Source organism: Rhineura floridana, chromosome 8 (genome assembly GCF_030035675.1).
Source record: "Rhineura floridana isolate rRhiFlo1 chromosome 8, rRhiFlo1.hap2, whole genome shotgun sequence".
Classification (NCBI taxonomy): Eukaryota; Metazoa; Chordata; class Lepidosauria; order Squamata; family Rhineuridae; genus Rhineura; species Rhineura floridana.
Window position 1 is genome coordinate 70,142,702 of NC_084487.1, and position 144,179 is coordinate 70,286,880.

At 43.1% G+C, this 144,179-nt stretch overlaps 1 long non-coding RNA gene across 1 annotated transcript; it reads right to left on the reverse strand.

Moving 5' to 3' along the window:
• Positions 1–30,168: 30,168 nt before the first annotated feature.
• LOC133389972 (uncharacterized) lies at positions 30,169–83,669 on the reverse strand. The gene is made up of 2 exons (XR_009764241.1): positions 83,539–83,669; positions 30,169–32,068 (listed from the first exon to the last, which is right to left on the reverse strand). It is a non-coding gene; the product is annotated as an uncharacterized LOC133389972 (long non-coding RNA).
• Positions 83,670–144,179: the final 60,510 nt, after the last annotated feature.

Genomic DNA, 144,179 nt, shown 5'->3' on the forward strand with positions numbered 1-144,179 from the left:
GGGGCCTATTTTTATTGGTAAGAATGAGTTTTAATATGAGACACTTGTTTATTGTTTTTAGAGTAATTTTGTGTGTTACTGTACCGGGGAATGCATGAAACAATAACAAAGATCAGCCTTGATTTTTTTTCACTGTGTGCCCTAGAGCTTCCGTATTGAATTCTTCATTGTCTTGCACTCCTTTTAATTATTATATTCTGGAAATTCTCATAGATTTGAAGTCTTGGTGATAAGCAAATCAATTGAAATGTAATTGATCAGTTTATTGAAAGGGAGAGGATTAATCAGTTAAACATTTTAATTTTACATTGCCCAGATATTCAGCTGCAATAAATGGATTTTTTTCAACAAGAGGTGATCTTCACAGGTACCCCGCCTGGGGATGCTGTTGGAGAGAATGGGGTTTACAGGAGTTGTCTCTCTCTGGGACTGGGAATCTCTCTCTTTCTCACAGAACATGAGTTTGAGAGCTGGGGAACTGAGAGGAGGAGCTGCAAGGACCCTACTTCTCACCTCATCTCTGCCAAGAACAAAAAAAATCAGTCTTAAGCCATTTATTATACGCCTAATGATTTATTATTATTATTATTATTACTGAGACAGTTTTTGTCCCACATACAATTCAGTCTTGTGATTAAACAGGACAAAAATACAAATAAAAAGAAAGATGGAGTTCAAATAAATATACAATAAAAAGCTAGCCGGCATTTTAAAAGGCAGGAGTGCTCTGTCTGGATAAATACAGCACACAGGTATGCATGGGAACAAGGGGGAGAGTTCAAAAGGGGGGGAAGGAAGAGAAGTAGGCCGTGGGGGGGCAGAAGGTGCCACGGAGGCAGCAGCGAGGTAAGGAGAGGCACACACACACACACACACACACACACACACACAAATCATCGTCACTCACCTCCACAGCTCTTCGCCATTCTGCTGCTGCCTTCTCCTCCATTGTCCTTGCCCTGGCTTTTTCCTCCAGCGTCCATTTTTTCAATCCAGTGGCCATGCTGGCTGGGGCTGATGGGAGTTGTAGTTCAAAAAAGTAACTTTTCCAAGCTCTGCGAGATCACGAGGGAAGAGAGAGTCTGCGCAGAGGTCCAATCAGTGTGAGGCACATGTCTTGTGTTCACCAATCATAGCCAGGAGCTGACTTCCCCTTGTTCCTGCCCCCAAGTAACGTCCAACCTAACGTGGAAACGTTAAAGTCGCAGCTGAAAAGTAGGGAAATTACTAGTCGTTCCGTTACTTGCCAAATGTAATGGAATTACCCACTCATTTAAAATTGTAACGAATTACAAGTAACTCGTTAAAAATAACGAGTTACTTCCAAGCTCTGGAAGTGTTATATGCTGACAGTGTCTCACTCTCGTCAGCAATCTGGCTGCAGCATTCTACACTAATTGCAGTTTCCAGGTCAAGTACAAGGGAAGCCCCACATAGAGTGCATTGCAGTAATCCAGGCTTTAAGTCACCAGTGTCTGAACTAACATGGCCAAGCTCTTCCAGTACAGGAATGGTCGTAGTTGTCTCACTAGGGGCTCATCCACATGGTGATTTAGTGTGTGTCTGGTGCTACTTGCATCCCCTTGTAACTTGCATGGTTCACATGATGTTGCAGGCAAGCAGAAGCTATCACTCAGTTTTCCCCTTTAAATCTGTATTAACCCAATCTGCTGATAATGTGAAAAGGAAAGGAAAAATTGTCTCAGTTGCACTGTGCTCCTTCTTGTAGGCACTTTGCTTCAATGTTTTTTTAGTGGATGGGCTCTCATATGCCCTATCACCCACTCTCTTTCTCTCTGCCACCCACAAAAGCTGCTGCAGCCACTGCCTACTTTGCCTTTCACTCAGGCTTGGACAATGGAGAAGGAGAGGGGGATCTAGTCAGTTTCCCCTTTTTCTTGTCAATTGCACACTGCGGCGTTCTCCGGGCTTCAGTCTTGAACCAGAGGGAGTAAACATGTAAAATTAGAGGGAAGGGCCATAAGGAAACAGCAACACTAATCCTTCCCAGAGGAATGCCTACTTGTGTGAATGGAAAACAGCAGATTGGAAGCTACCATTGAGCAAGAAGTGTGGACCTTGAAAATCTATAGCGATTGTAAAAGCAGCGTCTTTAGTACGAAGTTAGTCTCCTGTGTGAATAAGCCCTAGGTACATCTGTTAAAAGGCACTTCCAAACATTGAAACTATCTGGGCCTCCAATGACAGAGTTAGATCCAGAAGCCCCCAAGACTTCATCCTTCAGGGGGAGTGTAACCCTATTCAGGGTAGGCAATTGACCAATTTCTCAGACTTTGTTGTCCTGGACTGTTAACATGGACCATGGTTTTTTTATGGGATGCTGTGTATAATACACAATTGAATGTTTTTACTTGTTTGTTCATCAGAAATTATAGGGTTAACCAGTCCAAATCACCTAGTCTGGATGATCACATGACCTGGCCTGGGGACACAACTATCAAGACAGTGTGACTGCCATTGCATATGTGTGGAAAACCACATCCCAGTCTGGATCACTCATAACTTCCTGTAACCTACTGGTGTGGGTCAAATGCATTAGCAAGGACAGATTTTATGAAGTAGTAGCCATTCTGGAGTTGTTTAGTTCAAGGCAGGACTCTTGAGATAACAAGCATTTAGACCAAGGTGGATCTCAGTATCATAAGGAAAATCTTGGTAAGCCTGGGAGATCGCAAAAACCAAGAGGACAGGCTGCTACTCCTAAGAGCCTGGTGAGTTTAAGGACTGTTTAGACTAAGGCAAATGGATTGTTTTTACTCAGTTTTAATTTGGTTTTGCTCCAAAAGGATATTCTGGGTTACTGTTTCTTTCTCTATAATGTTTGCTTGGCTTAAACTCCACATTCATCTGTCTTGGTAAACTATTCATTTGTTCCTAAACTTGGTGAGGTTTCTCTTTATTTTCACTACCCATGCCCAAAATCATTATGTTGAACTACCCCAAGAGGCTTCAGAGAGTCCCCAGGGAAATTTGGAGGCTGTTTGATAAGGGGCAGCCTTCTTAAACTGATTAATTCCTTATCTGGTGGCAGAATAACCTCAAACAGGGAGTGAGAGGGTGCAAGAGAGGGGTACACTCTCTCATGGCTATATCTCCCTTCCCCAGGTGGCCAGGTGGCTAGGTGTGACCATCACAGCATACCACTGAATGTTTTTCAAAAATGTCTTGCAAGAAGTCACCCAAAGACAAATTAAAGATAGAGGGGTGTATTAAACTAAGTCATATTCAGAGGAGACTCATTGAAATTAGGGGTGGGTGAGAATTTTGATTCAGTTTGCATTTCAAGCTTAATTGAACAATTTCCTAAACAATATGAGAATTCAAACTTATTCAAATTTTGCAAACAATGCCAAACAATGTTTACAAAATGCATATATTAGGGGAAAGTGTGCATAAAAATGAATATATGAGTGAAAATGATATGCAAAATGTGTGCATTTTATATGATGAGAAATGGCTTGCAAAAATGTGTACATTAGTTAAAATTCCCTACAAAAATGTTTGTTAGGAAAAATTCACACTAAAATGCTGGAGAATTTTCATGAGGATTTTTTTTTAATTGCAAATTGCTGCAAAATATGGAGAACTGAATTTAAGATTGGAAAAATGAAAAACTGAGACAACTGAAATTAGCAGATCTTTCCATCCCTAATTGAAATTAATGAACCTAAGTTAGTCATGCCCATTAACTTCAATGGGTCTCCTTTGTGTAGTGCTAGCAGTGAATATCACCCAGAGTTGTATCAGAACAGGTACCATCAAATGGGAAATGGTGTTGGTAATTAGGCACATTAAATGTATAAGATAAGTACTTATTAAAATTGTATATATCTCCCTAATACTGCAGTCAATAGCACTTAACAAGTGCCCCTAAATCTGGTGATAAAAAGTGGGTTTTCCAAATACTAGAAATGGATGCTAGAATAAAATTGTAAGAATCTTTGCAGCCAAAATTAGTTGGAGAGCAGAACTATATAACATTATAGAGGAAATGTTAGTTTTTAAATTGGTATCACAATCACTTCTGAACAGATCTCTTGTCCCTCATCTGCCCTACCCTGATTTTTTTTGGGGGGGGGAGGTTCTCTGACGTATCAGAGAGTGTCGTTATTGAGAATTTATTTGAGGTAGGCTCGCGCTAAAAGGCTTGCTTCACACTTTCTATTTCACACTTAGATCTGGCAAAGCCATTACATCTACAATGATTTTCCTTTTGTTTTTCCCGTGTGTCAATCTTACAGCAGCACCTTCAAAGATCAGGAAACTTCATATTGTGATTTTTCTCATCATATAAGTAGCAGCTGCAATCTTTGATGAATATTCACTTAAGATGTTACACTGCTCGTGCTAGTAGGCCACTCTTGGAACTAGTTAGTTGCAGAAATTTGCCAGCTCCAGTGACATCTGTATCGGTTCTCTCTCACACACTATATTCCAAGACAAACAATAATTTCTCCCAGTCTCAGGTTGGTTTGCATTTGCAATCAGTCACTTTTCCTGTCTTCTTCCTAGATTTCACCAGATGCAAACTTCACATAAAAACACAACACAGTATGAAAAGAAACACACACAATTATACTTAGCTTCTTTAATATAGTCCCTTTTGAGATTTCAAAGCCTGCCACAAATTTTATGCCAACAACCCTTACAACAGGGATGCTACCCAGGTCACATTTCTCGCCCTAGGCCACACCGCTTACTGGTCCTGCTCTGTTCCCTCTTTTCAGGTGCTCTTGCTTGGCTCCTTGAACTATGATATGACTCTTGCTTCCTGGATAGAGATGCTGTGTGCACACATGTGTAGAATCATCTTATTTTTGCATGGTTGGAATTTACATTTGTTGCTCTAGCCCTGCCCATCCAGACCCCAGAATGTTGTCCATGGAGAAATGGGACCCTTAGGCTAAAAAAAGGTTCCCTACCCCTGCGTTACAATAAGCTTATGCCGTATTAATGGTCACCCAACTCTACACTGCATTTCTGGGATTGAGACAACAGTGCAGGTTTGAGATAGTATTCGGTAAAGTGCTCTCTGATAGGCAAAGGCAGGCGTATGTGATGGCAACAGCAGCCATGCCCTATTTCATTTATTGAGCATGTAGAACAAACATTTCAGCTAACTATAAAAGGAATAATACATCACTATTAAGCAATGGTTGGCAACTTGTGGGAGAAGGGTATGGGAACAAGTTACCTTCAGAATCCCTTAGTGTTGTGATTCCATTGCCTAAGTGAGGGGTGAGACACCTCTGGCCCATGGGCTTAATTAGGCCTTGCATGGGTCCCAGTTTGGCCCATAAGGTTGTTTTCCACAAACCACACCTACCTGCCCCACACCTGATGCAATAAGTGAAGTCAAGTGTGGGGCAGGTACAGATACATCTACCAAGGAACATTCAGGAGTTTAAAGTGAGCTCCCAATTATTCCTTTGCAAGCAAAGCTCCATGTCAGCGCCAATCAGTTGATCAGTGCTGACAGGGAGCCCCTTTGGGATTGGTTGCACTATGGAGTTTTCCTTCAGGAACTCCCTAGTTCAGGTGAGTGAGCTGGAGGAAGTGGCGTGGATTCAAAGAGGTAGAAGTAGTGCTTTGAATCCAAACTACTTTGTCTGTAGAGGAGGAAATGTTTTAAATGGAGTATTTCCCCCTTTGCAGAGACTCTGAAGGAGCTCCGATCAGCTGATCGGTGGTTACAACAAACTTCTTTGAAGTCATACTCTTGGCACCAATCAGTTGATTGGCACTAAAAGCACACCTTCAAAAGAGGTTGCTGCAACAACTGAACAGTTGATAGGCAGTTACAACTGTCAGGCTTAGGTGGGCAACACAGCCAGTTCCAGACAAGACTGTTAGGAGTTAAAGACACAGTGAAGCCGGTAATTGACAGCACTTGGCAGAAACGCCCAAGGTCAGGCTGCAGCTGTAACTGATAAGTGAAGCAGCAATAAAAAGGCTTCAATGAGCACACAGAGGTGTGGGGGTACTAGGAAAGCATTATAGAGTTGGTTGGTAAGCAAGAGACGGAGCACGGTGTGAAAACAGTAAAGTTTTGTTTTCTTAAAGACTTGGCTGATGGTCTATTATTTCGGTCTGCGTCTGGCACTGATACACAAGCTAAAACGCTACTGGACTCTACTGGTTATACTGGTAAATTGGTGCTGCACTCTACAACAACAGCCTTGGGGTACCTAGTAAATAGTTTACCACCTTAACACTTGTAGGTAGAAGCACACATATTGGAATGTTTCTCCAAACAAATAATGTGTTAAATCATGTGAGCCCCCCCCAAACACTGAAATTGTATAGCCCAGTTACACCTTTACCAGTTCAGTAAGAACTAAGTCTGAGAATCCTTCAAGTGTCAGCACTGGTGCTCAGGTAGCATATGGTGAGTGGTGACAACACCTGCAATCATCCCAAATAGCAGAAACAACACATGCACTGATCTTGTTTTAGCAGGGAGGAAGCAACAATATAATGACAGTTGATATAGTTCAGATAGTCACTTTAAATATGTTTGATTTACTTTGCAATTTTAGTGAAGTTTCCTATAGGAAATCATTTTAATAAATAATAATAATAATAATAATAATAATAATAATAATAAAAAAATAATAATAAAATAAAATTTTATTTTTGAGTCGCCTATCTGGCCGAATAAACGGCCACTCTAGGCAACGTACAATATCATGATAAAATACAATATAACCAAAAATATAATAATTAAAATTAAACAGCATTAAACAACATTAGAAACTGACCTATCCCCGGAGACCCCATAGGCCTGCCTGAATAGCCAGGTCTTTAAGGCCCGGTGGAAACCTGTCAAAGAGGGGGTGTGGTGAAGATTGAAAGGAAGGGAGTTCCAGAGGGTGGGGGCCACAATAGAAAATGCCCTCTCTCTGGTCCGCACCAGCCTCGCTATTTTAACTGATGGGACCGAGAGAAGGTCTTGTGTGGCTGATCTTGTCATGCAGCATAATTGGTGATGCTGGAGGCGCTCCTTCAGATAAACTGGGCCGGAACCGTATAGGGTTTTAAAGGTCAATACCAACACCTTGAATTGGGCCCGGTAAACAACTGGTAACCAGTGTAGATCCACTAACACCGGGGTGATATGATCACGGCGACGGCTGTTCTTGATCAAGCACGCCACCGCATTCTGTACCAGCTGTAATTTCCGGACTGTTTTCAAGGGTAACCCCATGTAGAGTGCATTACAGTAGTCTAAGCGAGAGGAGACCAGGGCATGTATCACCCATGGGAGCAGATGTACAGTAAGGCAGGGTTGTAGCCTCCGTATCAGATGTAATTGATATCAAGCCGCCCGGCTCACTGCTGAGACCTGAGCCTCCATAGACAGCTGGGAGTCAAGAATGACCCCAAGGCTACGGACCTAGTCTTTCAGGGGTAATCTTACCCCATTAAACATCAGGTCTAATAAATAATAATAATAAAATAATAAAATTTTATTTGTGAGTCACCTATCTGGCCGAATTAACGGCCACTCTAGGCGACGTACAACTTCACAGTAAAATACAATAAAATACAATAAAAGCCAATGAGGACCGCAACAATAATTAATATTACCATATTAAAAAATTAACCCACCCCAGATGTCCCGTAGGCCTGCCTGAACAGCCAGGTCTTTAAGGCTAGGCGGAAACCTATCAAGGAAGGGGCATGGCGGAGGTCAAAAGGAAGGGAGTTCCAGAGGGTGGGGGCCACAATCGAAAATGCCCTCTCTCTGGTCCGCACCAGCCTCGCCATCTTAACTGGTGGGACCGAGAGAAGGTCTTGTGTGGCTGATCTTGTTAGGCGGCATAATTGGTGATGCTGGAGGCCCTCCTTCAGATAAACTGGGCTGAAACAGTATAGGGCTTTATAGGTCAACACCAACACCTTGAATTGGGCCCAGAAAACAACTGGCAGCCAGTGTAGATCTATTAACACCAGAGTGATATGATCTATATCCCCCAACCTTCTCTTGTCCCCCATGAGCAGCACCTCGGTCTTGTCGGGGTTCAGTTTCAGCCTATTCCTTCCCATCCATTCACTTACGGAATCCAGGCACTTGGACATGGTATCCACAGCCAACTCTGGTGAGGATTTAAATGAGAGATAAAGTTGAGTGTCATCTGCATATTGGTGACACTGCAGCCCAAATCTCCTGATGATGGCTCCCAGCGGCTTTACATAGATGTTGAATAGCATGGGGGAGAGGATAGATCCCTGTGGCACTCCGCAATTGAGAGGCCAACGGTCTGAAACCTCATCCCCCAATGCCACCCGTTGATGTCTGTCTGAGAGGTAGGAACGGAGCCACTGTAAAACAGTGCCCCCTATTCCCAGTCCCCCCAGGCAATCTAAAAGGATACCGTGGTGAACGGTATCGAAGGCCGCTGAGAGATCGAGGAGGACGAGGAAGGTATATTCTCCTCTATCCAACGCCCTTCTCATATCATCCACCAGGGCGACCAAGGCTGTTTCAGTTCCATGTCCAGTCCTGAAGCCCAATTGGAATGGGTCTAGATAATCTGCTTCATCCAAGTGTGTCTGTAACTGTTTGGCCACCACGCGCTCAATCACCTTGCCCAAGAATGGTAAATTAGAGACTGGGTGAAAGTTGTTCAACTCTTGGGGATCCAAGGAGGACTTTTTCAAGATGGGCTTTATCACTGCCTCCTTGAGGGTTGATGGCATTGCACCCTCTTCCAAGGATGCATTTACCACTGCCTTGATCCCTTCGCCCAGTCTTTCTTTACAGCTCATAATGAGCCATGAAGGGCAAGGATCCAGCAGACAAGTGGTTGGTTTCACAGTACAGAGCACCTTGTCCACTTCCTCAGCGAGGAGAGGCTGAAACCGATCCCACTGGACCGTTATGCAACTGGCCGACTCTGGTCCACTTCCTGTATCCATGGCGTACGGAATCATGCTCTTCAGGCGCTCAATTTTATCGGCAAAGTGTTTAGCAAATGTGTCACAGGAGGCTTTAGAATGTTCCATAGGTTCCTGAGCAACTGGACCGACCAGGCTTCGGACCACCTGGAACAACCTCCTGGGACAACACTCTGCAGATGCAATAGAGGCAGCAAAGAAGTTCCTCTTCGTTGCCTTTGTTGCCACCTGGTAGGCTGCTATTGCTGCTCTAACCAGTGTCCAATCGTCTTTGGTGCAAGATTTCCGCCACCGGCGCTCTAGTCGTCTCACCTCCTGTCTCAGACCCCGCAACCGTGGTGTATACCAGGGTGCTGTCTGAGTTCTATTCAGGGGGAGAGGACGTTTCGGAGTCACCTGGTCTACCGCCCTAGTGATTTCCCTATTCCACTCCACCACCAGGGTTTCGACCGGGTGTCCTTCAGTCAGCTCCAAATCCCCCAGCACATTCAGGAATCCCTCAGATTCCATCAGGCATCTGGGGCGGACTATCCTAATCGGTCCTTGACCCCTGAGGAGGGTGTGCGGCATTGAGAGGTCTATATTCACCAGATAGTGATCTGACCATGACACGGGGTTAGACAAAACAGCCCCCAGTTTCAGAGCACTTCCCTCCCCTCCCGAGACAAACACAAGGTCAATAGCATGTCCGGCTACATGGGTGGGCTCTGTATTACTTTTTTTTTTTACAATAATTTTTATTCAAATTTTCATAAAACATACAAAACAAAATCATAAAACATTCGAAGACAAAAAACAAAACAAAACAAAAATAATTAAACAAAATAAAATAAAATATTGACTTCCCATTTGTCACAGATCAAATCAGTTATAGGTCTACAATATATAACAATCCTGTCTCTTAAATCATATTATAAAATCACTTTCCTCCAGTAGTTATCTTAATTAATCATCAAATCTCATAAACATTACTTTATTCTTTCCACAAAAAGTCAAAGAGAGGTTTCAATTCTTTAAGAAATATATCTATCAATTTTTCTCCAAATAAACATGTCGATTAATCCATCTCGTTAATAATTATAATAATCTTATTGTCATAACCATAGTCCAAATAAACATTTCGATTAATCCATCTCATCAAAATCTGTTAGGTTCAATAATTTCAATAGCCATTATTCCATTATCCCTATTAGTTCCATCTTCCATCTTCAATAGTCCTGTTAAGTCCAGTAATTTCAGTGTCCAATCTTCCATTATCAGTATTCCATAATAATCTTGCTGTCGTAGCCATAGTCATATAATAAGAGTCTGATGGGAATTTCCTCTATCCCAAATATTTTCTTGCCATCGATTCTGAATAAGTTGCTGAAATACTGTTGTAAAGTCATATCTCTGTTCTTCTTTTTTACAAAATGCACTGGCTCATCTCTTGAGAGTTTTTCCATTGTCACATGGCTGCAGTTAATTCCATAGATTTTCTCTATATCAAACTCCATCACGTCATTCCAGTCCAAAAGATTATCCAAGCCATTGATAACTTTATCTCTAATATCTTCATTAATTTCTTCAGAGATAACGTTAAATTCCAAACAGTAGATTTTATTTCTAAAATCCATTAACTCCAGATCTTTTTCCAATTCCACATTTGTTCCAATCTCCAGGGCTTGTATCTTCCCTTTATTTTTTCTTTTCTCATCTCTGATCTCATTCTCCTCTCTCACAGGATCCCCTATTTCTTTAAGCTCCTGCGTCATTTTGCTCAGTTCAATTTTCAGCTCCTTACTACCCTGTCGCAGGGTTTGTTTCGTTATCTCAATCTCATCCATTATTTTCTGAAACATAGTTACTTCCAGATTCTCAGCCACTTTCTTGATTGCCATTTTTAAAACCACGAAAACAAAGCAAAACAAAAATAAAGAAGAACCACTTCTTATTTCAGCAACAATTGGGTTAATATTCCAGGCTTGATGACATCACAGTATAAACAGAGCAGCCTGCCTTATCTCTCTATGTTCAAGAATGCAAAACAAATTTAGTTCCCAGCATCAAAACAGTTAGTGGCGTTGTGAAGAAGCAGATTCGTCAAAATAAAATAGACCAAAAAGAGAATAGTCCCAGACAATATAATATTCCTCGGAATAGAAATCAAGAATAGAAATCCCTCTTCTGTTTATATCTTTAGAATGCACTTCCAGGACAGCTTTTTGCGACAGAAACAGAGATAAGCTGTTAATTTCGTGAATAACAGAGAAGAGTTATAGCTCACCCAGAAGTTGTCCAAAGCCGATCAATCTGACAAATCTCCTTTTGCTGCAACAATTTAAACCAAGTAAAAAAAATAATAGAAAGAAGGGTGCTTGCCTGTTAGTCCGTTCTCTCTTTAAAGAAAAGATAAACGTATCGCTTAAACAGATAGAGCTTGTTCGAAAGTCCGTCCGGCATTGTTGGCTGGACCTTATCTCATAAATTAATGAAATCCAGTCCTCCCAACAAAAACAGGCTTTTGAGGTTGATCTCTACGTTTCTCCCTGCCCGGGAGAAATTTCATCAGTCAAAAAAAAATGTTCTGACTGATTTATATCTGAATAAGCTTCTTTTGAGGCGGGAGCCCGTCCCAAAAGCAGGCACAAGCGAAGTCACCCTTCCCGGAAGTCGGGTGGGCTCTGTATTACTAAGGTGCAGTTCCCATTTCACTGAAACCATTGAAACCATGACTTCTTGGGAATTACTAAGGTGCAGTTCCCAAGAAGTCATGGTTTCAATGAAATCCCAAGGGGCTCCCATGAGAGCGGTCTCAGCGTGCACATTGAAATCCCCCCAAACCAATAGGTTGGGGGAGAGCAACCACACCGCCGAGACCACCTCGAGCACCTCGGTCAGGGAGTCTACTGTGCAGCAGGGTGGGCGGCACACAAGTAGAATCCCTAAACTGCCCTTTGGGCCCAGCCTCCAGTACACACAATCAACAAACTTGGTCTCGTGGAGGGGGGGGATCTGGTGAAAACCAAAGACTCCCGATAGATAACTGCCACACCCCCTCCCTGCCTACCAATCCTCGGCTGCTGTGCGTATCGGAAACCGGCTGGACACATGGCCTCCAATATGGGAGCTGAGGCCTCATCCAGCCAGGTCTCCGTAATACACACCAGGTCTGCGTTCTCATCCAGGATCATATCATGGATGAGAGATATTTTCTGCACTACAGACCTGGCATTACATAACAGCAGTCGAAGGTTGGCTGGAGTGCTGCATCTCTGTCAGGCCCAGGATGGGACTCAGAAACCAGGCTGGTGGTTGAAAGCAATTCAGTTTTTATTAAGGTAATATCCAAACAGAGACTGCGTCTTCTCATGAAGCAACACAGAGTTACAGATCCTGCGACGTAGAAAGAGAGTTGACAGACCAAGGGACTGCTATCCCGCCTGTCTCTTAAGAAGGGGGCAAACGGGCGTGAAGTCTTTCACTCCACCTTAACGTGCCCTCAGTCACCACCCTTCTTCCCCCCCTACTTTCTTGTCTTTTCAACTGTCTTCGAGTACGCGGTGACGGGGGAAGCACGGGCCCCTCCCCTTCTGAAGTCTCCGACCCCAGTATGGGGGAAAGAGGGGGGTCAGGTTTTAAACTGTCTTGCGGTTTCTCTTTGCTTGTCCCTGACTTAGGAGGCCCTCCCTCTTCCCCCACCTGTTCTGAACTTCGGAGAAGAGGAGGCATGAGAACTTCAAGGGAAGGCTCTGAGACTGTGAAGCTTTCAAGGTCTCCGTTGCTAGGCAACTCTATCTCTGGAATTTCCTCTTCTTCTTCTCCTTCACTCCACTCCGGCGAAATGGCCCCCTCCCTTTCCTCCTCTTCTTCTGAATCCTCAGGACCCCAAACCTGCACCCTGACAATCTCCCAGTTATCTTCTGGTTGTGGACAGGCCCGGAACAAGGGATGGATATAATGCATCTATCCCTTGTTCCCCTAAGTTGGCGTGGCCTGCCACCCGCATTCTTCCAGGATCTGCCACCTAGCCTTTTAATATAGCGGCTCCCCACTCCTCCCACAACATCCCCCTCTGGTCTACACATGCCTCCCCCCTGTCCGCCGGTCAGGCAGGCCCCCCACCCCAAAAAATATAATTAAATTGTCTGTATCTCTCCTGTTCCACAAGGTGGGTTAATTCGCCTGTAGCCAAGGCCTCTGCCCTCTTGCCTCTCGTTGTTCCCGGGTCTCCACAACAACTCTCCCCGTCCCGTTCAGCTGTTATCTCCACTCCCCGCCGCCTCGTCAGCACGACAAGTAGAGAGCACCTTGTCCACTTCCTCAGAAGGAAGAGGCTGAAACCGATCCTATCGGACTGGAATGCTACTGACCGCCTCTGGCTCACTTCCTGTGTCCACGGCGCACAGAATCATGCTCTTCAGTCATTCGATTTTATCGGCAAAGTGTTTAGCAAATCTGTCACAGGAGGCTTTTGAATGCTCCATGGGTTCCTGAGCAACTGGACTGACCAGGCTACGGACCACTTGGAACAGCCTCCTGGGACAACACTCTGCAGATGCAATAGAGGCAGCAAATAATTCTTTCTTTGTTGCCTTTGTTGCCACCTGGTAGGCAGCTATTGCTGCTCTAACCAGTGTCTGATCGTCTTCAGAGCAGGATTTCTGCCACCGGCGCTCTAGTCGTCTCACCTACTGTCTCAGGCTCCGCAACCGTGGCATATACCAGGGCACTGTCTGAGCTCTGTTCAGGGAGAGAGGACATTTCGGGGCCACTCGGTCTATTGCCCTAATGAGCTCCCTATTCCACTCCATCACCAGGGCTTCGACCGGGCGTCCTTCGGCAGGCTCCAAATCTCCCAGTGCATTCAGGAATCCTTCCGGATCCATCAGGCGCCTGGGGCAGACCATCCTAATAGGTCCTTGTCCCCTGCGAAGGGTGTGTGGCATTGAGAGGTCTATATTCACCAGATAGTGATCTGACCATGACACAGGCTTAGACAAAATAGCCCCCATTTTCAGAGCACTTCCCTCCCCTCCCGAGACAAATACAAGGTCAAGAGCATGACCGGCTACATGGGTGGGCCCCATACTACTAAGGTGCAGTTCCCAGGAAGTCATGGTTTCCATGAAATCCTGAGGAGCTCCAGTGAGGACGGTCTTGGCATGTACGTTGAAGTCCCCCAAAACCAATAGGCTGGGGGCGAGCACCCGTACAGCCGAGACCACCTCGAGCACCTCGGTCAGTGAGTCTGCTGTGCAGCGGGGTGGGCGGTACACAAGCAGAATCCCTAAACCGCCCTTTGGGCCCAACCTCCAGTACATGCAGTCAACAAACTTGGTCTCATGGAGAGGGGGTCTGGCAAAAACCAAGGACCCTCGATAGATAACTGCCACACCCCCTCCCTGCCTACCTACCCTCAGCTGCTGTGCGTAACAGAAACCGGCTGGGCACATGGCCTCAAGCGTAGGAGCTGAGGCCTCATCCAGCCATGTCTCTGTAATACACACCAGGTCTGCGTTCTCATCCAAGATCATATCATGGATGAGAGTTGTCTTTTGCGCCACAGACCTGGCGTTACACAACAGCAGTCGAAGGTCGGAAGGAGTCCTGCTTCCCCCAGTTTTCTTCTGGTGATGGACAGGCCCGGAACAGGGGATGGATATTATGCATCTGTTCCCCTACACTGGCGTGGCCTGCCATCCGCGCCTTTCCAGGATCTGCCGCCTAGCCTTTTTATATCATGGCTCCCCACCCTCCCTACAATGCCCCCCTCCGATCTACACATGTCTCCCTCCCCGTCTATCAATCAGGCAGGCCCCCCACCCCCCAATAAATAATTATCAGATTGTCCGTGTCTTTCTTGCTTCACGGGGCAGGATTGGCTCGCCTACAGCCGGTGGATCTCTTGCCTCTGCTCCCGGGTTATCGTCTCAGCTCTCTCCCGTCTCTCCTGTCTCTACTCCTAGCAGCCTTTCCAGTGCGCCCAATAGATCCTTCTCCTTATCGAGGCCGAAACGCCGCGACATCCTCCTCCTTTCTCAAGTCCCGTTCTTCCGGAGCGACCAGTGGAAGGCCAATTTTCTTTTGCTTCCATTTCTGTGAATGTGAAAAGTACAGCAACTGCAAAATTTACACTAAAAAAAACCCTCCAAAAACAATTGTGGGATAATGGCACTGACTATTCTGCAAAATAGTCTTCAGTGGACATGAGGGGTATCTCAGTTTGCACAAGATAAAACAGTGGGAGATGAAATATATTCTAGCAAAATTATAGGTGTCAGGGCCGGTTCTAAAGGGCAGCCAGGTGGGGCACTGGCCCAAGGGCCCGTGGAGCTTAAGAGGCCCCTGAGGGGCCCCTCCGCTCCTCTTCCACAATCCACAGCAGGAGCCGCGGATCGCAGGACAGGAGGAGCTTCCGAGCCGCCCGCCATCCCCCAGCTTCACCTACCTTTCTCTCTGCTGTTTTTTCAGTGCATGCAGGGTTGCCATCAATCAAGATGGCAGCCGGGGTTTCTGTAAGGGGCTGAAGCCTCTGCTGCCATCTTGGTTGATGGCATGCACGCACGTGCATGCCATCAACCAAGATGGCGGCAGAGGCTTCAGCCCCTGACGGAAACCTCGGCAGCTATCTTGATTGATGGCAACCCTGCACATGCAGTGCACACAGCCCCCCAAAAAACAGCAGAGAAAGGTAGGTGAAGCGGGGGGGATAGTGGGGGGATGGCGGGCGGCTCGGAAGCTCCTGTCCTGCGATCTGCACTCCTGCCGTGGATTGTGGAATGGGAACGGAGGGGCCCAGGGCAGGCTGGTGCCCAAGGGCCCTGGCATGCCTGGAGCCGGCCCTGATAGGTGTGCTCTATGTTTTTCATTGACTATGCCCACCTTTCCTTAAGTGGAGTGGTTTAAGCATAGCAGGCTGAACACATGCATCTTGGGCAGGCCAAGTTTGTTTCTTCCGACAGCTAGAGTCATTGCTTAAGTAGCAACATATCATAATCAGTCTGATTTTACATCAAACTGCAGTTTCAGATTCAACTGTTAATGCACCCAAAATAGAAATAGAACATAACCTCCAGTTTGAAATACAAAAGGCTGTCTTCACCACCATATGACATTGACCAATACAAAGGCTTTGAAATTAATAAAAACAAATTTGACGCAGATTTCTAGGATGAATGAGAGAAATATAATTTTCTGGTTTAGATTCTCTGCAGAAAAGATACCCAGTAAAGAAGCAAAGTAAGAACACCAACAAACATATAAAAATGTAATTCTCCATCTTTTATTTATTTGTATATTATTTGATTTATATCCCACCCAGTAGCCCAGGGCAGGCTTTGTAGATGGCAAGTGTTGCCACCACTCACCATATGCCCAGAGGCACATGTTACCAAATTCTTCCAAGCTACACAGGAAGTGGATTGGACTGTGAAAGACCAAGCCAATCTGTGTTTCCGTTTTTACACATTTGTAGGGCAGTCCAATATCTCAGAGAGGAGGTCAGGTCTCCTGCTCCCCTGGTGCATTCACTATAGCTGCCCAATTTCCCTGCTTTTTAAAGTTTGATAGAAATATCTGTTGGCTATAGGTAAGTTCTTAAACTGCAGGGGTTTTTTTTGCCTATTAGTGATTATTTTGTTCAGCATACACATGGAAAATGGCTCCTGCTGCAAGCTCTTCTCTCCGAGCTCTAACACTCCCTCCTCAGCTACAAGAAGTAGGCCCCGTGTTGAAGTGGTATAACTAGTCTTAAAGGGACAGTATCATCATATACTACACTCTCCCAGACTGTAGCTTCTTCTTCAGTCTTCTTCCCTTACTGCTTTATTTTTAACCTTGAAAATTACCATTGCCTCAAAATATAGAGCTGTGGTTATCATGTGACCAAGCCTAGCAACTGCCTTGTATGCCAACCAGTTTTGTAGCATACCACTATACCACCTACCACAGTGGGGTATATATGTGTCTTGACTGGGTTTTTGTGTGTGAAAATGTATTCTAAAAAGCTGTCTGGGGCTCAGAAGAGAAAACGTAAAGCACAGCAGCCAAGCCAGTTACAGAAAGATGCAGGTAGTATGAAGACGTTCCTTTAGCCTCCTGAAGCAGTGGGTGCTTCATGTAGTGATAGTGTGAATGTGGGAGAGGGAGAGTTTCCGTTAATGTAGAAGATGGAGAGAGCCATGCTTCCAGTGAAAGGCCTGCTTAAATAGTAAAAAAGAAGGAAGCCCAAGCTGCTACACTTATCAGCGGTACTTCTGATCCTGCATTGTGGCCAAAAGTCAATCATCCATTTGTAGATACTGTGGTTTCCAATGGGCCAAGTGAAATTGAGGTTATGGCTTTTCCTCTAGATGAGAACAAAGGTCATTTCTTGAAAACTTTTGCTGAGAACGTTTTAGACAATGATGAGAAGATGAAAAGGCCTTGGCTTGTCTATTTTCACAGTACCAACCAGACCTTTTGCTTCTGCTGCAAAACATTTCCAGGTGATGCCTCTACCAATGTTAGCTCTTCACTTAGGAGTACTGGGACCAATTGGAACATTTGAGTGATGTTCTGGAACAGCATGAAAAATCACCCAAACATTTAATGGCCTATTGCAAATGGATAGAAACAGAATCTAGGTTTAGATTGAACAAGCATATTGATGTAAAATATCAGTGGATTATAAACTAAGAAATTCAGCATTGGGGGAGCATGCCCAAATGCCTAATGGAATATTACACTGTTTCTAGTGGCACACAACTTGGTGTTCCAGGGATCTTCGGACAAGCTGTTCACACACAACAATGCAAGTTTTCTAGGGCTTGTACAGCTGATTGGCAAGTATGATGAGGTAATGGGGGAGCATTTGCAGTGTGTATCTTAAAGAAGTGTAATGATCACTAGTATGGGAGACCCAGTCAGAATGAACTGACAGTCCTTATGGCCAAGAAAGTGTTAGACAACATACAGGATAAAGCCAATCTTACTGAATTCACTGTCTAGCTGAATTGCACATCTGTTGTAAGTTGCTCTGAGAAGATGTCATTCACAGTGAGGTTTGTTAACCAAGAAAGGGGCAACTTTCATGTAAAGGAATGCTTCATAGGATTCAGAACAGTTCATGAATCAACCAGAGAAAGACTTACGGAACTCTTGCTGAAGATGCTGAGGGAAAACAACATTAACATTAGGGACTGCTGCAGCCAAGGTTATGATAATGGTTGCAACATGAAGGTACAAAAAAAGGGTGTCCAGCAAGGCTACTTACACTGAATTGATGAGCTTCATTTGCACCCTGTGGCTGTCATTCTCTCCGTCTGGTCATTTCAGATACAGCCTCATCACCAAAGGAATCTGTTACACTTTCTGGCATGGTACAGCACATCTTCACAACTGGGAGCCCAGTCTAAACAGGATTCCTGATTGCAGAGAGATTTCTAAGCACATTCTGTTCAAAAAGTGAACACTTGGAATACCATCAATGTTTCTTGTTTAAAAATCAAAGTAAAACCAGATGGAATCTGTTGTGGACACAGAAACAAAAGGAGGAGGTTAAAGTCTCCTTCAGCAGGCATCAAAATCAAAAGCCTTCTGATCACATGGACTGATAATAATCAAGAGCTTTAATGGTAATCTCTTTTGATAATAGAATCCATGTGCCAGTTCAGAGTGTTGAAGTCCTTTAAGCAGTCTGTGTCTGCCCTAGCACTATGGAACTCTTTTTAGAAGAGACTCACCAAAGTCTGAACCACAACAGTTCCATGAAGGCATATTGGTTCAAGGTCACTTCAGTATAACAATTATTAGCTTTTGCATTATTAAGCTCCTTTTCGAAAATGTTGTTGGCTGCTCCTGACCACTAGGGATAGACCAGGTTATAAATCACAATGGATAAAATTAAATGAAATCTGTTGCAGGACTCCTCGTGCTTAAATATTCTGCTGGCAACTAGAATACTGCAAGCACAGATAATGTTTATGTGCTTCTTATAAAGTCTTTAACTAATGAGGAGTTATAAACAGAATAAACAGCCTTCTTTGGGGGTTTCCTTAAATGTACATGCCTGTATAACTTTCAAATATTCTCCTTCCTTCCTTCCTTCCTTCCTTCCTTCCTTCCTTCCTTCCTTCCTTCCTTCCTTCCTTCCTTCCTTCCTTCCTTCCTTCCTTCCTTCCTTCCTTCCTTCCTTCCTACGTTTTATTTCCTTACATGATATATAAGGAAGAATACAATGCATGATACAATATTATTTTAGTGGTTATTTCATGTGCTGAAGAGTTCAGCAATATGCTATTGCACTTGGAGGGTGGGGGAATCTAGAAATCCACATAACGTTAACCCACACACCTTGTTGGCTGTGTGAAGCACATTTTTCCCCTCATGACACTGCTAAAGATTCCAAACTCTCTGTCTTAGAACTGAAGAGAAATAGGAATAAATACATTTCTACTGCTGAAAAAAATGCAATAGAAAATAATGACAGAGGTCTTCTCTAAGACGATGGCGGAGTTATGGTCGTAATGCCAGGACAAAACACAAAAAGACCTTGGACAAAAAGGTTACCTGTAGGATAGGCTTTGACCAGAAATACCACTTAGGGATGTAGGAAGCTGCCTTATACCACGTTAGACCATTGGCCAGTCTAGCTCAGTATTGTCTACAATGACTGGCAGCGGCACACCAGTGTTTCAGGCAGAGATCTCTCCCAGCCATTCCTGGGGATTAAACCTGGGACCTTCTGCATGCAAAGCAGATGCTCTGTCACCAAGCTGTGGCCCTTCCCCTCATGTGATCTGTTCTCTCAGGAGAGAAAGTTCTCGCTACTTCAGGTCTACGGGTTATCCTCAGCAGCTTCCAGGACCCCAGCAGAGCTCATCACCTGTGTTTTTTTCTCTCTCTCCAGAGCTCTCCTTAAAATAAAATAATAGTAATAATAATAATAAGCTCAGCACTCAGCACCTGTAGATCAGGCAGCCACCATTTTATTTTTTCACAATACCTTCAACATAGCATTGCTCCAGGCATTGTGGAAAGTTAAAATGGCCCAATCCTGATTGGAGGAATGCAGGGTAATCCTCACAGGATGGGCCACATATGCTGCCTTGAGCTCCTTAGAGAAAAGAAAGGATTTAAATGTCATAAATAAACAATGTTTCCTTTTTGATCAGAGTTCCTAGGACATATAGTCCCCACATTTTCATAACCCAATAGCTTATCAAGTACTTTTGTACACTTCATTTCCAAGGCTATCTTATGCTGCAATCCAGAGGTGATGAATGTTTTTAGTTCCGGGGCCAGGTCTTTAACTGACCCCATCCAGCAGGCCAACTTTGACATCATTATGATGTCACGTGATTGACAGGTGAGCTGTCCCTTGCCCTTTGTGAGTCTCCCCACAATTCTTCTTTCTATCCACGATATAGGAGGTGGAAAGGGGAAGTGTAGGACAGCTTCAAAGAGCAATGCTGGGAGGGAGAAGCAGTTTCCATTGAATGGAAAGGCACACTTCTTGAGTAAGGCCCACTCCTACGGCCCATTAGCTGATGGGCAGTTGGCACGGCTCCTTTCTCCAGCAAACAAACAATTGGAAGCCCACTTCATGCTCCCCATTGTTCTTTTGAAGTCCTGTGCTACACCTAACATCATGTATGACAGCAGATACAGGGTGGGCAGGCATGGCCTCCCCAAAACAACCTTGTGGGCAAAATGGGGAGGCCTGGCAGGTCATAATTGGCCTGTGGGCCAAATGTCCCCCACCCTGGCTGTCAGAGCTTGGAAGATTACTTTTAAAAAGTAATAAATTACAGTTACAATTACTTGGCCCAAAAAGTAGTAATTACCGTTACAATTGCAATTGCTCTGAAAGTAACTGATTACTTTTTCTCAAAAGTAATCACTACAATTACATTTCAGTTACTTTTTAAAAAAAACTCCTACAAGGTGCTGGCCTTGGCTGCTGCACATCTAAGAAGCCTAAAACAATATTAAAAATAAACACACACACACAGGGGGTAGTAGAATAAAAAAAAAATCCATAAGATTAGCATAATGGCATAACAGAATCTCACATCCCCCCAAGCAATGAAGATACCCCAACTCTTGAAATCAAATTTTACACTTGAAATGCTTTTATAATATGTTTCTGTTATGTCTCAAAAGAACAAGATGCTCAAAGAGCATGTCAGACAAGGAATGTCTTTTTACAGTCATTACGTTGCCACCAGTACTGAACAGGCATTCTACTGCGACGCTTGAAGGCATGCCTGGTTTGTGCTGCAAAAAACACTGCAGCACACGTGGAAAGCCATGGAGTGATGACACTTCCCTGCTGGGAGACCTCAGGTACCTCACCAGTTCCTCCTCAGCAGTGTCCACTGCTGACTTCTTGCCCTGGGGCAGAAAGTTAAAGAAGTCATCTTCTAAGTCATCTCCTTCCTGGTCTTTATCTGAAGACTGATCACTGTCCTCATTAAGTACACCCATCTTTATTTCAGCTTTCAACAAGGCTTCCATTGTGTATCTAAGAAAGAGAGAGGATATGTTAACACATATATGTTAGGAAACCATCATCTGCTCTTCATTTCCTGATGCTTGTCATGTCCCCTGGTTCAGGGTCCAGCCTGAGCCTGTGGATGATGACATGGAAGGTAGGAAGGTGACCAAGTCACCACACTCATGGGGCAGCACAGCAGACCCTTAAGGATTACCTGCAGCAACCCAAGGTTGTGATGAGGAGCCCCAGGAAGAAAAGGCCCAGCCCCTGCCTACCACCTTAAGCCCTCTGATGCCTCCCTTGAGACAACATTTCCCTTGGAGTAATCCACCCAAAGGGCTTCCCTAATGTTCTTACTTGTTGGTATGGGTGGTGGCCTGACACGATTCCAGCCAATCTAGTTTGAAGCGAGGGTGTAGGCAGGCTGCCAGAAGAAGCCTCTTGTCCTCCCAGATAGCTGCAAACCGCTTTCTTAGGGCTTCGCACACACCTCTCAGCAGCTGAAAACAGTATGTGTACCTCTCAGGTTTGTTTTCCAGTCCTTCTAACTTGCGGTCCAGATTGCAGAGCGTTGGTAGCAAATACCCCATGAACATGCCGTTCTCCCGTTGCAGGATATCTAGGGACTGGGCTAGTGGCTCCATAATCTCTGTGTATTCCTGTACCACTTCAATCTCAGCAGCTGTGATCCTGGACAAGGAGCAGCGGTCCATTATGGCGTGCATTTTTAGTGGCACAGTTGACAGGAGCTCATGTAGTTGCTTCAACGCATCAAAGGTGGAATTCCACCTGGTCTTATTCGGTACCTTCAGATACACACCACATTGCGCATGGATATACTCAGCAATCTGGGCTGACTGGTTCTGCTTGGACCACAACTTGCTGCACTTTCCCATCAAGGAACGAAACTGTTTCTTGAAAGGACCAAGAAGACTACTTTTGGAGGAGTCAGAAAGCATGGCCTCTATGTCTTGTGTTGCCACAAGGTTGAGGGTGTGGCTAGCACATCTCTGGTGTGGTGGTAAAACAAAATCCTCTCCTGAGTCTTCAGCTTCTTCCTCTGCCTCAGATCCTGTGTCCAGGATCTCACAGATAGGCACAAACTCCACCTCAGCCTCCTCCTCCTCTTGGTTATCACCATCATCGTCACTGGTGCCTGCAGCTTCCACTGGTTCTTTGGCCATGAAAACTCTGAACGCTTTCACAAAGTTGGAGCCATTGTCTGTAGTAGTGCACATAACTTTGTTGTGGATCCTGTCCTGCACATGTACATCATGCAGTGCTTTTGAAAGGACATCGTATGTATGGCACCCCTTCAGCCGCTTACAAGCCAAGGCCCCGACCTCACGTTTCAGGGTAGTTGGGTTGATCCAGTGGGCTGTTACCCCAAAGTAACTCTTCTTGCCATTGGTCCAACAATCTGCAGTGGTTGCTATATATGCCACAGCACCCATTCAGTTTGCGAGAGTTTCTCTCATGTGGCATGCTCTCTTCTCAATTCTGTCTCTCAGAGACTTGGCACATATGATGGTGAGATCTTTGGGGAGTCCATTGCGAACCAGATTAATGAATGATGGTTTGTCCACAGTCTGAAGTGGTAATGTCTCCTCTACAATGAAATCAATGATTCTCCTGTCGAGATTGCTCTGGGTGACAGGCTCCCTGACAGATCCCCACCTCTCAAGGGTTGTCTGCTGCTGCTTCAGCATTTTGGGAGGAGGGGTGTCATGCATTGGTTCAGGAAGGCCACGTCTCCTTGCCTTTATTGCTTCTTCAATTGCTCTCAGCTTCTCAGGGTGTGCCCTCTGAGGAAGAAGAACAAAGCATGAATCCAAGAAAAAATGGAAGAGGAACTTCACAATTTAAACATAAATAGACAATGGACACTCTTTGAGGACCAGCATGACAAAGGCTTACCTCAAAATGTTTCTTCACATTGGATGAGGAGGAAACAGCTGATCTCAGATTTTTGATCCTTGGAAGGCAGTAATTGCATCGTACAACAACATTTTTCCCACTCTGGCTCACAAATGTACAAGCTTTCTCAAAGCCAACCCATGGTACTTGCTGTTCTGCAGATGTGGCTGTGGGCAACTGGCACTGCTTCATGCCCTCCTCCTCCTCATGCACAGGGCCTCCTTTCTGAACCTCACTTTCTAGTTTTGCCTCCTCAGGATCAACAAGCTGTGACTCAAGTGGCCGCACTAACTGACTGCTGCTCTCAGCAGCAAAACCTGCAACAGGCGTCTCTGTAATAAACAAGAGATAATGCTCCTATATGGGTGAACTTCAGCTGTGATGTGCCCCCATCTCTTCCCCATGCTGCAAGATCCCCCAGTCAGAGTGGAAGTAAGCAGGTCGATAGCACAATTAAAAGAGATCCTATTTGCATCATTTTTGCTCACTAAATAACCCTGCCTGGGCCAGTCTAACCTACTATCTCACAGGGTTGTTGTGAGAACAAAATGAGACTAGGGCTCAAATCCCCATATAGCCATGAAGCTCACTGAGTGACCTTGGGCCAGTCACTGCCTCTCAGCCTCATGAAAACCCTATTCATAGGGTCACCATAAGTTGGAATCAACTTGAAGGCGGTACATATATATTTTTATTTTGAATATGATGATTATGATAATAAATATGCAGCATTTCAAATTAATTCTGTATGAGAAGCATTCCATGCCAAGCTTGGAAAACCAAGGATGAGGTATAAAATGTAGACAAAAATACTTTTGACAAAATGCCGTTTATATTTTATATATATGAGCCTGGGTAGGGAACATTTAATCTAGCCTACTTGCTTTCAGCAAGAAGGGTTAAGTGCCTTCAGGCTAGGGCAGTCACCAGAAGGCCACAGCAGAGACAAAGGAGCCTAGTGTTGTGGAGATGTTAGATGGGAGCTTTGGGGAGTAAAGATGGAGGCTCCTGAAGGCTGCAATTCTAAACACACTTACTAAGGGATTAAGCCCCATAGAACTCAACAGGACTGACTTCTAAGTAGATATAGTTTGGACTGTGCTGTTGGTAAACCTTGACTAGGGTTCTTCTGCAAAGACATCCATATCCAAGCAGGGTTGGCAACCCCCTGCCTGGAATACCCTGCCCTTATCTTTTAATGTGGCTGCTCCAAATGTTTTTACAGATTTGACCCTTTACTTCAGAAAGAGGTCTGAAAAATGAGTAAGAGTAAGAAGTATCTTTTAAAATTGTTCTTTTCAATTCACTCTTGAATGAACATCATACCTAGGGCAGATCCACACCATTCCTTTAAAGCACATTCAACACCCATTTGAAGTACATGAATCCCACCACAGAATCATGGGAACTGCAGTTTGTTAAGAGTGGTGAGAACTATAACTGTGAGGGGGAAATGACACTTCCCAGAATTCTTTAGGGGAAGTCATGCACTTTAAATGTGAGTTGGATGTGCTTTACACATATTGTGTGAATCCGCTTAATAAATTTTGCCTGCATGTAAATTGTTTTAATTAATTTTTCAAAATGAAAATAAGCTATAATGTGTAGTGGGTGACCATGGGCTACTCACCATTTCTCAGCCTATCTGCCCCTCAGGATGAAAACAATGGAGAACCATGACTACCCCAAGGCATACTTAAAATGTAAAGGAAGTATTGTACAACCATAGTATGCAATTGGATACTTATAGGGACACAGCATGAAAAAACTGGGTGGAAGTAAAAGTTCTACACTTAGGAAAAAGAAACCAAATGCAGTTATAAGATGGGGGATACTTGGCTCAGCAGTACGACATGCAAGAAGGATCTTGGAATTGTTGTTGATCACAAGCTGAATATGAGCCAACAGTGTGATGTGGCTGCAAAAAACGCAAATGCTATATCAGGCTGCATTAACAGAAGTATAGTTTCCAAATCATGTGAAGTATTAGTTCCCCTCTATTCAGCACTGGTTAGGCCTTATCTTGAGTGCTGTGTCCAGTTCTGGTCTCTGCACTTCAAGAAGGATGCAGACAAACTGGAACAGGTTCAAAAGAGGGCAACAAGGATGATCAGGGGACTGGAAACAACGCACTATGAGGAGAGACTGAAGGAACTGCGCATATTTAAGCTGGAGAAGAGAAGACTGAGGGGAGATATGATAGCACTCTTCAAGTACTTGAAAGGTTGCCACACAGAGGAGGACCGGGATCTCTTCTCAATGATCCCAGAGTGCAGGACACAGAATAATGGGCTCAAGTTGCAAGAAGCCAGATTTCGACTGGACATCAGGAAAAGCTTCCTAACTGTTAGAGCCATACAACAATGGAACTAATTACTAGAGAGGTAGTGGGATCTCCGACACTGGAGGCATTCAAGAGGCAGCTGGACAGCCATCTGTTGGGAATGCTTTGATTTAGATTCCTGCATTGCGCAGGGGGTTGGACTTGATGGCCTTATAGGCCCCTTCCAACTCTACTATTCTATGATTCTATGAATATATTTATATAAGCATGACTATCAAATATGTTTATTTATATAACCTGTAAAGATATTTATAGTGCAATCCTATGTTTGTTTACTCAGAAGCAAGTCCCAATGTATTCAATGGGGCTTACTGAACCAGGGAAAACTGCAGCCTCAAGTGATAAGGGACTTGTTCTTTTAACAAGTCCTTTAAGTTGAAACCTTATCCCAGTCTGCGTCTGTGTTGAAATTGCTTTTTAATATGTTTTTAAACTTTTTCTTAAAAAAATGTTTTTAAAGCTTTTAAAAATGTTTTTAAAGATGTTTTGTTTTAATATATTTTAAAGTCTGTTTTTATGATTTTTAAAGTGTTTTTAGTGCTTTTGTTTGCTGCCCTGGGCTCCTACTGGGAGGAAGGGTGGGATATAAATAAAATAATAAAAATAAATAAATAAACTTCATTCATTTTTTAAAAAAATGAGTATTAGTTTCCTACATAATAAAAACTGTGATAAACCCTGCCTAATTTCTTTAAAAATAGGGTTGGAGGGAGAGAGATTTACAACACAAACACAAGTCTGCAGTTTACTCACAATCATAAAAGGGCGAGGTTGCAGCCAGAGCTTTGAAAAGTTACTTTAAACTACAACTCCCATCAGCCCCAGCCAGCATGACCACTGGATTGGGCTGATGGCAGTTGTAGCTAGAGCATGAATCTGTTTTTAAAAAAGCGGGGGGGGGTTACGTTTTGTGTATATCTCGGGAATTAGACCATCTAGAAACTTATTTTTTTTTAAATTGAAGCGGAGAGTCCAGAGAGTAAGGGGTGGTAGCCAGAGAGCCAGAGCCCCCCCCAAAACCAGAGACTCCAGCCAAAACACACACACAGGGGCACACACACACACACAAATCATCATCACTCACCTCCACAGCTCTTCGCCATTCTGCTGCAGCCTTCTCCTCCGTTGTTGTCTGTGCCCTGGCTTTTTCCTCCGGCATCCATTTTTTCCTCTCAGAGTCAGACGCTAGCAGGCTCCCCCTGCCTATTCAACCTCTTCCCTCGTGCCTCCTAACACAGATCACGAGGGAAGAGACAGTCTGCGCAGAGGTCCAATCAGTGTGAGGCACATGTCTTGTGTTAACCAATCATAGCCAGGAGCTGACTTCCCCTTGTTCCCGCCCCCAAGTAACGTCCAACCTAACGTGGAAACGTTAAAGTTGCAGCTGAAAAGTAGGGAAATTACTATTCGTTCTGTTACTTGCCAAATGTAATGGAATTACCCACTCGTTAATTAAAATTGTAACGAATTAAAAGTAACTCGTTAAAAATAACGAGTTACTTCCAAGCTCTGCTGGCTGTAATCCTTGGCTTCCTAGGTTCTGAAAGGCTTCTTCTACTATTCATCCAATAACACTTATTTGAATATGTTGTCTTTTTCCTGTTGTGGCTGTTGGATTTCTTGCTATTCCTTTAGTGTGGATTTTTTTTTAAAAAAAGTGTGATTTTCCTCTCTTGATACATTCTGCGATACCTTCAAATTTGATTTTTTTTGGTGAATATTGCTCATGCATACAGATGTGATATTTTATCCTGAAACAGTATGAGATGGCTGGTGAATTTGTGTAGGTGAAGACAAATACATGCTAAAATTGCTAATTGTGTTAGGAAATAAATCTGTTCCTTTGCCTTTTAGTCAGTAAATTGGTGTGATGCTCATTGGCATTTCATATAGGTTAGAATGGCAATTTGTCAGCCAAGTGACCTCAAAGTCACAGCTGGAATTCATTGTGTTTGCCAAAAAAATAAACAAAATTCTCCAAAGCAGGTTGAAAAAAGCAGTCCAGAAGAGAAATTATGCAGCAATCTTATATACCTGCTTATGTCCTCAAAACACTCCCATTGTTTTGTATGTAGCAAGGATAACTCTAAGCATATATACAGTAAGTGGCATATTCCACCATAAATATACTAGTTAAACTGGGGATTGAGAAATGCTGTTGGAGTACCTTAGAGGACGTGGACAAGGTGCTCTCTACTGTGAAGCCAACCACCTGTCTGTTGGATCCTTGCCCTTCATGGCTCATTATGAGCTGTAAAGAGAGACTGAGCGAAGGGATCAAGGCAGTGGTAAATGCATCCTTGGAAGAGGGTGTAATGCCATCAGCCCTCAAGGAAGCAGTAATAAAGCCCATCTTGAAAAAGTCTTCCTTGGATCCCCAAGAGTTAAATAACTTCCGCCCAGTCTCTAATTTACCATTCTTGGGCAAGGTGATTGAGCACGTGGTGGCCAAACAGTTACAGACACACTTGGATGAAGCAGATTATTTAGATCCATTCCAATCGGGCTTCAGGACTGGACATGGAACTGAAACAGCCTTGGTCGCCCTGGTGGATGATATGAGGAGGGCGTTGGATAGGGGAGAATATACCTTCCTCGTCCTCCTCGATCTCTCAGCAGCTTTCGATACCGCCAACCACGGTATCCTTTTAGATCGCCAGGTGGGATTGGGAATAGGAGGCACCGTTTTACGATGGCTCCATTCCTATCTCTCAGACAGACATCAATGGGTGGCATTGGGGGGTGAGGTTTCAGACCCTTGGCCTCTCAATTGTGGAGTGCCACAGGGTTCTATCCTCTCCCCCATGCTATTCAACATCTATGTAAAGCCGCTGGGAGCTATCATCAGGAGATTTGGGCTGCAGTGCCACCAATATGCGGATGACACTCAGCTCTATCTCTCATTTAAGTCCTCACCAGAGTTGGCTGTGGACACCATGTCCAAGTGCCTGGAATCTGTAAGTGGATGGATGGGAAGGAATAGGCTGAAACTAAACCCCGATAAGACCAAGGTGTTGCTCGTGGGAGACAAGAGAAGGTTAGGAGAAATAGACCTGGTGTTTAATGGGGTAAGATTACCCCTGAAAGCCCAGATCTGCAGCCTCGGGGTCATTCTTGACTCCCAACTGTCCATGGAGGCTCAGGTTTCAGCAGTGAGCCGGGCGGCTTGGTATCAATTACATCTGATAAGGAGGCTGCAACCCTACCTTCCTGTCCATCTGCTCCCACGGGTGATACATGCCCTGGTCTCCTCCCGCTTAGACTACTGTAATGCGCTCTACGTGCGGTTACCCTTGAATATGGTCCGGAAATTACAACTGATACAGAATGCGGCGGCACGATTGATTAAGAACAGCCGTCGCCGTGATCATATCACCCCGGTGTTAGTAGATCTACACTGGCTACTAGTTGTTTGCCGGGCCCAATTCAAGGTGTTGGTGTTGACCTATAAAGCCCTATACGGTTTCGGCCCAGTTTATCTGAAGGAGCGCCTCCAGCATCACCAATTATGCCGCCTGACGAGATCAGCCACACAAGACCTTCTCTCAGTTCCGCCAGTTAAAATAGCGAGGCTGGTGCGGACTAGAGAGAGGGCATTCTCGATTGTGCCCCCCACCCTCTGGAATTCCCTTCCTTTCAACCTTTGCCATGCCCCCTCCCTGATAGGTTTCCGCCGAGCCTTGAAGACCTGGCTGTTCAGGCAGGCCTATGGGATCTCTGGGGTGAGTTAGCTTTTAACACTGTTATTAATCAGAATTGTAGTGTTTAGTCTAATTATTGATTGTGGCCCTCATTGTTTTATATTGTATTTTATTGTATTGATGTACGTCGCCTAGAGTGGCCATTAATTCAGCCAGACAGGCGACTCATAAATAAAATTTTATTTATTATTTATTATTAGATCTAGGCCCTTAAAAGCATGGATTAAGAATGTAGCAGGCTTCACTTCATATATAGTCAATCTCCAGTTGCTGCTATAGCTTAAGGGACATGCTAAAATGTCAATCCTGGGAAGATAAGAGGCAAGAAAATTCAGTCACACTAGTTCTTAGGGGGTATCTAGAATTTCACTGCATGTATAAAAAGTCTGCATTCTGGAGAGGTCATAAATCAGGGTGTGAAACATGTGGACTTCCAGAGGCCAGTGGACTATGACTGCCATAAACCCTGACCATTAACCATATTGGTTGGGGCTGATACGAGTTGGAATCCAGCATCATCTTGTGAGTCACACACACATTCCCCTTCCCTGTTATACATGGTGGAATTATGATATTGAAAAAGGTTTTGAACACAGATTTATGCTGAAATAAGTAAAAATATACATTATGATTTAATTCTGAACTGTTAGAATTTTTGGTGAAGTTCGTAAAGACTTGCCTTACAAGGACTTTGTTTTTGTTGGCAGCACATTCAGTAATTGCTCATAAAATGAAAAGTAATCTGTATACATGATGATACAGGATTCATGAATGAATTGACTGAACAAGTACATGTGTCTGATGGATAAACACAATCAGACTCATTTATTGAGAGAAGGTTTATTTCTTATATCGACAATTCTGCAGTACAGCATTTCTCAAATAAGCACATATCTTTTTTTGGAAGGGCTTATTTTCTGTATCATTTTTGTCAGATTGTTAATCTTGTCATTATCTGTTTTAATTACCTGTATTAAGGTCTTCTGGATTTAAGTTTTCATTCACTTCATTTGATTTAGTTATATGGGTGTTATCCAACAAAATTGTCCTCAGGGTACATCCACTGACACCAATGGACTTGAGCTACTTAAATTCATTGATTTCAACAGGTCTACCCAGAGTATGACTAATGATGGATATCACCCATTATTTCTTCGGGGGGGAAAGTGCAGTAAAATGTCATTTAAAAAACATTGAGAAGGAGCAAGAGCTACCAGAATTACTTAACACACCAATAAAGCAGTCCCTGAAAAATGGATAGAGAGATTGCTTTTTGGGTGTTGAGGAGTCTTTGCCACCTTAGAAATGGCTTAAGGAATATTGTTTCATAAAAAAAGAAGAGAAAGGACTTTTTGCAGCCTGCCACTCAACGATGATAACATTTACAGAAGAGTCTATCTGTTTTTCAGAATTAATAAGCTTGAGATGTGCTTGGGTGAAGATGTAGAGAGAAACATCCTTTTGCAATGAACTAATATAAGGAGTCTCTAAGGGCACCCTTTGTGCATTCATCTCCAGGCAATTTATATCAGCAGCATTTCTGACAAGTATTTTCTTCAAGGCACTGTTTTACTACTGTTGCCTTGCATAGTAGCCTGTTGACCAAACTCATAGTCTCATTAAAAAACCCAACTCCCCAGCCCACATCCTCCTTGAATTTTGTTATTACTTTGACTTCATGTTTTTGTGTGTGTGCCATATGTTTACACCAGATCTTTTGTGAAACTCTCTCTGTGAATATGAGCATTTTTCACAGTCTCTTCAATACTGATCCCTCCTTACAGCACTTCATTTCCACTTGGAAAGGGGTCTTCAGTTGCCCAGCTTGCTGCTTTTTCTTCAGTCCTGCTACCTGTGACTGCCCTCTCTCTTTTATTTTATTTATTTATTTATATTTCCATTTATAGACTGCTTACTATCTGAAAGATCTCAAAGCGGTTTGCAATAGAATACTCAAGGTACAATAAAAAAAATCAAATTAATTTACAAAGCAAAATACAGGAACAATATCCATATACATAAACACAGTCTAAAAGCCAAAGTAGGCCACAATGGACCCAAGTGCAAAAGGTTCAAACACTGGAATTCCTTGCAGGGGCCTCAGGAAGAATGTGTTTCCAGCTGATATTCTGAGCTCTGATAAACCAGGCAGGTGATGGGGATTTAGCATCCATCGACAGCGCTAATGTGACCAAGGAAAATGGGGTCCAAAAACTGTCTGCTATTCAGGCTTCCGTGGTGAGATGTCTCGGTTCCTCCATCCAGGGTGTGGCGTACACGGTCACATTCCAGTCGCCCCAATGCACCACCTTTTCCAGTCATCTTCTTCATCAACACCAACCAGCTCCCAACCGCGACCATCTGGGTTGACTCGTCATCCTGCCCCGCTGCTGCCGCCCAAGCCCTAGTCCTAGACAAATGGGTCCTGGATGAGATGAAATGGCTGCCGGGCCCAGGGACCACCACCACCGCTGCTTTACTGGGGAGACACTGTGAGGTCTTTCAGGTGTTCACCATGGACCCACCGCAGCCACCCCAGGAAGGAAGGTGCTGTTGCTGGCTCCACCACTGCCTCTATAATGTTATGGCTTGCTTTGCTTCTTTTTCTTCACTTCACGTTTGCATCTTCAGGGAAGAATAGGTGACAGAAAGTCCACAGATTCTTCATCATCATTCAGTTGTATCCTGCCCCTAGCCAGGCTTATTTCTGGCCCTGGAGACTGTCTGGAGAAAAAGAGGGTAAAAAAATGGCCTGAGTTGAGTTATTATGGCTGAGCATCAGTGGATGGTAGTAAGATTTAATTATGCACTCATTCCTGCCTCCAGCCTGGGACATTTTTAACTTGTTCATAAATGATCTTGCACAACCAGGTAGCCAGGTTTGCTGATGATACTAAATTGTTCAGGGTGGTTAAAAAAAAAAAAAGGATTGTGAAGAGCTTCAAAAGCATCACTCCAGACTAAAAGAATGGGCAGAAAAATGGCAAATGCAATTCAACTTAAACAAGTGTAAACAATTGCATATTGAGGCAAACCTCCCCCTTAATTACACATATACATCCACAGGATCTGAATTGGCGGTGTCTGACCAAGAACAAAACCTTGGGGTCATAGTGGATAGTGCAATGAAAATGCTGACCCAATGTACAGCAGCTGTGAAAAAGATAAATTCCATGCAAGGATCATTAGGAAAGGAACTGAGAATAAAAACCGCCAATACCATCATGCCCTTATGCAAATCTATGGTGCTACCATATTTGAAGTACTACTTACACATCTGGTTGCTTCATCTCACAAAAGATATTGTAGGGATGGAAAAGGTTCAGAAAAGGGTAACCAAAATAATCAAGGGCATAGAGCAACTCCCCTGTGAGGAAAAGCTACAACATTTAGGGCGTTTTAGTTTATAGAAAAGTAAGAGGACACATGACAGAGATGTATAAAATTTGTGTGGAGTGGAGAAAGTGGGTAGAGAAATTTTTTCTCCCTCTCTCATAACACTAGAACTTTGGGATATCCAGTGAAGCTGAATGTTGAAAGATTCAGAGCAGACAAAAGAAAGTACTAATTCAAGCAGTGCATAGTTAAACTATGGAATTCACTCCCACAAGAGGCAATGATGACTACCAAATTGGATGGCATTAAAAGAGGATTAGACAAATTCATGGAGGATAAAGCAATCAATGACTACTAGGCATGATGGCTATGCTCTGCCTCCACAGTTGGAGGTAGTATGTTTCTGAATACCAGTTGCTGGAAACTGTAGGAGGGGAGAATGATGTTATACTGTGTGTGCTTCCCACAGGCATCTGGTAGGCCACTGCCTTTCAAAAAGGCTAATGCTGATACTACGGTTGCTTTGTGCATACCATGGACTGCGAAAAAGACAAATAATTGGGTGTTAGAACAAATTAAACCAGAACTATCACTAGAAGCTAAAATGATGAAACTGAGGTTATCATACTTTGGGCACACAATGAGAAGACGTGAGTCACTAGAAAAGACAACAATGCTGGGAAAAACAGAAGGGAGTAGAAAAAGAGGAAGACCAAACAAGAGGTGGACCGATTTCATAAAGGAAGCTATGGACCTGAACTTACAAGATCTGAACAGGGTGGTTTATGACAGATGCTCTTGGAGGTCGCTGATTCATAGGGTCGCCATAAGTTGTAATTTACTTGAAGGCACATTACAACAATGTTGATAAAACATTAAGAAAGGATGTCAAGTTCTCCAAATGTAATATGAACTCCAGCTGCCACTTGGCTCCCCCTCAACTGTCATCTGTCAGCAGCCATTCCACCTGGCTGCAACAGAGGGAAAGATGGCCAAGCAGGTCCCACTCCATCAACTTGGCTGAGAGATCACCTACTATTTGCCTGTCCCTCAACTGCTGTCTTTTAGCTGAAATCCATCTGGCTACAGCAGATAGGGGAAAGATGGAATGGTAGGGCCATTCCATTGGCTCAGTTGGGAGAACTGCTGCTATTTGGCCTTTCCCTCTCCCTCTGGCATTCCACTCAGCTACAGTAGATAAGGGAACAGGGACCATGCCATCAGCTCATTGGAAAGATGAGTTGCTGTTTTGGCCCTCCCTTCCCTGGACTGAGTCAATTCCAACCAGTTATTATAAGAACAATTGCGTAACATTAAGGTGCTTGAATTTGCTTGTTTTTCTCATCCCTCCTGATCCCCCTTTCCTTTTGTGTTGTGACTTCTTGGTTGTAAGCCTGTGAGCAAGCAGTTTGTATACAACACTTAATAAATGTTATTTTATGAATTATAATAATAAATTACAACAATATATGTCAGCTTACTAACACAAATAACTGCTCATTATTTATTTATTAGATTTATATCCAACCTTTCTCCAAGTAGGAGCCCAGGGCAGCAAACAAAAGCACTAAAAACACTCTAAAACATCATAAACACCATAAGTACTGAAAATATGATCAGTACTTATGTTAGTGATTCAATGTCAGTGGGGAAAAGATTATACATAAAAGATGTAACCTCTTATTCAGCATCTGTGAATGTAGATTTCATCATCTCCATCATGTCCTGATCAGAAACGTTCCTGCTGTATATTCTTATTTCACATTGCACTGTCCACATGAATACATTGCTTACACGAGCAATTATTTGCAATAATAGGGGCCAAAATATACATTGCATCTATCTCTGTGATTCCTTTTCTTGACGGATTTTGTTTAAATGCAAAACAACCAGAGGGGCTAAATGGAGAACTAAACTGGTGGTGGGGAGAGAAAATGTTTAAACCTTCCCTTGACAACCATTTGTTTATTCAGATTGGCTCCCCAAATTCCTTTCCCACCAGTAAAAGAAAAGATAAAAGGTCCCTATATCTTTTCTCCCTTGGAGAGAAAAGCATCTGAGATTATTTAAGTGGCTATACATCTAGCAAGGAAAGTGTTAAATATCTGTCCCCCTCCCCCCTTTGCTATGGGATGGTTTGCCTCTGCTCATCTTTAAATCACTCCTTTGGATTAAAAGAAGTCACTAAAACATCATGGAATGTACCTAGCTGTACTATGTAGTTTGGCTCTGGGTGGATGGACATAACACCTGAACTGGTTCTAAATATCAGAAGTACTCTGTATAAGAGTATAAGGGCCCTGGCTGGATCACAATATGGAGCATACATTTGAAAAATAAATAAAATTAAAATGACTATTACAGTTTTCCTTCCTTCTTCCTTTTCCAAATGTTATCCATATTTTAACATTAACTAAAGGGCTGCTATGTTGTTATGTGCCTTCAAGTCGATTACGACTTATGGTGACCCTATGAATCAGCAATCTCCAATAGCATCTGTTATAAACCACCCTGTTCAGATCTTGCAAGTTCAGGTCTGTACATTTCATGAAATCAGGCAATGCAAATTGTGCAGCACAGTTGCACATAAAAACAGTATATAAAACAGAATAGCACATAATGCACATAGCTGCTATTAACATGAACATATGCTTCCCCCTAAGAATTAAACAAAATATATCATTGACCATTCACAAACATAAGGCAATATTAGGGGAAAGAACAAGCTTGATAAAACCAATTAGTGCAAAACTCTAACACACACACCCCCTGCATCTGACTCGGAGATGGTTCAATTGCAGCAACCTCATTGAACCTATTGAAATTCATCCTGATGCAGTCTATACATGAAATAAAGCTCTGTGGAGTGGCATGTTAATTGACACATTATACCTGCTGCTCCAGTACAGGCCAAATCTCTGAAAATGCTGTCCTTGAAATCACAATTGCATGACTTCTTATTAACTGCTAGCTATACTGGAAGTCTGCAGGCAAAGAAATGATTCTAAGGCATGAAATTTAGCTTTCCCCCATCGCATTGTTGGGCTTTGTTGCCTTAGGTTTGCCAAGTCACAACTAGGAGAATCCTCCTCTCATGTAGATCTAGCAACTCAGATCTATGCTCCCCCTCCATGTCTCCCACACCTAGGCCTTGCTTGCCTACTTGCTTCTTTCTTGCCATTACCTTTACCAAGAACTCTCCACATGCCCTGGCACTATGTATATATTTTAGCTTTGCTCTGAGCAATATGCACAGTGCCATTGTGAGGAATCAGAGGAATCATAAGCAACTGTGGCTTATGATAAAGCATATCCCAGCATAGCTGTAAGATAAAGCAGTCCCAGTACAGCAACTCTGTAAGTTATTGAAGTTATTCATTAATAAAGACAGAAATCTAATAGTCCTGGAACCCTTTGCCGTATCTAATGCAACTATCCACCTCTATGTCATAAGAAAATAAGAACAGCTGGATGGATCAGACCAGTGGCCCATCTAGTCCAACATTTGGCGTTCACAGAGACCAACCAGATGACTATGGGAAGCCAACAAGCAGGACCTGAGTGCAACAACACTCTCCCTTATGTCCTTATTCATGGATTAATTAATTATGGATAAATGGAAAGTAGCAGTAGGATATCTTCCAGCTAGCATCTTCCCTCACAATTGGATCAAGTCTAAATTTACACTTTCTAGGAAATTTCTCCACCTTTTCCCAAAAGGGTCACCTCAGTCACCTTGACACAAGTTCTTTTTGGGTAGCCAGTGTAATTTCATCTTGCTCTTCTATTTTTCTGTATCTGTGCTTCAAGCTGCAAAGCCATTTTATTCATGGCCTGCCATTTTGTGTAAATAAATACTTCAATCATAATAATTGTGTGGTTCTTGCTAAAATTCCCTTAAGTAAGCAGGGCAATATTGGCATTTCAAAAATAATTGCATCCATTGCAATAACCTCTGTGGCACATCATTGTCTCAACTAAAGATCTTCAAAATGATAGTTCCGTGTTTGAGCATATAAGAAAAAGGTTCTCATGTATAGACACACAGCAAATCTAGTACTACTTCTCAACTCTCATTCTCCTTTTCAGTTGTATTTCATTTCTCCTTCACTTCTCCCTTCTTCAGTTCTATGTCTCTACCAACCACAATTTCATCACTAGGGGCATGGGGGAGAAATTTGATTTGGTTCAAATTTACAGCCAAATTTACCAAACTGGCCCTTTCTAAAACAATATGAGAACCAAAACACAGCCATCCTTCAAAATTTGCACTTATCTGAAGTTTGCAATACAGTTCTCTAACCAAAGTTTACAAAAATGCATACATTAGGAGAAAACATGCATAAAAATGAATATATTAGTGAAACTAACATACAGAAATGCATTATATTAGGAGAAATTGCTTGCAAAATATACACATTAAAAACTGCATAAAATGTGTTTAGGAGGAGAAATTTGCATTAAAATGTTGAAGAATCTGCATGAGGTTTTTTTTTAAAAAAAATCACAAATTGCTGCAGAACTTTATTTAAGACTGGACAAATTAGAAATGGACAGAATCAAAATGGACAGATCTTTCCATCTATTCCACAGGTTCTTACATTTCAGGTCACTGTCAAATTGATGAGCCTTCCTAACACTCCTGTCTTCCTATGCTCATAACATATTTGTTATGCATTGAACCTGTCAGTTGTGACCTAGTTAAATGATAAAATACTTAAATACTCAATGAAACTAAGTACTGAATGCAAACAGTACAACAGCACAGAGTTGGTATATAAAAAAAAGGCCTTTCGAATGGCCAATATAGGAATGGATTATTTTTAAAAAAAATCCTACTTGGTTTAACTGCTGACTATACAATCTTGCTTAGCAAAAGGCTGAGTGGATGGTCTGGTTGCTACTGCAATCAGAAACTGAAGCTAAGAAAAGGTGTGCGTAATGTAAGGGAATCTGGTCCATATTCTATCTCCTGAAGAGTTACAGTCCAGGTTTTACACAAAACTCAGGAGTTTTAGAGACTAGGTCCTCCTGAGGCCATGGAAGAGAGAGATTTCTGGTGGACTTTTCTCATGTCTAATGTGTGTTGGTTTCAATAAAGTGGTTTAGTTACCATCCTTCATGTAAAGGTTACATCTTACAGTGTGGCTGCCTTAAACATGCCTAATGACACCTGCTTTCTATTAACTGGGTCACACAAGGCAGTGCAACTGGCTCAGCCGCTTTCTTGTGCTCTCTCCCACCCCTCATATGTGGCAGGCTGGAAAGCACTGTTGCTATGGTCAGGTCACTTTACTGTGCATTAAGTGTGATAAGAAGCTTAAGATCACGACAGATTCAATGCTGTCCCCACAAGCACTGTTCATGCATATCAAAAGGATCATGTGAACCAACCTTTGGAAGAAACCTTAACTGCCGAAGTTCTCCTACAGATGGTACCATAAGGATATAGTATTATATTCACTGTTTAATATTTGAAGGAAAGATAGCTGTGCCATGATTCTTTCCAAGAGTGTAATCACATCATTTGAGACAAACCCAGCACTAAAGTCAATAAAGTTATGCAAGATGAATGAGCTATCTTTTTTCAGGAGTGTTTTTGGCTTAAAATGTGACAAGCCCTATATAAAAAAATGACTGGTTAATGAAAATCTCTCTTGAGCACAAGCAAATTAAATTATCAATTAGTAGGATGTCTTCAGAAACTGTCTTCTTTAAAAGCTCCCCCTTCAAGTTCCAGCCTCATTTGTCAAGTGCCAGTGATATATGCCTATGTTGTATAGTGGAGCCTCTTTGTTGAGTGCCATTCTCAACTGGAGATCTATACACAAGTGGTCTCAAATAAATCTGCCTAACAAAATAGCTTGCATCAGAAATGGAAAAATGTTCTTTTTGATTAATACAATTGGTTGGAACATATGGGGCAGGAGGGAGGACCCTAGACATTGTTTTTGCATGGAAAATGGAAATGGACTGCCTTCAAGTTGATCCCAATTTATGGCTACCGTGTGAATAGGGTTTTCATGGTAAGCGGTATTCAGAGGGGGTTTACCATTGCCTCCCTCTGAGGCTAGTCCTCCCCAGCTGGCTAGAGCATGCTCAGCTTGCCACAGCTGCACAAGCCAGCCCCTTCCTTGTCTGCAACTGCCAGCTGGGGAGCAACTGGGCTCCTTGGGACTATGCAGCTTGCCCACAGCTGCATAGGTGGCAGGGCACGTAACCCCTGAGCTACTCACTGCGGGGATGATCTTTAGCTGGCCCTTTACACCCAGGAGACACGAGCGGGGATTTGAACTCACAGATTCTGGACTCCCAGGCAGGTTCTCCTCCCCACTGTGCTATACCAGCTATCAGTGTATTCAAATGTGAATATTTTTTTAAGAGCCAGCTACAGTGGGATTAGCATTTATGTTACAAATATCAACGTCCAGCTTATGTAACATAGTTTTGCTTTGGACAGGCTGGTAAGAAGGGCACTAAGTGCTCTTGCTCTGTGTTTCATCAGCAGAGATATGGGCAATGATTAGTTCCACCAGAACTGAAACCGGACTGTGTTCCTTGGAATCCATCCTGGCGCTGGTGGAGATGAGATATAAGAAGCAGCACCACCATGGCTGGCTTTGGAAGTGCTAGCATCACACTTCACATTGACATTGAACATACTGTTCTGTTTCACTTGGAATACTTGTGATTTTTTTTTAAAGTTGTAATGTTTTTTTCTATTTTTATAACTGTATATTATGTTGTTATAATGTGTCCTTCGTCCTTATGCTGAACAGCAGGTAAGAAATCTTATAAATAATTGTGGCCAATGGGCGAAATAAAACACAGACAACAGCAGTTCTGGGTTGAAGAAAGGGCCACTTTATTAAACTATAAGAAACCCATTAAAGTGACCTGCAGATGAAAACCTAGGTGCGGGAACTATCTATAGGCAAGCAGCTTGCCCTACAGCTCTCAGGCGACCAGCCCCTGCTGGGGCAAAGGGCAAGCCCCTTTTGCTTACCCCTTGCCCTGGCCACAACTTGTAGGTGAGTAGGGGGGTCTTCTCACATCACCACCCCCTGGGGCCATACAACTCTGTGTGGATGAGGTCAGTTGGCCTCAAAAGCAGCCCATATCCTGCCCTCAGGCCATAAAACCCTAAGAGACAGGTCTCCGGAACCACCAGTCACCTCCAAAAGTGCCTAAGGGGGCCACCTAGCTGTCCTTACCTACTTCCATTCCCGCACCTTACCGCATCCGTAACCTCAAAGTTGCCCCACTCAGGGCATAAATTTTAGCTTGCCAAATTAGCCAAAACCATGACACCTCCTAACCCGATACCCCCCACATAGTGTGCAGCAGGCAAAAAACCTGCCTGCCAACCAGGCTGGGCAGGATAAAAATTCCTACTCGGCCCTGAAGCGACCCAGATCACACCATAAAAGAGGGAGGGTGAGGTAGGCGCCGCTAGCAAAGAGGAAGGAGGTTGTGGCATGGGCTTAAATAAGCCCCCTGGTGCTCTGCCCCTCTACACAGCATGTTGTGCGCGCCATATGTGTGACGCGCGACACTGCCCTTTCTGCAAATGGCAGCTGCGGCTTCGCCCTTTAGCCACAATTGTGCTCCACCTGCCCAGGTTTCATGCGGGCGAGCGGAACAGGACATATTGAAGATAAGCATCCTATGAATTGCTGCTTTAGCACACACCACACTTAATGCTTTATCCATCAGCATAGCATTTAACAATAAAATCTCTATACAGTCCTATGCACGCTCATCTATGAAGAAACCCCTCTCAGCTTAGTACATACAACTAGGGTGCATATCTATTTTCACTTACTTTGTGATAAGAGATACAGTGGAAGAAATAATACTGCATTTGGTTTATATGTTCCATAATGACCTGTTGAACATCACAGAACATATAAGACAATTGTAATTTTCTAGCAAATTTACTTCAGTAAACAAGGTTGGTTGATCACAGAGATTATTCTGTGACGGGAGAAGGGTGACATAAGAACGATTTTGCTAGTCCTTTCAGCAGCAAATTGTGAAATTTAGTGTACATGAATGGATCTTCTTGCAATACTCTCCCTGCTAAATTTTGAAAAGTTTTAAGTAGACTATAGTACAACTATAAGTTGTTTAAGTAACTGATTGACTTCCTTTAGTTTTAACTGATTAATAACTAATTTCATTGATTTCGTTCAAATACAGTTTTTTAATACCAAAGACTCACTATATATGCATTTTTATTTTATTGAATAGAATGTAATATATCTTAAAATAAAGGAAGCTAATAATCATTGTTAGAAGGTCATGCTTTTTACATTTTCTTTTTCATTCTCATTTTAGTAATAGGAATGAAAGCCAAATGCATTTCAAAATATGAACAAGAGTATCCCTTCCATCTCAATCTCACCTAGTGACAATACCCTTACCAACCATTTAGCTGAAATGTCAGTTGAGTAACTTACAATGATTAAAAATTGTAGACTTAATTGTTCACTCTTAACTTTCTTAGTGCATACAATACATTACACGCTCCTACAGTAATATAGCAGCAATCAATTTGTAGTTTGGAATTTTGGGAGTGAGGAACCACTGAGTAAAATCAAAGTTAATCCTTCAACCTCTTCAAAAATCTTAGAAAAGTGCCTGACTCTGCTTTCCTTTAAGTGGAAAAAAGATCCCATAGAAGCTAGTTAAAGCTTTTTCCTTGAGGCAGGCTTTGCTGGCTGGTTGGGAGGGTTCATCCCCAATCCAGACATCTAACACTCTTTGCCGCACTTGTGCAGGGATGATGGAATACACCTCTCTGATGAAGGGTACAACATATTCCTTGAGGATCTGCAGCGGGGTATTAGGCATCACCTTTGGCTCTGGTGGGGGGTGAGGTGACCTAAGCATGGGCTAGGTCCCCTATGTGGCAGGGTCAGTGTGGGATTAGGGAAAAGGGGGATAAGTGGAAACAATTTGGTGAGAACCTTGAAGCGCCTTCTAGAAGGTGAAAGGGGGCTTCCTCAGACCTATCCATCAAAGCCTCAAGGCCAGATGCTGGGGACAGGAGCCCTCCTTGAGGACTGCCCAGATCACAGACTCAATGCCTCAAGGCTCGAGTCGAGGGTGAGATGGACATGATTCCCTAGGCACAGTTAACATGCTGGCAATGAAAGGCCCGGAATAGCTAGTTCACTACTCTGCAGCCTAGAGCCAAGGTTACTCGCTCAAAATTCTGAGCTGATGGAATTAAGTTCCGTAGCTCTCAGATTTATAGGGGCCAGTACTGATCTTTTAAAATTATCCAGGTCCCCTCTGTAGATCTCAATCTCAAGGATTGGCTTAATCCAGTTTTTATTTTCTATCATTTGCTTTAATTGGTCTAATGTGGTTTAATTTGTTAATTGGCATTAATAAATGTTGCCCATTCTTAACCCATATGCTTGTGTCTGCCTCATCATTTTGGGTGGGTCTGGGTGCAAAGACTTTTTATTCACCCTGGTTTTTAAACTGTATTTTAAATCCAGGCTGTAATTTACTTAGTGCTCTGCATGGAAGGGTGATTTTTTTTTTGGCTTTCTTTCATTGTTTATTATTGGTTTTTAATTATTACTGTATATTGTTTTTAATGTTTTGTTGTAAGCTGCCCAGAGAATATTTATTGATGGGCAGCTGTATAAATCTAGATTACAAAAAAATCTGGACATTTGTTTTCAAGTACAGAATACAAAACAAGACATTTGTTTTCGAGAAGTTTTGGAATCTCAGTTTATACCTACAAACACCTATTGCTCAGTATATAGTTAATCTCATTTTTTCAGTGTGGCAATAGATGTTTAGCATCTTACAGTATACCTGTTTTGAAACATAGTCAGGAATTTAGCCATATTTGCCCTGGTTAAAAAAAAAAAGGTTGTCAGTGCAGGAATTGTTGATAGTGGCTGGTGGCTCTGTCAGTGGAGCAGTGGAATCTGCTCTGGGTTTTAGTCCAAACTTTCCAGGAGCTGTCCAAATGCAGCCAGCAACTGGGGGTTATTTACTCATCTTTTTGGTGAGTGGAAGCACTGTTTGTAGGTACTATGTTCTCAGCCAGTGGTTCTGAAACTCACTTTGCCAGACAGTCAACTCAATCTCTCTCTTTTAATCAGAACTATTTTATTGAACCAGAAAACACAAAGGTATACAGAAACTTCAAAGAAAGCATACAGTCTCTGGGGATGGTTAACTGAGGATGGTGATGATGATGAAGAAGGTTGATTGCAGGTAGTTATATTGTAGGACTGTTGAAAAGGTAGATTCAATGGAGGAGAGGTACCTTCTGAGAGAGACAGGTTCTGGAAGAGGTAATTCTGGCAAAGAAGTATCTTCTGAGAGAGAGATAGGTAAAAAATGAGTGTTGTCCTCTGGGGCTACTAGGCCTGCTGCTTGCTTCGCTGATGACTGAAACAACTGAGGCAGGTTTTGGAGGGAAAACTAACTAACCAATTAAAGAGAGGGGTGATGTCACCTGACAGGAAGTTACTGTGAGGCTAAGGGAGCATAGAGACACACCTCTAGAGTTCCATAACTCTAACCTAATAAATGCGTTATTTAGCACAACAGAAGGAATCTCTTTCTATACAATTCTAAACCCTGCCGAGGCAGCACATTCTCTGCCTGCAAGAGTACTAACTATCTGGTAGATTGCTTGGGTGCAGCCCACTAAAACACTCTTTTAAAAAATCACTTATAAGGATTAAAGGTGTTAACCTTGCTTCCTTGTCGAGAGAGAGAGAGAGAGAGAGAGATTCTGCTGCTTATGATTTTCCTTGATAGTACAACACATACAGTAATGAGATTCTATTCTGAATGTTACCATTATTACTTGTTTGTTCAATTGGCTCACACACTTAACAGCAATATAAATGTCTCATGTCTTTGTTGACTTGTTTTGCACAAGTTTAAGCAAAAATATATTTCATGTCAAATGTAATGGAGCATTGAAGTTTGAAAACAAAGCCTTCCTACCAACAGAGATCTTCTAGTTGACTACTTTGTTTCACTTATGCTGTCAACTGTGCTGTGTCAACATCTTCCGGGATGACATCCCTGTTGCATCATCCAGGCTTACAGATTTCATTATTTAAAAATAATTTTCTGGTTCTTATGGTTGGGACATAACTTTAAAAGGCAATACTATTTTCTGAAGAATTTGAGACCTAGGATGCTTTCAAGGGCAAATTCATTGTGAGACCAATGCTCCTCATGCATGCAATTTTTTGTTGTTTTTATTGGCAGAATCCATATAATGTCATTGGCATTAACATATCAGCCTCTATCCCATCCCCTTTATTATGGATTTACCCTTTATGAGAACACAATAAGTTAAAAAAACTGATGCAACAATCCATTTGTGATATTTCAATGACCCATTTGCAATATTAAACCCCCATCTGGAAGCACCCTTAGGATAAGACTTAACATTAGTCAGGGAAAGAACCTACAGGATGATCAAGCCAGACCTGGAATAATTCTCTTGGACACTGATGAATCAGAGTCATGGGGGGGGGAGGGAGGCCTCCAGTACAAAAAGAAAGAGAGAGGAGACCTTAGAAGAAGCCCTGAGAATTTTCAAAAATAGGGAACAGACAGTATTGCTTCTTTACCTTAGTAGTTCTGGGCACATCCTGCAATCTGTTTTGTACATAGTGAGGCTAACCCAAATATGTCTGCTGCATAACTCTTCCTGTATTCTATTTTATGACTGTTATCAGCTGCAGATTTTGCAGCAACATCATTTGTTTATGAAACATACAGCCTGCTGAAGAGCTCTGGTGAACTTGAAAACCTGCTTATGACTTGTGACATTTTGGTTGGTCTTAATAAAGATATTGTTAGGACTCATATGCCCATATGTTGTCCTTATGCTACCAGGTCAAGTTCAAGGTTCTCGTATTAATTTCCAAGGTCCTTAATAAATGTGTCCAGAACTCCTTAAGGAGTGCTTGATGTCTTCTATCCCTGCCTGATCACTGAGGTCTTCAAGGGAATCACTGTTAGAGGTGCCCCATGGATCAGATGAAAGGCTCATATACACCAGGAGACATACATTCAGTATTATGGGCCTAATCCTGTGGAATTCCTGGCTGAGATCAGACAGGTTCCCTCCCTGTTGAACTTCTAGCACATATTTTAGCAGGCATTTTAAAGTTAATTTTCAGTTATTTTACCTCTATTATGTTTTTTGAAATCTTATTGTACAGTGCTTAGAGACCAATTTTAAATGGTAGATAAATGGTTGAAATAAATAAATAAAATATTACGATTAACTTTTGGATTTTGTCCTAAGGAGCCAGCATGGCCGTCTATAGTTTTTGTTGATTCTTCTTCAGGGAGACCTGATTTAATGTGTTCAAAAGATAAACTAAACTGTCTTCCACATTATCTCAACCTGGTAGCACAGAAGACAGTTTTGGTTATTCCATGAATGGATTAAATCAGTTGCACCTGAGGAAGAGTCCTGAAAACTTGACAGGGATTGGGCTAATAAATCATTCTCTCTTCACCCTTGACAGTTCTCCCTCCTCTCCCTTTTTAAGAGCTTCTTAAGGAGAAAAACCTGCAGTACAGGCTTGTCTGTGGTCTGAACAAAACGGCACTCAGGTTGCTGCTGTTTCCTGCTCTCAAGAGACCATGAGGGACAACTGCTCAGTGGTAGAGGACATGCTTAACATTCAAAAGGTTCTAGGTTGGGGCAAGGAATATTTGGCCCATGGACCTTTGTAGGCCCACCAGGCCTCCCCATTTGGCCCATGAGGTTATGGAACAGGTAAAGATGTGGCTGGGCCAAAAGGGGGGTTGTAAGCACCACCAATTATCTGATCAGTGGCACTGGCAAAGCCCTATGCAAAGTCCCATTTATCAGCTGATCATTGGGATTTACAAAGCACTGTGCATGAACCCAGGGCCAGTTCTAAAGGGTGGCCAGGTGGGACACTGGCCCGAAGGTCCCTGGAGCTACAGGGCCCCTCCACTCCCATTCTGCAATCCATGGCAGCAGCCACAGATCGCAGGGCAGGAGCTTCTGCCTGCCCGCCATTCCTTTGCCCCACCTACCTGTCTCCTGCCTTTTAGCATTGCCCTTAAGGAAGATGGTGGCTTAGGTTTCCCTAAGGTGCTGAAGCCCCTGCCACCATCTTGGTTGATGGCAGAGATGCACGTGCATAGCACATACACATGCCATCAACCAAGATGGCGGTGGAGGCTTCATTTCCTTAGGGAAACCATGGCCACCATCTTGGTTAATGGCAATGCTAAAAGACAGGAGACAGGTAGGTGGGGGCATGGGGGGAGACGCGCGCACACATGCATGCATGCATGCATGCATGTCAGGGTCCGGGGCAAGCTGATGCCCAAGGGCCCCAGCATGCCTGGGGCCGGCCCTGCATGAACCTTTGCAAGCAATGATAATAAACTGATCATCAGGGCTTGCATAACACCATGCCTTTGTCCACTTGGTTTGATTTCAAACCATACAGGCAAAAATGGGTCACTGACATCACTGTGGTAACAGGCAATTGACAGTTGGTGGCCCCAAATTTGGCCCACAAGGGGTAGGGGAGATAAGGGCCACATCTGCATCATATATTTAAAACATCATACCAGTTTAACCATACTGGCTTCCCCCAAAGAAGAGACCAGTGGCAGCTGGTGGCTCCATGTCAGTGGGGCAGTGGAATCTGTTCTGGGTTTTTGTCCAAACTTCCAGGGAGCCAAAATAGGTTCAGTGCCTTGGACAGCTCCATGAAAGTTCAAACTAAAGTCCAGAGTGGATTCCACTGCCCTACTGACATTAAGCCATCAGCCTCAACTGGAGGTGACCTTGGTCACAGAGCTATGATTCTCAGAGTGTTTTAACAATCAATCCCTTTCCCAGGGAACTCTGGAACTATAGCTCTGTCAAGGTAATAGGGATCCCTTAACAACTCTCAGTACCCTTAAAAAGCTACAGTTCCCAAGATTATTTGGGGGGAGCCATAACTTTTAAAGTGGTATAATACTGTTTTAAATATATAGTGTAGACTTGGCTGAGATTTGTTCCACTGGCTGGATCCAGTCCTTCCCCCCCCCATCCTAGATGCAATTCCTGGCATCTCCAGTTAAAAATATCAGGTAAGAGGTGATAGGAAAGACCCTCGGTTTGAAACTCTGGACAGACCCTGCAATTCACAATGGAGAATTTCAGGCAAGATGGACAAACAGCCTAAGCCTCTGTAACTCAGTTCTCCATGTTCCAGGTTTGCTTGCACTTATGCCTTGAACTTCACCCTCACCTCCAGTGATTCGGCAGGAGCGAAGCATCGTACACTGTAGTGTTACTATATACAGGCATACCCCGCTTTAACATTCGCAATGGGACCGGAGAGTATACTTTAAGTGAAAATCTACTTTAAGTGAAGCAATTGTCTTCACTTGTACTGCACGCAGTCCCCACTAGATGGCAGCAGCGTCATGCCAATAAAATGTATGTTATTGCAAAGCTCGCGAACGTTAAGCGGGGTATGGGGACCTATGGAGTATGTGCGTTATAGCGAGGCAACATTAGCAACATTAAGCAGGGTATGCCTGTATATTTGTTGCCCAGGAGTGTATGTTACAACTAGTCTCCAACAAAACAATAGTTGAGACTAGGATGGCATGGGCTGTAGCCTGCCCTATGAAAAAGAGTGGAGGCTATAACAAAATAACTTAGGCTGCAGTCCACACTTACCTGGGAGTAGGTCCCATTGAACTTAATGGAGCTTACTTTTGAGTAGACATGTATTGGGTTGCAGCTTTAACCTTTCCTGAGGCTCTCACTTCTGCCACCAAGTTGAAGTCTTTATCTCTTGACTGCCTCCACTAAAATAACCCTTTAAACTCTCTGACCTAGCCAACTGACTTTCCCAGCCAACTAACTGAACTGAGTAGTATGGTACGGCAGTTAGGCATGGGCAAGAACCCAGATTAATCCAATAAATTTAGATTCCCCCTTCCCAAGGTTTTGAAAAACCAGAAATTTAACATATTGTGATTATACTTCTAGAGGAAAAAAACAGATTTTAAAACGGGATATCTTTAAGAACTGGATATTAAAATAACATCAAAAAAATCCATGTAAAATTAATCTAGATTATTTGTCTACTTAAACCAAAACCTAGCAATTAAGCAATTTCAGTTCATCCTACTACAGTGGCAGTGCAGCCGCCAGCCTTTTTGTTTTCATCTCAGCTTCTTTTGTCTCTTGAGTCTGGGTCCTCTGCAGCACTCACTGTCCTGGCTTGTGTCTTCTGATTTCTAGCTCCTTTCTTCTCTTGAATTTCTCCACAAATCCCCCATGCCTGTGTGCCAGCCTGACTTATATACAATATAACTTCCCCACAAAACCTCAGCCTTCCAGAAGGGCAGAAGAGATTTGCCAAGTTTCTGTTTCCATAATAGTTAGGTAGCCCCACCCTCACCTTATATTTAAGTTTCCTGGAGTGATCTTTTGAACCTTCTGATAAAGAACAGCCTCAAAACAGAAAACAACCATTTTACAACAAAGAACAAAACACAAAATGGCTGAAGAGTTTCATTCCTTCACCGAGACAAATGATGCTTTGCCCATCATAAACATAATACCATAACAGTCTTCTTAACTAGGAATCTGATCTGGGACCAGGGACTTATTGACTTGAAATTTAAGTTAGAAACAGCTCATCACAAGTGGGAAAAAGGAGTTATAATTCCTATAGTATGTTCATTAGCATGTGGTTGAATTGCTCTGGGCATTAGTAATTTGTTCTGTCAAAGTCTGGTTTTCCATACTATCCATTCAATCTCCCAACCCCTTACTATCTCTTAATTTTTGAATCACTGCATCTTCTGGCACAGCCTAAGGGCATTTTGAGCATTATTTGCAATAAGAGTGAAAGGTTGCTCTTGTGATAGTTTTATGAAGCCGTGCAGCAACTCATTTCTTCTGTATATCAAAGACTGGAACAGATCAAAGAAAAACAGTATGAGAAATGTTTCACTATCTCTTTGCTTCTGACTTAGAGACATTGACATATGGCTCTTTAAGAAGAGAAAATGCCCAATTCATCCATGTACCTGACATATTGCTCTTGTCTCTGTACTGTGACTGATAATAATGTCTGAAACCATTTTCAGACCCAGTAAGATCCACATGCATTTGCAGTACAATTCAGACTGATGCACAGCATATTACTAATTGCATGCATTTCTATGGACCTGGTTAGGGTGCTGCTAGCAGTCTGTCTTCATGACTTATAGTAACACTATTCCAGTTCATACTAGGACATGAAATGTATTTTCCTGGATTTTTTTTACTGTTTGTGTTAATGATTATTATGGTAAACCACAATACCACTTTCTCTTTTAACTTTATTATTTGGACAGTGTTTTTCAGTGACCAAAGTGCTATTAAATTAAGCATACATGCAAATGTATGCTGGGCTCCTACTGGGAGGAAGAGCGGGATATAAATCTAAAGGTAAAGGTGTCCCCGCACTTGTAGTGCGAGTCATTTCCGACTCTTAGGGTGACGTCTTGCGACATTCTAGGCAGACCATATATATGGGGTGGGATTGCCAGTTCTGTCCCCGGCCTTTCTTTACCCCCCAGCATATGCCGGGCACTCATTTTACCGACCACAGATGAATGGAAGGCTGAGTGGACCTCGACCCGTTTTACCGGAGATTCGACTTCCTCTTTTCGTTGGAATCGAACTCCGGCCATGAGCAGAGCCAATTACGAAGAGAATCCGACATGGTCACATTTGACTTCAAAAGAGAAAACTTCCTCCAAATGAGGGTTTGGTATAAAGGAAGTGAAAGGCAAAGGCAAGAGGGTCAAATCACTCCAAAATGCTTGGGAGTTGTTTTAAGACACAATATAAGAAGCTCAATTGGAGTGTATACTGCAGACCAGGAAAGGTACCACAAGGACCAAGAGGACACCTGCACAGTTAAAGAGCAGAGTTAAAGATGCTATTAGAGGCAAGAAGGCTTCCTTCAAAAAATGGAAGTCTTGGCAAACAAGGAGGATAAAAAGGAACACAAACTTTGGAAAAAGAAATGCAAACAGACAATAAGGGATGCTACAAAAGAATTTGAGGAGCACATTGTTAAAAATATAAAGACCATCACCAATAAAAAAAATCTTTAAATATATTAAAATCAGGAGACTGTCTAGGGAGGCAATTGAACTCTTGAATGACAAGGGCATCTTTGAGGTTAACCTGTCTCACCCACTCAGAGTTGTGGCCCTGTGGAGACAGGGGAGGGGAGTGCCCCAGGAAATCATCTCAACACCTCTCAAAAGGTATGGACTATGGAAAGGGGGTAGGAAACTGAATATCTGTAATCCAAGGAAGAGACATGCTCTCCCAAATGACAACATAATTGTATGGCAACTCCTGCCGTAGTTAGTATCCTGCACAGTGAGTCACAGATGCAGTTCTTTTTGTACAAAAATCAATAAGATGTAGCCCTAGTTCAATGCCCAATGGTTTGCGTCTCTTCTCTTTATTTTGGGTTTAGGCACACACTTGTCAATTTGCTTTTATTTTCTCACAGCTAGAAAACAGCGGTAGTAGATGTCTAGGTATCAGTGAAACAGACCATTTTGTGTTTGGAGAAGTAGAAAATATGGTGTGTCATACATGTGCATTATTATGCTGTGCTATCAGAACAAGCTCTAGAGAAGCACAAGAAATGCATGAATGTGATAAAAATGAGTTGGGAGCTAGCTTTCTCTAGAATTTCAGCAAAGGATTTATGTGTTTGTCACCCTCCCAGGCAGGCAGCTGCAGACCTGCCTCCGCCTTCTGCCCTGTCAGCAGGTGTAAGCAGTTATGCAGCCACTGAAGCTGAGCAGAGCCAGGAGAGTTGTAGAAGGATCCATCAGCCCAGCACTCTGAGGAGCATATCTGGGTTCACTCAGGGGACAACTCCTTTAAAAGCAGGGTGGAAGGGCAAGGAGGGTCTCTTCTTCAGGGATACAGCAAAGGATGAACAGTGTGAGAAGGCCAGAGCTTGGAAGATTACTTTTAACAAGTAATAAATTACAGTTACAATTACATGGCCCAAAAAGTAGTAATCACCGTTACAATTACAATTGTTCCGAAAGTAACTGATTACTTTACTTTTTCTCAAAAGTAATCACTACAATTACATCTGTTACTTTTTTAAAGAAATGCCTACAAGGTGGTGGCCTTGGCTGCTGCACATCTCAGTAGCCTAAAACAACATTAGAAATGAACACACACACAAGATAAAGAAGACCTCTTGGAGGCCGGGCCTGACAACCATGAGATCTTCTGTATCTTTAAAAGCTGTTCAGGGGGAAGGAAGAATTCCACCTTGTAGTTTTTCCCATTACAGTGTTGCAAGAACACCTGCACTTGGCTGACTTTGTCTTCTCCTAAAGATACAGGATCAGTCTCAGGCCCTGAGCCTGGCAACCCTAGTCTGGTATGACATACTCTGGACATGAGCAGATACTATTACTTCACATTTTCAAGACTGAGCCATGCATTGCAAATATGTTTTGCTATGCTCTAATGTGCCCTGGCTAAAATAAAATAATGATTTTTGTGTAATGGTTGGAATATTTTGTTTCTTTCATTTAGAGAAAAGTGTTTTGGATAATGAAAAGTTAAATTAATTTTGGGGGGAGGAAGACTGCATGCAGCTGGAAGCGAGTGCTCCTCACATTTTAAGTTTTTGTGGGTTTAGTTTTTTGCAATGGATGTGCGGATGTAATCAATGAATGAATTCAAAAGATTATATTATTATTTACAGTATTTATAGCCTGCTCTTCATTGAATTATTTCAGTCTAAGAGTGAGAAACAAAATAATAAAGATAAAGAGAAAAAATGCAAAAATTACAAAATGATGTAAACAAACAAACAATTCTGTCAGAAGGCAGACAAGCAAAACTATAATATGGATAAAATATAAAACTTCAAATTAAACCTAAGTAAAACCAAGCACAGAACATTCAAACAGATTAAACAATGAATGGTATGAGCAACAGCTCCCACCCCATTTTTCAGATATGGCAGCCAACTCACTCCCTTTCTGTCTCTCACACAAAGAGGTCCCCACTCTGTGCCAGCAGATTTTCACTGTGTGGCTTTGGAGCAACTGAACACCTTTCACTCCTCCTCTCCAGTCCATCCAGGCTCTCACCCTGAGTGGTATTAAGAGTTACCCACAAGCATCCACAGCGAGAACCTCCCACCCCTTGTTATAGTAGCTACAGAGCATAAAACCAACACAAAAAAAGAAAAAGAGAGTGGCAATAAGCCACAACTGGGGTTCATCTTCCCTTCTTGGTCCCAACAAAACTCACAGGCCTCAAGGTCAGTAAGGATGCTAGGGAGGGAGGTGCAGATGGATTGGCTGGCCTCTTCCAACTCTCTCCTCCTTACCAGCTGGCACAAACATCAATGCCATTTTGTGTGGCTTAATTTCTAAATAACAGGTGTTGAGTCAACCTTGTCTGAAAATCATATTTGGCTCTCTTACATAGAAGCTCTTCCTGTGTCCATAGACATGCAGAGAATACATGTTATTGTTTTTAGTGAGGAGACAGTGGCACTTGTGCAAATAGGGCTGCCAGGTGTCCAGTTTTTACCTGGAGACTCCAGTTTTTGAGGGTCCTTGTGATGTTCCTGTATGTGAATGTAATGTAAATATGGTAAGTGCAGGTTTATTATAGGAAATATGGTAAGTGGAGTGAGTAAGAAGGGGGAGTACATGGGCTGTAGAATGCTGGATGATGATTGGCTGTGTGTTTGAATGGCTGAAGATATAAATGAGAGGATGACAGTTGAGTTGGTTGTTGGACGGAGAGTTGTTGGTTGTTGGACGGTGGGGGTTGGACAGGGTGATTGTGAACAGGGAGGTTGATGTGGAGAGTAAGAGGTGGCTGTTGAGAGATTGGATTGGGAGTTCTGAGGCAAATAGTAGGAATTAGGAACATAAGAGAAACATATATGAAAGCATATGCTTGTCAATGAGATCTATAAGTAATCTTGTTATTCTTAGCGTTATCAATAAATATTTTCTTGGTTTACTTAAAGCCTGATTCCTCAGCTGGGGGTACACAGACCAGGGGGAAGGCAGAGTAACCAAGGCTGAAGAAAAAATAGTATCGAATGGTGGCAGCGGTGAAGGAACAGATATTGTATCAACATCCAGTACCACAGAGCAACCCAGAGCTGTGAGCTTCATAGGCAAGAGGCTTCAGGGGGGTTGGGAATTACCTATACACACAGACACAAGGTATCAAAATAACCAGGAAGAGACTGTTAGATCCAAACCCAACACGCAAGCTGTCCTGTTACCCCAGCTCGCTTATTACACCCCAGGAGAGTGCGGAGCTGAGTAAAAATGAACCCACTATCAGAGATCAAACAACACAAAACAAAGCCTTTGCAAAGGGGACCCAATACTTACAAGCCAAAGCAGGTGAGCATGGGAACCGCGTTTATTGATAGATGGGGGTTTATATAGGTTTACCCCGAAGTTTACAGTATCATGTTCACGTCATAAAACATAAAGAAACAATTGCTAACTGCCCTAGCTTTAGGACGTATGTGACAAACAAAAAGGGGTACAGGAGAAGAACAAAAGTAGAAACATTGCACTGTCAACTTGTCTACATATTTCACATGTCCTTGAGATAAGCACTATGCAGGAACGGACAAAGGCGCATGGGAAGAGGAGGTTCAATTGCAACCGGGCGCCCTCTAACTTAAACACAGACATGGTATCATTTCGTCTTGCATATCAAAAGGGAGGGATACAACTCGAGAGCTATGAGGGACAATAAAGCAGCCTTTGACATTTCTGTGTGAAACATTTTGACAGTAATAAGCAAAGCCATAAGCATATATACGGTATGAAATGCATAGTAAGGGAGTCTCCAGCGTAATCCGGCTTTTATTATGTGAGCCACTGGAATGTCGGTAAGGGTCAGGTCACAAGGAAATAAATCTACATTTTATACCGAAAGTCAGATAAATGTCACTCTGGTTCTATTTCTCATGAAGCCTAAGCTGGTTTAGGTAAGACCAGTGAATTATAGTTTTATTAACACAGGGGTTTCAATTTGAACACAACAAGACTAAGGCACAGTCTAGAGGTTATATTGGATACACAGAATGTTGAGTAGTGTGGCCTAGCAGCGGGATCTTTTGAGATCTGTGCTAGAGTGGAGAGAGGTAAAAATAAACACGACGATCCTGACTGCTGGTAGCCATGAGTGAGAGCGACACAGGTGGTGCCAGGGAAGGACGTCACAGTCCTCTCTGGGTGAGTCACCTTAATCTCTGGACTCTTAGCTTTCATTAAAAAAAGTTTCTAGGTGGTCTGGTTCAAAAGATATAAACCAAAATGTCAGCTGCTCCACCACCAACCCGCAACTTCTGTTACTGCCGGCTGCTCTAATCCCTGCCCTTTCAGGTTTTTACCAATAAGTGGAGTCAGGGTTGTGATTGACAAGATTTGTTGACCCCAGGCAATAGCTAAACTCAGTTTCCTTTTCCTGCTTGTCTCACATCAGGAATTCATTAAATATATAGCTTGCAGCAGCATAAAGAGTATGTTCTGTACAGGATTGGGACTTGCTTCTGAGTAAAAGTACATAGGACTGCACTACAGCAGAAGATTACAGCAGGATCTTGGTAAGCATAAAATATACATGCAAGTCTTTTAATTACTTGCAAAAATGGCATATTATACATTTTATGTTTCAAATAATTTGTGAACAGAAGTTTTAAAAAGTGTACATGTTGCAGTGTTACACTTTTCTAATGAAGGAGTCACCAAGTTTAAATTTTACTAGACTGTTGAAAAGGGCATTTATTTGTCTTATACATAACCTGTTTTGAAAACCTTCCCTTTCTGGGAGTAAAGCTAAAATGTTAATTCCACATACCTGGGAGCTAGCCCCATAGAATTCAGTAGGACTTACTTTTGAATAGATGTGGTTAGGATTGTGCTGAAAGTCAATAAGACTTTTGAGCAAACATAGAAAAGGATTGTGTTGTAAACCTTTCTCTCCTTCTCTGATCCTTTTTTTAAGCAGTTACGCAGGGCTTACTTATTTCTCGCTGCTTTTATTTGGCAGAAAACTAATACTTATTTTTTTAAAAAAAATGTTCTGCAATGGCCAACTGGCTTTGACAACAAACTATTATATGGGGTGTATTTATTTTTACATCTACAGTTTGTATGTTTATATGGAGTCTTTCCAACAATCCTGTGAGGTAGGGTTGGAAACCAAGGCAGCTCACAACAAGAAATAAAGCCATTTAAAACCCAATAACCATAAAACAGTTGTAAAACAGCTTAACATGACATTCTGAGTAAACATGCACAGGATTGCACCTTGGGGTGGTCATGGTCCCCCTCTGTTGCTTTCACCCTAAGGGACAGATTAAACTTCGTATCTTATTTCCATTTTAAAATTTAATTAAAATGATCTATATGCAGGCAAAGTTTATGAAGTAATGCAGATCCACATAATACATTTAAAGCATATCCAACCCGCATATAAAGCACATGACTTCCCCCAAAGAATCCTGGGAAGTGTAATTTCCCCCAAACAGTTATAGTTCCCACCACCCTTAAGAAACTACAGTTCCCAGGATTCTGTGGTGGGATTCATGTGCTTTAAATGTATTATGTGGATTTGTCCTAGTATGCCGTGCATTCATTAGTGAAAACAACAATTTTAAAAGATACTTTTTTAAACAGGGCTGTAGCTCAGTGGTAGGGCACTGCTTTGCATGCAAAGGTCCAAAATTCCATTTCTGGAAAAGACTATTGCCTGGAATCCTGGAGAACCAATGCTAGTCCATGTCATCAGTACTGAGCTAGATGGTACCAAATAGCCTGACTCAGTATAAGACAGATTCCTTTGTGCCTAAAAGAGGAAAGAGACTCAAGGGCCACAGTGACTCCAAAATTTATTTATGAATTTTATTTACAACATTTAGATACTGCTTTATTGTAAAAAACCTCAAAGCAGTTTATAGAAGGAATTAAAATAATAAAATTATTGGCAAAAATAGTTAGACAGGTATTTAAAAACATTCAAAATAATAAAACCAAGAATGAGTTAAAAACAGATAAAAAACATAATAACTTCTACATGCCTGGGTAGACTTGCCCAAACAACAATATTTTTAGCAGGTGCCAAAAAGAGTACAATGAAGCACCTGCCTAATGGAAACAGGCAGGGCGTTCCAAAACGTAGGTGCTGCCACACTAAAGGATCAATTTCTTACAAGAGCAGAACAAGTACTATGTGGCACCCATAACATAGAAAACACACCTTGAACTTGGCCTGTTAGCAAATCATCAACCAGTGCAGATTTCAGAGCAGAAATATTACATGCTGATAGGGTTGTGCTGATAGGTTGTGCTGCATGGGGATTTCTGTGACGTTGGCTGACTGGATGCCAGGATTTTTTAGTTTTGGTTAGGAACCCTTACTGGTTGTGGGATGCTACGTTTTTTTGCCTTACTCATAGGAATCTTGTTGTGGTTGGTTTGGTATTGCATTTAGGAAATCATCACTGTCTTTTGTTTTTCTTTTTCTATTTGCATTTCAATTACCTCTGACCTTACTCCCTTACATCCATAGAAGCAACAACAGTGGTTCCATGTGCTCAGCTCAACCCCCTTAATCCTGCTGCTGATGCACTCTGTTATTTGCATGATGGTTTGTTTCTTGCCCAATAGGGATAAAAGAGAATTTACATACTGGGAAGTGTGGCTTCAATTGCTGTTGTTTCCAGTCTACTGCCTGTGCAGGTAGATGAAACCATGTGTGTTTTCTCTCTGTCAATTATTACTCACTGGATTGGGTTGGCTGTCAAAGTGAGTTTACAGCAGCCCACAGAGTAGGCAGGAAAGAGTAGAGAATCTTCTTAACCCCTACTTATTTCTCAAACCTCTCTCTGCAGTGAAGGGTCAAGGCTGTAAAGAAGTTTGGAGCAGCCACATTAAAAGGCAAGCAGGGCATTTCAGGCAGGGGGTTGCCAGCCGTGCTTTGATATGGATATCGTTGCAGAGGATTCCTAGTTTACCAACAGCACAATCCTAACCATATCTACTCAGAAGTAAGTCCTGCTGAATTCTATGGGGCTTAGTCCCTTAGTAAGTGTGTTTAGAATTGCACCCTTCAGGAGCATCCATCTTTACTCCTGAGTGCTCCCATCTAACATCTCCACAACACTAGGCTCTCTTCTTCCTATAATGGCCTTTTGGTGACTGGCCTGGCCTGAGGGCACTTAAACCCTTCTTGCCAGAAGCAAGTATGCTAGATTAAATGTTGCTTACCCAGGATCTCTGAGCAGGTAAGAAGGAACGATCCTTTCACTTCAGCTGGACATGGAAACACCCTCATTTAGCTAAGATTTCTCTTAATTTCCAGTCAGATAATTTTTTTTGTTTGAATGGTATGCTCCAAGCAGCTGTGGTTTGATGCTTAATGTATCATGCTTAATGACATCACTAGGGCACAACCCCCATGACATCACCAGGGCATGCCCCCTATGACATCACTAGGACCCACCCCTGAAATCTCAGGGTTTGGGATGCTTCTGACCTGGCAAGCCTATCTAGAATTAATTCACACAGACCTTTGTAGACCCATGAGAATGCCATCACAGGACAGAAATTTATACATACTTAACTTATAGATGATTACTCGAGGTATACTGCAATGTACCTACTGACAGAGAAAAGCCAAGTACTTCAAAAACTGAAGGACTATATCAGAATTGTGTCCAACAAATTTGGCAGTGCTACACCCATAGCATGATGTTCTGGGCAGGATATAAGGCCATGAAGTCAGGTTTTGGGTCACAGTTGGGCCTCAGTCAGTGGGCCGTGGTCCAGTGGCTTGGCCACCGAGGGATGCCCTGGGATGGGCTCCTACCCATTTTATTCCAGCAAGGTTTTGTGCAGATGATTCCACATGTTATGGTCATTCACCTGGGGGGTAATGACCTTGATTTACTTAACGGCAAGGTCCTCAGTATGCAGGCATGACAGAATATGCAGGTTATTAGGCAGTGTTGACCTAATGTTTGCTTAATATGGTTGGACATACTCTCTCGTAGGGTTTGGCATTTGGGTGACCTGAACGGTATAGATGGGGCCCTCAAGAAGGTCAACAGACAGCTTCGGTTGGCCCTTTTAGCTGATGGGAGGTTAATTTTATAGTATATATGCTGATATAGTATATACCCTGATACAGAGCACTCCAGGATTGAACCATACAGTATAGGGTTGATGGTGTTCACCTGACACATGCAGGGAACAACATTTTTCTGTCTGACCTGCAGAGTTACCTGAGAGACCTAGTTCATGGCAGTGGGGGAAGGGGAGACTAAATAGAGATTTGTCCCCTTTTTGTGGCTGGAAGGTGTGGGAAGGGAAGTAGGTAAGGACAGCTAGGTGGACCCCTTAGGCAACTTTGGGGTGATTGGCGGCTCTGGAGGCCTGCAATTCAGTGCTGTAAGGGCTGCCTTTGGGGACCACTTACTTCATCCACCCAGAGTTGTAGGGCCCTGGGGGGTTGTGATGTGGGAAGCCCCCCCTGCTCACCTTCAGGGTGTGATGGGGGTAAGGGGTAAGCAGAATGGCTTGCATATGCCCCAGAAGGGGCTGGTTGCCCTATAGCTGTAGTTCATCTGTTTGCTTATAGCCAGCTCCCACAACTATGTTTCCCCTGTGCAGGTTTAGTTTAAAGGTGTTTCTTTGAAGTTTTAATAAAGTGGCCCTTTGTTCAACCCAGTTTGCTGTGTCCGTATATTATTTCAATCCTCAGCCACAATTTGTGATGATGGATTTCATATATTTAAAGGATGTTAGTTGGAATAGGGTAAAGTCTTGCTGACTACATCTACTGGAAGCAAAGCATTAAACAGAACATTTAAATGAGAGAAAATTAGCTTGCAAACGTAAAAATACTTACTAGGAACAAGTCCCACAAGACTACAGCCTTGTAGGACTTAGTTATGAGAATACTTGTTTAGGGCTGGACTGACAGAGTGGAGGCAGACAACTATTCCCCCCGTCCTGCAAGCAAGTACTGGCTTCTGCTGATGCCATGTTGAACTAGGTTATCTGATGGGTATGTTATTGACAGTGCAGCCAACAATAATTACAAAAGAAAACCTACTTTTCCAAGTGGGCTATGAAGATATGACATCCTTCATGCTGGATTCTTTCATGCTGCTAAGATCTACTTGCTTCCAGCCACTCGGTAGCTGCAAAAGTCTGTGCTCATTGTGAAAAACAGTTCTCAACCTTCTTCTCTCACATTACTTACACTTTTTCAGCAAAACTGAAACTTTTCAGTAAATTGTTCCTTAAATCTTGTACACAGGCTGCCAAGACCCCACAGAAATAAGAAGAGTGCCCAAGACTACGCCCTATATGTGCAGTACCACGTACCATGGGAGACTGTTTCAGAACCCACTTTACATTCAGAAGTAAGTCTCATTCTGTTCAAAGGAGCACATTGTTAGGTATCTTTACACAGGTAATTATTGCACCCTTTGAGATTTTAAAGACAAGGCAAAAATGCAATTAGGAAACTAACTGGTCTTGAAGAACTAGAGCTGTGCTGAAAAGCCTCTCCCAACTTCACTACTCTCTTTGGACACTGTGAAATTAGGACCTTATTTTAGTAATTTGGGAGGGTGAAAAAGGGGAGGAAGCTGTGTAGTGAACATATAGCTAATGACAATGATGTTCTTGAGATTACTGGTGGCTAGCAGGCACAATTTATCTCTGAACAGGGACTACAGTGAGGGCAGAAAGTACCCTCATGATCACTGGCGTGAAATCTAAGCTCAAATTTGGAGAAGAGGGGGGCAAAAATGGAGTCTAAACTCCATCAATTTTGGTGAAACTCAGAGGTGGGGGGAAACTCTGGTGTCACATTCCCCCTAGTGTACCCTATATAATGTTATACATGTGCACGCACACACACGCATGCACGCACGCACGCACACACACACACACACACACACACACACACACACACAGAGATTTGCATGGAGGACAGGGCTATCAATGGCTACTAGCCATGATGGCTGTGCTCTGCCACCCTAGTCAGAGGCAGCATGCTTCTGAAAACCAGTTGCCGGAAGCCTCAGGAGGGGAGAGTGTTCTTGCACTCGGGTCCTGCTTGCGGGCTTCCCCCAGGCACCTGGTTGGCCACTGTGAGAACAGGATGCTGGACTAGATGGGCCACTGGCCTGATCCAGCAGGCTCTTCTTATGTTCTTATGCATCTATACACATAGATTTGCCTAGGGATTTTTTATCGGATCTGTGTCTTCTTTTGTCCTTTTTTCCGGCAATTGTGCAAGTGGCCACTCTACTAAGAAGGCTACCTCTCTGGGGGAAAAAATTAGGTCACATCCACACCATATATTTAAAGCACATTTATACCACTTTAACAGCTGTTGCTTCCCCAAAAAGTATCCTGGGAACTGTAGTTCACCCCTCACACAGCTGCAATTCCCAACATGCTTAACAGACTACAGTTCCCAGGATTCCTTGGAGTAAGCCATATGCTTTAAATATGTGGTGTGGCCTTGACCACTGATAGCACAGTTTGGAAAGTTGAAAAGCAACATAGTTTAACCTCAGAGTTCCTGTTAAAAATTAAAAGAAAAGAAGACAAATTAATAACAGCAACTCAGAGAGGTTAAACTACATCCCTTTTCAACTTTGCAAAGGTTTCCACCTGAGTAAGAAATTGAATCAACAAATTCTTAAGAAAAACTGTAGGGATAATAGAAATATCAATATAAAATCAATACAGCAGCTTAGAAAATAAGTTTTCAGGCTAGGGCCAAAGATGCAGGAGCAATGATATAATTACTTATTGGCTCTTTATTCTTCTTATAGAAATCAATCTTCAGCTTGAGTAAAGAGTTACCTCCTTTCCCATTTTTTTGTAACTGCTTTTCCTTTTAGATCCAGGTAGTTTAAAATCCAGATTCCTTCATTATTTGCTGCAGAGAGATAGCAAATATCATTTTTATGAAGCAAATTGCAAAGTTGGAAGCAAATTTTATGAAGCAAATTGCAAACCTTTACTGTCTGTGATTATTATTTTTCTGTAAAAATGGTTTTGATTTTGTGGCAAGGCTTAAGAGAAAAAAAAACCTTTATGCCACACGATAAAGGGTGAGCATATATTTTGCATGAAACAAATTCAAATATTTTACACGTGTATATTTAATAGGCTTTGTACCAAACTTTGAAGAAAGAGTAACAGACACAGAAGCATTCATACCAGTATAACATCCTCAAGTGGAACAGAGCACATGCTATGGAGTTCCTACATTCAAAATGAAATCATCAAATTCTTTTTCACTGCTATACTCTTTTTGTAATGTATTTTTTATGTTTTGAATTAAGTAATAGCTTTACAGATTTTTTAAAATTTTGGTTACTGTGTATTTCATAATTTTACAATATTTGAAGTACTTTAAATGACCTATGCCAATGAAACTGTTCTGTATTGTACAGATTTTTTCAAAAAAGCCATATTTATTTTTATTGTTAATACACACACCTATATATAATAAAAGCAGACAGAAAGGGGGAGATAAAAGCTACCCTGGGAATTGGCCATTGAAGGGCAGGTATATATTTCAGAAATAAATACTAGACTGCATTTGGCCCTCCTCTGGGTGCTTACTCCGAGGGAAGCTCAGAAGATGGCAACAAGATGGCAACAAGAGAGAGGGCTTTCTCAGTGGTGGCCCCCAAATGATGGAATGATGCCTTTGATGAGGTGCACCTGGCGACAACACTGTTATCTTTTCAGTGCCAGGTCAAGACTTTCCTCTTCTCTCAGGCATTTTAGCATGTGTTTTTATTTTTTATTTTCAAAAAAGTGTTTTTAAATTTGTATATTTGTTTTTAATGTTTTTAATTGTTGTAAACTGCCCAGAGAGCTTTGGCTATGGGCAGTATACAAATGTAATAAATAATAATAACAATAATTTCGAGAACACACATGTCATCTGGGAGATAAATAAACAACCCTTACTCGAATCCCCTGCTGCAGCTCAGACCTATTTCCATACCTAGCAACCCATGCTACTTTTAACAAGGAAATGGCCAGAGCCTTCTGTGTCTAACAGTCAAAGCAAAGGGTTGCAAATGACTCTGGAGCAACATTCACCCCATCTTCTATGTGAAAACTAGTGGCTAGTTGAAGGCTTAGAGAAGCAGGGACAGAGCTAAAGGTCACATAAAAGAAAGTAGGGAAAGGGACCCATGGGAAAAGATAGGGGGAAATGAGCTGGGAGGGAAAGTCGAAGGTTGCAATCATCTACTCAGCTATGTTTGGCCCATCTTTTTTATGATTGTATTTTCATGCACATTCCTGGTACTTAGTGGGCATCTCACTGTTTAAATATAATTTCTGTGGGAGTAACTTGCTCAGCTGTTTATTACAGAAGATTGACCTTAATAGTTTTTATCTGATTTTAGATAACCTTTAAAAAGTCAAAAATAAAACACCCAAAAGAGAGTTTCACAGAGCTGTTTTAAAGAAAACAAACATTAAAAAGTGAGGAAACCTGTTCGGTATGTATAGGAAGAAGATTCCAAACATAGAGATATAAAAAGAGGTGGTGGTGGAAATAATAAACTGAGCAAGGCCTAAAAAAAAAAAAGAGTGGGAAAGAGTGTGTGAGATGGGATATTGTAAGAGATCAGAGACAACAAGTACAGAGAGGCCAGATACTGCCGAGCTTTAAAAGAAACAGCATTTTTGTACTACGTGTGAAAAATAATAAGTGCCCCATGGGATGCAATGGAGAGAACAGTAGAGATAAAAGACATGATCAAAAGACGTGATCATAATGCCATGCTTTATGAATAATGTGGCAGTGGAATTTTGCTCTGAAATTTAAATTTAAGTAAGGAAGACCTGAAAACAAACCATTGTACTAATCCAAATTAGGAACAATCAAAACTGGAAACAGTCGTAAGTAGTAGCAACTGAAAGATAAATAAATACAAAACAGTTTCTCACAACATTTTAACTTTCTATACTGGGAATAAGGTGGGGGCTTTCCCTTTCTTCCTCTAAAGTACTGTAGGAACTAGAGACCTACTGTAGAGTCCAGCATACCCTACAAATAAATCAGTGCCAGGTGGGAAGAAGAGGGGAAACCAAAAGCATCTGAGAACACGACTTGCAGCTTTCTGAGGTCTCACATGGAGATCCATTCCGGGCTCCAGTTTTGCACACTGAGATCCTTTAAACAGAAATTGAACTTGGGACCGACCATCAACATACCAAATGTGTTGTTTAACTTCTTCACCTAATGCAGATCAAATGTACAACACAGAGAGAGAATGGTGAAATAAGTGCTTTGCTCATGTGAAATTGTAGAGCCAAAACTGGCTCCCTTCATATTGTTGCGTGCCTCCCCCAATCTCCCAGCGGAGATTTTAGGGGTCCCTGCGCTCATCCAGGGTTTGGTTTCCTTTGGGAAGAAGTTCAGCGGAGACTGTGGTGTCTTTATGAAATATAGTTTGCTTATTTACACACATTCCAACCTGAGCTCAAGAATGGAGGGGTTCAAGGCATCAGCAGTCTAATAACCAGCTTTTCCATCAGGGTTGCAGGAGGCACCCAAAGGCCATGGTGCAGAGAGCCAGTCTCTCTCTGCCCTGCCTTCCAGTTCCCAGCAATTCTCTAGACACACTAAAAAAATACAACTCCTGCTAGGTGCCAGGAGTGTGTGGGGGGGATCCTCTCCTGAAAAGTTTCAATGACAGAAAGGTCTCCCTGGCCCATTCACCGTTGCTAGGTAATGGATCGGCCCATTATCTTACCTGGCCAATTTATTTGGTTAACAAAAGAGATTCATCTGGCTAGCAGAGCCAGCTCCAAGGCATAGGATTCCAAATCAGGGGCTGGAAAGGTAACCCACAGGAATCATCCATCCCAACCCCCATGCTCATAACAATATTTTTATAGAGTAGAATTTGTTTTTTTTAAAAAGCTCCTTAAGTGACTTCATCTTCACCATTGGCTTGCTCTTTGCCCTCTCTCTGGAGCCCTTGGTTGTGCATTTCCGTAATAATGCCAATATAGAGCGATACCAGGGAGAAGGAGAAGGAACAGTTCTTACTGTAAACGGTGTTTCTTCATGGATGACATGAGGTCTCCAAGTGGGTAATATAGCTCCTCCTACAGCCCAGAGACAGGAAACGCTTCAGCAAATTTTTGCTCCTCCCCTGTTGCTGAGGCTCAGTTTTCTTCTATTGGCTAGCTTTGACATCAGCCTCAGCGAATAAATAAAAATGAACAGTATAACAGACAGAATGTGAGCAACGTGCTCAGAATTAGTTAAACGAACCAAACAATGTTAGCTGGTGCGAACTAAAGGATACAGAACTCATGGCACTCCTTGACAAAGTCCCAACCCTTAATTATAGAGTGGGTGGGCCTTGGAGACCTCATGTCATCCATGAAGAAACACCGTTTACGGTAAGAACAAACTGTTCCTTCTCTCATGGATGACAGAGGTCTCCAAGTGGGATGTAACAAAGCTTAAGACCTAGGGTGGGATAGACGAAGGCAGGACCTGTTGCAGGACCCTGCGTCCAAATGAAACCTCAGCTGAGGCGTATAGGTCTATCTTGTAGTGCCTTGTGAATGTGGTAGGAGAGGACCAGGTGGCCGCTCTACAAATATCGGCTATTGGAGCATTTGTGGAAAATGCCGCCGATGTAGCCACCGATCTGGTGGAATGTGCAGTGATGTGTAAAGGAGAGGTCAAATGAAGTGTTTCGTTGGCCAAGGATATACAAGCCTTAATCCATCGTGCCAAAGTCGTCACAGACACCTTTTGTCCCAATGTGGCCAGATGGAAGGAAATGAACAAAGAGTCAGACCTCCTAAAGGGCCTAGTTCTATTTATATATATATTTTAGTGCCCTTCTGACATCAAGGGAGTGCCACGCCCTCTCTCGAGGATGAGTAGGGTGAGGACAGAAAGAAGGTAGTATAATGTCCTGTTGAGAATGGAAAGGAGAGTTAACTTTGGGTATAAAGGTTGGGTTAGTACGTAGAACAACCCTATCTTTATGGAAAACACACAAGTGCTTGTCGACAGAGAGTGCCTGCAACTCTGAAATTCTGCACGCTGTTGTTATAGCAATTAGAAAAATTATTTTGAATGAAAGTATTCTTAATGATGAAGAACTTAGAGGCTCAAATTGTGGTTTTTGTAATGCCAAGAGCACTGTGTGCAAGTTCCACGTCGGAAGATGATGTTTGACTGGTGGACTAAGAGTCATAGCTCCACGGAGAAACCTCTTCATGAGTTCGTGAGAGGCTAAGGAGGGAGCTCCCTGGACTTGTAAAACAGAAGATAAGGCTGATGCTTGTCTTTTCAATGTATTGGGACGTATGCCCATTTGAAGCCCATCTTGCAGAAAGCGTAGCATGTCGGGTACCTCTGCTCTTTCTGGATTAATGTTCAATTTAGAGCACCAAGTTGAGAATGCCTTCCAGGTACCTTGGTAGCTACGAATGGTGGAAGGCCTCCTAGATACCGGTATGGTACACACAACTGCTGGGGATATGCCTGATGCTAACAATCTGTTGTGTTCAATTCCCAGGCGGTCAATTGAAGGCATTGTGGGTCTGGATGGAGAAGAGGACCTTGATGGAGCAGATCAGGACATGAAACAAGTCGAATGGGTGGCGTCTGAGACAGTTGAATGATGTCTGAAAACCACAGACATCTTGGCCAATACGGTGCCACCAACACAACGTGAGCCCTTTCTGATCTTATCTTTTTTAATACTCTGGAGAGCAGTGGAGTTGGGGGGAATGCATAGAGTAGCCCGGTCGGCCACGTTGCCGCTAGAGCATCCTGTTGTTCTGCCCCATGGCTGAGGTAGCGGGAAAAGGAGCAACGAGTCTGGTGGTTCGACTTGGATGCAAACAGGTCCACTTTGAATTTGCCGAACTGGGATTGAAGAGAGAGAAAGTCTGCTCGGTTGAGGGACCATTCCCCAGGAAACAACTGTTGGCAGCTCAGCCAATCGGCCGTCACATTCAGATGGCCCTGGATGTATTCTGACTTGATTGACGTGACATGGTGTTCTGCCCACGATAGCATTGTCACTGCTTCCAGATGCAGGCTTCGTGACCGGGTCCCTCCTTGCTTGTTCAAATGAGCCCGAGTCGTGGTATTGTCCGTGCGAATCAAGACGTCTGGTAAATCGATCTTGCTCGCAAAGTGACGCAGGGCTAGGTGTGCCGCCCTGAGCTCCAACCAGTTGATGCTTTTCCTGGACTCTTGGAAGGACCAACGGCCCTGGATATACTGCCCCTGGTAATGAGCTCCCCATCCTGATAGACTCGCGTCGGTGTTGATGACGGATCGTGGAGGTTCCTGGAGAGGAACTCCCTTTGTGAGGTTGTGTAGATCCATCCACCATAGAAGAGATTGTCTGGTCTGCTGTGAGAGAAGAACATAACGTTGGGAATGTAGTTCAATTTCCTTCTGGAAATGGAGAAGCATCCATTGAAGTGGTCGTGAGTGTAGTCGAGCCCAGGGAGTAATGCCTATGGCCGAAGCCATCATGCCGAGCAGCTTCGCCAGTGTCGTGAGATTGACTGAACGGGACCGAGTCACCATGCGGGCCAACCCTGTGATCTTTCAAATTCGTTCTGAAGAGAGGGACATGGATTGACGCACTGTGTCCAAAAATGCTCCCAGATGTACTAGGGTCTGCGATGGGATGAGATGACTCTTCTGACAATTGATTAAAAACCCGTGATCTTTCAGATGAGCCAAAGTGATGTGGACAACTTCTTGAGCTCAGGGAAGAAAGCCAGCCCGGATTAAGAGATCGTCCAAGTAGGGATATATGTGTAGTCCCTACAGTCGAAGGATGGCTATCAGAGTCACCATTACCTTGGTGAAGACTCGTGGGGCAGAGGCTAGACCAAAGGGCAGGGCTTTGAATTGAAAGTGGTTGTCGTTGTAGTAAGAACGTAGCAGGCGTCTGTGTGCAGGGCAGATAGGTATATGCAGGTAAGCATCTTTCAGGTCTACCGATGCTAGAAAGTCGTGGGGCTGAAGTGCTTCTTTTATGGAGGCTAGAGTCTCCATCCAGAATTTTCAAGTGATCACCAATTGGTTCAGAAATTTGAGGTCGAGTACCGCGCGCCAGGACCCCTCCTTCTTCTTGACCAGGATAGAGTAAAGTCCTGAGAAGAACTCTCTGAAAGGAACCTCCTCTATGGCCGAAATGCTCAATAGGCAGCGAATTTAGTTGGAAACTGCCTGTTGTTTTACCCCGGACTTGGAGACGGGAGAAGGAAGAAACCTGGCTGGCTGATACTCTCTCAATTCTATTTTGTACCCTTGCATGACTATTCTTAATACCCACTTGTCCTGGGTAGATTGCTGCCACTGTTGGGAGAATTGGCCTAGCGTGCCCCCTACTGACAACCTGGTGGGTGAGTCAGAAGTGCTGTTGGTTCTGACGCCCTTGGCATGACTGAGTTGAAGGACCCTTGTAGGAGAATGGTTGCTGGCTTCTCTGTTGGAACCGTTGTCTGTTCCAGGAGGGACGGCCTGATCTAAAATCACGACTCCTGCCTCCAAATCTACTCCCGCGAAAGGACTGGTAGGGCTGGGATGATTGAAAGGGATGCCTGAAGGAACGGCGATCATCTTTCTTCTGAGATGGCATAATTCTCTTTTTGTCTCTAAACTCTATTAAGACATCCTGTAATGTCGTGTCCCCAAATAATTTGGAACCCAAAAAGGGCACAGATGCCAGATTAGCCCTAGAGGGGGCATCTACATCCCAATGATTAAGCCAAAGGTGTCTGCGAGCAACCACTGCATCCGCTATAGCTCTACACGAAAATTGGGAAGTGTCCATAGTTGCATCCGCTATAAAGGTAAGTGATCTAGAAACTTTCAATAAAGATTTTCTCATTTGCATGGGATCTAGGGACATATCGTCCAAAAGATCCTCTACCCAAAGGAGTGCTGCTCTGGCAAACACTGAGGCTGAAACTGAAGCCCTTACTGAAAGGGCAGCCACCTCATGAGTCTTTTTTAGGGCTGCCTCCATCTTTTGCTCATTGGGATCTCTCATCTGAGCATCCCCATCCCGAGGGAGAAAAGCCCTGGACAGTAAAGCAGAGACTGGACCGTCCACTGCCAGGATTTGCAGCTGTTCCATGATCTCAGGTTCTAGAATATAAAATCTGTTAGCATAGTTAGTACCCTTCTTACATAGAAGTGGAGAGTCCCACTCCAACTTCATTACTGACTTAAAAGGATCAGGGAAAGGAATGCACCTGGTGGACAGTCTTGGGACAGGCAGGACCAAAGCACTTTTAGATACTGGCTCCTGTTGCTGTTGCTGCTGTGTTAAGTTCAGGTCTAAAGCAGTCAACACTTTGTGAAACAGAGGAGGGAAATGGACCTCCAGAAAAAGTCTAGCAGAGCCAAAGTCCTCCAGCTCGGATCCATCACTCCATTCCCCATCCCCTTCATCCAAAACGTCAGCTCCCCCATCATCAGAGTGACTTTCATTAACTATAAGTTCCCTCCATCTGTCTTGCCCTTTAGCAGCAGAACGGGGACCAGGAGAGTGGGCTATGTCTGGCTCCTGTTGCTCTAACTGCCCCCTTATGCCTTGCTGGGAAAAGGACCCTCAGGCTCCCTGTCCCCCTTGCGTGGGTAAATCCCCTAGGATGGCCTCTCTAAGTTGACGCAGCACAGTGGGAGAGAAGAGGTCAGACAGTAATTACTGCTGAATTATTGGGTAAGGCTCCTGGAGGGGCTCCCTAGCCAGGGCTTGGGAAGGTGCTTCACGCTGGGCTGACCTGGTGATGCCTTCGTCCTCAGAAGACAGCGAGTCCAGTTGCCTCGACATATTAGGAATGAGGCGGGGAGGATTGGGAGAATGGGGAGGGGCTGCATGAGAACGCTGTTTGCGCGCCCTTAACGTGGCCTGGATGCCTCCCTCAGCAGCAGCAGCCGTCGAGACATCAAGCAGGACAGAAGTGCTCCGTTCAGTCATGACCGGTGCTAATGCAGAAGCGACTTCCAAAATGGTGGACGCTGCTGTGTTCGGATCCAAAATGGTGGCCACAACCGCCTCATCGCACCTCAGAGCGCCTCAGTGCTATCTCCTCCTGCAGCCCTGCCGGGGGAATGAGCCCATCCCTGTATCGACTTACCCTGCTGCCTAGCAGAGCCGGGTGTGAGGCTGGTGAGCTGCGCAAAAAGATTCCTGAAGAAGACCCTTCCTTTGGGTCATCCTCGCCAGTAAGCAGCCATTGCTGAAAAGTGGTGGGAAAGCGCAGTGATCGGGAACTGACCGAAGCCGCAGCTGGGTATTGCCCGATTTTCTTAAGATGCTTCTTTCTGGAAACATAGCTCTTTTCCTCCCCTGACTTGGATCTTTTTGCTTTTTCCATAGCTCAGGTCGAGAGGAAAAAAAGGGGGGGAGTGAAACTGACAAGAGAATACTCTGACAGAAGCTGGGAAGATACAGAGGACATGAGGTGAAACTGACAGAAAGTGAGAAGCAGATCGGAAGACAAACAGGTTAGTCAAAGTAAACATACACAGTAAGGGAAGGAGAAAACGCTGGAAAGTTTTAGCTAGGAATAGACTATCTCTAAATAAGGAGAGAATCCAAGAGGATGTGCTCCGGGCTGAGACAGGAAACTAAAACTGAGCCTCAGCAACAGGGGAGGAGCAAAAATTCGCTGAAGCGTTTCCTGTTTCTGGGCTGTAGGAGGAGCTATATTACCCACTTGGAGATCTCTGTCATCCATGAGAGAAGAGCATTTAATGAATATGTATGCTGATGATATGGTATTTATGTTGGGGGATTCAGTGATGGCGGCCTGACTGCTTAAAGAGGAATTGAACAAATTTGCTGAGGTGGCTGGGCTCCGAGTCAATTATAACAAATCAACAGTCATGTTTTTCCATATACCACCAGGCCATCAACTAGAAGTCCTTAGTACTACGGACATATCAATCTGCAATACATCATTTCGGTATTTGGGTGTGCAAATCCCAAAGAAATTCTCCAGATTATTTCAGTTTAATTTCCGCTCACTGATTAGTAAACTTAAAAAGGATATAAAACACTGGTCCACGCTTAATCTTTCACTACTGGGAAGAATAGACTCTGTATGAATGAAAGTAGTCCCAAGGTTTTTACACCTCTTTATTTATTTGTTTATTTATTTATTTCATTTTTAAACCGCCCATAGCGAATAGCTCTCTGGGCGGTGAACAAAACAAGATTAAAATACAATATTACAATAAAATTACAATAAAATCAGCAACAAGTTAAACGAAAAAAAAAATTAAATGAAACACATTGAACATTAAAATGCCTGGGAGTATAGCCAGGTCTTAACCTGGCGCCTAAAAGAAAGTACCGAAGGCGCCAGGCGTATCTCCACAGGTAGGCTGTTCCACAGTTCGGGGGCCACCACAGAAAAGGCCCTAGATCTAATAACAATCCTCCGGGCATCCTGATGAGTTGGTACCCGGAGGAGGGCCTTGGATATTGAACGAAGTGAACGGGTAGGTTCATAGTGGGAGAGGCGTTCCACAAGGTATTGTGGTCCCACACCGTGTAAGGCTTTATAGGTCAAAACCAGCATCTTGAATCTGGCTCGGAAACAAATAGGCAGCCAGTGCAGGCGGGCCAGGACAGGTGTTATATGCGCAGACCAGCGGGTCCTCGTTAACAACCTGGCTGCCGCATTTTGCACTAGCTGAAGTTTCCGAACGGTCTTCAAGGGCAGCCCTACGTAGAGTGCATTACAGTAGTCCAGTCGAGAGGTTACCAGAGCGTGAACAACTGAGGCGAGATCGTCACTGTCCAGATAGGGGCGTAGTTGGGCTACTAAGCGAAGATGGTAAAACGCATTCCGTGCCACCGAGGCCACTTGAGCCTCAAGCGACAAGGAAGGGTCAAAAAGGACCCCCAAGCTACGAACCTGTTCCTTCAAGGGGAGTGTAACCCCATCTAGAACAGGATGAACATCCACCATCTGGGCAGGTAAAGAGCTCACCAACAGTGTCTCAGTCTTGTCTGGATTAAGTTTCAGTTTATTAGCTCTCATCCAGTCCATTATCGCGGTCAGGCAACGGTTCAGCACATCAACAGCCTCACCTGAAGAAGGTGAAAAGGAGAAGTAGAGTTGCATGTCATCAGCGTACTGATGGCAACGCACTCCAAAACTCCTGATGACCGCACCCAGAGGCTGCATGTAGATGTTAAAGAGCATGGGGGACAAGACCGACCCCTGAGGGACTCCACAATGGAGAGTCCAGGGTGTCGAGCAATGTTCCCCAAGCACTACCTTCTGGCGACGATCCGCTAAGTAGGAGCAGAGCCACTGCCAAGCAGTGCCCCCAACTCCCAACTCCTCGAGCCTCCCCAGAAGGATACCATGGTCAATGGTATCAAACGCCGCTGAGAGATCAAGGAGAATCAACAGGGTCACACTCCCCCTGTCCCTCTCCCGACAAAGGTCATCATACAGGGCGACCAAGGCTGTTTCAGTGCCAAAACCAGGCCTAAAACCGGATTGAAACGGATCCAGATAATCGGTTTCATCCAAGAGCGCCTGGAGCTGGCCGGCGACCACCCGCTCCAGGACCTTGCCCAAAAAAGGGACATTCGCCACCGGTCTATAGTTGTTCAAAATATCTGGGTCCAAAGAAGGTTTCTTTAGAAGAGGTCTCACTACTGCCTCCTTGAGACTACCAGGGACTACTCCCTCTCTCAAGGAGGCGTTTATCACCTCTTTGGCCCAGCCAGTGGTTACAGCCCTGCTGGCCTTCACCAGCCAAGATGGGCAAGGATCAAGGGCAGACGTGGTCGCCCGCACCATTCCAAGCACCTTGTCCACTTCCTTGAGCTGCACCAACTGAAACTCATCCAACAATGAAGGACAAGACGGTGCTCTGGACACTTCAATGGAGTCATCTGTCATAACATCAGAGTCTAAGTCCCGACGGATGCAAGCAATCTTATCCTGGAAGTGCTCCGCAAATTCGTTGCAGTGAGCTTCTGATGTTTCCTTAGTATCAGGAGGGCCAGAATGTAAAAGCCCTCGTACTAAAAAGCTCCGCTGGGCGGCAAAGAGATGATCTAATGGTGGCAGCAAAATATGACTTTTTTGCCGCCCTAACCGCTTTTACATACAACTTAGTGGAAGCACTCACCAAAGAATGACTACATCCGTCAGGAGTTCGCCTCCACCTGCACTCTAGCCTCCTTCTCTCTTGCTTCATCACTCTCAGCTCCGGGGTATACCACGGTGCTGTTTGAGTTCTGCACCGAAGGAGGCACGTGGGAGCGATCATGTCAATGGCCCGGGTCATCTCCGCATTCCACAGATCGACCATGGCCTCGACAGGAGCGCCAGTGCTATCAGCCGGAAAAACTCCCAGAGCACTCTGGAAAGCAACAGGATCCATAAGCCTCCGGGAGCAGACCAACTTAATAGGTCCCCCACCTCTGCAGAGGGAAAGGGTTGCCGTGAGTCTAAAGCTCAGCAAGCGGTGATCTGTCCATGACAATGGAGTAGATGAAAAATACCCCACCCTCAGATCACCATCTCCATGACAGGTGGCGAAGATCAAATCAAGAGTATGTCCTGATACATGCGTCGGGCCAGTAGCAACTTGAGACAGCCCCATGGTTGTCATGGAGGCCATGAAGTCCTGAGCTACCCCGAACAAGACAGCCTCGGCATGAATGTTGACATCCCCCAGTACCACAAGTCTGGGGGATCTCAACAATACCTCCGAGACTATCTCCGTCAGCTCAGCTAGGGAAGCCATTGGGCAGCAAGGTGGGCGGTACACCAATAGTATTCCCAATCTGTCTCCTTGGCCCAGCACAAGATGAAGACACTCCAAACCAGTCGCCGTCTGGACAGGGTGCTTAGTGAGAGAAAGAACTCCGATAGACCACAGCAACCCCGCCTCCCTGGCCCTCAGATCTACCACAGTGCTGCACCGAATACCCAGGTGGGGAAAGCTGGGAAAGAGCAACTCCTCCCTGCTCACCCACCCAGGTTTCGGTAATACACACAAGGTCGGCACCCTTCTCCACAATCAAATCGTGGATAAGGGGGTTTTTATTAACGACCGACCTAGCATTTAAAAGCAGCGCCTGGAGATCCGAGAGCTGGCTGACAGTACAACCAACAGTCCTGTGGATAGGAGGAGAACCGGAACAAGACACAGACACAACTTGTCTGGGATGAGTTCCCCTTACCTGGCACGTTCTCCTCCCAACGCCATACCTCCCATTACCCGTCACAACGTTAATTGGGGCCCCGGAAAATCTCCCTGCGAGGCCCAAGGCATGTTCTCCCAGGCACATCTTAAAATAAATCTAATACAGCAAAACACTTAAACAACATAAACACAAACACACATTCACTCAATCTCATTCACACAACAACAGACAGACAAACAAACAAACAAATTAAAATACAGCCAAACTTATTGCAAGTTATAAAACGGAGGGGAGGCGTTCCTGATCCCAAAAATAACGCTAAAAGGTGATTAAAAGGTGTTAAAAGAAACATATGGTGGCGGAGCTCCATCTTCCCCATCTTCCTCCATCCAAAGCAGATTAGTAGATGGCAAGACATACTAAATAAATTTGTGTTTTAAAAGAAAAAACCTCGATTGGCAAAAAAATTATATTATACTCACATGGATGGAGGGGGAGGGGGACTCCCTAATTTGCAGATCTATTATACAGCTTTTCAACTTCAACAATTAAGTTTTATAATTATGCAAACAAATAAAAATTGGATCAAGTTAGAGGAATGCATGCTACACTATAGACCATTATGGTTGGTACCATTCACAAAATTACAATACTCGTTTTTGTGTTCCATAGTTAATCCTTTCACAAGAGCTACTTTTTTTAATTTGGAAAACCTGGCAACTGAAAATCTCACCAATATAGTCCCCGCTAATTCCACTATAATCTTATGCCAGGGTGGAAGATGAGGTACTTAGAAGGCACATTGCTCAGTGGGAACAATACGGATACTTCAGGCTCAGGGACTTTATATTCAAGATAATTCAATGTCATTGGACCAGCTTAGGATAAATATACCAAATTTAGGCTTAGGATGGCTTCATGCCTACCAACTAGATCATATGCTTGCATCCGAGTTCATGCTACTCGCCCGCTTACTGCTTTTGAATATGCATTGCTGACAAAGGTTTTAGAGGCAAAGGCATAGTTTCTGTGTTTTATAAAATACTATTGGACACTCAAATGGGTCAACTTAGTGGTCTTAAAACCACTAAGGATTTTGGTTTTGAAATGAACAGTACAGACTGGAAGAACATCTGTTCATTTAAATATAACAAAACCATATCTGGTGCTCATAAAGAAATTAATCTTAAAATCCTACATAGATGGCATTTAAAACCAACCCGTTTCACTTATATATCTTCTGATATAAGTCCTTTATGTTGGCATGGTTGTTCTATCAAGGGCACATATTTCTATCTTTGGTTGGACTTGTTCTAAAATTGTCCCGTTTTGGGCTCTAGTGCATAGGGAACTGAAAAATATTATGAAAGAAAATATAATAGGCACTCCAGAATCATTTATTTTATCTTCGGTTCATTATGTTAATGCTAAGTTGAAATCTAAACCATTGATTTCCAAATTATTGATGGCAGCCCACCAAACAATTGTGCAAAAATGGAAAATGTTAGAAGATCTGGATTTATCAGCATGGTTTAAAAAATATATGGAATTTGGCTTTATTAGATAAAATTATTCATTTTCTACAAGATAGGGCTAAATCAGATGCATATGTAACCACTTGGTGGTTGTTTATCGATTATGTGACTAAACATGACTTACATGACCAACTCTCACCAGTGGCTAGATCTATTTGGTTTTCTTAAAGAAAAGAAAAGTTTTGCTAACCAATTCATAAATATTGTGTTAAAATATATAAATTATATTTATGTGCTGTCAATACCAGGTTATTATGATAACTGACCTAATTTGCGTAATATTGAGAAAATAAATTATATCTGGTACAAATATGTTACTTTGTATCTTTATTGATCCCGGGGTTTGGTTATTGTTTCTGTACATTGTTTTCTTCTCTTTTTTTCCCTCTTGTTTTTATAATAAATAAAAGATTTTTTAAAAAAATCTTCACCATTTGTCTTTTCTAGGGAATCCTCTTTTCTTAGGGAATCCTCTTTAATTATGAATCAAGATTTCAGTACTTATGAAAAGGGTTAAGAGTTGTGTTGCTACTTCTTGACCAAGTGAATACAACCAAATAGACAGGAGACATTTCTGTTGGAAAGCAGAATAATGAATATATAATATAATGATCTCCTACACACTTTGCCACCACACCAAAGAAGACTCGTGACACAGTTGTGGAATAATGTTATATTTATTTAAAATATAACAACTATAAGCTATATCCAATTTTTGCCAATTACCAAATTGATCCTACTTCTGGCAGGTGAGGATACCTAACTGAGAGGGATTCTTTCCACCAGTTCCCTGGGCATGTCAGTCACTACAGACCATGACTCCCGAGCAAAGGAAGTGGGTGAAATTATTCCTCCTTGCCAGTAGAGCCAATAACGTGTTTCCAACCTCTGCACCCCAGTCCCACCGTACAGGCGTTCACCCTGATGCACAAGTTGGTCCCACAAGGACACCCCCAAGATCCCTACCAGGCACACCTGACTGGTGGTTCTCTCATGAGTGCCCTTTAATAAAATGCCTCAGTCACCTGTTTTGTACCCCCACCTTCCTCACCTGCCCGAATTCCATGCCAGCCAAAGCAAGACAACCCAAAAACCCTTCTTGAGAGCCAATCAAATCAATCCCAGCAGTATGAAGTAGGCAAAATGAAAGGGATTCTGAAATCAGAACTCCCCAAAATTCCTACTCAGCCCCAACTGGCGACTAGCAAAGCCCATACTGACTGGGGGGGGGGAGTGCCGCAAGACAAAGAGAGGCAAGATTCAAGGGAAGAGCTGGCTTATAAGCCTACTCATCCCTTCCACACATTGGACAAGGATCCCCACGACCCACTTTCAGACCCTTCGGGAATGTTCCCAAGCCTTCTGTAAAGGCATGGGTGGCAGCAAACTCACCCCCATGTTGGCAAGAATGCCATTCTCTTAAAAGTTACATCAGTGAATATTGTGTTCTGGGACCTTTGGTGAAGGAATACAGTTTGATTTTTACCGAGGGATTTGCTCCCCATGACAGTTAAATGACAGGAAAAAAATATTAAACTTCATAGGTTATGACATTAAGAATAGTTGTAGATCCCCATCCTATTAACGAATAAAGCTGAAATTCTCCTTAGAAGTATGCCTTACATCTTAGAACAGTGGTGGGCATTGGCAACCTTTTTGCCTCTGACTGTCACATGTGGTGGTATTTATTTATTTATTTATTATTTGATTTATATCTGGCCCTTCCTCCCAGCAGGAGCCCAGGGTGGTAAAGAGAAACACTAAAAACACTTTAAAACATCATAAAAACAGACCTTAAAATACATTAAAACAAACAAACATTAAAAACATTTTTTAAAAAAAGCTTTAAAAACATCTTTTTAAAAGGGTTAAAAACATATTATTAAAAAACATTAACAAGCAATTCTAACACAGGCACACACTGGGATAGGTCTCAAAAGGCTTGTTGAAAGAGGAAAGTCTTCAAAAGGTGCTGAAAAGATAGCAGAGATGGTGCCTGCCTAATATTTAAGGGGAGGGAGTTCCACAGGGTAGGTGCTCCCACACTAAAGGTCCATTTCCTATATTGTGCAGAATGAACCTCCTGATAAGATGGTATCTGCAGGAGGCCCTGACCTGCAGAGCTCAGTGACCGACTGGGTATATAAGGAGTAAGATGGTCTTTCAGGTATACTGGTCCCGAGCTGTATAGGGCTTTGGACACCAAAACCAAAACCTTGAACTTGGCCTGGTAGCAAATGGGCAGCCAGTGCAATTCTTTCAGTAGCGGGGTGACATGTTGGCGATACCCTGCAGCTTCCGGACCAAACTCAAGGGCAGCCCCACATAGAGCACATTACAGTAATCCAGCCTGGAGGTTACCAGTGCATGGACAACATGGTCAGGCTATCCCAGTCCAGAAACCGCCACAGCTGTCTTACCAGCTGAAGCTGGTAAAAGGCACTCCTAGCCATGGAGATCACCTGGGCCTCTAGCGACAAAGATGGATCCAGGAGCACCCCCAGACTACAGACCCACTCTTTCAGAGGGAGTACGACCTCATCCAAAGCAGGCAACTGACCAATTATCCGAACTTGGAAACCACCAACCCACAGTGCCTCCATCTTGCTAGGATTCAGACTCAGTTTATTGACCCTCATCCAGCCCACCACTGAGTCCAGGCAGTGGTGCAGGGTTTGCACCGCCTCTCCTGATTCAGATGTTATGGAGAAATATGGCTGGGTATCACCAGTATACTGCTGATACCTCACCCCAAATCTCCTGATGACTGCTCCAAGGGCTTCATATAGATGTTAACCAGCATGGGGGACAAGATGGTACCCTGTGGCACCCTGCAGCACAACTGCCAGGGGGCCAAAAGACAGTCACCCAATGTTATTCTCTGAGAGCGACTCTGGAGATAGGATCGGAACCACTGTGCCTCCAATACCCATCTCACCAAGTCGGCACAGAAGGATACCATGGTCAATGGTATAAAAAGCCACTGAGAGATCAACTAATTATTACTTATTATTATTATTATTATTTATTGAATTTATTAGTCGCCCATCTGGCTGGCTGTCCAGCCACTCTGGGCTACGTACAACATAGGCATACAATACGTAGGCATTAAAAATCTAAAAACAATGAAGATAAAATCTAACCCATCCCAAAAGCCTGCCTGAAGAGCCAGGTCTTCAAGGCCCGGCGGAAGCTCATCATAGAAGGTGCATGGTGGAGATCATTTGGGAGGGAGTTCCACAGGGTGGGGGCCACAATTGAAAAAGCCCTCTCTCTAGTCCTCACCAGTTTGGCTGTTTTGACTGATGGGATGGAGAGAAGGTCTTTTGAGGCTATCTTGTTGGGCGGCATGGCTGATGATGCTGGAGGTGCTCCTTTAGATAGACTGGGCCGAAACCGTATAGGGATTTAAAGGTCAAAACCAACACCTTGAATTGGGCCTGGTAAGCAACTGGTAACCAGTGCAACTCTTTTAGCACTGGAATGATACGATCTCGCCGGCGGCTGCCTTTAATCAGGCGCGCCGCCACATTCTGAACTAGTAGCAGCTTCCGGATTGTTTTCAAGGGTAGCCCCACGTAGAGCGCGTTACAATAGTCTAGGCGAGAGGAGACTAGGGCATGTACCACCGATGGGAGCAGATGATTGGAAAGGTAGGGGCGTAGCCTCCGTATCAGATGGAGTTGATACAGTGCTGCCCGGCTCACAGCCAAAACCTGAGTTTCCATGGACAGTTGGGAGTCAAGAATGACCCCGAGGCTACGGACCTGGTCTTTCAGGGGCAATTGTACCCCATTGAGCACCAGGTCTAAATCCCCTAACCTTCCCTTGTCTCCCATGAACAGTACCTCAGTTTTGTCAGGGTTCAGCTTCAGCTTCTTCCTTCCCATCCAGCCACTCACCGATTCCAGGCACTTGGATAGGGTTTCTACAGCCAACCTCAGTGAAGATTTAAATGAGAGATAGAGCTGCGTGTCATCCGCATATTGGTGACACTGCAGCCCAAATCTCCTGATGATAGTCCCCAGCGGCTTTATAAGAATAACAGGGTCGCACTCCCCCTATCCTTCTCCCGATAAAGGTCATCCAACAGGGCCCCCAAGGCTGATTCAGGCTGATTCAGTCCCATAACCAGGCCTGAACCCCGACTGGAATGGGTCAAGATAATCAGTTTCATCCAAGACTACTTGCAATTGCTGCACCACAACCCTCTCAATCACCTTCCCTAAAAAGGGGGTATTTGCAACCAGTCGGTAGTTGTCACAGACCAATGAGTCCAGGGTGGGCTTTTGAAGGAGTGGTCAGATCACCGTCTCTTTCAAGGCAGCTGAAACCACTCCCTCCCGCAATGATGCATTGACCACACCCTGGATACACTCAGTCAGACCCTCAGCAAGTTTTAATAAGCCAAGAAGGGCAAGGGTCAAGAGGACACATTGCTGACCGCATCATCACAAACACCTTGTCTGCATCATCAGGCCGCATCAACTGAAACCGATCCCAAGAAGCTGCAGCAGATGTTGCACTGGACACCTCATTGGGGACTACAGTAGATGTGGAGGGGGCATCACGACTGCTATGGAGGTGAGCAACTTTACTCTCAAAGTGCCTTGCAAACAATTCACAGTGGGCCTCCGAAGGGTCTAAAACTCCATTTCCTGGAGTTGATGTTAACAGACCCCTGACAATATAGAAAAGCTCCACCGGACGGCTACTTGAGGATGCGATGGAGGCAGAGAAGTGGGCCTTCTTTGCTGCCCTCACCGCCACACAGTAGGCATGGTTATGATGTTTTACTCAAGCCCGATCAGCCTCACAGCATGTCTTTCCCACTTGCACTCTAGCCGTCATCCAGCCTGTTTCATTGCCCTTAGCTCACTGGTGTGCCAAGGTGCAAACCGGGCTCCACAATGCCAGAGAGGGTGCTTGGCGGCATCCGTGTCAAGAGCCCAATGCGCCTTGCTGTTCCACAGCATGACAAGGGCTTCAACAGGGTCACCTGCTCTATCTACTGGGAACTCCCCCAGGGCATTCAGGAATCCTATGGATTCCATTAGGCTCTGAGGGCAGACCATCTTAATCTGTCCACCATCTCTGCAGGGAAGGATCAGAGCCATAAGTCTAAACTTCACCAGGAAGTGATCTGACCATGACAATGGGGTGACATCCACCCCCCATCTCCAGACCACCCCTTCCTCCATCTGGAGCAAAAACCAACTCGAGCTATGCGTTGGGCCAGTAACAACTTGAGACAGCCCCATGGTCATCATGGAGGCCATGAAGTCCCAAGCCGGAACACTAGAGGCAGCCTCAGCATGGACATTGAAATCACCCAGCAATATCATTCTGGGCTGCATGACAGTGGGTGGGGCCAGAGCTGGTGATGGGCCATTCACACAGATGCATTCCCATATACATGCATTCTTCCCCATCACAATAGTGCTGTCCCACTTGGTGGAGCAGGACAGGAGGAGTGAAATTTGGTAAAGAAAACTGTGATGGTGGGTTGGTTACTCATGTGGGTTGCACTAAAGGTGTCTAAGGAGTGTATGTAACCCTTAGGCTGCAAGATGAACACATGTATCTAAGAGGACTAGCTCTAGCCACTGCTGTTGCTGATGATGTTGATTGGAAAAATGAAAATGGACTGCCTTCTAGTCAATCCTAACTCATGGCTACCCTATGAATAGGGTTTTCATGGTAAGTGGTATTCAGAGGTGGTTTTACCATTGCCTTCCTCTGAGGCTGAGAGGCAGTGACAGGCCCAAGGTCACCCAGTGAGCTTCATGGCTATGTGGGGATTCGAATCCTGGTCTCCCAGGTCGTAGTCCAACAGCTTAACCACTATACCACACTGGCTCTCCTGTTGTTGATTATGATGATTTAATTACATTTCTATCCCAAACACCGAAGTGGTAAAACAAAAAATAAAATAAAAACATATTTCAAATAATTAAAAACATCTACAAACATGTAAGAGTCTTTGTAGTCATGTGGAGGTGAACACAGACGTTTCCTTATTCATACAGCAGCCAGTGGGTAATACATAATGCATCTACGTGACTGAGAAGTGAGTGAGAACCTGTCATATATATCTATAGCCTCTCTACATAATGTAATGTATGGACAGGTCATCCTGGTACAGCTAATCTACCTATGGAAAAGTCCAAAAATAAGATTTCCTTGATCTAGAAACTTGAATGCGCCACAAAGAATTCCTTAACAGTGAAAAGAATTTTGCAACAGTGAAAGAATCCCTTGCTCAAATAGAGATCTAGGTACACCTGAGACTAGACCAAGTTATGGGAAATTTGCTCATCAACCAGAAGACTCTTTCACTGTTTAACTTTTCCACATGTGAGGTTGAGAGAAAATTCAGAGGAAAATTATATATTTATGGAAATGTGTATAAGAAGAAGTCCCTGTTTCAAAGTATCTCAGTATGAATGCGTACTTCTGTTGTAGTATCTGCTGCATGACTTCCAACACTTCAGGTGATTGTCTTTCTTTAAAAAAAGGGGGGGGGAGACCCACATGTTCTAGACAGGATACAATAAAAATTCTTTTTTTTCCTTTTAAGAAAAAAATGTCATTCAGGCATTTAATTAAAACTTTAAAATAGATTAATTGTAATTGAAAATGTAACAAATATAGTTTGGGCTTTTTGCTCAGGGAATCTAAATTAACATAGTTAATGAAATTACTTTTCTTCTTTTTGCTTTGTCAGGAAACTAAATCCCTTCCACTTGAAAAACAAATAATCTGCTACAGCAAATGATCTGTTTTTTTCCACCCAGGGACTGCGAAAGCTATTAAGGCAAATTCCGGCAAACTACATCCTTGCTACTTTAGAAGTGAACTTTTAACACCTTTACAAATGCTATTTTGCTTTGGAAAATTAGTGCTTGTTCTTTTGTATGCTACAGAGACTTTAACTGTGTAAGCTAGAATCGGGGATTTTATGATTTTTTAAAAAAATCTTGCTGTTTCACAAACAACATTTGAAAATACTTTTCAAAAAGTTTTTGAAGCCTCACAATTTGACCACATACAGAAAAAATCTCCCCTTTCTGACATTTCCAATGTAAAGGCGAATAATGTTTATTAATCTTGTTTCTCTTTATTGTGGTGATGTACTACCTACTAATAATTTTGAAAGAGTTTTCTCTTATTCCCATTTTTCAGAGAATTTTCTCATATGTCCTTAGATATTTTCTCCATATACAATAGGGCCCAACTCATATGGGGGTTACGTTCCAGACTCCTGCCTAAAAGCAAAACCCACCGAAAAGCAGAACTCATTCAATAGAATGGTAACTGACGCCCAAACAATGCCGTACAATCGAAATAAGCACCTTATGAGAGGGGCCTTACTCTAATTGAAAGCTGCTGTATTAGCAGAACACTGCAAAGCGGGGCCCTACTATACTCTTTTATTTGTTCCAGTTTAGTGACGTATTTGACCAGAAGTTGGTAGATCTTTGCTGTTCCATATTTGTTGGACTTTATAATTACCTTTTCAAATTCTAAAACACTGACAAATTTTCATGAGGACTAAAAAAAAGAAAAGCTCAAACTGATAAAGAAATGTGGAAAACTGAACCTAAGAAAAACAAGAAACAGAGATAAATGGACAGATTTGTCCATCCCTCCTGTCCAGTCACAACCACAGAGACACTTGGTGGGGAGATCCAGGCAGGGAAGGTTGAGGAACCTTAAACAGATGAGTGACTAAAGGAATCATCCCTTACATAGCCTTCTAAACAAGCCACCAAAAGGGAGCCAATACAATAGACAGGATGCTGTAATTCAAGCATTGTTTAGTGCTGATTGTGTACTTCATTAAAATGACCCTTTTCTGCTTCCTCTCTGGCAGTAAAATAATTTCCAGACTTTAGTATCACTTGACAAAAACATTGTGAGATAAGAAATCTTGCCAATTTTTCTTTCTTAAGGTACATGAGATGTCTGCTGCTAAATTTGCATTTAAATTAGGTGCTTTTTTGTGTGGAAATTAATTTCCATGGTTCTTTCTTATTCTTGCCTAACTAGGTATTATCATAAATCAACTTTTTTTCTATGATTGATCTGTCTATCAAGTGATAAATACTTAAAAAGGGAAAAATTCTTTTCTAATTGTTGTCTATTAAACTTTGTATTCTAAAAGGCATTTATTCAACCAGGCTCCAAATACAGGAACCAAACCACTATTTTTTACATTCCAGCAGAGAATCATTTTCTCAGTTAGTAGGAAATACAGATGTGGAATGTAGTCAAAACAAAAACAAAAGACTAGCTCTGAGGTTGATAACAGTGGCTTTCTGATTATCAAGAAATAGCAGGTGCTTGGTTAAAATTAAAATGTGAAAGGGTATAAAATGGTTTTAAAAATCCAAATTTAGGTATATATTTTGTCTCACTGTCTGTGTCATGCCCGCCCGACCCTCAGGGTCCCGGGATCATGCATCAGGCTCAAACCCCCACCCTTAGGGAAATGAGACTGGAACCAAAAAGCTATTACTTCACCCTTGCCAAGGCTGTGTACGCTCACAACAACCCTGCAAGGTAGAAGGTAGGCTGCCACCACCCCTGTAAACTGGTCCACTCAGAGCCAGGGGATCTCTGAGCCCAGAAGGTATATAAAACCAAGGTCCTAAAAGGCAAGAGTCACAGTTACACTCCTTGCCAGGCACCTCTGGTTTAACACTTAAAATCCAAGCTTTTAACTTCTTAACCCTCTTTGGTAGTGAGTGACTGAGGTTGGGTCAAAACACTGAATTTAGAACCACCCCTTCTCTCAAATGAACACACCAGGTTAAATAGAAGTAGCTTTATTAAAATATATAAGTGCACATATCATATAGCAGCAAGTAATCCTTTAAGACCATTCACCCAACAGGGGTTTAGGTTCTTACAAGAGAATTCATACACACAACAAGAAAATAATAAACTAGCTCACCTAACTACTTACATACGAGGTAGTTGGTTGCGTGGCCCCTCTCCTAAGAGAGATGGATGTTCAACATAAAGCAATGGAACCAGACATAGGTTGCCTTCCCATAAGCAACCCCAGGAACCATAAGGCAGAAAAGGTTTGGAACTCTGGTGCCAGTCAGCATAGGCAGAGAACAGAGAACAAAGGCTGTCGGTCCCTAGCCCTATACTTAAGGGAAAAAGATCCTAACGGTCCAAGATTAATTGACCAATCAGGAATTGACTGATGTAACTTTCTTCTCGATGTTTCTCACATTTTCGCGCCTTCAGGCCCCCCTCCCAACGGTGTTTTCCAACTGCATAGGCCAAGGATGACCTTGGGTGCCAGGCACTTGCTAATCAGCAAAGATAAACAGGTGCAGCTTGTTAAGGCTTCTTCTAACCGTCTTCAGCTGGGAAAATGAAACTTAACTTTGCAAATTGGCAAGGCCTGTCTTTTCTGACTATAACCATCTCCCAGAGTCCCTTACTGGAACCAAAGTGTTGTCATCAGATTTCTAATAACTCATGACCATTACAGGTTCATGACAGTCTGGACTGTAAAATGTTTCTAGTGCCATACTAGAAATACCATTTTTTAAATCTGGGTTTATCAATTGTTACTGCAAATCCATTACTTAAATTATTAGAAGAAAGTAACAAATATATAAGAAAAACCTCTAAAATACAGAGTGTAGACTGTCATACAATTTGTGCTTTTTGCACAAATTAAATCACTGATGGCTGTCCTTCCATTTGCTACAAAAATGACAAGGCTATTCCCTACATACTGTTCCCAGTGCTCTCTCGCTCTCTGTGTGTGTGTGTAAAAATGGAGGTGCTGGTACTCATAGCTTAACAAAAATGTTGTTGATGAAAGCACAAAATGGCTGCCAATAGCAGAAAAATAAGAGGTGAGTAATATTACAGAAAAGCACTGCTTATTACAGTGTTGGTTAATTGCGAGTGAAGGGACGAAATAAGACAAGGACACATCAGCTTGGGTTGAACAAGGGCCACTTTATTAAATTATACAAAACCCCCTTTTAAAGTGACCTGCAGAGGGAAACCTAGGTGCAGAACTATCTATAAGCAAGTATCTTGCCATACAGCTCACAGGCGACCAGCCCCTGCTGGGGACAAGGGCAAGCCCCATCTGCTTACCCCTTCCCTTGGCCACACCCAGTAGGTGTGTAGAGGGGCCTTCTCAGGTCACCACCCCCCAGGGCCACACAACCCTCAGGTGGATGATTTAAGTTGGCCCCAAAAGCAGCCCATATCCTGCCCTCAAGCCGCAAAGCTCTGACAGACAGGCCTCTGGAACCGCCAATCACCTCCATAGGTGCCTAAGGGGGCCACCGAGCTGTCCTTACCTATTTCCCTTTCCACACCTTCCCGCCACAAAAAGGGGACAAATCTCTATTTAGCCCCCCTTTACCCCACTGCCGAGAAACACCTCTCGCAGACACCTCTGCATGTCTGCCAAAAATATGTCATTACCTGCGTCAGACAGGTAAATGGCATCGGCCCTGTACAGTTCACCCATCCAATGCTGAATGTGGGGTGTGAAATAGCCAACCCCCCCTGCCCCAGAATAGCCAACTGAATTTGCTGGTTGGCCTTCTTTTGCGCTCGGTTCATCCCTATCGGGCTCCAGATACCACACCAAACCCTTCGCGGGAGTATGTCTGACCAAAGCAGACAACCTGATGTTGCCTTATTAACTGCATGCCATGCATGCCTGCCAAACTGAGGGCCATGCCCTTCCGTTGCAACTGAGGGCCATGCCCTTAAGTAACCGAGGCCATCGTTGCCTCCTGAACTGCATGTCCGCACATGCCTGCCAAACTGAGGGCCAGGCCCTTCTGTTGCAACTGAGGGCCATGCCCTTAAGTAACCAAGGCTATTGTTGCCTCCTGAACTGCATGTCCGCACATGCCTGCCAAACTGAGGGCCAGGCCCTTCCGTTGCTTTGCCAACTGCATGTCTGCACATGCCTGCCAAACTGAGGGCCATGCCCTTCTTGTGCCTCGCCAACTGCATGTCCGCACATGCCTGCAACTGAGGGCCATGCCCTTAGGTAACTGAGGCCATCGTTGCGTCCCGAACTGTATGTCTGCACATGCCCGCCACCTGAGGGCCTTGCCTCAAATACTGAGGTCATTCCCAACTCGGGGAATGACCACCACATGCAGAGATATCCGCACTGAACCAAGCTGGAACAAAGTGGGTAGGAGCCCGTCCCAAAGTATTCCTCGCCAGCCAAGCCACCACACTGCAGCCCATTGACTGAGGCCTAACTGTAAGCCCAGGATAGGGTGCGCAGCTGCTCCATCCCTGTCCAGCAACATTGCCAGTCCATCAATGTTATACAGGTACAACTCCCTTCCATGGAGACATCTGATTGCTGGAGGGCCTGTCGAGACAAATCTCCCTTGGATCCGGCCACCACCTCACCTATCCTAAAAGCTCCAAAAACCAGCGTAAGCGCTGCCGCCTGGAATAGTCTGGCTTCATAGCTTGAGGAGCATACTGTTTTTCACTGGCCCACCATACTCAATAAAATGTCCCGTGAGAAAGGGCAACGGGGATCGAGGGTGGCAGGGTGTTCTCTAGCCCACCCAGCTAACATACGGTGGACTCTAAAGTCCCTGGAATAAGTGGGAAAATCATCAGCCTTTATCTCGAAGTGCTCGGATTGAGAGGCCCAGTCTCCAGCCATTCACTAGGCATTCCCAGCAGGTGACTCACCGAATAGGCCACTCTGGTGCATAGCCTTTGCCAGCCCAGAAGTCCTGGGAAAACCCCTCCTGCATTCTGATAGCTGTTGAGCATGCTGGGGCAACAGACTGGCTTATGGCCATCTTTGACTCTGCTCCTCAATCTCCCAATGTGCGGTTGCACAGCACAGCTAAACCGCTCCGCCTGAGTCCATGACAGCACCTCAATAAAACAATGTCAATACTCTACCTTACCATGCCCCAAAAGAAAACATTAAAATCTGGGCACTAGAGAGCAAAGGAACAGACAAGGGCCATAACCCTACCGTTCCGAAATATAAGGAAGTCACAGACCTGTCCCATGACCATGTTATCCCACTAAAATGGACGGGAGAGTTCCCAAGCCTCACTGCCTATAAGTTCAAGCTTGCAGTCAGCACAAAAGCTCCGATGCATCCATGAACTTCCAGTTCTACCTCCCAGCCCTACCTAGAGATGCTATGGACCTTCAGCCTGCAGTTCAGATGCTCTAGCCCTGAGCTATGTCACATAATTCTACAGCAAGTTAGTAAGTTCTTCCCCAGGAGTGTGGGAAAACTAGACCAAATGATTTGGGCAAGAATATAAAATGTAACCTGCAGTTTGGCTCTAATTTCTTGATCAATATTTGATCACAACAAGCATTAAATTATTATACAGCCACAACCCTGAACCTGTAGTAAGGCTGTGAAAGCCCTGCCACGACCTCATAAACCACCAGAAAAGACATCTAATACCTGGAGGGCAGACAAGAAACACTTTCTTGGCCTAACTGTCATGAAGTCATTACTGACTGACCACATGAGTATGATTGGTGGTGAATTAGATGGTATGCCCAGGATGGTTAACACTGGGCAGGATGGTCCATTGACACAGCCATTAAGATGAACCAGTTACATAGCCATTCCATAATCTGTGACATCAGGTGTTAACATGCATCCAAATTTTTTACCCTCTCGTCCCCTGACAGCCCCTTCAAGGAAGGAGCTGAAGCACTCCGTGCGAGAAATAGAGCTATCTCTCATTTAAATCTTCACCAGAGTCGGCTGTGGAGACCTTGTCCAAGTGCCTGGAATCTGTGAGTGGATGGATGGGAAGGAACAAGCTGAAGCTGAATCCTGATAAGACCGAGGTACTACTTGTGGGGGACAAAGGAAGGTTGGGCGATATTGACCTGAAGTTCAATGGGGTGAGTCTACCCCTGAAGGACCAGGTCCGCAGCCTTGGGGTTGTGCTTGATTCCAGGCTGTCCATGGAGGCTCAGATTTCGGCAGTGAGCCGGGCAGCCTGGTATCAACTACACCTCATACGAAGGCTGCAACCCTACCTTCCTGATCACCAGCTCTCACAAGTGGTACACGCCCTGGTCACCTCTCGTTTGGATTACTGTAATGCGCTCTACGTGGAGTTACCCTTGAAAATGGTTCGGAAATTACAACTTATACAAAATGCGGCGGCTCGATTACTTACGAATAGTCGCCGCCGGGATCACATCACACCAGTGTTGTTCAATCTACACTGGCTTCGAGTTGTTTTCCGAGCCCAATTCAAGGTGTTGGTATTGACCTTTAAATCCCTACACGGTTTCGGCCCAGTTTATCTCACGGAGTGCCTTCAACGCCACCAATTATGCCGCCCGACAAGATCGGCCACACAGGGCCTTCTCTCAATCCCGCCAACAAAAACAGCCAGATTGGCGGGTACTAGAGAGAGGGCATTCTCAGTGGCGGCCCCCACTCTTTGGAACTCCCTCCCACAAGATCTCCGGCACGCCTCTTCCCTAAATGTATTTTGGAAAGCCTTAAAGACCTGGCTCTTTCAACAGGCCTTTGGGATTTCCGGGGAGGGTTAACTGCTATAACTGTAATGCCCCCTGCCCTCTTTTAATACTGTTGTTGCAGATTTATTGATTTTACACTGTTTTATATTGTATCACTGTATTTTATTAATTGTATTTTAATGATTTTGTACGTCGCCTAGAGTGGCCATTGGCCAGATAGGCGACACAGAAATTAAATTTATTATTATTATTATTATTAGAGCAGCCCATATGCAATGCTCTACCTCATAGAGTTGACTGAAAAGGCAAAAAAACCAGCAGCTATAAATCCCCTTGTATCCCCACAGTAGATGAAAAAACAGATTAGATGTCATACTTTCCCATAGGCAGTGCATTGACTAACTGGTAGGAAGCCATTACTGATTGCCCTTGCATCTATGCCGAAGACAAATTTAAGGGTGCAGGCCCTTAAGGCAAGCCCTGAGACTACAATATGGGATCCAGAAACTGAAAGAAAACCCCATAACAAAACAAACCTCCCCAGGAACTGGGCAGTCTGCAAGCAAGGTCCCAGTACCTCGAGCTTAACAGGGGAGGGACGCTTTCCTTGAGCTGGGTGCTTCTCCTCACCACTGTGAGGACCACTGGCTTCGTATTTCCCTGTTTCACATAAAGAAAGGAAAACATTTATGAGTAAGCACACTTTCCCAGCCATTTTAGTGCAGCTAACCCAGTTCTCCAAAGCACAGATACTGAGGATATGGCGCTGCCACCCATATTTGGCCCACTGCAGCAGCCTCCCCTTTGTAGGCTTCCAAACACCTATCATAATAGATGTCCAAAATGCAAATTAACATCCTATATCAATTTCTAGTAAATGATATCATAAATCCAAGAGCAGCAGATGCTGAGAACTAGGAATCGTGGGGAAATAGGGCCTAGGAGACAGAAATGAAGCAGGAGAAAGACTTATTGAATTCTGTGAAGCCAATCATTTGTTTCTTGCGAACACATTTTTTGAGCAACCGAAAAGATGACTGTACTCATGGACATCACCAAATGGTCAATATACGAATCAAAGTGATTATATAATTGGTAGCAGAAGATGGAGAAGTTCCATACTTTCTGCAAAAACAAGACCAGGAGGAGACTGCGGTACAGATCATGAACTGGTCGTATCGAAAATCAGAGTAAAGCTAAAGAACAACAACAAAGCAATCATAATGACAAAATACAATTTAAATAACATCCTAGAAGCACATAAACATAAAATAAAGATCAGCTTTGAGGCTTTAAACTTAGTTCACCAGAAGAACTATGGAATGAAGTCAGAGAAGTTATCAGGGATGAATGCAAAAAGACGATACCTCTAGTTAAAAAGAGAGAAAGACCTCAGTGGATGACTGAAGAAACTCTTAAAATGGTTAAAGAGAGAACAAAAGGAGATAGAAACACAGTCTGAACCCTACATTCAACAATACAGTGACTAGTACGTAGAGACAAAGAGAACTATTACAATAGTTACTGTATAGAAATAGAAGAGGACAACAAAAAGGGTAGAACAAGAGCCTTGTTCCAAAAAATTAGAGAAATGAAAGGGAAATTTAAACCAAGAGTAGGGATGCTGAATAATCAACAGAGGAACACACTGACTAACCAAGATGAAATAAAAGGAAGATGGAAACAATACACCGAAGAACTTGCAGGAAGGGATTCTGAGGAACTGAGACAAATAGTGGTAACGAGAGAGGAAGTTCTAGGCTTAATGGACAATATAAAAACTGACAAATCACCGGGCCCGGATGGCATCCACCCGAGAGTTCTCAAAGAACTCAAATGTGAAATTGCTGATCTGCTAACTAAAATATGTAACTTGTCCCTCGGGTCCTCCTCCGTGCCTGAGGACTGGAAAGTGGCAAATGTAACGCCAATCTTCAAAAAGGGATCCAGAGGGGATCCCGGAAATTACAGGCCAGTTAGCTTAACTTCTGTCCCTGGAAAACTGGTAGAAAGTATTATTAAAGCTAGATTAACTAAGCACATAGAAGAACAAGCCTTGCTGAAGCAGAGCCAGCATGGCTTCTGCAAGGGAAAGTCCTGTCTCAGTAACCTATTAGAATTCTTTGAGAATGTCAACAAGCATATAGATAGAGGTGATCCAGTGGACATAGTGTACTTAGACTTTCAAAAAGCGTTTGACAAGGTACCTCACCAAAGACTTCTGAGGAAGCTTAGCAGTCATGGAATAAGAGGAGAGGTCCTCTTGTGGATAAGGAATTGGTTAAGAAGCAGAAAGCAGAGAGTAGGAATAAACGGACAGTGCTCCCAATGGAGGGCTGTAGAAAGTGGAGTCCCTCAAGGATCGGTATTGGGACCTGTACTTTTCAACTTGTTCATTAATGACCTAGAATTAGGAGTGAGCAGTGAAGTGGCCAAGTTTGCTGACGACACTAAATTGTTCAGGGTTGTTAAAACAAAAAGGGATTGTGAAGAGCTCCAAAAAGATCTCTCCAAACTGAGTGAACGGGCGGAAAAATGGCAAATGCAATTCAATATAAACAAGTGTAAAATTATGCATACTGGAGCAAAAAATGTGAATTTCACATATACGCTCATGGGGTCTGAACTGGCGGTGACCGACCAGGAGAGAGACCTCGGGGTTGTAGTGGACAGCACGATGAAAATGTCGACCCAGTGTGCGGCAGCTGTGAAAAAGGCAAATTCCATGCTAGGGATAATTAGGAAAGGTATTGAAAATAAAACAGCCGATATCATAATGCCATAAATCTATGGTGCGGCCGCATTTGGAATACTGTGTACAGTTCTGGTCGCCTCATCTCAAAAAGGATATTATAGAGTTGGAAAAGGTTCAGAAGAGGGCAACCAGAATGATCAAGGGGATGGAGCGACTCCCTTACGAGGAAAGGTTGCAGCATTTGGGGCTTTTTGTTTAGAGAAAAGGCGGGTCAGAGGAGACATGATAGAAGGGTATAAAATTATGCATGGCATTGAGAAAGTGGATAGAGAAAAGTTCTTCTCCCTCTCTCATAATACTAGAACTCGTGGACATTCAAAGAAGCTGAATGTTGGAAGATTCAGGACAGACAAAAGGAAGTACTTCTTTACTCAGCGCATAGTTAAACTATGGAATTTGCTCCCACAAGATGCAGTAATGGCCACCAGCTTGGATGGCTTTAAAGAAGATTAGACAAATTCATGGAGGACAGGGCTATCAATGGCTACTAGCCGTGATGGCTGTGCTGTGCCACCCTAGTCAGAGGCAGCATGCTTCTGAAAACCAGTTGCCGGAAGCCTCAGGAGGGGAGAGTGTTCTTGCACTCGGGTCCTGCTTGTGGGCTTCCCCCAGGCACCTGGTTGGCCACTGTGAGAACAGGATGCTGGACTAGATGGGCCACTGGCCTGATCCAGCAGGCTCTTCTTATGTTCTTATGTTCTTATGTTCTATAAAAGAGATGCAAGGATGACAGAGTCATTCACGGAGGAACCATATGATGAACCAGAGATTTTAGAATGTGAAGTGAAAGCTGCTCTTAAAATACTTGGAAGAAACAAATCACCAGGAATAGATGGCATACCAATAGAGTTGCTATAAGCTACTGAGACTGAATCTGTCCAAATTTTGACAAAAATGTGTCAAGAAATATGGAAAACTAAACAACGGCCCACAGGTTGGAAGCGTTCCATATACATGCCAGTTCCAAAGAAAGGGGATCCCAGGGAATGCAGTAATTATCTAACTATTGCCTTAATATCCCATGCAAGTAAAAATGCTCAAGATTCTACAACAAAGGCTCTTACCATATATGGACCAAGAAATGCCAGACGTCCAAGCTGGATTTAGAAAGGGAAGAGGCACCAGAGATCATATCGCAAACATACGTTGGATAATGGAATGGACTAAGGAATTTCAGAAGAAAATCACCCTGTGCTTTATAGATTACAACAAAGCCTTTGACTGTGTAGATCATGAAAAACTATGGAATGCATTAAAAGCAATGAGGGTGCCACAGCATCTGATTGTCCTGATGTGCAACCTATACTCTGGACAAGAGGCTACTATAAGGACAGAATATGGAGAAACTGGCTCCCCATCGGAAAGGGTGTGAGACAGGAGTGTATTTTTTCACCCTATTTATTTAATCTATATGCAGAACATATCATGCGGAAAGCAGGATTGGACCAGGATGAAGGGGGTGTGAAAATTGGAGGGAGAAACATCAATAATTTAAGATATACAGATGATACCATACTACTAGCAGAAACCAGTAATGATTTGAAACGAATGCTGATGAAAGTTAAAGAGGAAAGCACAAAAGCAGGACTATAGCTGAATGTCAAAAAGACTAAAGTAATGACAACAGAAGATTTATGTAACTTTAAAGTTGACAATGAGGACATTGAACTTGTGAAGGAATATCAATACCTTGGCACAGTCATTAACCAAAATGGAGACAATAGTCAAGAAATCAGAAGAAGGCTAGGACTGGGGAGGGCAGCTGTGAGAGAGCTAGAAAAGGTGTTCAAATGCAAAGATGTATCACTGAACACTAAAGTCAGGATCATTCAGACCATGGTATTTCCTATATTTATGTATGGATGTGAAAGTTGGACAGTGAAAAAAGCGGGTAAGAGAAAAATCAACTCATTTGAAATGTGGTGTTGGAGGAGAGCTTTACGGATACCATGGACTGCGAAAAAGACCAATAATTGGGTGTTAGAACAAATTAAACCAGAACTGTCACTAGAAGCTAAAATAATGAAACTGAGGTTATCATACTTTGGACACATAATGAGAAGACATGATTCATTAGAAAAGATAATAATGCTGGGGAAAAACAGAAGGGAGTAGAAAAAGAGGAAGGCCAAAGAAGAGATGGATTGATTCCTTAAAGGAAGCCACAGACCTGTACTTACAAGATCTGAACAGGGTGGTTCATGACAGATGCTCTTGGAGGTGGCTGATTCATAGGGTTGCCATAAGTCACAGTCGACTTGGAGGCACATAACAACAACAAGGCTTGCATTAAAAATGTTTATAACAGCTACCAAAAAGATTATGGTGAAATCACCTTCCTAATGTCAATAATCAGGTAGTTTCAAAGTGTAGGGGCTGCCACACTAAAAGATTGATTTCTTAGAAGTGCAGAAAGGCTATTATGTGGCACCTGTAATTGTGTGAGTTTCGCAGATTGAAGCAGCCGAATGGGCACATATGGAGTAAGGCAATTTTTGCTACTGCTGCCAGACCCATTGAAATTAATGAATCATGTCTATAAACTTTAATAGGTTAGCCATATCTATAAACTTTAATAGGTCTACTCTGAGAAGGACAGGCTTTGAATACCACCATAAGTGGCATAGAAGGCTTTTTCAATTGTGGCCCCCACCCTGTGGAGCTCCCTCCCAAATGATCTCCGCCATGCCCCCTCTATAATGAGTTTCCGCCGGGCCGTGAAGTCCTGGCTCTTCAGGCAGGCTTTTGGGGTGGGCTAGATTTTATTATCTTGTGTCCAGATTTTTAAAGTTTATTGTATCTGTATGCTTATTTTGTACATCGCCTAGAGTGGCTAGATAACCAGCCAGATGGGCGACTAAGAAATTCAATAAATAATAATAACAATAAACATATTTTGCATATTTATGTGAACTGTTTTATTTTTTTGTTCTTGTTCTTTTGTTGTTTTTTTGTTCTTCCCTTGGGGTATGGGAGAGACAAAATTAAAAATTCTAACACACACAAGCTGGTTTCACACATGGGGCTTATTGTGTCAGTTGTGCTGATTAAAATGTTAAAGTTTCTGTCCTGATTTCTAAAATTCCTTTCACACTGGAATACCTGTTGTGTTCAGGAACCAGACTTTTTCAGCTGATATACCAGCATTTCGCATAAATGTCTTTCTCACTGCTGCAATGAACAACGCCTTGTTTTTGTTCCTCATCCGTTATACACATGCGCACTGTAGTTCCCCCATAATTCACTGCATGAGTTAGCAGTCTCCAGAAATGAGCAGACCTAATATGGCCCCTTTTAATCATTTCTTTTGAAATGTCTTCAAATATACCAATATTTCTGTCACTGCTCCTTAACTGAAGCTGATTTTTTCCTCACCGCATATGTGTAGGAAGTCTAAGATATCATCCCGTCACCAGGCAACCCTTCTTTTAGAATCCAACATTATTTTTGTGGGGTGTGTTTGGCACAGAGGTATGTGTGGGGAAAAGAAGGGAAAGCTGCTACCTGTGCCTTCACTGAAATACCAGTGCCATGTTTGTCAGGTTAAAAAAAGGGGGGGGAATTGACACATCCCTAACCTGCAGGAGTGCTTTGCATGCTGGGATGCCTGCCACATGAGCTGCTGCAGCTAGAGCAACACTTCTGAGATTTTCCAGATTCCCAAGCTTACAAACAGATTATTTCTGGAATCATTTATCACAGAAATGAGCACTAAACTTCCATTATATTCCACTAATTTTCCAGAACTAGTTTTTACATCATATGAAAGATCAAATAAAATGCACAAATTACCAGGTAAGAAATTGTCTGAATAAAGGAATAAAGTGCAATGTGAAAGCAGCCACACACACACCATCCAATTTGTTGTTTTGGAGATAATGTCATAGTCTCACCTTGATTTATCCTTTGTGGTGCCACAAGGATCTATTGCACCCGTAACCTTTCTCCAGTCCACCCACTTAATGTTGAAATCAATACAATTGCTTTAAACCCATTCAGTGTGCCTCTTCATTTGCTTCCATTCCTGATCAATAGAAGTTCTGTATGCTTTATTATGAACCTGAAAATGGGCTCATTACACTGGAAAATGTTTCCAAGTCAGGTAGTTCCTCTGTGTAAAGATAAATTGAGACTATTTTCTCATGGAAATGGGCTCATTTTTAAAGCAAACCAATGTTTTTCACTGAAAAATGGGTGGAACATATTGATTTATTCTTACAGCTTCTTGTACCATAACATCCAAGCACCAATTTTAGGACAGAAAAATATTTTTATTTTCAGTTTCGTTCCAATTTTACATATTGGCAAAGTAAAATTCTGTAATTGAAACCAAGACATGTATTATATTCTTCTGAGTGCTTTTGTAGATGACAGTACAAAATAATAACCCGGTGTTCAGGGGGAAAAGTTTGCAAAGAGGGACTTAGTACAAACATACTAGGTACGTAGGTCTTTTTTAAGTTAAAATGCTCTGATTTTTTTAAAAAAAACAATAATGTATATTTCTATTTTTCATTGCAATAAAATATTCAAATATAAAATATTGTCTGTTTTACCAAATGGCCCAAGGAAAGACAGATGCTCAGTGCAACCCATTGCATGTATTCTCAAGTAAGTCCCATTGAATTCCATGGGACTTGGTTGTAGGTTAAGTCTGTATATAATTGCAGCCACAGTGGAGTAATAAGAATATTCACACATACAATCAAAGCAAACAAAGAGTGCCACGGGGGAAAATTCAATATTAAGATAATGGGGGCAATATTCTGCTTAATTTGCAAAATCTAGAGAATCACATTAAAATAACACACATTAAAAATGTAAATGTACTGCCTTCGATTCTGACTTATGGCAACCCTATGAATAGGGTTTTCATGAGGCTGAGAGGCAGTGACTAGTCTAAGGTCACCCAGTGAGTTTCATGGCTATGTGGGGATTTGAACCCTGGTCTCCCAAGTCGTAGTCCAACACCTTAACCACTGCACCACACTGGCTTAAATTTTATTAAACCAAAATTCCAGATAAATCAGATTTGCTGTTCTTGCTGTTGCTTCCCACCTTTCACCAGCAGGTCCCAGGGCGTGTTACAAAATTTAAAATTCAGTATTAAAAACAGTTAAAACAAATTACAGTCGCAGGAATAGGGTACATTCTGAAAACACACATCTCAGGTCAGGGTAAAGAGAGGGTAAATGTATCTTCAGCATTTTCTGAAAACTGTATAGGGAGGGCCAAACACAAGTTTGGGCTCCTGCTGGGAGGAAGGGCGTGATATAAATAAATAAATAAATAAATAAATAAATAAATAAATAAACAAATAAATGTTGCTGTAAAGGGAATTCCACAACTTAGGGGCTGCCACGGAGAATGCCCTCTACTGGGCCACCCCCAAACCTCTGAGGGTGCCAGAACTACCAAGAGCCCCCCACTGATCTTAATACTTGATAGGGTCTGTAGAGAAGGAGGTAGTGCCTCAGATATTTGGGGCCTAAGTTGTTTAGGGCTTTAATGTGAGCACCTTGAACTGGGCCCAGAAAGGAGCTGGCAAGCCAAGGGTAAGAGGATCCTAATGAGTCAGCCAGGGCTGTACAGAGGGATACCTCTGCTTTATCCAAAAACCCTCTAGCCTGGCAGATTAGTGCTTTGGATTGCTCTGCCCATTGTTTGGGTCAGTTTAAGTCAAGGTGTAACCTATCATGTGTCCCATCTATTTCAGATACTCTAGATCTTAAACATATCTAAAATGATCAAATTCACTCAGCTAAATTTCTGTGTAACTGTCTGACATAGTTTCCTTTGCTTAAAATTAGATTCAGCCAAGATTTTATAGCTCTATGAAAACAAACTTTACCCACACTTCAGATTCAATATAAAATGTAATCAACATTTCAACCATGCTAAGCTTGCGACTGTTAGTTTTTATAATGATGTCTTGTTGATTTGCTGAATGAAAGAGAGGCTGGAAAAGATGTTAGAAAAGAATCCTATCAAGTAATAAGTCAACTGCTGCCAGGAAAGATTCTGACAATTTTGTAAATTACTTTTCTGATACTATGTTCTTAGCTGATAAAAGGAAGAAATATTAGGTTGAGGAACAAAACTACTAAGCTCTTCTTGACCATGGATGATCACTTGAGCCCTCTGGCAATTTAATGAAGAGCAATAATCCATTTTTATCTACAAATATGAATTGTAAACATGAGAATACTTCATTTGCCTGGCCTAGCAGTTCCGCAATTTCAGATGTATGCAGTTTTATTAAATGTCTCAATAGCAGATATTTCTGTAAGTAATTAATAAGTTGATGCACTCCATTCTAAATATGTGACATTTGAGCGTCTGTAACTCTGTATGCATATGCAAAATCATATTTTTCTTATCATATACACAGTTTACATAATCCTCAAAATGGATGGAAATTGCATATGAGGAAATGGGGGAAAAGAAAACCATATTTAGTATACCTAGACCATTACATTACATTAGACCCATCCATGGTGCATCCAGATGTCGGTTTGACCTAGTGGTGATAGTGCTGTTGTGTCTCCAGCTCCCTCCTGGCTATATGTTTAATTAGAGGGTTTTTTTTACCCTAATTAAACATTAGCTCTACTTCCAAACTTATTCAGGACTGGATAGGAAGAGCAGGTGGTGCCTTGGTTGACCCAAGGGTGGTCAGTTTGATTTCCCTCCCAGATTGCAGCCACCGGGCAGATCAGGGGAGGTGTGCACAGCCCCACTAAATAAGCTTTTCTGACACTTAGGGTACAGCCAGGGACATTGACTTACTTGGCTTGTGTAATGAATGGCTGACATTGGTAATCAATACAATAAGCACTCTCTCCACCTTGAAGACAGGTGTCCCTGTGGTTTTCAAGTCATGCTCAGTTCCAAAGACTGATAATAAAAAGAAACAATAAAAAGCAAACAATGAAAACAAAATACACGGGCAATTAATAACCTTCCCCACAATACCAAACAGATTACTGGTCCAAATATAATACTACTTCCCAATTGCTGCCCAAATAGGAATATTGTACAGCATTCTGAAAGATGTTCATTGGTCCTAGGCTTTAATAAGTCACCAAAGAGAGAAAATTCCATACTCTGGAGAAGTCACCAAGAATATCGTTAGGTAGCTAGTCTTATGACATTGGCACATGGATGGTATGATCAGTAGTGTGTGTATTCTCATTCCTAGACATTGCTTTGGCCCATTATGGAGAAAGTGGACATGCCTAGGTTAATAGACAAGCATCTTAAACACAAACGGCTCAGTCCCATTGCACAAATAGTGTTGTGTGCAACTACAGTCACACCTGATACTTGAAGGAAGAGGGATACTTGCATTAAGACATGGATATACTAGCTCTGCACTGGATTCAGATAGCCAGTTTGAACTGGATGCTGTTACTTTCATTTTGGGACATGCAACGCTTTGCACATGCAGATAGGTACTGGAAATCATTTTAGAGCAATGTACAGTGGGATTCTACACAAACTTCCATGAATTGCAAGGGGGAAAGTATATCTCCTTTTTCGAGAAGGAGACTGGATTTTATTTTATTCTTTTCTGGCCTCTTTCCCTCAAGGACAGCTTCACAATGAAGAATCACCCTGACTTGGGGATTGTATACACATGATGACCACAATGTGCAGGGCCAACCTCACAATTAGGTAGCCATCTTGGGCAGCATATATTGGGGGACAGGGAGTAATGGCAAGGTTTTGGAGGATACAGCTATGTGTGTCACATGTCCTGCTCTGTACTCTAGAAGTTACCTGCTTTCTTCAGGCGTGGTGGATAATTCTGTGCCAGGGCCAATGCTGAAGTAAGGTTCAACTGCCAGTTTGGTCAGGTTCTGTACATGGAAAGGGGAGGACACCTTTCCTTTGCCACAGGCAGCAAAATGCTTTGGGCTGGCCCTGACAATGGTCCTCATCCCAAATGGATTGCTGGATGGGGCTGCATGTTGAAAAGCTGGGGGAATGTCTCCTTCCACTTAAGCAGTTCTGATCACGCATTATCCTAGATTAAGGATGGTGTTGATGTTTAAGAAACAGCACAATCTTAACATCATGAAATATTTCAGCTAGCTCATTCAGGTTTAGTACTTGTGGCTGGAGCTATAGTGATTTCTGAAATATGGTCACAAAGCATTTTTATCATTCAGTGTAGACTTCTTTTTCTTTTTAACAATCACCCTTTTCATGGAAGCAGTGTGTGAATCCTTTCATTCAGAATTGTGAGCTGTAACTCAGATGTGTAATTTCATTTGGCTTTACTGATAAACCTTTTATTTATTCTGAGATAATTGTTCGTTTGCTCCAATCAATAGCACCACTCCTGTAACTAAATGTTCACCATTATGAAAGAAATGTTCCTTGGTATTGTGTTTCTCTGCACCAATAGTAGGAACATGAAAGGTATTTTTTCTTCTTCATAGAGGAAAACTCTTTATATTACTAAGTGTGTGGTGTGCCCAGCATTCTTTAACTTGTGGCACTAAAATAGTTAATGGCAAAAAAAGCTATTTTAGGGCTAACAACTGCTACAAGGAATAAATAATTCATAGGCACTTTCCCTTTATGCCCTTTAAAAACACATGTATAGCATGCTTTGTTTTCAAGTCACCATTAAGCTACTTGATTAGCTGAGTGTTAACATTTTTAATGCATCTCCATCTAACTGACAGCTTTTACTAAATTCTGTCACTATACAGTGTCTAATTAATCAACAGAACTGTATGTTCTTTCTGTTCTTTTGAGATGTTCTTCATTAGGTCAGATACATTCTTTCCAAAGGAAAAGGCTGCAAACAATGAAGACAGTTGAATATCAAACAATGCAATATCAACCTTGGGCATTCTCCAGTCAATGACAAGAATGGTTCTCAACTTTTCTTTTTTTTCCTTTTTTTGGTGGACTTAAAATTGCTGGGGATCTCAGAAGACCACTTAAACATTTTTTTCCTGCAAATCAAAGCACCTACACAACTCATATTTTAAGAGTTTTTTTTTCTAGTATACCAGCAGCAGCATCAAAACCAGCACCATATTATGAAAATTACAAGGCCTATGCCAGTGCCTGGTTAAACTGCTTGATAATGTAACCTTGGTCAAAGTGATCTTGATTTCCATCACCAGAAAAAAATAATACAAGTTCACAGCCAAGCCGTGGAGGCTGGTTGCTCTGATGTCAAAGGGGCAATGAATCCGCTCCTGGTTTTAGTCCAAACTTTCAAGGGGCTGTCCAAGGTGCTCAGGGGAGTGAATTCACTGCCTCACAGACATCAGAGCCACCAGCCTCCACTGTGGCCAAGTATGCATATTTTCACTGTTTTGCAAACTTTCTGTGAACCACATGAAAGGAGCTCATCGACCATAGTCAGAGAACTTCCAAGCTAGAGGGAAACCACATCAGTTGTATTTGGGCTACAGTCGAAATGCATCTTCCAATTTCTCAAAAGATTTCTTCTCCTCAGAAATAGGCTTCTGCTTTTCTCCTTCATCCTCAGGGAGCTTTCAAATTTCTTTTGACTTTCTTCAGAATTTTGTTTGGTGCAGAGTTGAGCTTATTTTATCGTTGCGAGTTGGCCATGAGTGGTATGCGTGTGTTTTTCTTTCCCTTAAACATTTTTCCAGCATTCTGCAGCCCCCCCAGCTTCTGAAAAGCTCCATAGGAGGAGATACTTAATATCTTTCTTTGAGCATTAACTGTCTCTAATTTACCATTCTTGGGCAAGATGATTGAGCGAGTGGTGGCTAAACAGTTACAGACACACTTGGATGAAGCAGATTACTTAGATCCTTTCCAATCGGGCTTCAGGACTGGACACGGAACTGAAACAGCGTTGGTCGCTCTGGTGGATGATATGAGGAGGGTGTTGGATAGGGGAGAATACACATTCCTCATCCTCCTGGATCTCTCAGTGGCTTTCGATACCGTTGACCACGGTATCCTCTTAAACCTCCTGAGGGATTAGGAATAGGGGGCACTGTTTTACAGTGGTTCCATTCCTATCTCTCCGGTAGGCATCAACGGGTAGCACTGTGGGATGAGGTTTCAGACCCTTGGCCTCTCAACTGTGGAGTGCCACAGGGTTCTATCCTCTCCCCCATGCTATTCAACATCTATGTGAAACCGCTGGGAGCCATCATCAGGAGTTTTGGGCTGCAGTGTCACCAATATGCAGATGACACTCAGCTCTATCTCTCCTTTAAGTCCTCACCAGAGTTGGCTGTGAATACCTTGTCCAAATGCCTGGAATCCGTAAGTGGATGGATGGGAGAGAACAGGCTGAAGCTAAACCCCGACAAGACCGAGGTGTTGCTTGTGGGTGATAGGAGAAGGTTGGGAGATTTAGACTTGGTGCTTAATGGGGTAAGATTACCCCTGAAGGACCAAGTCCTCAGCCTAGGGGTCATTCTTGACTCCCAGCTGTCCATGGAGGCTCAGGTTTCGGCAGTGAGCCGGGCAGCTTGGTATCAGTTACATCTGATACAGAGGCTGCGGCTCTACCTTCCTGTTCATCTGCTCCCCTGAGTGATACATGCCCTGGTCTCCTCTCGCTTAGACTACCCTTGAAAACGGTCCAGAAATTGCAGTTGGTACAGAATGCAGCGGCACGCTTGATAAAGCAGAGCCGTCGCCGGGATCATATCACCCCAGTGTTGGTAGACCTACACTGGTTACCAGTTGTTTACCGGGCCCAATTCAAGGTGTTGGTATTGACCTTTAAAACCCTATACGGTTTCGGCCCAGTTTATCTGAAGGAACACCTCCAGTATCACCAATTATGCCACCAAACAAGATCAGCCTCACAAGACCTTCTCTCGGTCCCACCGGTTAAAACAGCTATGCTGGTGCGGACCAGAGAGAGGGCATTTTCGATCGTGGCCCCCACCCTCTGGAACTCGCTTCCTTTTGACCTTCGACATGCCTCCTCCCTGATGGGTTTTCGCCGAGCCTTAAAGACCTGGCTATTCAGGCAGGCCTATGGGGTTTCTGGGGTGGACTAGTTTTATGGTGTATTAATTGAAGGATGGTTTTAGATGAATTGATGTTATGACTTGTTGATTTGTATATTGATTTATGTATTTTGTATTGTTATACGTCACCTAGAGTGTCCGTTAACTCAGACAGATAGGCGACTAAGAAATAAAATTTTATTATTATTATTATTATTATTATAGAACAGTAAACTGCGAAGTCTGGCTACTGAGCCTCTGAGATCAACTCACTTACTGTTTTTGTTTTAAAAGGGAGTCCTTCCTTATACCTTTTTAAAAAATATTTCAGCACTGATTTCTTTGCTTTGAAACAAAAAGACAGCTATCAGGTGCTCGGTAGGCAGCCTCCCCACCTTCCTGTGCTTTCAGGAAAGACCTTCTGAGAACATTATTGGGTTTTCAGGAAACATGGGCACCCAGGAAGGTTGCAGAGTACAGACTACTTGATCTGTAGAATGAAAGAGACTCACAAATACCCCTTGTAAGTAAGGTAACCTCAACAAAAACTCATGAAAATTTCTCTGAAATTTCCTCTCTCCTTTGATAGTGTTCTAATACAATTTGTTTTCTAACTAATTGATGAAGTATGGTTGAAAAAACCAAGGGAAATTTTCTTAGCACAATGCTACTTTGGACAGAATGCTGTGATAAACCTGACTTATAAGACCTTTTCAGAGGCACTGCTCACATGGTCACTGAATTTGTGACCAGGGGCCGTGCCACCTAGCCATGTCCCCCAACATCAGTGCATCCCTGTTGCCACATCTCCTGATGTCCACACATTCTGGTGAATCTGTTTCCACGCAATGCAACAATTTGTTTGTGGTGGACAGAGGTGGACAAAGAGTTTTTACTGCCCTCAAACCATGCACTTTTACTGCTGTCAGCAGTGGAATGCATGAGCAAGGGGTATATTAATGATGGCCTTCGTGTACCATGATACTGATGGGAAAATATTTCCGTCTTTTTCTTCCATGTCAAAATATTTTGTATCAGGGTTCTCCTGGATTGAGAATACCCTAATTAATTTGGGCTTTCTTTGCCTTGAGGTTCAATCATTATCTTGCTGTGATCAGGGGTGGTCATCACTTAATCGCTGCCATGACAACCATGGGCTGCCAATGTATGAGAGTCCCAACACATGTGTAGCTGGTCACATAGTGGATTTATTATTGTGCCTTCACTTGGGAAAAGGTTATAAATAAATAAAGATAGCATTATAATAAGAATAGGATAGAGTAATGGTGCTCATTAGCAGCCATATTAGAATATAGCTAACAGTTCAACCCACTCTTTCATCTTCAAATAGAAAGAACAAATGTGGTCAAAGGAGGATAGGAAGAAAGCACCCACTTACTTTCTTCCATCTCTACTGGAAAGCTCTGGCCATTTCAAAAAAGTCTGAAGAATCACTGTTCTAATGAGAAATGAAGAATAATTGCTAGAAGATCCCCAGACATTGCATCAAGTCTGATAAACTTGTTTTTAATAAAGAGTTTCAGGAATATGTTTGCCTAGTGGACAGAGTAGTGGACTTTTACCTGGGATTACGTTGAATCTCAACCATGGATGCATATGGACAAAGCATTTCATTAGCACTGAGTGTCAATCATGATGTAGCATCATTTCCATGCATCAGGGCTGGGCAGTGGACAGCAATATAAGTCAGCCAGGAGCCATGAACCAAAAGCTCTGGGACAAGCCAGTAGTCAGGGCCAAAGAACAAGTCAGAACCAAATGGCAAACTAGAGGACAAGATTGAGAAGCAAACCAGGAATTATAACCAAAGATCAAGCCGGGAGTCAGGACTGACGGAGCAAGCCTGGACTGCAGGACAAGCCAAGAGAGGAGCAAGGAGCAAGGCAGAAAGCATGACTTAAGAACAAGTCAGGACTGGGATAGCAAGATAGGAGCAAGGAGCTAGCCAAACATCAGGACCAATGTACAAATCAGGATCAGATAAGCCAGAAGATAAGGAGTGAGGAGCAATCAAAGGAACACAACAGAGCTCAGGAAAACCATGTTGCTCAAACAAGGATCTACTGGAATCAGAAACCCTTGATGCTCTTGTCTGCTCAGAAGCATCCCATAACTGAGAGAAGTCAGTCTAGGACCTGAAGGTACTTCACAGAGAAGGCTACCATTTGCAGCTTAGGTTACCACAAGGTGCAGCCTTGTGCAGATCCAACAGCTCCTGGCACCATGGGACATTCTGTTCCAAATGGGAAGGAATTGTTACCAGGCTGCTAAGAGCAATCTAGCTGCTGCCTTGAAGTAGGTGGGAGGCTTTTTTCCAGTTAAAAAAGAAAAGAAAAGTAGGAAGCAGGGAGCTCATGTGAATCATGCATGTTGCCTGTTGAACCTTCATCCTCCAGAGACTCTTACTTAGGATGTTTCAAACTATATAGCACACCTCATTTAAATTACATTTTTTTCTGTAATTCATACTGAAACATGTCAGGTCCAACTCTGTTCCTATTGTTTTAGATTAACTCTGGAATCTTAGTTGAACCTCGTTTTAAAAAGAGAATGGTGGTGTCCTCTCTTTCATTTAAGAATCAAGATGCCATAATTCTCATCGCTAGCAGCTTTTATGCTTCAAAGACCCTGTAATTCAGTTGGCTTCTCTAATAGGATTATATTTCATAGATGTTGAATGCATCCTTTACACTTGTGTTGCTCCACGGAGAACATGCAGATCAGAATATTGCATAAGAATGCTGGTTGTATGGGCCATCATAAAGTAGTGAGATTTGAGTAAACACATGTTCCTGTAAGTTGGGGGATGGTTGATGAAATGGAGATCACCAGTATCCAAATGAAAGTGTGCTTCATTTGCAACCCCAGTGATAATTGCTCAGTTGTGAATATTATGAATTTAAGTAATATATTACTTCTGATAGGATTTTACTGGAAAAGGGAATGAAATGGCTGGGTGCAAGAAGGTTGATGAATGAAGACATTGTCCAAAACATTGTGTCAGTTGTAACTGGTGAATAATTATGAAGTTATTAGTATTGGGGGGTGGGGTGCCCTGGTGCCTAAATGAAGCCTTCCTCTACTTTCATCCACCTGAACCTGCCCAGAGCCAGGCCAGGTGACAGAGGAACTGTGATGCCAGTCCCACAATGAGTGTCCTCTATGGCACTGCCTACACCCTGCATGTCCACACCATAGTGTGGACATTGGCATAAGAACATTCATTCACATGGACGTCTATTGAAAGCAGACATCTGCTTCGGTGTATAGACATCTAGCCCAAAAGGCACGGCCAGTGCCACAGAGAGACATTGGGGTGTGATCAGGAGCATCCCCTCGCTGTCCCCTTTTCTACATATGAAGAACACCTGAATGGGGCTATTGTTAACAACCTTACTTCACATTTGTTTTAAATTTTTTAAATTGTGTTTTAAATTGTTTTTAAAAGATGTTTTAAATTTGTATATTTGTTTTTAATGTTTTTAGTTACTGTAAACCGCCCAGAGAGCTTCGCCTATGGGGCGGTATACAAATACAATAAATAAATAAATAAATTTTGAGTAGCAGAAGTTTCCAAATGGTCTTTCCTGGGGTATATGATTTGTCCTGGCCCACAGCATATTTTGGGGTGGGCACCCCCAGTTAGTTATTTTTCCTGTTTTTTCCTCTCCTTTGGTTTTGCATAGGTGCCCTCATCCATGCCCTGCACCCAACAGAAGCTCTGGGCCAGGTGGGATGCAGTGGCATCTCATAGAGGACACCCTCCCCTTTCATGGGGTGTATGATTTGTCCTGGCCCAGAGCAGGTGGGCACCCCTAGTTACTTATTTTTTCCTGTATGTTTTGGTCTGCTTTGATTTTGCATAAATGCCTTCCTCCATGCCCTGCACCCAGCAGAAGCTCTGGGCCAGGCGGGACGCAGTGGCATCTCGTAGAGGACACCCTCCCCTTTCCTGGGGTATATGATTTGTCCTGTCCCAGAACAGATTTTGGGGTGGGCACCCCCAGTTACTTATTTTTTTATGATTTTATGACATCATTATGTATTTATGATAATATCAGAAGCCTGATGATTTTGATTGCATAAATGTATTATTATTCTTGACGGGGAGAGTCCCCCTATCACAGTGATATATCATACAGGGTACTCCAACATATATTTTGGGGTTCAGAGACATGTTAAGTTTGGTTTGAAGTTGCTGTGGCTGTCAACTCTTCTTTTTTAGTGTTTTGAACATTCAAGCAAATAAGGAACTGGGAACTGGGAACCAACTTCAGCGTCATATCAGTTAAATGGATTAAACAGTTGCGGGGGCGGCTGACGTTTTGGTGTATATCTCGGGAACCAGACCACCTAGAAACTTACTTTTTAAAAAAAATGAAGCTGAGAGTCCGGAGAGCCAGAGCCCCCCCCAAAAAAACTGGAGACTCTGGCCAAAAAACAGAGACCTGGTAACCCTACTTGGAACACTTTCCCCAAATGATAGCATAATGGAATGGGAGGGAAGATATTTGCAGAATGTGAGTATGGGTAGCTATATATCCCCTCCAGAAGTAGAACCATAATTAAAGGGCACTTCCAGACTGTCACTATTTTCAAGTGGAATACAATCCCATTCCAGCAATTTTAGTTAAAGCTGATATGGAGTTCTTGCAAAACAAACCTGCATCCCCAAAAGAACAGGCTTTTGTGATAAGAAAATGCATCGGAAAATGGGAGAATATCACTTGCTTGATGAAACTTTGTCTCATCTTCTCATAAACAAATAAAGACAAATGCTCATTAAATAGCCCAGGTTATCTAACCTTTCTGCAAACAAATCAGGTTGAATCCTCATTAAACAGGTTGTCTGGGAGCAATGTAAGTATCTGCTAACATGGGCCCTGTAAGCACCTTAGTCTACAATAAGTCTTCCTTACTATTATCTTTCTTTTATACCCCCATAGCATAACTAAAGTGTCTTGTTTACATTAAGGCAGCATGGGGCTGACTTTTCCATGGCTTTATCCTATGGCACTGCTATAAATTCAGCAGCATTGCACAGCTCCTTCCTACCCAAACATCACCCTAGATTCTAGTCAGGCATTGATTGCATAACAAGGACCCGGTCAATGGCCCCACCCACGTGAAATATAGAAGCAAGGTGTGATGGAGTCACTGCTGTTATATAAAAAGCACCCCAGATAACACTCAAATGCATCTATATATTCTATTCAACTTTTACAAATATCGTTATGGTTTTGTTTTATTTTGTGTTTAAATTGTTTTTATACTTATTTATTGAAAGCCACCCAGAGAACTTTATGTTATGGAGCAGCATGGAAATGTCTTAAATAAATAACTAATTAGAACTGCCATCTTCCTTTAGGCAAAATGAACTGATATCTATAAAATAATGCAAATTTGAAACTCTATGGAAATCACCATATAATCAGAGCTTCTTTTACATTTTGTTTCATTGTTTAATAAAGCTGTTGAGTCACTGTAACCATATAGTAGCCCAGGGGTAGGAATGGGGTAGAATTTCAATTCAGTTTGCATTTCAAGCCAAATTATCAAATTTGCGCTTTCCTAAACAATATGAGAACTGAAACACAGCCATCCTCTGAAATTTGCACTTAATTTGAATTTTATGATGCAGTTCGCCAACCAATGTTTACAAAAATGCATATATTAGGGGAAAGTGTGCATGCAAAAAAGTGTGCTTGAATATATGAGTGAAACTAACATATAAACATGCATTATATGATGAGAAATGGCTTGCACACGTGTACATTAGTCAAAACTGCCTACAAAGCTGTGTTTATTAGGATAAATTTGCACTAAAATGTTGGAGAATTTTCATGAGGATTTTCTTTTTTAAAAAATCACAAATTGCTGCAAAAATGTGGAGAACTAAATTTAAGATTGGAAAAATAAGAAACTGAGAGAGTCAAAATTGACAGATCTTTCCAGCCTTACCCAGGGATAGCAAAAATGCTATTCTCCAGATGTTACTGGACTCCAACTCCCATAAGCCTAACCAGCATGGTCAATAAACAGGATCATGGGAGTTATAGTCCAACAACACCTGGATGGTACCATGTTGCTTACCCAACCTTGAATGTAAAGAGTCTATGGTCCTTTGTTTAGAAAGGGTTAAATAATAACATTCAAAATATATAAAGAAACCTTCCCCATAAATCCCTATCCTGAAGTGAAATAAGATAAAAAGGTGGGTTAATGATCAGATTTAAGACAAATCCTGCTCCCCCCACCCACAAATCCATTTTAAACAAGCTTTTTAAACGTTAAACAGATTGGTCAGAAAAACTGAGGATACAAAATAAAGGTCAGGCCTTAGGTTGTAAACTGTAAATTAAATCTGTTGTGGGTACAATTAATTTATGCTGCTAGTGTTGGAAGGCAATTTGCTCTGCTGGATGGGAGGCATAAAATTAACTTGCATCACTGCCCAATGTATCAGACTATCCCATTTGACCTTGTTATTGATGAACTGCAGGGAATGTTTGTGTCAAGTAGAATGTTAATCTATGAGCACTCTGGGTGAAGAAATGCAAATGCAAGGTTGTCTTTGTCTTCTTGAATTGTAGCCCTTTGTGAAATCAAACACCTTTGAAAACTTTATTCTGGAGTTTATGGGCAAAGACCATAAGCCTATGAAATATAGTAAAGTTACTACAGCATAGAAAAATTTGGTCAAGGAAATCAAATTTCTAAGTAATTTTCTTCTCGGGAAAACTATCTTTATATTTCATCTGAGGTAACTTGTCCCAGTTCTAGGATGCTGGTCAAGATGATCACAATATCAGAAGGGCTAAAGTGCTTTTTATACCATCACTGTAAGTTCTAGATTTTGGATCCCCCTGTGGATCGTTCTTTCTGCCTGTCTCTACATGAAGACTATAACTTGTCAATTGTTAATGTAAATCATGTGAAATTGTGCTTATCATATTCTAGCAGCCTTGTTCCTGGGGTTACTTGGGAATTCTAACAAAAAAAATCAGTGCAGTTTTGAAATTAGTAGTTAAAATCAGTGCAAATTTGAAAGGTTCAGCCCGCCACCTTGATTCAAAATGTATCAAAACATAGATGAAAACCTACTCCTTGATCTCAGGAAACATCATGCAAAATTTGCTTACAATATCTTAAGAGGCGCCCATATGTATGGTCATCTGCATCTGTGGGGTTGTATCCAATAGTGTTTCTAGGCTAATTGTTAAGACTTCCACCCTCCATACCTTCTAACTCTGCTCTGGATAATTCTCACTGAAAATCTCTCCCTGCTTGTTGAGTGACACTGTTAGGTACAAGCCATGATGTCTAAAGAAATATATTACTACTGCAGCTCAACAATCAAGTGAAATAATAAACCCTAAACATTTGTATTCCTGTTATGTTTCCGTTCCAGGCAAATACTTTTACAATTTATTTTTCCAGGATCATATCTGTGTTGCTGTTATTCTGCTTTGCTTTTATTTCTGCTGCTTTTATGCTTCTCTTTTATGTTGTGGCATTTTAATGTTTGTTTTATTTGTTTATGTTGATTTTAATTTTTTGCCCTGAGCATCAGCTGAAGGAAGAGTATAAATAAATAAATAAATAAATAAATAAATAAATAAATAAATAAATAAATGTGTTGTTGCTAATGGTTTATTTACCCAACCTCTTCAGCTAGTGGGAGGTTTTGCATTTGGTTGTTTTTTGGCCAGCCTTTAAACCATTCTTTCAGCCATGCTGAGCTGAGTTGGTCATGTTGACTGTCAACTGAAACATGTTAAACTCAGTATGCATTGACTTTGGACAATCCATCATAACTGCCCTGGCTGGATTCAGACAGCTACCTCCAGGGATGATGGACTTTTTCTCAAGGTGTCCTTGTTTTCTATATATTTTTTCCAATCAAGTCTCTCTCTCTCTCTCTCTCTCTCTCTCTCTCTCTCTCTTTCTACCTTCACATTTGCCATCACTTGAAAGTGGAGTAACTTGGGGCAAGGATTCCAGAACCTTCCCAAATCACTGCAAATGATTCCTGATATTGTCTGAAAGACAGAATAGACTGTATTCAGGAGTGATAATGCAGAACAGGGATGGGGAACCTTTTTCAGCCTGAGGCCAATCCTCCAGGGGCTATATGCTAGTGGTGGAGGCAAAAAGTGGGTAGAACAACGGATATGACTCTTGCCTTTGTACAGTAAGCTGCATTCAAGCCATGCACAATTCAGAGGTTTCTACACACACACGCCTACATCCAGGCAAGTAAAAGACACAATCAAGGACACATTCCAGCCAGGCAAAAGCTCTTTAGGGAATGGAACAGGGCCAGTGGATGGTGTGGCATAGGAAGAGGTGTTGCCTAGGGAGAGTCTCAAGGGCCATAGAGGCCTGACGGGCCCATTCATTGTTGCTAATGGGCCTGAGGTTCCCTACCCATAATGTAGAGAGCTGCTGGTAAGAGCTACAAGTACAAGAATTGTGGATAGCTGACACCATGAAAGTGTCTAAGAAATAAAGTAGTGCCTTATTAGGCATTTGACAGAGCCACCTTGCTGAAAGTACACATCTGAGTCTGTTTAGTGCCTGGATGGGATGGAAGAAACACGGTAGATAAATATAATAAATAAAGTAAGTAAGCTTAGTTTGTAACAGCGCCTTTCATGGCAATCTTATTCTGAATGGCTCTCACTTCCTGTTCCCCTTAAACTGCTGTGTTCACCATGGGGTGCACTCATAGCAATCCATTTTTCAGACAGTGGAGGTATCATTTCAAAGTGGGCTCCATTCTGCATTTCAAAACTACATTGACAACAACTCCAGAACCTCCAGATGTTAAAAACCAATTGCCAGAAAGACATTGGAACACTGTGTGTTGATCTCACAGAGGTCAATGAAGTGGCCTTTCAGATGAAGGTTAACAAGTCTGGATTCTGGATCTGAATACAAGGCTTTCTGAGACTTCAGAATCCAACAGCTATGATTCTGAACACTACTGATGTCAGGATTTGGAAAATGCCATAACACGTTTTAACCATCTCTGGAAGCCTGTAGCCACTGAATGAACTCCCTCCCCTTGGAGGACATAGATACTTTGCTTTTGGTTTATGGTAAAATTAGAACGCTTTCCTTCCTGTTCCCCTATATTGATTGGCTGAAGACCTTTTAAACATGGTGAGATTTGAGTTGACTAGTCTGTACTGCAATTCAATTGTTCCCAATACTTAAACAAGAAGATATACTTCCTATATCTCCTGTTGCAACATTGCTCTCTTCTTATATTCTGTCAAGTCCTAAATAGTAATATCTAGTTCAGCCTTTCCCAACCAGTGTGCCTCCAGAAGTTGTTGGACCACAATTTCCATCTTTCCTGACCATTGGCAATGCTGGCTGAGGCTGATGGGAGTTGTGGTCCAACAACATCTGGAGGCACACTGGTTGGGAAAGGCTGATCTAGTCCTTTCACCCAAATTCCTGACATCCTGGCAAATTAGACCTATACAAATGGTAAACCTATTTTACATATTTAATTCTATGACATGTTTATTTATGCAAATCCAGTGTTCTGCTTGCTAAGGCCATTTAAAAATCTGTCTCTCCAGCAGTGATTGAATAATACCAGTATGATAGTGTGCATGAATTTATATAACACCGTTGTTGAGGTATCTCTTTAAAAGTAACAGGTTTACTCGTAAGTGTGAGTGATCACCTAAGAGGGAATTGACTTTGCAATCTGACTTTAACACTTTGAAATATTTTTGACCATCACTTCTGTTTTCAAGATAAATGTCATTTTGACATAATTTAATATGCAAATGTTTGCAAAATTGCAACATATTATGCAGCAACTCATTGCAATAATTTCTATGCATCCAATTTTCTAGAACTATATTGGTATAAAATTTATGACTCTTTGTTACATCATTTTGTGAAATACGTAGGTCATCTAGAGGCCACAAAATATTTGCTAAGGTATGAATATCAAATTCCAAATTAATATTAAACACCATGTCATAAAACTGCATAAAATATAACTATTTTAAATTAGTTTATCAGGGAATGAGTCTGCATAGATAAGACTTGCTTTATATTATCATATGCACAGCAAATCATCCCATAACTATTATTACCGTCCTTAGAAAGTCTCAAGTGTATATTTAAGAGATGCATTGTGTGTTGGCATTTATGCAACTGTTGCATTTAAACACAACCAAGGATAGCTATCACTATAATGAATCCTGCAGGAATTCTTGTATCTTCTATGACATATTCTTCTCCACCAAAAATCTTAGGAATCAGACCATTCTTGGTAATTGGGTAGAACATGTTCTATGTGCAGATATAATCTGCATTTCCCCCTCTCTCGTTTGGAGCACTCCACAGCTCCTGCATCATTTTAATTATCAACAGGAAAATCTGAGGCTTTTTACATTTCTGTCAGCAAAATAAGAAAATACATTGTTAAGGAATGTTTATATACGTTTAGGAATGTTCACAAAATATATTCATCCATTTGCAGAAAATTTTACATCTCTGCTTCATTGGCTTAGAAAACAACAAATATGAATAGCTACTTTCAGTAGCTTTTCAAGTTTAGTGATAATGTTTTGCGGTGTGCAGAACTGGGTTGGCCAATGGCATGCAAGGAATTAATGGAGCAAGTAGGGTGGCACTGTGTCACAGTCTAGCAGAGAAGATAATGTAAAACTGTGCAGCACAGAATAGCAGAGAGACTTCTTCAGAGGTGCACAGTTTTCTTCTGAGCAGCGAAAATGCAAGAAGCTCTGTGGCCGCTGGATACAGGTATCAACAGAAATAGGTTGACAAATACCAGACAGGGATGTATTATATTTCCATTTTTCTCTCATAGATCTACTTAGGGTATCTTCCAATAAATAAAATAAAAATAAGGTGGTTATTGTGATGGAGAAAGAGAGTGCAGAACTACACACTCATCGCACCCTACATACCCTACATGCAACATCCTGCTGATGTTGATGCCCAAGAGGTGCCTCAGGAAGTTGCCTGTTTGGGTTTCCACTTCAGAGTCAACTCATATTTAATATGAAAATTGAGTTTCCCATTTTACACTTGACAAATATGATAGCAATGTGACAGTTGTAGTCCAAACTCAAAGCGTGCAAGATGCCTGTCAGCTTACTTAGTCAGATAGATCTGTGTTATCAGTACATGTCTATAGTAATGTCCTATGTATTCATTCTCTGCAATCTCTGCAATTCTGTCTCTGCAATAAGCATACTGTTAAGTCTAAAAATGGTGCATGGCCTAGAGTTCAGTGTTTTTATTTTTGTGTTCCCTTTTTGACTTGGATCAATTGCTCGCTTCATCTGGAATTCTCTGCTTTAAAGTCTCCTTATATTTATTTATTTCACATGTCTGATCTTTCTCCAAAAAGTTCAAAGGAGATAGCATATGGTTCTAATTAGCAATGAGAGGGCCATCTCATCTATCAGAGTTGGAATTGACCTGTTTAAATATTTAATGGATGGACATCCAAGATTAATCCAATTTAAAATTTGATCCATTCTCCATTGGTGTGGCTTCTATAAACTCAGTTGTGGTATTAGAAGCGCAGCCAACACTAATACCCCTGCACCCCGTCCCAATGGTAGGACAGCCATGTGTTCTACTTTAGAGAGGACAGTCCTCTATCTGAAGGGCTGTTCAAATCAAATCCAGTTTAAAGATAAAGAAACATAAACAAAGGGCAAGCAGAGACTTTGCAGTTGCCCATCAACAGTTAGCACCTGTACAATGACTGAGCAGGTGTGCAGGTCACCTAGTCACAGTTTTTGCTATGGTGGAGATGTCTTGTATTTATATTTAAATCTTCCTATATTATATTTGTAAGTGTTACGCTACCCGTGAACGCTTCTGCTCAGGTACGTTCCCCCTCCTCATCCTCTGAAACAACAGGGCCCCAATCCTGCATCCTGACACCATCCCCTCTCTCATGCTGTGCTCCCCCCCAACTTGCCGGCATAGGACGATGAGGAAACCGTTGATGGAATTCTTTCACTAAATATGGGGCATGCACATCTCTTTCATTTTCCCATGATCTGTCAGCTGGCCCATAACCCTTCCAGTGGATCAAATACTGTAATTTATTACGCTTTCTCCTGGAATCAAGAATCTCTGCCACTTCGAACTCAGGTTGCTTATTCACTAATCTAGGTGCCCCTGGAGGCTCCACCAGTCGTAATTCGCTGGGAGGGGCTGCTTTCGTTAACAAGGAGCAATGAAACACAGGGTGTATTTTGAAAGTAGCTGGCAGCTTCAAACGATAAGCTACTGGGTTGATTTGTGCCTCTACTTCAAAGGGCCCCACTCTCTTATCCTGTAACTTTCTACATTTGCCTGGCATCTGGAGGAAGCAGGTAGACAACCAGAACTTGTCTCCTAGTTGAAGGGGGGGGGGCTCTCTTCAATGCTGATCAGCAATTCGTTTGTACTCAATTTTGGCCTCGTTTAATTGTTGTTTCAGGACCTGCTGCACTGCCTGAAGCTCCTGCAGAAATTCCCCTGCAGCTGGCACATGCATGCTCTCTGCACTGCTGGGGAAGGCCTTGGGGTGGAATCCATAGTTAGCAAAGAAAGGTATTTGTCCAGTACTGCTATGCAAGGAGTTATTATAAGCAAATTCTGCAAAATGCAAATATGAAACCCAGTCAGTCGGTTGGTAAGACACATAACAGCGTAAATACCTTTCCAAAACTGCATTCAGTCTCTCCGTCTGCCCGTCTGTCTGGGGGTGATGTGCCGAAGAAAGTTTTAACTCCGTCTGCAGCTGTTTCCAAACAGCCCTCCAAAATTTAGCTGTGAACTGAGTTCCCCAATCCGAGACTAAGCTATTTGGCAAACCATGCAATCAATAGATTTCCTTTATGAACAGCTTGGCTGTTTCTCTAGCTTCTAAGGCCCCTGAGCAAGGGAGAAAATGTGCCATTTTTGTTAATGAATCCACTATGACCAGTATAGCCGTCATTCCTTGGGACTTCGGTAAATCCGTTATAAAGTCCATGGATAGGTCCTTCCAGGGTTCGTTCGGGGTGGGTAAAGGCTCCAGCAGTCCTGTCAGCTTTCCTGGGTCTGTTTTTGCCCGCATACAGACAGAACAGGATTTTACATAGCTCTCAATGTCTCGATGCATTTGGGGCCACCAAAAGTCCTTGGCTACATTCTGAATGGTCTTAAAGATGCCCAAATGTCCAGCTGTGATAGAGTCATGACATTGACGCAAAATTCTGAGTCTTAAGTCTCCCTTTGGCACATATCTGGCAGCTTTAAACCACAACAGACCATCTCTCCAATGGAAACTTACTTCTGAATCCTGATCCTGTTCCATTTCCTGGATGTATTGTTGCATGCATGGATCCCCCTGCTGTGCCTTTCTGAGCTCCTCTTCCCATGAAGGCTGACAGGATCCCAGCATCAGCTTCTCTGGTGGGACCACGTACTGGGGTTGGTTGTCAGCTTCATCTCCTTTGTATTGCGGTTGCCTGGATAGAGCATCTGCTCTCTGATTTTTGGCATGGGCATGGTAAGTAATTCTGAAGTTAAACCGGGCAAAAAACTGCAAGCAGCGTATCTGTCTCTGGTTCAGCTTTCGGGCCGTTTGCAAACTTTCTAAGTTTTTATGGTCAGAACGCACTTCTATCTGATGCTGAGTTCCCTCCAAATACTGTCTCCAGTTCTCAAAAGAGTCCTTGATGGCCAACAGCTCCTTTTCCCACACTGTATAATTTCTTTCGGCATCCTTTAATTTTCTGGAGAAATATGCGCAGAGATGCAGCTCTTTGCCTTCCATGTCTAGCTGCAAGAGAACCCCTCTGATGGCAAAATCCGAAGCATCAGCTTCCACGACAAAAGGGCGGGTAGGGTCAGCAAAACGCAAGATAGGCTCAGATGCAAATTTCCTTTTTAGCTCCTCGAAGGCACTTGCAGCGTTCTCTGTCCATTGAAACTTCCCTTTTCCCCTTAAGCAGTCAGTAAGGGGGGCTGTTGACTTGGAAAAGCCTGGGATGAATTTTCTGTAGTAATTGGCGAATCCCAAAAAACGTTGTACATCCTTTTTAGTGGTTGGCTGTCCCCAATCCAATATACAACTCACTTTTTCTGGGTCCATTTCCACTCCTCCTGCTGAGATTCGATATCCAAGAAAGTCCAAAGATGATAGGTCAAACCCACATTTCTCTAACTTAGCATACAAGTGGTTCTCTCTCAGTCTTTCCAACACAGTTTTCACGTGCTGATCATGTTCTTCTTGGTTCTTTGAAAACACCAGGATATCATCTAGATAACAAATTACATACTTATCCAGGAGGTCTCTAAACACTTTGTTCATGAATCTTTGAAACACTCCAGGACTTCCACATAGCCCGAAAGGCATCACCAAATATTCAAATTGACCATAGGAGGTAAGGAATCCTGTCTTCCATTCATCCCCTTATCTCATTCGAATCAGATTGTAGGCTCCTCTTAAGTCCAGTTTCGTGAAGATTTTTGCAGAATGTAGTCGGTCCAACAACTCCGGAATCAGGGGCAACGGATAGCTGTTAGGAATAGTGACTTGATTTAAGGCATGGTAGTCATTACAGGGTCTGAGTTCACCTCCTTTCTTCTTCACGAACAGCAAGGGGGCCCCTGCGGGGGACTGTGAGGGACGGATAAATCCTCGCTTCAGATTTTTCTCCAAAAACTCCCTCAGAGCCGCTCTCTCTTTCTCTGTGAGAGAGTAAATTCTTCCCGATGGAATGCTGGCCCCTGGCACTAAATCAATTGCACAGTCGTAAGAGCAGTGAGGGGGTAAGGTCTCTGCTTCTTCTTCATCAAACACATCTTTAAAGTCCACATATTTTGAGGGAAGGGTCACTTCCTTGACTCCCTGCACTGCACCTGCCAGAGTGTTTGCGGTTCCTTCTGGTTGACAGTTCTCGTGGCAGTACTGAGAGGTGAACCACACCACTGCATCTCTCCACGCTATCTTTGGGTCATGCTTTGTTAACCAAGGCATCCCCAGAATCACCTCAAAGTTTGAAAGGTCTGATGCATACAAGGCAATGAACTCTTCATGCCCAGGAATTTGTAGTTTCAATTCCTCCGTGGCTCACGTCACCCCTCCTGATTTCAAGGGTCTCCCATCAATGATTTCCACGGACAAGGGGGTGTCCAGTTTCCACTGGGAAATTCTGTAACGTTTTGCCAACTTTGCATCAATGAAATTTGTAGAGGCTCCACTGTCAATTAGCGCTGTGGAGTTAAACATTACTCCTGTGGAAGTTGTAATTCGAATTGGTAGCACCAGTACCCCTTTTGAGGGGGGTTGTGCAACCTGAGGCCCTTTGTACAAAGCCGCCCCCAGCCCTCCGGCCTGCATGAGAGCTGGGTACTTTAGTTTTCCGACAGCCCTGTTTTCTCTCTTTTTAGTCCGCATTCCCTAGCTACGTGGCCCGGCTTTGAACAGTAAAAGCAGAGACATTCTCGACGTCGCCTCTCTTTTTCCTCCTCTGACAGCTTCGGCCGAGCCCCTCCCTGTCCCTCGACCGCGTTATCTGATATTCCTGAAGTTGAAGGGGCCTTGCTGCGAGATGCTGAAGCTGAATATCTCTGGGCTTCCTTTTTCTTTTCCAGGCGCCTTCCTTCCAGCCGGTGATCAATCTGCAGGCACAGCCTAATTAGCCCAGGCAGGTTAGTTGGGGGAGTAGTTCGGGCCAAATCATCCAGGATCTCGGCATTTAGTCCACTCCGGTACATAAACATCAAGGCTGCGTCGTTATAACCAGTTTCCTGGGACAGAATTTTAAAGGCATTAGTGTACTCTGAAACAGTTCCTTTCCCTTGCTTCAATGCACCCAACTGCCTCGCCACAGTCTCAGCTCTTTGAGGGTCCTGGAACATCTCGGTCATGGCTTGCATAAATCCTCTATATCTTCCTAGAAGGCCATCCTTTCTCACCAGGTATGGAGTGACCCATTTGGCAGCTTCCCCTTCCAAAAGGCTGATCACGAAAGCCACTTTGGCCACATCACTAGGGAATTCTGCATTCCTAATGTCCAAATACAATTCACATTGAGCCATGAAGGTGGAGAGCTGGTCACTCTGTCCCGCATATTTTGGTGGTAGTCCAATAGGAATCTTCACCACAGCGGCTAGAGGGGCTGCCCGCATCTGGTCTATCGTGGTTTTCAAGGTCTGATTGTCAGTCTTCAATGTCCTAACTGCCGCCAACAAGGTTTGGACATCTGCCTGTAAATCTGCCACATTAGCCCTCAGTCGTCGCACTTCTTCCATCTCTGAAGTGGGTTTTGTTCCCCCTGCTGCTCCCTTTTCCATCTTGTCACATGCAAGCGGTGGAAGCGTTGAGGGTGGAGTAGGTGGTTCTATCAAGCTGTCGTGTCCAGGACTAGACTCAGGAACCAGACCAGTTGGTGAAAGCAATTCAGTTTTTATTAACATAATATCCAGACAAAAACTGTGCCTTCTCATGAAGTAACACTATCACACATATCCTGCGGCATAGAAGAGAGTTGACAGAACAAGGTCTCCCTATTCCCCCTGTCCCTTAAAAAGGGGGCTTTCTGGCACGAATTCTCTCACTCTGCCTCAAAGTGCTCTCATCTACACCCCTCCTCTCTCTCCCCCTTGTCCTTTTTTGTTGTCTCCTTGTTCGTGGTGAAGGGGGAAGAACTGCCCCTTCCCCTTCTGAGGATTCTGACTCAGGTATGGGGGAAAGCGGGGGGACCATACTTGAACCGTCAGGCTGGCTTTTTCCTGCCTCAGGAGGGAGTTGAATTCCCCCTTGCCCTCCCTCCTTGTCCAACTGCTCTGGTCTTGAAAGAGACGGAGGCATGGGAAGCTCATGGGAGGAATCTGTGTCTGTGAGAGTTTCAAGGTCTTTACTGCTAGACAGTTCTATATCTGGGATTCCCCCCCCCTTCCTCAAGTGCTTCTTCACACAGTTCTGGCCAAATAATCTCTTCCCCCTCCTCATCCTCTGAAACAACAGGGCCCCAATGCTGCATCCTGACACGCGGCCATCTTTGTTAAGGGCAACGTTGTGTGTCACAGCGTTATGTGTGTGTGATGTGCGGCAGGAAGTGGAGGGACCATGGGCCTATTTAAGGCCAGGCCGCCCCTCCTACCTCCTCTTTCAATGAGCGACGAGAGGACGATGAGGGACATAGCAGAGAAAGCTGCAGGACAGTCGGCGTTGGTTGGGCCTATTAGGCCTAATTGGTTACACCCAGAGGGGGTTTTGGGAGCCCCAACAGCTGTGGGTGGTAGCGTTGCAGTGTGGCTGCGACTGGGGCAGGTCTCGGAAAGGGGCCTGACCAGTGGGCCTCGTAGTGGGGCCTAGCAGCGGCACGTCCGATACCCCCCCACCTAGCAGTTGTGGAGGGGTTGATTGAGGCTTTTTATTGAGCAGCGTGACGTTAGTGCTGCTGCTGGTTAAAAAAAAGACACAGGAAGTTTAAAAATAAATGAGACTATACTGGATATACAAACAAAATTAAATATAGTCATGCTAATACACTGGTTAAAGACAGACTCATGCACATAAAGGGAAATTAAAAATAAATCAGAATAAAAGGGACGAACAAAAGAAATTGTATCTAATCCTTCTAGTTTAAGTTCCCTCTGAGCACTCTCCCCCCAACAGGTTCAGCTTAGCCCCCCCTGATGATATACACAGGTTGGTTCTTTATTATATTATTACAGGGTGGATGCATGATGTGACGGCAGAGCTCTTTCATGAGGCTTATGACTTCTTACTAGGCCCAGGCATAGGTACAACTTCTTGCTAGGCCCAGGCATGTATGAGGTTTGAAGTACTTAATTATATGATTATTATACTACATACTAGTATATTGGTAGGGCCTAGTGAGCCTTTTTAGCCTTTGGGCCTTTCATAGTTATATGATAATAAGGGCGGAGATAACAGTTTGCTAGAAAATGTCTAAATCGCTGTATCTTAAGTGAGCGGTCCTTTTGCATTCCAAGTGTTAATTTCAGGCTATTTGTTCACTCTGAGACAGAAGAGGCATTTACCTGAATTTAGTTAGGAATGGAAAGTTTAGCAGATGGTAATCATATTGATTGGGGAATAGGAATAAAGAGGAAAGCCCAATTTGCCTAATAGAGATCCCTCATATTACAGGATCTTAGACTCTTATTGACATAGGGCTGCCTTTTAAGGTCCAGACAGACTCTTCCCCCCTTTACTGAGGATTGTGGCACCAACAACGAAACATCATTACCTGAAATTACATTTTAGTTAGGACTTCTGATATCATTACCTGGAATTACATATAGCGTGCAACGGTTGCATTGGCTCATCTATTTTGATATGTGTTGGAAAACCTGCTATAGTGCAGCCACATATTGGTGACAGCAACACATCCTCAGCATCTGCTGCTCTTGGATTTATGATATCATTTACTAGAAAGGGATATAGGATGTTAATTTTGCATTTTGGACATCTATTATGATAGGTGTTTGGAAGCCTACAAGGGGGAGGCCACTGCAGTGGGCCAAATATGGGTGGCAGCGCCATATCTCCAGTATCTGTGCTTTGGGGAACTGGGTTAGCTGCACTAAAATGGTGGCTGGGAAAGTGTGCTTACTCATAAATTATTTCCTTTCTTTATGTGAAACAGGGAAATATGAGGCCAGTGGCCCTCACAGCAGTGAGGAGAAGCACCCAGCAGTAGCTGCTCAAGGAAAGCGTCCCTCCCCTGTTAAGCTCGAGGTACTGGGACCTTGCTTGCAGACTGCCCAGTTCCTGGGGAGGTTTGTTTTGTTATGGGGTTTTCTTTCAGTTTCTGGATCCCATATTGTAGTCTCAGGGCTTGCCTTAAGGGACTGCACTCTTAAATTTGTCTTGGGCATAGACGCAAGGGCAATCAGTAATGGCTTCCTACCAGTTAGTTAATGCACTGCCTATGGGAAAGTATGACATGTAATCTGTTTTTTCATCTACTGTGGGGATACAAGGGGATTTATAGCTGCTGGGTTTTTGCCTTTTCAGTCAATTCTATGAGGTAGAGCATTACGTATAGGCTGCTCTATTCTCGCATGGAGCGCTTCAGCTCCTTCCTTGAAGGGGCTGTCGGGATGAGAGGGTAAAAAAAAATTTTTTGGATGCATGTTAACACCTGATGTCACAGATTATGGAATGGCTATGTAACTGGTTCATCTTAATGGCTGTGTCAATGGACCATCCTGCCCAGTGTTAACCATCCTGGGCATACCATCTAATTCACCACCAATCATACTCATGTGGTCAGTCAGTAATGACTTCATGACAGTTAGGCCAAGAAAGTGTTTCTTGTCTGCCCTCCAGGTATTAGATGTCTTTTCTGGTGGTTTATGAGGTCGTGGCAGGGCTTTCACAGCCTTACTACAGGTTCAGGGTTGTGGCTGTATAATAATTTAATGCTTGTTGTGATCAAATATTGATCAAGAAATTAGAGCCAAACTGCAGGTTACATTTTATATTCTTGCCCAAATCATTTGGTCTAGTTTTCCCACACTCCTGGGGAAGAACTAACTAACTTGCTGTAGAATTACGTGACATAGCTCAGGGCTAGAGCATCTGAACTGCAGGCTGAAGGTCCATAGCATCTCTAGGTAGGGCTGGGAGGTAGAACTGGAAGTCCGTGGATGCATCGGGGGTTTTGTGCTGGCTGCTGGCTTGGACTTATAGGCAGTGAGGCTTGGGAACTCTCCCGTCCATTATAGGTAGGGTTATGGCCCTTGTCTGTTCCTTTGTTCTCTAGTGCCCAGATTTTAATGTTTTCTTTTGGGGCATGGTAAGGTAGACTCAGGTGGAGTGGTTCAGTTGTGCTGTGCAACCGCACATTGGGAGATTGGGGAGCAGAGTCAAAGATGGCCATAAGCCGGTCTGTCGCCCCAGCATGCTCAACAGCTATCAGAATGCAGGAGGGTTTTTTCCCAGGACTTCTGGGCCGGCAAGGGCTATGCACCAGAGTGGCCTATTCGGTGAGTCACCTGCTGGGAATGCCTAGTGAATGGCTGGAGACTGGGCCTCTCAGTCCGAGCACTTCGAGGTAAAGGCTGATGATTTTCCCACTTATTCCAGGGACTCTAGAGTCTGCTGTATGTTAGCTGGGTGGGCTAGAGAACACCCAGCCATCCCCATTGCCCTTTCTCACGGGACATTTTATTGAGTATGGTGGGCCAGTGAAAAACAGTATGCTCCTCAAGCTATGAAGCCAGACTATTCCAGGCGGCAGCGCTTACGCTGGTTTTTGGAGCTTTTAGGATAGGTGAGGTGGTGGCTGGATCCAAGGGAGATTTGTCTCGACGGGCCCTCCAGCAATCAGATGTCTCCATGGAAGGGAGTTGTACCTGTATAACATTGATGGACTGGCAATGTTGCTGGACAGGGATGGAGCAGCTGCGCACCCTATCCTGGGCTTACAGTTAGGCCTCAGTCAATGGGCTGCAGTGTGGTGGCTTGGCTGGCGAGGAATACTTTGGGACGGGCTCCTACCCACTTTGTTCCAGCTTGGTTCAGTGCAGACATCTCTGCATGTGGTGGTCATTCCCTGAGTTGGGAATGACCTCAGTATTTGAGGCAAGGCCCTCAGGTGGCGGGCATGTGCAGACATACAGTTCGGGACGCAACGATGGCCTCGGTTACCTAAGGGCATGGTCCTCAGTTTGGCAGGCATGTGCGGACATGCAGTTGGCGAGGCAACGGAAGGGCATGACCCTCAGTTTGGCAGGCATGTGCGGACATGCAGTTCAGGAGGCAACGGAAGGGCATGCCCCTCAGTTTGGCAGGCATGTGCGGACATGCAGTTCAGGAGGCAACGGAAGGGCATGCCCCTCAGTTTGGCAGGCATATGCGGACATGCAGTTCAGGAGGCAACGGAAGGGCATGGGCCTCAGTTTGGCAGGCATGTGCGGACATGCAGTTCAGGAGGCAACGATGGCCTCGGTTACTTAAGGGCATGGCCCTCAGTTTGGAAGGCATGTGTGGACATGCAGTTGGCGAGGCAATGGAAGGGCATGGCCCTCAGTTTGGCAGGCATGTGTGGACATGCAGTTCAGGAGGCAACGATGGCCTCGCTTACTTAAGGGCATGGCCCTCAATTGCAATGAAAGGGCATGGCCCTCAGTTTGGCAGGCATGCATGGCATGCAGTTAATAAGGCAACGTTGGCCTTGGGTACGTCTGCTTTGGTCAGACATACTCCTGCAAAGGGTTTGGCGTGGTGTTTGGAGCCCGATAGGGATGGACCAAGCGTGAAAGAAGGTCAACCGGCAAATTCGGTTGGCTATTCTGGGGCAGGGGGGGTTGGCTATTTCACACCCTGCATTCAGCATTGGATGGGTGAACTGTACAGGGCCGATGGCGTTCACCTGTCTGACGCAGGTAACATCTTTTTGGCAGACATGCAGAGGTGTCTGCGAGAGGTGTTTCTCGGCAGTGGGTAAAAGAGGACTTAATAGAGATTTGTCCCCTTTTTGTGGCGGGAAGGTGCAGAAAGGGAAATAGGTAAGGACAGCTCGGTGGCCCCCTTAGGCACCTTTGGAGGTGATTGGCGGTTCCAGAGGCCTGTCTGTCAGAGCTTTGTGGCTTGAGGGCAGGATATGGGCTGTTTTTGGGGCCAACTTAACTCATCCACCCGAGGGTTGTGCGGCCCTGGGGGGTGGTGACCTGAGAAGGCCCTCCTACTCACCTACTGGGTGTGGCTGGCGGAAGGGGTAAGCAAATGGGGCTTGCCCTTGTCCCAAGCAGGGGCTGGTCGCCCGTGAGCTGTATGGCAACATGCTTGCTTATAGATAGTTCCGCACCTAGGTTTCCCTCTGCAGGTCACTTTAAAAGGTGTTTTTGTATAGTTTAATAAAGTGCCCCTTGTTCAACCCGAGCTGATGTGTCCTTGTCTTATTTTGCCCCTTCACTCGCAACTGTGCACAGCCCTAGTATAATGTGTATCATCAGTGACAAAAACCTACCCACTATGTTTTGTTTGATGATTATTGGGAGGCTGATGCCTGGGTGAACTAGCTTTACAGAACTGGCATCATATATTTTTTGAAAATATTGTTGTAGAAGACTGCCTGTAATAACAGCCAGGCCACAAACACCACAGGATCTATACCTGTAATACTTGTTTATTCACAAAGATGTGCAGAAGAAAAATTTATGTGACACTGAAATAATTTATAGAGATGCTTAATTCATAATGGGAGTGTTTGTATGGAGTGAGAAGGGACCAAATATTCTTGGAAATGAGAACAGAAAAATAAGATCAAATCTAAAAAGCGGACTGATTTTTGTGTTGCTGATTTTGTTTTATGAACCAATGTGAGATAAGGCTGCAGTTAGTCTGAGGGATGTAAAAAGATCCAAAGTATCTCAGAGTATATTGCATGTTAAAGAACCATTTAATTGAAATTAATGTCAATATACTGCTATTTGCAGCCACAGTCAGGAAATGAAGAGGTGAGACAGGGCGAAGTGTGGGTAAAACAAGAGCCACATTTGTTTATATGAAGCTAATAAGTGATTGCTTATACAAAATGATCTGCAGAGATAAAGTGTGGGGCAGAACTCTTAACCAATCAGGCGAGGACACACTTCCATGGGAAAGGGGGTGGTCCAAGCTCAGTCCCCTTCCCCGGGCTCCAGCCTCATAGGGTGGTTAGGGAGCCTTCCTGCTCCACCTCTTCCCAGAGCCTCACAACTCTGAGTGGATGTTACAAGTCAGCCCCTGAGGTGAGCCTTATCCTGTCAATAGGCCTCACCAAGAAGGCAAGACTCACATCCCACCTTTCACCTTAAAGGGTGCCTAAGGGTGATCACCATGCCCTACCCTGTGGAATTCCCATACATATCCACCATACATGACAAAATTAACCTATTTACAGTATTAAACTACTTGGCAGGGGCAACAACTCAGCCAAATCCAAATGAAACAATTAGTCAAATCAAGACAAACCAATCAGCTGAATTGCAACAACAGTACAGGGCAGGCAAAAATACTGTCAGCAAATGAAGGCCAATGAGCTAAAACTTCCTTCCTAGCTCTACATGACAACCAGTAAAACTTGTACTGCCCTAAGGGAGGGTGGGCCGATGTCGCGCAAGGCGAGAAGGAATCTGAGAGTGGGTGGAACAGAGCTTAAATAGTGCGCCTATGCTGATGCAGGGGTTTTGAAGCCACGCCAGGACTTCCCCTGATGTGGCTGCAAAGGCCTGCCACTGACAGAGCCCTCCAAGTCAGTATCTCTGTCTAATGTGATTCTAAAGTAAGCCTAATGCTCTCTCTAATTCAGTGGGATTTTTTTTATGGCAAGTCTTGATTCAGTGTAGTAGGTGAGTGACTGACCAAGTGATCTCCTTGGGATTGGGTCTTATAGGAGACCCAGGGAATGTCATAGCCAGGTAGAATTTTCAATCAACCAGTCAGTCAAAGGTCCTGTGTAAAATGATATCTAGTTGAGTAAAATTTGATAGAGAAAACAATTTTTTTGAAATCTTCTTATGGAACAGATGTATCTGTTGGGTTTGCAAGATGATATCATCTAGAAGTGTGATTCAGCAGGCACAAAGGTTACAGCAAAACTTGGAAAATGCATTGTTTTAGTCAAAACAAAGTTACAAATCATCTTTCATAGCTTTGGTAGGCACCAGTGTCAGTTTGGGAAGCCACAAGAAAAGATGTGGGCCAAAAATCTCCGGCTGTTTTCGACTTTGCAGTCTGACCACAGAAATTAACTTTTGTGCCAATAGGCATCACTAACAACTCACTCAACTTCCATGCCAATATGGCAATTTGCATAACATTACCCAGAATGCTTCTTATTGTGATTTTGCTTTGAAAACAGATTTAATTGAGCCTTGCTGAGCTGCATTAATGTGTCTGTTTAAATTGAGCAAATCTAATTAGCTTGCATGAAAGTTATGCCACCTCTGGTGCGGAAGGCTAATGCAATTAAAATCTGTTGGTTGTATTAAGCATTGTAAACACAGATTGACTGATGGAAAAGTTCAATAGCTGTTAGAGGATGGTCAGTTTTGCAGGTGCATTTTTCATGGTATCTAAAATATGTATTCTTTTTGGCATCATGTGGTCTAAAGAATCCACTTAAAGACTAAAACATTTATTCTGTCATATGTTCTGTAGTCTGGACCCACTTCATCAGATGCATGAAGCAGGCATCTAAATAGGTGAATAAAAATAAAAGTATTGCACTCTGAAACAAACAGCATCATTATAGGGCATTGTGGGGACACTCTCAACAAAAGCAGTGATATTCAAGTTTTAAAAAACTAATCTAAGGCTTAAGCCTGGGGTAGGAGTGGAATGTTCTCCCTCCTGAAATAGGAGAGGCCCCATCTATACTGGCATTCAACCTGCTTTTGAAGATATACCTATTCATACAACCGTTTCCCTGATCTCTTGACTGAACTTTCTTTTTTTAATTTTAATTATTTATTTTACTGTTTTAATTGTTATGCTGTTTTAATGGCCTTGTTTATTGTACATTTTAATTATGGATGTTTATTGTAATGTTTTGATGAAATTGTTTTAATGTTTATCTTAATTAAGTGTGGCCATATTTTTGTAAATGGTTTTATACCTGTAAACTGGTTAGAAGACATTTTGGCAAGCAAGTGGCAAATAAATAAATACATAAATAGTAGGGGAGAGGGAGAAAGGGAACAGGGCTGACACCAGGCATGACTGCGCCCTTGGGCACCAGCCTGTCTTGGGCCCACAGCCCCATAGTCCAATCCCCACCCCAGTCAGGCAGCACAGGGCTAATAAAGCACACCCGAGCATCCAACCTAGCTCTCTTGTCCTTGTTAAAGACATGCACACTGTGCACATATGCCTGTCATCAACCAAGATAGTGGAAGGAGCATCAGTCCCTTAGGGAAGCCTCTGCCACCATCTTGGTTGATGGCAGGCATCCTCATGTCATTCACAGGGACAAGAGAGGTAGGTGGAGCATGTGTGAGGGCTTATTGAAGCCCACATTGACTGTATGGGGGGGTGCCTGGGAGCTGCCTCTCCACGATCCATTCTAAGGTCAGGAGCTGACACTTCCACAATTTGTGGAAAGGAAGCACTACCTTCCCACCCTAAGGAGGGCCCCTTCAGGGGCCCCTCTGGGCTGCAAGGGCCCTCAGTCAAGGCCCAGCCTGGCTGCCCTTTGGCACCAGCCCTGAAAGGGAGCACTTTATCTAGGCCTGAAGATCTAGGAGGGCCTGGCCTATGGCAAAGACAAAATAAAATTAGGATAAATTATGTTTGAGTAGACAATACTGGGTTGGATGCACAAATAATCTGACTTGGTATAAACCAGATTTCTGTGTGAACACATTTATATGAGACCCAGAAATAATTAAAACATTTTTACAAAGGAAATTGTTTTTGATTGTTTTTAATCTCTGGAATTGTTTTTATATCTGGAATTGTTTTTTTATTGTTTTTGCATATGGAATTGTTCCTAACTATTTTTATTGTTGATGTTTTTACTGTGAAATAGCTTCATGACATTTTATGGGAAGCGATTCATAAATTGAATCAAATGAAATAAATAAATAATGATGTTTTGGCACTAAACTGAGCTGTGGGTTGTTTAATTGTGCTAGTAGTTGGTATCTGCATGCCACACCAAGAAGTTCATTGTTAGGCTTATGCTAAAGAGCTTGGAAGAAGATCAATGCATGAACAAAAATTACTATTTAAATTAGGGAAATCCTTTTTAGCATAATTCTTTCCAATTTTATGTACTAAGCTCTACCATCATGAACTGCAGAAAGCAGACTTGGCTACTCAAAGATTTCTTCATGTGGTATGGCAAAAAGAAAAATGAGGATAAAATTCTTACATTCCAATATTCAGGTAATATTTAAATCTAAGGTGCATTTCTACTGTGTTGAGACATAAAGTAGATTTAAAAGGTGACCATACTTTTTAAATGACTTATTGTATCTTTTTTTAAAAATGGAAATGACTCAGTCATCTTCTGAACATGTTATCAAAGCATCCATATGACAATCTCAAAATACCAAAGTCCATTTGGAAGTAATCTAGTATGAATTATAGCATGGGAAAAAGTCATCATATTAATTGGTTTTTCTTTTACATAGGACTTGCAATATGGAAATATAGGTTAATCTGCAACCCAAAGTATTTCGGGCAAGGGTTGGTGATGAGAAACAAAGCTGTTGTTTTTCTTCTTACTCTTGCCTGTCCTTAGCTCGTAGAGTCCTTAGCTTCCTTTTCCATTCTAGATAGTAAGATACCATTCCACAGTGTGCCATCTGTAGTCAATACCATTTATTTACTCTTCACTTGGTATATATCTAGTTCCCCTCTCCATGCCTCACAAAAATATCCTCCATACCGCAAAAAGATGTCTTCCATAAAATGTTGCTAATGGATGGAAGTTGTTTCTACTTCTGTGTTTCATGATCTCAAGCACAACTGGGCTCTCACCATAATAGGGGTTTATTCCTTGTGAAATATACCTTAACCACCAGCTAAGAGAGAATCCCCAGGACTAGCTGTTTCCTCTGAAATAATTTATGAACATTTTAGATACATGGATACACACAGGTCTCATCTACACCAAAGCACATTTATACTACTCTAACAGTCTTAGCTTCTCCCAACAGATCCTGGGAACTGTAGTTTACCCATCATAGAGCATATGTTCCCAGCACCCTTAAGAAACTACAGTTTCCAGGAATTGTTTTGGTTGGGGGGAGCCATGTATGGTGTGGATGTGACCTTACATTAACAGTTATCTAAACTCCATTCATTCTTGTCCAGAAATCATTTTAGTTTATCAGATTATTTTACTGGATGTTAAGTTAGTGTTCATAAATATTGTTATACTACAATTCCCATTATCCCTGACCATTGGCCATGCTGGCTAAGGCTGATGGGAGTTAGAGTCCAAGAACATCTGGAGGTCCACAGGTTACCTGTCCCTGCCATACTTTGTTTTTAGCCTGTTGGCAGTCATGTGCAGTCACAAATCTTTCCTTCCCCCAGCTGATCTCTATCTTTCTATGCTAAACTGGACCTTGTTTTCACCTCATTGGTGATATGATCCTCCCTTCTTTTGACCTCCTAGTTATTGTTCACCATTCCCATTTTGACCTGGTCCCCATTCACTAGTATCTGACATGTCAACTACATGCAGTATCTTTGGAAGACTTATTTAGTCAGATTTAGTCCCTGTGTTTCAGTGTTAATCTCTTGCATGTGTCATAGAAACTGAGGGGGTGAAAAGTAAGTCCTGGAGTTGCTAGGCAGCTAAGCCTTTGTTCACATTTTTAAGGACCCCAAAATAGAAACAAAATACTAGTTACTTCACTATCTCAGAGGCAATAACAAACAAAAGAATCTGGGCTCACTGGGTCCTTTTGCTCTTCCTTCTCTGGGCTTGTTCAAGGGAAATACCTGTGGACACTTGCTTGAGAAAAACATCTCTAAGACTGGTGGAAGACTTAGGCAGGACAGGAGTGGGGAAGCTCAACTCCAGACACTTTTGTCTAGATGGCTGCACCATTCTAAGGGAAAGGACATAGCTTAGTGGCAGAGCATCTGTTCTGCATGCAGAATATCCCAGGTTCAATCCCTGTCATCTCCAGATAGACAATACGGAGCTAGATGGAACAAGGGTCTGACTTTGTAAAAGACAGCTTCCTCAGTTTTTGTGTTCCTGTTCCAGTAGGGCTAGATCTAGAGCATTCCCTACCTCTGGACAAATTTGGACCAAAGCCTGGAACACTGTTGTAGGCCATTGTGGTATAGTGGTTAGACTGTTAGACTGGGACCTAGGAGACGAGAGTTCAAATTCCTGCTTGGCCATGAAACTCACTGGGTGACGTTGGGTCAGTTAGTATCTTTCAGTCTAACCTAACTCACAGGGTTGTTGTGAGGATAAAATCGGGGGGGGAACCATGTTTGTACGCCACCTTAAGCTCCATGGAGGAAAGGTGGATACAAATGCAATGATAAAATTGAGGAATAAATAGATGAGACCTTGCTACAATTACTGATGAGCATTTTCTTTCTTCGTGGAGACAGCAGCAGAAATGATGTGATGTGTGCCATGATGGCCAGGGATAGGTGGGAGATTGGATTCAGTTCACGTTTAAAGGCAAACTTACCTAATTTGCACTTTGCGAAACAATACATGAACTGAAATTCAGGCATTCTTTGAAATTCACACTTCTCTGAATTTTGCAGTGGCAGGCCCTGGCAACCCATGGGGGGGAAGGGGGAGGGATTTGGCAACCTGTGGCTGGGAAGGGGGCAGACTTTGGCAACAGTAGGTGGGGTTGGTGAGCAACACGAGTAGGGGCAGCATCCTCTAATACATTAAAAGTGTGTAAGCATTGTACAATGAACATAACATAAGAATATGGTATAAAATCAATAGACGCATCCCAAGAACATAAGCAGTAAAATACAATACCAGGAATATAAAGATACAGGGGGGGGACCCAAATTTAGGAGTCAGGAAAGTTCTGAGCAAAAATCCATGTTATCAGGAGGTGCCTAAAACAGATAACTGATGCATTTCACGAATGCAGGAGCAACTATGGAAACAATGCCCAATTCCGTGTCTTTGCAGTTCAGGGCCATTACAATGACATCTCAGTCCAGATCATTTGCTAAGAAAAAGCTGGTTTTAAAAAATTTGCATGTTATAATGATACCAAAGCTGATAGCTGGTGAGAAAACAAGATTCTCTGTGCACTAAAAGAAACATAAAAATGAATCCATTATAGCTACTGCAGTCTACATGACCACAATAACCAAAGGAAAATAAAAATGAAACCTAACACTTATTGCCATGAATGCTGGTTCCCTTCAGGGCCCTATTAACACCTCTATATATCAACCTTACACGTTAGTATAAAATTTATTTCAAAGGTATCACAAGGTATAATGACCATTATATACTAGCCAAAAGGATCTAACAATTCACATCTCTAGTAAAAGGTAGCAAATAATATACAGCTAGAAAAGCCAGACCTCTGCTTATGAAAGAGAATTCCAAGTATCTTGTAGATAATTATTACCCCCCACCTCACCCTCTCATTTGGCATGTATTCATTGTTCTTTTCAAACTGTGTGTGAAACAGGACCCCTGCTAGGGTACTAATTACTAACCACGTATCATATTGAGCTGATTGTGCCTTACAAACATACCTACTTTTTACACATGCACACAAATCCAAATAAGCTAATCATAAGCATGTATGCTAATACCAATTCACAGAGATAGAGCCAAAACTGCACCACCCATGCTCAAGAGAGTGACTCTGAAGTTTACAGATACGCAAATGACCCCCATAATAAATCAGTGGCTCAGAATGTTAGCGGACTGAGTGGTGGTGGTTACTTAAGAATCAGGCAACTGGATAGAAATGAGTGGCTGGAACATTTTGTTTTTATCTCATTTTATCTAGTTTTTTAAGATATGTAATGTTTTTTATTGTTTTTATGCAAACTGCTTAGAGATTTTAATTACATTAAGTAGTATAACAGTTTTACAAATAAATATAAAAGAGATTGGGTGTGTATGAAGGAACTCTTCTGGATAGGTAATTTCCTGGTTCACACTGAAAAGCTATTTTTAAACATCCCAAAGGATGGAAGAGAGAGCTGCCATAGAGATCAATTGAGAAAGCAAAGAATTCAATATAGCTGGGAGTGAAATGAGTATGTCCAACCGCCCTCCAAAAGGCAGCAGCAAAGAGAAGAGTTCCTAATGAAATCGTTTGATCGACCTCTTACACATGAACACACAGATTTGAGAATTCTTCACTTTCCCTTAAGTCTAAAGCTGTTCAGAATCCTTGTATGTTAGCACCTGCACTCACCTAGGCTTGCACAGTTTCCACAGTAGTGTATCTGAACAGGTAGACTTAAAGAGGAAACTCCCGCCAGAGATTTATCTCAGGACTGGGGATAAATCAGGGTAAAAAAGAATGGAGTTCCACAGTAGAAGGAGATTCTGCTTTTTATTTACTACACATTTCTATATGGATATATATGAGCATACATAACTCTGGTCATAGCCAGTAAATCAATAAATAAGAATTAATAATACAACACAAAACCAAAAGTTATTAAGTAATACAATATATTCTTATATAGTCTAGATATCTTAACACATAATTAGAAAAGAATGGCAATTTAAATCTCACCCACAGGGGCTCAGATAAGCCTCGATAAAAAACTAAGCAGTCAGGCAAACTGGGAGCAGCATTGGACCAGTCCAACAGGACTGACGAAAAACTGCAGGTGTGATCTTTCTTTTATAGTCTCTCAACTAAATCATCTGATCTGAAATTGCATCACCTTTCCATTCTCAGACATTTCTCAGACATTCTCACAGACATTTGAGATCTATACCAGAACTCAGTTAAGGCAACTAACTAGACATCCAAAGCACCCCTATAAGGTATTTTTTTCCGGTCTCTTCAATTGTTGACTAGAACTCAGAGTTGTTGAGTTCTGTCTGGCTGTACGCCCAGACTTCCTGGAGGGGGAGAATGGGTACAGAATCAGCTTGCCTTTTAAAAGTACATTTCATTACAACTCTGAGGGGGGCAACTTCAAAATACTCTAAATACATAGACTTACATGCTACATACATCATATGTAAAGGGGCCTACTACACTAAGTTAACTCAACTGTTATTTAGTGTGAAACATTTTTTAAAGAAAAGAACTTCAGAATCCTGCTAATGCAACTTCCAAAGTAACTATTGTTCCGAAATTGCAAATTGGCTGTTACTGGAAGAGAGTGACCAATGGCTGCCCTGCAATATAGTTCATATTGAGTACTACCAGTCAGACACTGAAGAGTTTACAAGGGGCCTGTGGTGTTCTCCAGAGTTATAAGACACTTACCTTGAACTTGCCTATTCAGATGGTAATGTTGCATGCTACTGATGGAAGTTAGTCTGACTCAAATGAAGAAAGCAGCCTCTGCTCCCTTCATGGCTTGCTTTCTCCCTTTAGGCAGTAGTGACAATTGGGCCTGCCAGACCCCATCTCCACTGCTGCTCGGAAGAAGAGTACCAACTATGGCAGCAGGTCCTTGTACTGCTGTCAATCAGTCAGCTGCCTACTCAATGAACAAGCACATGGTGGAGCCTCTGACATCTGACCTTCCCTCTTTGTTGGAAAGGATATAGGAACTGGGCTAGTGGGTCATCACTGCTGACCAGAAACAGGACAGATGAGTAGACAAGCAGAAGCAACAGCTGCTGCTTGCCATGGTTATTGCTTCCCTAATTTGGGCATGCAGATAAGCAGTGACTTTGGTAAGGAGCAGCTATCTCCATTCCTCTCAGCAAAGGTGATATTTGGGTCCACTGGGTCCAAAGTAAGCTGCCAGTTGGGAGAGCAGGATCATTGCATCCACCATATACACCACACAATTAGTACATATTTGAGTGGGCAAGTGAGAGAGACATAACACAACTGCAGAGAGCTGCAAATGCCTTCTGAGGGTGGCAGAGTAAGCAGGAACTGGACAGAGTGAAGAGGTAGAAAAGACAGTGCCAATAGGTAGGTATTGGGGAGAAATTGGTTTAGTTAGCATTTTGATGTAAGCATACCACTTTGCTCATCTCAAACCAATATACAAGCCAAAACACAGCTCCTTCAAAAGATGCATTTCTCTAAATTTTATGATGCGGCTCTCTTACTAAAAAATGCATACAAAAAAAACATACATTAGGGAAAGTGCCCACAAAAATGCTTATATCAATGGAAATAATGTAGAAAAGGAGAAAAGGCTTGCAAGAATGTGTATATAAGGTAAAATGCAGACAAAAATGCATACAAATGTTCTTTAAAAAAAAAACGGATGTGGAAATGTGGAGAACGGAGCTTAAGGTTGAAAAAATGAGGCACCAAGAGAAACCAAAATGGGTGGATCCATGCATCCCTGCCATAGGGGGCTGATCCTTAGCTGTAATAGTGGCTGCTACTGCTTCTCCTCAACAGTGGATGACCAAGGGTTAGTGCCAAGGATATGCCTTGCCTTGGACTCTGCCTTTCTTTTACACATTGTGTAAAGTAAGAAAGAAAGAGGGAAAAACATTTCCAGTTTTGTGGGATTAGGTAACATTCATTTCACAGAAAAAAGGAAGTGCATTTTGTAGAATCAGGTAACACTTATTTCACACACAAACGAACAAAGAAGGGTGAGATTTCTCATGTCTAACTGCAGATTACAGTAAGGGCAGAGTGTAGCTTTTCACTAGATACGGAAGTCCCATTCCTGACTTTGAGTCTTGCTATATCTCTTCAGGAAAGGTATATCTACTCATATCTCTATTGCTTCCTTGCTTTCTCTGATGTGAATCTACACAATCTTGGAAGTGATTAGGGACAGGGTTTCTCTTATGCTTTTTAGATCTATGGAATGAATGAGTGGGATGTTAGAAACTGCTTGCCTTTTTACTGTAATTGAAATGCCATATTTTTCCTTTATCTCTTTCAATACACCCTTTATTTTATCTTTTTGTGTGCTTTCTTGGGTTGTAGGTAGATTCATACAAACATAAGAGTGATGTATGGATTTTAATTCCAGCAAAAGATCCTGCTACACTCTCGAGGTGCCATTTGGGCACACTAGTGGGTATACACGTATTAGGGGGTTCAAAGGTACACCCATAACAGCACCAGTGAGTGCCCTCTTAGATTATACTATATCGCCCAGGCCCTTTGCTTGCCTTTGAAGGCATTTCTTTCTGAATGCTAAATAGGGTCATTCATTTTAGGACCAAATTTATAAAAGAAGAGGTGTCAGGACCTAAGTTTGACTGGAAGTCACATCTTCTGAATTTCAAATGTTTCCCTCTAATCTTAGGTTTGTTAACTGGATAATTGGTGGAGAGGGAAAGTCTCTGTGTTCATAAGCTAAATTTACTTCTTATATGGCAGAGCTAAGGCTCAACTCAGATACTACGCAAAAGTCATAGAACATAGTTCCTTGACATATTGCTCCCCATGCCAATCACATAACATTGGAAGAGAAAGAATCAGGAGAACAGGCTGAAGAAGAATCTGTAAGTCCTCTCTACAAACCTGTCCAAGTTTCTTGAGAATACCATTAAACTTGTAGATAGGGGTGATCCAATACACCAGGGATGGGGAACTTGTAACTCTTGGCATGCTTTTAAATTTAAATCTTTAGAATGTTGTTGTTATTGTTTTTAATCTGTAGAGTTTTGTGTATAAGGGGACACAAAGGGTAGTTGATTAAGGGGAGTTTAGATATGAGATAAATAATGTTAACAGCTGGATACTATATCTACAAAAAATGGAGAATCAGCCATTGTATGTTTCTTCTTCCCAGCAGACATGAGTGCAACCTGAAACCAAAACGCATCTAACAGGAGACTTCTTTGAATGTCTGCTACATCTTTCCACATCCACCTTAAATAGAGACTCTGTAATGGCTCCAACACCACTCAATGGGTATAGATAGACTTAAAAGGGAATTAGAAAAAATCATAGAGGACAGGTCTTTTGATTGCTATTAGCGGTAAACAGGCTTCCCTGGCTTCTTACAATTAGTGTGTTTAATGATACATCAGTAATGTAGGAACTAGATCTTAGGTCACATTCACATCATACATTTGTTGTTGTTATTTGCCTTCAAGTCGATTACAACTCATGGCGATCCAATGAATCAGCGACCGCCAATAGCATCTGTCATGCACCACCCTGTTCAGATCTTGTAAGTTCAGGTATGTCTTCCTTAATGGAATCAATCCATCTCTTGTTTGGCCTTCCTCTTTTCTACTTCCTTCTGTTTTTCCCAGCATTATGGTCTTTTCTAGTGAATCATGTCTTCTCATGATGTGTCCAAAGTATGATAAACTCAGTTTCATCATTTTAGCTTCTAGTGATAGTTCTGGTTTAATTTGGTCTAACACCCAATTATTGGTCTTTTTCGCAGTCCATGGTATCCGCAAAGCTCTCCTCCAACACCACATTTCAAACGAGTTGATTTTTTTCTTATCCGCTTTTTTTACTGTCCAACTTTCACATCCATACATAGAAATTGGGAATACCATGGTCTGAATGATCCTGACTTTGGTATTCAGTGATACATCTTTGCATTTGAGGACTTTTTCTAGTTCTCTCACAGCTGCCCTACCCAGTCCTAGCCTTCTTCTGATTTCTTGACTATTGTCTCCATTTTGGTTAATGACTATGCCAAGGTATTGATAATCCTTGACAAGTTCATTGTCCTCATTGTCACCTTTAAAGTTGCATAAATCTTCTGTTGTCATTACTTTAGTCTTCTTGATGTTCAGCTGTAGTCCTGCTTTTGTGTGTTTTCCTCTTTAACTTTCATCAGCATTCTTTTCAAATCATTACTGGTTTCTGCTAATAATATGGTATCATCTGCATATCTTAAATTCTTGATATTTCTCCCTCCAATTTTCACACCTTCTTCATCTTGGTCCAACCCCGCTTTCCATATGATATGTTCTGCGTATAGATTAAACAAATAGGGTGATAAAATACACCCCTGTCTCACACCTTTTCCAATTGGGAACCAATCGGTTTCTCCATATTCTTTCCTTACAGTAGCCTCTTGTCCAGAGTGTAGGAATGTCCAGCGTGGAATATATTAGTGCCTCAGAAATAATTTTACTGGATCTAAATCTTTCCCTTTAAGACTCTATTCTTATGAAATGTGCTTCTCCCAAGACTTTCTCAGTGTTGTGCAAATTCCTCATGTAAATTCTGTGTAAACATACTGGCAATTTGGAGTCATTGAAGTGGCCTTCCTCTCACTGGAACAAAGGCTGAGAATGGAATGTGTGACTTGCAGATGCACATTTCAAAGACTTATCTAACCCTGGGAAATAACAATACATGCTCTTTCCACTGTACTGATCACAGAAGGGGTGATAACATTAGGGTAAAATCTAAAAAAAACAGGAAGACAGAAAGGATGAGACTTCACCTCCTGTTTCTTTTCAATACGTATGTTCCCTATATTACGTCTGTTTACATCCTCGTTTGATGACTCTGTCTTTTGCAATGTTTACTGCTTGCCATGCCATGTTGATTTATAAATTGTTGCTGTTTCCTGAATAAATTTGTCTTTCTGACCAAGGTTGCACTCTCAGGTGGACTGGGAGCTTCTTTGGGGCAGTTAGAACCTTTGTTCAAAGTTCTATTGTGTTTGGATCATGTTTTCCTTCCTCACTCGATTCAGGGTCCAATTGCAGCTCATGTCTTACCTGGGGAAGGTGGCACAGCGAGATAGCCATTGAGATCTCACCCAACATAGGTTGTGCATCAGGACAATCAGATGCTGTGGCACCCCCATTTCTTTTAAAGCATTCCATAGTTTTTCATGATCTACACCAGCCTTTCCCAACCAGTGTGCCTCCAGATGTTATTAGACCACAATTCCCATCTTTCCTGACCATTGGCAATGCTGGCTGAGGCTGATGGGAGCTGTAGTCCAACAACGTCTGGAGGCACACTGGTTGGGAAAGGCTGATCTACACAGTCAAAGGCTTTGCTGTAATCTACAAAGCACAGGGTGATTTTCTTCTGAAATTCCTTAGTCCGTTCCATTATCCCACATATGTTTGCAATATGATCTCTGGTACCTCTTCTCTTTCTAAATCCAGCTTGGACATCTGGCATTTCTCACTCCATATATGGTAAGAACCTTTGTTGTAGAATCTTGAGCATTACTTTACTTGCATGGGATATTAAGACAATAGTTCAATAATTACTGCATTCCCTGGGATCCCCTTTCTTTGGAATTGGAATATATATTGAACACTTCTAGTCTGTGGGCCATTGTTTAGTTTTCCATATTTCTTGACAAATCTTTGTCAAAATTTGGACAGATTCAGTCTCAGTAGCTTGTAGCAACTCGATTGGTATGCTATCTGTTCCTGGCGATTTGTTTCTTCTAAGTGTTTTAAGAGCAGCTTTCATGCCACATTCTAAAATTTCTGGTTCTTCATCATATGGTTCCTCCAAGAATGAATCTGTCATCCTGGCATCTCTTTTATAGAGTTCTTTAGTGTATTGCTTCCACCTTCCTTTTATTTTATCTCAGTCAGTCAGTGTGTCCCCCTGTTGATTTTTCAACATCCCTACTCGTGGTTTAAATTTCCCTTTCATTTCTCTAATCTTTTGGAATAAGACTCTTGTTCTTCCCTTTTTGTTTTCCTATTCTATTTCTATACAATAACTATTGTAATAGTTCTCTTTGTCCCTACGTACCAGTCCCTGTATTGTTGCATTTAGGCTTCTGACAGTGTTTCTATCTCCTTTTGCTTTCGCTTTCCTTCTCTCTTTAACCATGTTAAGAGTTTCTTCAGTCATCCATTGAGGTCTTTCTCTCTTTTTAACGAGAGGTATTGTCTTTTTGCATTCTTCCCTGATAATGTCTCTGACTTCATTCCATAGTTCTTCTGGGTCTCTGTCAACTAAGTTTAAAGCCTCAAACCTGTGCCTTATTCTTTGGGGATGTTATTTAAATTGGATTTTGGCATTATGATTGCTCTGTTGGTCTTCTTTAGCTTTGATTTTCGATACGACCAGTTCATGATCTGTACCGCAGTCTGCTCCTGGTCTTGTTTTTGCAGGAAGTATGGAGCTTCTCCATCTTCTGCTACCAATTATATAATCAATTTGATTCCTATATTGACCATTTGGTGATGTCGACATGTACAGTCGTCTTTTGGGTTGCTCAAAAATTGTGTTTGCAAGAAATGGCGTTCCTGTTAAGGGGCGTGTTTTGCCACAACCCCAAATAGAGAGGAGACTCGGGAAGGTTCTCAAAATCTAGAACTGTGTCACGTGGGTTTGATCCTCCAATTAGGAAGGGGTTTGAGCAGCAGTTATAAGGCTGCTCCGTCCCCCAAGCATTTGCCTTTTTTGCCTTGCGGCTCTTACTGTTGATTCCCGCTTCCAGTGGCTCCTTCAGCATCCGTGTGGAGATCGTTTATACTGCTTATTGTCTCCTTTATTGTACTTCGTTGTTTGTTTTCCTTCTGTGGTCTTCCCATCCCATTGTTTGTTTGCTAGTCCAATTCCCGCCGATCAGCTGGGATGCGGGAATCCGCCCACGCGCTAGGTGGTTGTCCGCCGGCTCGCCGGCTGTGCGCTTTGCCATTAAGTTTATTGGGGCTTGATATCGTTTGTTGAGATCCTTCTGTGCAGCCTGGCTTCCTAGGAGGGGGCTGGGGGTGGCAAAGTTCCCTGTGCTTGCTCTTATCCCTCGGGTTTGTTACAGTTAGTTTCGTTTCCGTTCGAAACGCTCCCGCCCCCCCCATAAAATTTTCTTATTTGCCTTATTAGCATTATCATTATTCTTTAAGCCAATCCCCTAATTTGTTGCCCCTTCCTCAGGGAGTATATCCGCAAGGTGATACCTCCCTTCCTTTGGGTGACCATTTATTACTGACTACGAAGGAGAAAATTTGGCGGGGAGAGTATATTGATTTGTTTACTCTCCCCTTCCGTGAAAACGAGGTGAAATCTAATGAAGGTCAAGAGGTTAGGGAGCGTGAGGCAGCCACTAAAAAGAGGGCTGGCCGCATATGGCCCAATTGGCTCAATGCCTACACTATTTATATGGGTGTTATGTCTCAAGCTTATCCATCCAGGGCCTTGTCGATGATAAAATACCAGGATATTATTCATCGTGCCTTTCGTGAATTCTCTGGGACTGCTTGGTTGCAGTATGATGAGAATTTCAGACAAAGGGCCGCTTTGGACCCCACCCTTCATTGGGATGTAGAGCATGCTGGCCTGTGGCTGCGTTCTATGACCCCTGCTAGGCCCACTTTGGGTGATAGGGCTGATAGCGGGCACCTTTTGGCACACGCGCAGACTTCCGCCTCTGGCCCCGGCCAAGGCGGGCACTGGGTTCAACCCCAGCAAGTCTGTTGGGCCTTCAATAGCGCTGGAAGATGTTTCAGGCGCCCCTGTCAGTTCCACCATGTCTGTGGGCTGTGTGGTGGCACCCACCCCAGTTCCTCTTGCCAGCACGCACGTCAGGCTCACCAGAGTGCGGGGGAGCAGCACCATCCCAAGCGAGGTTCTGGCAATAGCGGCAGTATGTCGCAAGGCCAGTAGCCCTATTAAATTGATTCCACTTGCCGGTTTGTTGGTAGGTTACCCAGATAGGCGAGCGGCAAAATTTTTGTCGCAGGGTTTTTCTGAAGGTTTTCGCATCCCTTTTGAGGGTCCCAGGGTTGCTTCTTCCTCTGCCAATCAGCCCTCCCTTAGCTCTATGGCATCTGTGGTTTTGGCCAAACTCAATAAAGAGATTGCTGCCGACCGCATTTCAGGCCCCTTTGCCTTTCCTCCATTGGAGAATTTGCGTATTTCTCCTTTGGGTGTGGTCCCTAAGAAACAGCCTGGGGAATATCGCCTCATCCATAGTTTATCATTTCCAAAGGGTGCATCTGTTAACGATGGCATTTCTCGTCAGTATGCATCTGTCAGATATACATCTTTTGATGAGGCTGTTAGGGTAGTCCGCAGGGCTGGTAGGGGTGCTTTAATGGCGAAGTGTGATATTAAATCTGCTTTTCGCCTCTTACCAGTACACCCCGACGATGTTGATTTGCTAGGTTTTACCTTTCAGGGCCAATTTTATGTTGACAGGGCAATGCCTATGGGCTGTTCTGTGTCTTGTGCTGCTTTTGAAACTTTTAGCACTTTCCTCGAGTGGGCATTGCGAAGGAGGGCCTCTTTTTCCTTCTCCGCCCATTATCTCGATGATTTTTTGTTTGTAGGCCCAGCGGGATCTTCGCATTGCCGCTATTTGATGCAATCCTTTGAAGCTTTAACCACTGAATTGGGCGTCCCTTTAGCTCCTGAGAAATCAGAGGGCCCGTCCACTTCCCTTACTTTTTTAGGGATTCATTTGGATACTGTTGCTCAATCTTCCTGTCTGCCTCAGGACAAGTTGCTTGCCTTGCGGCAACGACTTAACACAGCACTTCTATTGAGGAAGGTTACATTAGCACAATTGCAGGAGCTCGTGGGCCATTTAGTTTTCGCTTCTAAGGTCATCTCCCCTGGCCATGCATTTCTCAGGCGTCTCTGTGACGCAATGAAGGGAGTTCACTCTCATTTCCATTTTAGAAGGATTTCATCTGGAATGAGAGCGGATTTGCGCATGTGGCTTGCCTTTTTGGAGGATTTTAATGGTCTCTCCTTTTGGCGTGAGGAATTGCTTTTAGAGGCAGAGTTACAGGTACATTCTGATGCTGCTGGTGGCTTAGGCTTTGGGGTAATTTTTAGATCCCAATGGTGCGCTGAGAGGTGGCCTGCCTGGTGGCGTGCCTCGGGCATTACATCTGATTTGACATTTTTAGAATTTTTTCCGATTGTGGTAGCCGTTCATATATGGCCGTTGGTATTTCAGAATCGCACTGTACATTTTTGGTGTGACAATCAGGCCACAGTGTGTGTTATTAATGCTCAAACGTCTGAATCTCCTCGTGTTATGCGATTGGTGCGTGCCTTCATCTTGCAATGTTTGCATTTTAATGTCCTATTCATTGCTCGACATGTTCCAGGTTTACAGAACTGTGTTGCTGATGCTCTTTCCCGCTTACAGATGGCACGTTTTCGAGAGCTTGCACCTGGAGCAGCCCAGCACCCGGTTCCAGTCCCACCTTTCCTGTGGCGCCTTGGCAATTAGCAGTTGGGGCTGCTATTGCTTCTGCCCTTGCTCCCAGTACTCAAAAAGCGTATCAGCGTTCTGTTGTGCAGTTTCAAGCTTTCCGTATCAGTGCTGTTCTGCCTTTGGTCTGGCCTGTTCCTGTATCCCATTTATTGCAGTTTATGCTGCACTTGAAAGGGCGAAACAATTCTGTTTCTATTATCGCTGGACACCTCTCTGCGCTGGCCTTTATTTCCAAGGTACAGGGACTGCCGGATCATTCTGTAGATTTTAGGATCAGAAAGGTCCTTGAGGGTTGGTCGCATTCCACTCCCAGGCCCGCTGACTGGAGGAGGCCAATCACGCCCGATGTCCTCCTTCAGATCCTGGCATTATTTCACTCTTTATGCTCAACCCAGTATGAGTTGCACCTTTTCGCCGCAGTAACTCTGACGATGTTCTATGGTGCTTTCCGCCCTAGTGAAGTATTAGTTCCTTCTAAGCGCGATGTGTCCTATCGGGCCTTATGCTCTGGCGATTGCACGTTAGGTGCTGATTTTGTTAGGCTTTCTTTAAGAGTCTCTAAGACTGATCAGAGAGGCCGTGGTGCCATTATTTCGTTACGTAATTGCCAGGTTTCTGAATTATGCCCTGTGGCAGCGATGTGTCAATTCCTGTCTATAAGGCCGTTAGGCCAGCATTATCTCTTCATACATGCGGATGGCTCTGCCCTGACTCAATTTCAATTTTGGGCCGTTGTTCGGCGGGCCTTGTTGGCCAGTGGTCGTGATCCAGAAGTCTATGGGCTGCATTCTTTTCAAATTGGGGCGGCCACGGCCGCAGCCCTCGTGGGCATGAGCGTTAGTGATATACAGGCGATTGGTAGGTGGCGTTCTTCTGCTTTCAAGTCGTATGTTAGGTATTGATTTCAGGTATTGTTCCTTTTGTTTTCTTCAGGTGTGTTACGCCTTCCAGTTCCTGCACGGATCGTCCTATGTGGGCATTCTATCCTGTTTTGGGCGTACCGGAGGGCCTCTTCAACGGTTTCTGGTACGCAGCTGCAGCTTTCCACTTGGGCTACAGTCAGCTGGGAGGCGCGGAGGGGCATGTTGTGGGACGCGTTTATGCCCTCTATTTGCCGAATTATGTCTTCGGCTAAGCGGCCTCATGTTCTGTTGACCCATTTAGGGGAAAATGATTTGGTGTGGCGGCCCAGTATGGACTTGCTGCTCAAGGTCACTCGTGACCTAAAGTGGCTCATTCGTTCTTACCCTGATCTCATATTAGTGTGGTCTGACATGCTTGAGAGACGGGTATGGCGGGGTGCTATTCACCCCAGTAGGATTGATAGGTCCAGGAAATGGGTCAACAGAAAGATCAGGGATTTGATTTTATCCCTGGGTGGGGCTTTTATTCCTCATGGGAGGATTAAGTTCAACTTTCCTCACCTGTTTCGAGATGATGGAGTTCATCTTTCGAACCAGGGTTGTGATTTGTTTTTGGAAGATCTTAGGTGGGGTCTTCGGGGTTTGTTTTCCTCTTTGGGTGGAGGGAACCAAGCTTCAGCTGACTCCCTCTTGTGGCATGGAATTCGGGCAGGTGAGGTATAGTGGGGTTAAACTGAGGCAGTTAAGGCATTTTGGTAAAGGGCACTCCTTAGGGAACCATTAGGGCTTAATGCCTGATGGGGATCTGGGGAGTGTCCTCGTGATGACCGGCTTGCGCATCATGGTGAACGCCTGTACGGCGGGGCCATGCTGCGGGGGTTGGAACCACACATCTGCCTCCAATAACAAGGATGGTGAATTTCTCCCTCATCCTTGACTATGGAGTTACAGTATTAGGAGAATTATTTACCTTTGGAAGGGGAGGGAGTATTCCCTCATAGATAGGTATAGCCTCACCTGCCCGAAGTAATTTAGATTGGTATAATTGGCTATGCGTAATTGGATTTAGATTGTTATATTTAATAAATATAACATTATACCATATCTGTGTCACGAGTCTTCTTTGGTGGGGTGGCAATGGCATTCCTGTTAAGGGGCATGTTTTGCCACAACCCCAAATAGAGAGGAGACTCGGGAAGGTTCTCGAAATCTAGAACTGTGTCACGTGGGTTTGATCCTCCAATTAGGAAGGGGTTTGAGCAGCAGTTATAAGGCTGCTCCGTCCCCCAAGCGTTTGCCTTTTTTGCCTTGCGGCACCCTCCCTCCCTCCCTCGTCAGTATGGGCTATGCTGGTCGCCACAATGGGGCCGAGTAGGAATTTTTGGGGGGGGATTTTGATTTCAGAATCCCTTTGGTTTTGCCTACTCCATACTGCTTGGGTTTTGATTCAATTGGCTTGTAAGGTTGGGTTGTGGTGTAAGCTTGGCTTGGCATGGAATTTGGGCAGGTGAGGTATAGTGGGGTTAAACTGAGGCGGTTAAGGCATTTTGGTAAAGGGCACTCCTTAGGGAACCATTAGGGCTTAATGCCTGGTGGGGATCTGGGGAGTGTCCTCGTGATGACCGGCTTGCGCATCATGGTGAACGCCTGTACAGTGGGGCCATGCTGCGGGGGTTGGAACCACACATCTGCCTCCAATAACAAGGAGGGTGAATTTCTCCCTCATCCTTGACTATGGAGTTACAGTATTAG